The 122,302-nt window shown below is 28.7% G+C and overlaps 7 protein-coding genes, 1 long non-coding RNA gene and 1 pseudogene across 11 annotated transcripts; 6 read left to right on the plus strand and 3 right to left on the minus strand.

Annotated features, from left to right (window-relative positions):
- The first annotated feature begins 13,436 nt into the window (after positions 1–13,436).
- On the plus strand, positions 13,437–14,797 carry LOC132940596 (uncharacterized). The gene is made up of 2 exons (XM_061008322.1): positions 13,437–13,680; positions 13,904–14,797. The coding sequence occupies exons 1-2, from the start codon at positions 13,471–13,473 to the stop codon at positions 14,795–14,797; spliced, it is 1,104 nt and encodes a 367-aa protein (XP_060864305.1). The 5' UTR covers positions 13,437–13,470.
- A 51,640-nt stretch (positions 14,798–66,437) lies between these two features.
- Positions 66,438–69,205, plus strand: LOC132941656 (prisilkin-39-like). Its single transcript, XM_061009800.1, has 3 exons — positions 66,438–66,594; positions 66,833–66,953; positions 68,491–69,205. Exons 1-3 carry the CDS (start codon positions 66,577–66,579, stop codon positions 68,961–68,963), a joined length of 612 nt encoding a protein of 203 aa, XP_060865783.1. The 5' UTR covers positions 66,438–66,576; the 3' UTR covers positions 68,964–69,205.
- Positions 69,206–75,055: 5,850 nt separating this feature from the next.
- LOC132940597 (uncharacterized) lies at positions 75,056–78,026 on the plus strand. The gene is made up of 6 exons (XM_061008323.1): positions 75,056–75,133; positions 76,871–77,045; positions 77,203–77,246; positions 77,582–77,633; positions 77,706–77,833; positions 77,910–78,026. The coding sequence occupies exons 1-6, from the start codon at positions 75,068–75,070 to the stop codon at positions 78,024–78,026; spliced, it is 582 nt and encodes a 193-aa protein (XP_060864306.1). The 5' UTR covers positions 75,056–75,067.
- Positions 78,027–78,735: 709 nt separating this feature from the next.
- LOC132941367 (solute carrier family 12 member 9) lies at positions 78,736–87,739 on the minus strand. 2 transcript variants are annotated; one of them, XM_061009394.1, is made up of 15 exons: positions 87,434–87,739; positions 86,954–87,309; positions 86,713–86,847; positions 86,467–86,601; positions 85,280–85,485; positions 85,008–85,221; positions 84,668–84,937; positions 82,165–82,372; positions 81,400–81,598; positions 80,348–80,587; positions 80,118–80,266; positions 79,860–80,057; positions 79,550–79,790; positions 79,423–79,487; positions 78,736–79,336 (listed from the first exon to the last, which is right to left on the minus strand). In XM_061009394.1, exons 2-15 carry the CDS (start codon positions 87,225–87,227, stop codon positions 79,144–79,146), a joined length of 2,727 nt encoding a protein of 908 aa, XP_060865377.1. In that variant the 5' UTR covers positions 87,228–87,309; positions 87,434–87,739; the 3' UTR covers positions 78,736–79,143. The 2 variants fall into 2 exon arrangements, with proteins under 2 accessions (XP_060865377.1, XP_060865378.1); XM_061009395.1 differs by having other exon boundaries at positions 87,420–87,739.
- Positions 87,740–87,995: 256 nt separating this feature from the next.
- Positions 87,996–92,765, plus strand: LOC132941492 (uncharacterized; annotated as a pseudogene).
- A 2,364-nt stretch (positions 92,766–95,129) lies between these two features.
- LOC132942189 (uncharacterized) lies at positions 95,130–100,348 on the plus strand. 3 transcript variants are annotated; one of them, XM_061010507.1, is made up of 7 exons: positions 95,130–95,488; positions 95,576–95,734; positions 95,793–95,906; positions 95,964–96,179; positions 96,242–96,358; positions 96,415–96,751; positions 97,582–100,348. In XM_061010507.1, the coding sequence occupies exons 1-7, from the start codon at positions 95,337–95,339 to the stop codon at positions 97,645–97,647; spliced, it is 1,161 nt and encodes a 386-aa protein (XP_060866490.1). In that variant the 5' UTR covers positions 95,130–95,336; the 3' UTR covers positions 97,648–100,348. The 3 variants fall into 3 exon arrangements, with proteins under 3 accessions (XP_060866490.1, XP_060866491.1, XP_060866492.1); XM_061010508.1 differs by having other exon boundaries at positions 95,796–95,906; XM_061010509.1 differs by lacking the exon at positions 95,793–95,906.
- A 122-nt stretch (positions 100,349–100,470) lies between these two features.
- Positions 100,471–104,285, minus strand: LOC132942187 (nuclear pore glycoprotein p62-like). Its single transcript, XM_061010505.1, has 6 exons — positions 103,760–104,285; positions 101,559–102,333; positions 101,335–101,497; positions 101,092–101,267; positions 100,909–101,020; positions 100,471–100,815 (listed from the first exon to the last, which is right to left on the minus strand). Exons 1-6 carry the CDS (start codon positions 103,848–103,850, stop codon positions 100,654–100,656), a joined length of 1,479 nt encoding a protein of 492 aa, XP_060866488.1. The 5' UTR covers positions 103,851–104,285; the 3' UTR covers positions 100,471–100,653.
- A 105-nt stretch (positions 104,286–104,390) lies between these two features.
- On the plus strand, positions 104,391–107,644 carry LOC132942191 (uncharacterized). Its single transcript, XR_009664233.1, has 2 exons — positions 104,391–105,114; positions 105,682–107,644. It is a non-coding gene; the product is annotated as an uncharacterized LOC132942191 (long non-coding RNA).
- On the minus strand, positions 107,348–121,650 carry LOC132942188 (uncharacterized). Its single transcript, XM_061010506.1, has 11 exons — positions 121,312–121,650; positions 121,036–121,173; positions 120,320–120,464; positions 111,205–111,404; positions 110,923–111,032; positions 110,717–110,825; positions 108,908–109,195; positions 108,724–108,814; positions 107,972–108,046; positions 107,660–107,704; positions 107,348–107,573 (listed from the first exon to the last, which is right to left on the minus strand). The coding sequence occupies exons 1-11, from the start codon at positions 121,462–121,464 to the stop codon at positions 107,452–107,454; spliced, it is 1,476 nt and encodes a 491-aa protein (XP_060866489.1). The 5' UTR covers positions 121,465–121,650; the 3' UTR covers positions 107,348–107,451.
- Positions 121,651–122,302: the final 652 nt, after the last annotated feature.

The raw sequence follows: 122,302 nt of genomic DNA on the forward strand, positions 1-122,302 counted from the left end.
GGGATTAATAAGTTAGGATATAGGATACAATGGTGTGCTCAGCTTTTTGGCATGTATATGTGATATGTCTTATGGGCAGTTATGGCTGATGGTTATTCTATGAATTTGTGCGGCATGGAAAGCGTTACCGTGGTCCGTGACGTCATCATGTTGAGGCTGAGTACCTAAAATATTATTGTATTTTTCTGACCGATTACACTTTACAGTTTCCATGACAACCAAACAATAAAAAAAGATGAAATTAATGTTGTAAAGTTCCTAGGTTGCCCCTCCCTAGCAACCGATGATTAATATATAATAAGGTTACCATAGCAACCCCCTCCATCCGTAAGCACGCCCCTGATAGGACAGTATAGTTTAAAGGTATTTATAGGTTTCATTGTTTCAAAGTGTTTATAAAAAGTATTGCTCCAGTTCTTGCAGTACAAACATTATATTAATTATTAATACTACAACCTAATACAATTTTAATATTCAACAATTCGTATATTAAGAAAGTGATGTAGACGTATTAGATTGGTACCTAACGACACAAAGTTTAAACAACATAGATTAATTTATTATTAATATATTTTATCTATAGTTCTCTAATTCATTATAATTGTATGCCTCTCACGACGTATATTATATTATGCAATGGGTGGGCCCTGTGCATGCGTATCAACGTATATAAGAAGGGTTATTATTATTATTATATTTTTTATAAATGCATTAGAGTATTCCAATGAATGCTATATTATGACGACTGGGTACTTGCCATATTTCCTTGACGTAGGTCGAAATCATTTTTAGTTCTTCGATAAACTGACAGGTGACTTTTAAGTGTTGGCATTGAATTTCGTCATAACATTTTCGTTAGATTCCGTCATCGTAACGGTATTATACATACGATATGCAATTGTATTGTATCCAGCAACCAGCCGGACTCAATATTATTATACGTTACCTACCTATATATTGTGTTTTATAACTGAGTAACTGACCACTGAGAATATTACGAGTGCAAATATCATTTTTGACGAAGGTGTATTTTTGTTACATTATTTCTACTTAGTACCTATATCACGATAAAAATTAATATAAATCATTCATAGTTTATAGAATTTATCTCAGATTTTTGAATAATTATACTAACTAAATATTATTAAAAATAATAATTATATAGGAAACTGGTAATAGGTATTGCATTTTTTAAGTATACCTATCTACTTAATAAAATCATTCAATTTTTTATACCATTTAAGAAGTGTCCTGTGATAATATAAACTTATTTTTTTCGAATGAATCTTTTTACTGCGTCTAAAATGTAAACTGTTGAGCATATGCTTTTTTGAAAATATCAATGTAACTAAATCAAAATTCAAATGAACAATTGCTTGGTTATTCATCGCAAACATATTATAGAATAATAGTCCTGAAAAATTACTTACAAAAATATAAAATACCTAGATGTGATATTGGATTTAGTATTAATTATACTCGGAGTCATATTTATTTGAGAAAGACGGCATTGCAGATAATATTTCTAAATTATAACATGTTGTATATAAATTAATAGAAGATGCCTAATAAAATTACTAAAATCTTCAAATCATCATTGCCCCTATGGCTCTATATCATCCAAACCCGTTATCATGGTCATGTTATAGATATTCATTATCCTTAGGCATTTGTAGGCATTAAATTTGTCGTCTTCAAGCTTTTAATACATTAATTATTGATTTTCACAAGTTAAGTAATTAATTATTTATTATGTTTTAGTTTTTAGATTACTATTTACGATTTATGTTGACGCACCCATGATCTATGGAACAAATTAAAAGCAGTTTAATATTATTCATAGATATATCCATTTTTATATGGTCTGGTGAAATTTAAAAATGGCCTAAAGAAACCTGAAACTAATGACTAACGGCCAGGGCCGGATTCAGAACAAGTGGTGCCCTAGGCCCTTTTAAATATGCCACACCTATCCCGAGAAAAAAAAATACTGTAATTATTTCTAATAAATTTATTTCATTTTAAAGAAATTAGGTCAATAGTCATTATAAACAAAACAAATAATTATAAATTATAATTAGGCATTAGCAGTATACATTTTTAACCTTATACCTATGTTATCTATAACATTTTACGATGAACTTTTTAGACGCGAAATCGTCGATTATATCATCATAATATATACTTCGAAGCATCTCAGATGACAGATTCTATGTGTAGTATTGATGTCGCGTTTAATCTATCTGCAGACTCCAAAGTTGAACGAAGATGCGATTTTACTCTTTGCAATGCTGAAAACGACCGCTCTGCTGTACAATTTGTTGCAAACATGCACAAATACATACGTAAAGCTGTTGTGACGTTTAGGTAAATATCTATTAAATCATTTGTATACAACATCTTACAAAGTTCTTGTGCGTTTCTTTTTTTGCCAGATTTAAAAAAAATATAATAACGCAAATGAAGACATTTATTTGTAAATGATTCTTCAATATCATTAGGATATTGTTCTATTAGGTAGTGCTCTAGTTTTTCAGAAATAATTTCCTCGTCAATATATTCGTAAGAAAATCAAACTTGACACATACATCTTTATATGAACTGCCACGTCTTCCAAGTTCAGCATTCAATTTATCCAATATAACGAAGAATACATTTATTCTGAAATCTTCCTTGCCTGTAATATTTATATCATTTTTTTTTTATTTCTTACAAAATTTGACGGCCTAGGCGTAAATACAGCCCTGCTAACAGCGCTCCTGTCCTTAAATTGACTTCAAAATTCCAAAAATCAGAATTTGATTAAAACTTTTTATTAAATAAAAAAATAGAGATGCCACATTTGGTGTATCATTCCGTATAAAATAAATTCGATACATGGACATTTTATATTTTAATAACAATTTGTTTTTTTTATTTTTGACATTTAGTACAAATGTGAAACTAGTTCACTTTTTCATTTACCCTCCTTGATTTTTAGCCTATATAGGCTAAAACAACTAACCACTTTTTAAAATACATTTATTATTAGTATGATATTTTAGTAATATATCCAACGATATAAAATCACACATAGGCAATGCAACACGCAAAAACTAATCGGGTATAATTACTGGAAGCAACACGATTCACAAAAAATGTTTCTTGAGTAAGGATAGCAAATGTATAGTTAAATAATGAAGTTTGAAAATATAATCATCTAATTGGAAATTTCGCATACATGTACATGATGTATTTTTTAAATAATTTTGAATAATGTAAACAGAGTTAAAACTAGAAATTATTGTAGTGTATTTTCAACATTTTATTAGATGATATTTTCCTGCGGCCAGCATTACATTGCACTATCTGACACTAATAGCAACCAATATACAAAACAAAAATAAAATAATAATTTAAACTATGTATTACTGTTATAACCTGCAACCAGTGGCAACACTGGCAACCATTTGTAGACATATAAACTCATTTTATAAAATAGTTTTAAAAATATCATTGTAAAACCAACATGTTCCCGAAATAATAATATGGTATCAACAAAAAATGAGTGATATATGGACAAAAAACTCCGCCAAACTCCATGTAAAAAACGCTTAGCATAAAAAGAACGGTTCTAAAAGTTGTGATGTAATTTTATAGCTAAGTCTTTGAACTATAGATATAATTTATGTTAAAAAAGTCTGCTAAATATTTGAACTTAGCTTGGTGACTTAAGTTAAAAATTAAAAAAGGTGGGTAAGTGTATGTCGTTCTGCTGTACAGTAGGTTACAAGTGGGTCATTGTAACGTATGGTGTTAAATTTGAATTCAATGATATAATATCATTGTATAAGAAAAACGATTCTGAGCGAAAACGGTCAGTCAGCCTATGATATTACTAAGTATATTTGATGATATTATTGTGAATATTATTGTAATTTATATATAACCTATTCACGTAGAACCTTGTTTTAAATTTTCAATCCTTAGCTTGCTATAAAAGTTGAATATTTTATAAATTTTTAACTAAAAAATAATAATTAAATTTTAAATTTTATAAATTTTGTCAAAATTCGAACTTTAAATGCTTATAAAAAAAAAATCGTGCCATGTATTTTTAATATTTTTCAACTGCTATGGTAATAATATATCAGGAGCCTGGCATTAAGCATTTTTCACGCTATTTTACCCAACAAATAAAATGTTATTGATATTTATAGGAAAAAAAACAAAAAAAATTGAAAACTGACAATGTCCATAAGCAGCTCAAAAAAAGTCAAAATATTTTTATAATTTTATGGTGTATAGCAAATGAAAATATAAACATTCAATAAAATTTTCATGTATCTATAGTTATTCGTTTTTGAATAACAATAATATAATAAAACCGCTACATGAGAAATCGAGTGAATATCCAATATTGTGAAAATATGAACTTCAAACGCTCGTAAAAATTTAATTTGACTTTCTTATAGACATTTTTTTTTTTGATAAAGGTAGATAATCTTATAAGGAATCTTGTATTACATTTTAAAATCTTAGATTTAAAAAGGAAAATTTTTATGAATTCTCAACACAAAATAATTTGCTAATTTTCGTGATTTTTCCATATTTTGTCTATTTTTGAACTTTAAATGCTTATAAAAAAAAACTGTGACAAAGGATTTTTAATATTTTTCAAATGTCATTGTAACAATATAGTAGGAGCCTTGTATTAAATTTTCAAACTTTTTTACCCAACAAATAAAGTTTTATTGACATCCTTAGAAAAAAAGACTAATAAAATTGGAAACTGAAAATGTTCCTAATTAGTTCAAAACAAATCAAAATATTTTGAAATAAATTTTATTGTGTACAGAAAATGCTAATATAAATTACCAGTGAAAATTTCATGTGTATACGTTCATTTTTTTTAGAGCTACACCAAAAACCAAAATCGATTTTGTGGAAAACTGATTTTGCGTAAAAATTCCCGTTTTTCCTTAATTTTTATGTTGTTTTTCCCGGCGCTTTTGAAAACTATTGGAAATTTTAAATGCACCAACAATATTCACTTTCCCATCGAACAAGATACTGAAGTTGAAAATCGAAGCATTATTTCGACTACTTATCATGTACACAGACACAAAAAAATATTCATCTATTAAAAATACATTCATCGTTCCACTCAGAATCTAAAATACCATAGCATAATGAGTACATAAAAAATATAGTCTACTATCATAGCAGTGTATTACTAATCAAGGGTTTTCAAGTCGCCAAGCAAAGTTAAATTATTTAGCAGACTATTTTAACATAAATGATATCTATAGTTCAAACTTTCAAAGACTTAGCTGTACAATTATATCACAACTTTTAGAGTAGTTTTTTAGACTTGACGTTATTTACATGGAGTTTTTTAATGGGATTGTTTAGACTGTATAATTTTTATACTAATATTCGTTTATTGTGAATTATTATTAAACGCCTTATAAATGTACAGGATGCAACAAAAATTGTTCCACCGTTAAAACTGAACATTGTTTGTATTTTAAGGCGAAACACTTTACAGTCGCTTGATTTTAAAACATCATAATTTTATGTCATAAAATCAATGATAATATTATACTGTAATCATTCATCTAAATTGATTTTTCGTTACGTAAAATGTATTTTAAAATATATAGGCACTTTTGCATTGTACGGATTATAATAAATCTACTCTTTAGATAGTACCCTTATTTGATTTCCATGAGAACTGTAAACAAGATACTCAATTCAAACATCAAAGTTTAAAAATAGAATATTCAACACCAATGGCTGCATTTCTAATATAATTCACATTGTCTTGAATATAATTTATCATAGACAAAAATTAAATAAAATGCTCAAATACATGTGAATTCTTGCGAGGAAAAAATTATTTTCTGGTTATTGTAATACATGTAAGCTGTGTCCGTTATTAGATTTTAGATTCTGAGTGGAACGATAAATGTATTGATTCTACAATGATGTGTGTGTTTTTTATTTTTTATTTTTTTTTGTGTCTGTGTACACTATAAGTAGTCGAAATAATACTTCGATTTTCAACTTCAGTATGTTGTTCGATTAGAAAGTGAATATTGTTGGTGCATTGAGGAGGTCAAAATTTAAAATTCCCAGTAATTTTCAAAAGCGCTAAGAAAAACAAAAGAAAAATTAAGGAAAAACGGGAATTTTTACGCAAAATCGATTTTTGACAAAATTGACTTTGGTTTTTGGTGAAACTTTAAAACAAATGACCGTAAATACATGAAATTTTCACTGGTTGTTTATATTTGCATTTTCCATACACGATAAAATTTTCAAAATATTTGATTTATTTTGAACTGTTTAGGGACATTTTCATTTTCCATTTTTTTTTAGTTTTTTTTCTAAAGATATCAATAAAATTTTATTTGTTGGCTAAAAAAGCTTGAAAATTTAATACAAGGCTCCTACTATACTATTACGTTGACATTTGAAAAATATTTTAAAAATCCTTAATCACAGTTTTTTTTTATAAGCATTTAAAGTTCAAAAATTGACAAAATAATGAAAAATCACGAAAATTAGCAAACTATTTTGAGTTAAGAATTCATAAAAATGTTTTTTTTTAAGTGTAAGATTTTAAATTGTAATACAAGATTCATAATAAGATTATCTACCTTAATGAAAAAAAAATTTCTATAAGAAAGTCAAATTAAATCTTTATATAACAATATTGGATATTCACTTGATTTCTCGATGTAACGATTTTCTTATTTCGTTGTAATTCAAAAACGAATAACTGTAGATGCATGAAAATTTCACTGAATGTTTATTTTATCAATTATTATACTAAATAACATTTTCAAAATATTTTGAGCTGTTTACGGACAATTATTCATATTTCAATTTTTTAATTTTTTTTCTATGAATATCAATAAAGTTTTAGCTGTTGGGCCAAAAAGTGTAAAATTTTAATACAAGGCTCCTGATATATTGTTTCAATAGCAGTTGAAAAATATTATAAATACATAGGCACAATTTTTTTTATAAACATTTAAAGAACGAATTTTGATAAAATTTGTCAAATTTAAAATTGAATAATTATTTTGTAGTTAAAAATGTATAAAATGTTCAACTTTTATATCTTAGTATTGAACATTTAAAACAAGATTCCACGTAAATAGTTTATTCTTTTACCAAAAGTTCTAAAAAATACATAAACACAGTTTATTTTTATAGTCATTTTAGGTTCAAATTTGGACGAAATTACATATTAAAAAACCTAGAATATTTTTTTTGTTATTTTGTTGTGATTGTATAATATTATTCGTGGGTACTTGAAACTTATAAAGTATACTATTATATATCTATGATAGTATCACGACTATCACGGTTTGTTGTTGATGTATAACGCGTTATAAGTACCTAATGGATATTGTGATATGATTAATTTGGAATTTTTATAGGTAAATTTTTTTTTTTTAATACTTATATAAGGACGCATTGCCACAAGACTGATATCTATAATATTGTTTGTTTATAACCATAATTGTGACAGTTGTATACACTGTCTACTACTTTTACTATTACTATTATTATTCTTGTTTTAATGAATAATTATAGGTTGAGTATTAACTGTTGTCGTTCTAAAAAAGTATGTAATGTCACGTTTTTTCCTCTCATAGTTTCATGTCATTGTACTTGTGTACCTTTATAAATTAAATAAAATACAATTAAAACAATAATTAATTTAGCCATTGTTTAGCCATAATCTTTAAACAACTAGTACATTTAGTAATATTACAACTATCTTTAACTTGTATTTCATTAATTTAATCGATATTAGGTACCCTAACTATCGTCTATATAATATACTATAACACCCTATGACACGCAACAAAATTTTGGATGGGCATGACGTGTTAAGACGTGTAGTAATGAAACTTTTGTATACAATATATTATATAATTACATAAGAACATTTAGATAGAATCTTACGCGATCAGAAAAAACCCGTGTATCAACACGTTACATACCTATTAATATAGGTGCCTCTACCTAGTGTGTTCTTACATTAATTGTTTCCTTGTGATATTTTTTTTAAAATTATTTTATGACGGTAATTTGTGTCACAAATACACCTAATTTATATAGCCAGACATTTATTGTATTATGTGTATTTAGGAATAGGACACCTATTACAGTTCATAATATTATAACGTTAACAATTACATACATAGTACATATAGGTGCCAAATACAAATGTGTATTCAAAAAACACTGAAACAGATTACCTATACACAACATGAATATTATATAATATTATGATAAATATAGGCAAATATGTTATGTGGTGTCATCGGATAATAGGTAGGTATCTATTTTATTATTTGTAGAAGATGATGATGACGTTATCGCAAATTGTTTACAGGAAAACAACGGAAATATAAAATTGCTGAAGAAAACGAGTGAGAATAACAAACTAAGATAATAATATATATACCACACCCTAAGTAAAACAAAAATCTCGCCAATAACAAATAAACCTAACCCGGTCAGTGTTACCGCCTTACAGACAACGCGTGTGTTGCGTATAAGTATTTGATAACAGATTTTCTTTTTGTGTTCTATTATAATAATTCCTTTTCATTAGGGTTCTCTCTTCTCTATTGACTATTTACCACCAGCATATAAAAAACTCAATGTCAGCGCCGATCTATATTTTTATCTTATGAATAAACTGCCTATTATATAATGTAGAGTATAGGGCAAGGGCATTACCTACCATAAGACGCACACATTATTCTTATTAACCTTATATTATCTACCTAGTATTATTATGTAATATGCCATATACTCATATTATATAAATATTATACATAATAATATATTAATATAATAAGGTTATCTTATAGGTAGATGATTTATGTTCAAACTTCAAAAATGGCAAATTGTTTTTGAACTTATGACAAACAAAATTTGCATTGTTTTAGTTTTTTTGTCCTTTGTCCTTTTGTAAAGGAATTATTTTTAATTAAAACAGAATATTTATGATTAGGTTTTTATTCAAATTCAATATATTAATAAGGTATTTTTTAAATACTGTATAAAAGTGTATTTTACCTTAAAATACGTCCAAAAACTAACACAAAATAACAGGTTATAGTATACAGGTATCTACTGTAATCTGTAAGTAAGATTTTATGTATTAAATTTTTTTTTTTAAACGGTAATGGTAAAGCACGATACAGGTCTTCCTTAAAATTATCAAACCAGCATCAAACACAAAACGGTCCAAATCTTAATTATCGGTCTGATAATCACTGCATCTTCTTACAATTATTGACATCCTATACAATTTATAGTGTATAGTGTTTAGTGTATACCCATATATTTTTATCTTCGAAAACATAACTCCAATACGACTCACGAGTACCACCCGGGTAAGATGACAATATAATCACGTTTAACACTTAATATACTTACAGTAAATATAGTTGTACATTTATACCAGATTAACCACCACGGACCACAGTTATAAGTGTGCTTATACATAAATCCTATTTTTTTTATAAAAAACACGGGAATTGCGGGAGAAACATGACCTTTTTTCAGCACAATAACGACATCGGAATAACGAAAACTAATTTTTTTCATAAATACACAGGTATTTATAAAATGCGCACACGTCTAGTATTAAATTTGAGTCCGGTTTCAGAAGCCCACAGCCAGGGGTAGTCTGAGAGCTGCGTGGTCCAGTATTCTATTGCAACAAGCCAACAAACCAACAGAAATAAATACTAATAAGTTATAAATAATAAGTAGGTAATAACTAAATATAAGCAATATTGTCAAAATATGTCCAGCATTCCTCCCAGCTGATATAATATAACCAGTTCTGCCTGTATGCTATAGCCAACAGTGCACTAGCACACACACTCGGGTCCGTCCTCGCCTGCACACATAGTCCTTATTAGCAGGGCTTGATTTTAATTACCGGTATTGATTTTTTTCGATTTCGATTTCAGTTTCCATATCGATTTCGGATTTTAACTGGTATTTAAAATCGGTATCCTATTACTTATTATAAATATATACTTAATTATAATTATAGGAAACCAACACGTGATTAGTCAGAAGTATATGAATAAGTCGGATTCACATCTACAATAAACAGACGTTTCCAAAAGGATGTCCAAAAGTTGAGCTTGGCCAAATTCTAAAGATTTCCGATAGATCATTGTTGATTATAGTGATTGATACCATGATTACAACGGGCAATCTAAATAAGATGAATATGATAAAAGCCATACGACACCATAGACAACGTAGCTGTGAACCCGAATTTATGCGGACTGTATAATGTACGTACTCTTCCGGTTCAACAACGCAAAGACGGCCGAATGCAGTAATCGGTATTTTCGTCAGCTAATATTACTATCACAGAACGCTCATGTGAACTGTGTAAGTAAGTGCTGCAGACACCTTGTCGTACTATACTATTATTTATTATTTATTATTACAAAAGCGGGAACGAATTTAAAATTTTAACTTGTTAATAAGAACTGCGATTACTGAAATTTATGTCTTGGAAATTTAGATATTAAAATTGGCTGGTCATGATTATGTATAATGTATATGATTATATATGGTAGTACTATAATATTCAGCGTACAAATCTATAAATACTATACTTACACTAAAACAAAGGTCACTCAACGAATCGGTTGGACGTTTTCATATTCTCTGTTGAGATATGTTTATCTACCGAATATAGGTACCTGTAAATATTTTAAAACGTCTGTTATAATGTTTAAAAACTTAAAATTTCTCGTTAAAAACCTTTATAATAATATATTATGTTATAATTAGTCTAAATAATTATGGCTACGTCTTTCGTTTTTAATAGTATGTATTAATTATAAGTAGGATATAATATTCTCAATATTTTTTAACATTTTTTAAATCAAGTGTACAATAGCTCTAGATTTTATATTTATATTTCAAGTATATTTATGTTGAAAAAGGTGGGTAAGTAGATGTCGCTCTGCTATACAGTAGGTTACAAGTTGATCAATGTAATGGATGGTGTTAAATTTGAATTCAATGATATAATATCATTGTATGAGAAAAACGATTCTGAGCGAAAACCGTTAGTCAGCCTATGATATTACCAAGTATATTTGATGATATTATTGTGAATAAAGTAATTTATATATAACCTATTTACGTGGAGCCTAAGAGCCTTGTGTTCAATTTACAATCTTTAGCTATAAAAGTTGAACATTTTATAAATTTTTAACTACAAAATAATTATTAAATTATAAATTTGATAAATGTTGTCAAAATTTGATCTTTAAATGCTTATAAAAAAAAATTGTGCCTATGTATTTTTAATATTTTTCAACTGATATTGTATTAATATATCAGGAGCCTTGTATTAAATTTTTACACTTTTTGGCCCAACAGATAAAACTTTATTGATATTTATTGAAAAAAAAACTAAAAAAATTTAAAACTGAAAATGTCCATAAACAGCTCAAAAAGATTCAAAATATTTTCAAAATTGTATGGTGTATAGAAAATGCTAATATAAACATTCAGTGAAATTTTCAAGTATCTAAATTCTTTCGTTTTTGAATTACAACAAAATAAGGAAATCGCTACATGAGAAATCGAGTGAATATCCAATGTTGTAAAAATTTGAATTTCAAACGCTCATAAAAATTTAATTTGACTTTCTTATAGACATTTTTTTTTTGATAAAGGTAGACAAACTTATGAGGAATCTTGTATTACATTTTAAAACCTTAGATTTAAAAACGAATTTTTAACTCAAAATAATTTGCTAATTTTCATGATTTTTCCATATTTTGTCAATTTATGAACTTTGAATGCTTAGAAAAAAAACTGTGACTAAGGATTTTTAATATTTTTCATCTGCCTTTGAAACAATATACTAGGAGCCTTCTATTACATTTTCAAGCTTTTTTAGCCAACAAATAAAATTTTATTGATATCTTTAGAAAAAAAAACTAAAAAAAAATGGAAAATGAAAATGTCCCTAAACAGTTCAAAATAAATCAAAATATTTTGAAAATGTTATAGTGTATAGAAAATGCAAATATAAACAACCAGTGAAAATTTCAAGTATCTACGCTCATTTCTTTTAAAGTTACACCAAAAACCAAATTCAATTTTGTGTAAAAATTCCCGTTTTTCCTTAATTTTTCTTTTGTTTATCTTGTCGCTTGTGAAAACTATTGGGACATTTTTACTTTTGACCCCCCAAAGTACCAACTAGATTCACTTTCCTATCAGAAAAGGTACTGTTGAAGAAAATCGAAGCATTTTTACTGCTCTAAAAGGTGTCCTCAGACACAAAAAAAAAAAATTAAAAATTAAAAAAAAAACACACATCATTGTAAAATCAATACATTCATCGCTCCGCTCAGAATCTAAAAAACATAATTTATAAAATATTATCTACAGTAAAATATAATCCAATATAAGACATTGCGTGTCAGAAATAAAAGATTTAATATAATTTGTTGCGTCCTCTAAATGAAATCATATTTTTTTACCACCGAAACCGTTCTTTTAAATATTTTTTTATGACATATAGGTATTATTATAAGAAGTCTTATTAAACTCAATATTATTAAAATATATTGGCGCGTCGCACGTGCAGTAGAACATGTTATATTTCAAGAAAATATAACAACGTCAAATATAAATTGGTAGAAGTTATTTTATACATGTACCTAAAGTTTAGAAGGCCAATTTGTTTTCACAATTTCAGGTATATAAAAAATGTATATATTTAAAAAATATAGAATAAAGGTACTTTTTCATTAAAAAAATTGTACTGAATTATATTTTATGTTATTTTATTTAATACCTTATAAATAGTAAATAATCATTAGAATATTTAGAATACAGTTAAAAGGAGTAAAAAAATTTTACTTGAGAAATAATACCTAAATAGACACTTTTGTAAATACTAAAATACTATAGACACCGTGCAAACTGACAACTAGCGCTCTGGGGAGATAATGTACATACTAATCGATAGCAACAAATATGCGTAAATAATACATTCATGCAGTAAAACCGTTGTATTTTATTGTATGTAATTCACTACATTCAAATATTACGTCAATTCTGATTGTACCTTGTCTTAACACAATATGCACTGTTTAATTAAATCAGGACTGATCAGTCCTTGACCCATATGTGGGTCACATTAAACCTATTTTATTAGTCCATGATCCACATGTGGTTCATTCATACATTTACCTATTTATACATTATTTATATTTGTTTCGACTACATTCTATGAAATTCATAATAACCTTGTTGAACTGGTGAGATGATAAGCTTTCTAAAGCTTATCAATTTTCAATAGAGACTAATCAATTAACTAAACCACGAACCATATATGGATCACCCGATCACCAGACCCTGAACGTCTGAACTTGTTGGTATGTCGTGTTATGACTTATGGCAGACTTAAAAATTAAATGTGGTTTCCAACCAGTCACATATAGTTTTATTTTTCCAAATGACAAAGGCAAAAGATTAGTAGAAAGTGGACATTTAATTAATGTCGAAGAAATAAAACCGGCTACTAATCATATTGCACCTAGAATAAAAGGATTATGTATAAGGCAAACTTCTGTGTCTTATGATCCATGGACAGTTATTCTTGAAGTAAGTTAAATCAACAATACAGTATTATATATCGACTTACAATAATTAATATGTTTATACTTGGTAGGAAGATAATGTACACATTTTTTAGACTATTTATTTTAATTTTATGACAAATTCACTGCTGTAAAGTATTTGAATACATGTGTCTTATATTTTTTTTTATGTATAATGAAATGTTATCTTCTTTTTTAATATTTATTCTTTATATTATATTATTTAGATTGATGGAACTAGAAGAGTTAAAAATACATCTTGTGATTGTCCTGCTGGCGCAGGAGGAAAATGCAAACATATATGTGCATTAATTTACTACATTAATAATGAGCAACTAATTTCTAAAACAGACTTGCCCCAACAATGGGGAAAACCTTCAAAGGCTGGAGAATTGAAGTATAAGAAAGGTAGAACAATTCAAGACTTATTCCCATGTAAAAGGCAAAAACATTTTATAGATTATGTAACTCATAAAGATTTAATTTCAATGCATAACATTTTAAGTATACCATGTAGCTTAAGCACACTTTTAAAAGAAGAAAGCCTTACTGAAACAGAAAGACAGTGTAAACAAATTTTGAATTCCATCATTGATCAAGTAGAACTAGATTTTACATATTCTTTAAATAAAAATCATTTCTCACTTATATTACTTAACCAAAAAATATTGTTTATAAATAATACTCCTTCATCGAAATTTCCACTTAATTTTCATGAAAACAGTTTTTACTTTACTAATATTGCTTTATTGGCAGACAATCTTTTAAGTATTTATAATTTAACTATGAGCCAGTCTTCTTCAGAAATTTGGAAAACCTCTAGACATTTTCGTATTTCGGCTAGTATGAGGGCACATAAAATTAAAACATGTCGTAATTGGACGGACATAGGTCTCAATAAGCTTGCTAACTCTTTCCTAAAAAGAACTGACTTAGGTATGAAAGGTAATATTAATGTTAAATATGGTAATTTAAATGAACCTCTAGCTTTTGAAAAATACCAAGAGTTATATGATGATATTATAGTACTTAAGGCAGGACTTATTATCCATCATGGGTGTGTGCCAGCCCAGACGGTCTTGTTATCAAAAATGGAAATATTGAAAGAATTCTTGAAATAAAGTGCCCTATCTCTTGTAAAAATAAACAAATTATTAAAAATGGAGTACCTAATTTAAAATATTTAGAATTTGTAAATAATAAATTAGAACTAAAAAAATCTAATGTATACTATACCCAAGTCCAGGTATTAATGTATTGTGCAGGTTTAAAATACTGCGATTTATTTATCTATAATAATATTGAGCCTGTTTTGTTAACTATTAATAGAGACGAATACTTCCTTAATTCTTTAATGCCCAAAATTGAATATTTTTACTTTCATTTTTACTTGCCAAAATTACTTATTTAAATTTTTAATTGTATCATAATATTATGTTTTATTCAACATATTTGTTTATTTTTTTTAATAATATAAATATAATTTTTACATACATAATATTATATATCAATATTATTTTAAAGATAAAATAAGAAGTTGTCATATTATACAATCATATATATTATTATTATATTTATTAGATGTTGGAAAAAAATATATGTATTAAGACTTAGTTAACCTGTGAAATATATGTTATTTATTTTTACAAATAAAGTGAAAAGGTATTTATGTTTTTAATATGTACAATATGTAGGTATGATACTATTATTATGTGCAACAACGATAAACAACAATAGTCTAAAGTCAGAACTAACATAATTTAATAATTACTGCCTAACCTAGGTAGGTAACTAACATATTATACAATATACACATTTCATTCGTTGCTATCGATTAGTTCGTAAGTGGTCCACTACGGCGCGCGCTATTTCATGGTTTGCACGGCGTCTATAGGTATCTAGATTATCAAAGTACAAACATAGATTATACTTCACTGTGGTTATTGGCGATTTCTATACGCAAAATACTATTTGATTGTAAACAAAATTTGAAATCGTCAATGGACTCATTTCCATTACTTGTACTGCTGTAGATTTTATCTGTGACGTTTTTGTCAATTTTTCGTTTGTTTGCTTATACCTACTTGTTACTTTTTAGTTGTTTGAGCAAACTTTTTATTGTGCAATAAAAATAGCTGATGCATGAATAGGCGCCTATTTCATTATATTACAGCTGCACATGTAACTAAATACACTTGTAGCTTAGGTTTTTAAGTCAAAACAATGGCAAAATAAGGTCCATTTCAATGGCCACCCCACTTTCGAAATTTGAACTTCTGACCACGCCAAACGTTTGTGCATCGTTTGTGCAGAAATGTGCACCAGGTCCCGACGTTTGTGCACAAAAACTCCCAGCGCTATCCAAAAAACAAAGTGAGGAGTATTAACACAAGGGTCCCCCTTTTTTGAAATTTTAAATATTTGTCATATTAATAAATGTTGTTTACGTACCTAATAGGTTTAATAGAATTTCACTATTGCCATGTAAACGTATAGAAATAGTAGGGCAGTAGGTTCATAATATATTATATTTAAATATTGTATTATAATAATATGAATAATATAATAATATTATGTTTTAAATATTCCTAGGTTATTTAAAAATTAAATACCAGTGTTTCTAAAATACAAATACAAAAATCTTAATTTAAAATATCTAAAAACATAACTACCGCTTATAAATTATAACCACAGGTTAGCAATACTAACTTAAAAATAAAAAAGTTATAAATTAATATAATAATTGCTTAAGTCGTATACAACCGAACGCAACTTAACCTAATAACTATTAGTTATTACATCTTATAATACGTATTTTGGGTATAACATTTAATTTTAAACTTTTAATTTAATTCTGAATTGAAAATGTATCCCTCATACAGTTTTTTACTGTTACTAAAATAAACATTATTATTTATATGTAATATTATACCCACTCAGCACTCAATATTTTTATAATTGGCAAGAAAACATACATTTGCACCAATAAACACATTATCTTTCTTGAATTACTGTTAGAAGCAATCATAATAAAATATACAGCAAGTTTATAATTTAAGTTAATTTTTTTAAAAAATATTAAAAATATTATCGATTTCTTGTGTTAAATTAACAAAATTGTTTTAATACTATATTAATTAAACAAACAAATCTGAATTCTTTCAGTACACACTATACCAGTGGTCGGCAACCGGCGGCCCGCTTTAAATTCTACGACAACGACATTTAATCGAATATTATATCAAAAAAATCATATTGTATAAAATATATAATTGAACGTTTCTATCAGTCATATTTTATAATGGTAGATATACCTTGACAGTTACCGATAAGATACCTAGAGAAGATACGACGAGTGTATTTGGATTATAATATTAATTTTCTATTCTGTTCAGTAAAGTAAAACGTTGCGTTTTTCAACTACTCGCCAATCCATTTAATATTGATTATGAAGATGTTGATGTTGAGCTTCAAATGGAAATAATAGATTTGCAGTCACAAGATATCTTAAATGACTCATTCAAAGCATCTCCTTTACTTTTTTTCGTTGAACTTCCGGCATCATTTTCAAAAATTAAAAATATAGCTGAAAAATACTTCAGTTGTTTGGATCCACCTACGTACGTTTAATTAATGACCATGTCATCTCCACCATGTACTTCGAGCCAGCACAAGAAATTTTAATGTGGAAATTTAAAAAATAATAAACAATATCCAACAACAAAAATCAAATTAAGCCTAAAGCAGTTGTAATTTCCATACTTTTATATTATAATTATTATATTATTAAAAACTGTAATTTTTATGCTCTATTATTTTAAAGTTTTAAACAGTTATTTTTTTCTTTTTACCTTCTTCCGGTTGCCGACCACTGCACTATACTATATTAATAACTATCAGGCACATCATTAGAACTTTTTTTCAGGGTGTTCTGAGTGGTTCAGATACATTGTGTACATGAACAATGCCACAACAGACTGTTTTTTTCATAAGCTACAGTGATTACTTAGATAAATAATTTAATTTATTTTAACACAACATAGGTAGAGTAGCACTGCACGTACTATGGTTTTAAATTTATATTCTAAGTTATAAATGGATATTATATAATATGAACTTTTGATTAATTAGCAATGTTTAAATAATACTACCTATATTGCTATATAATGTTTTTTTCATATAAATAAGGAAATATTTTAACACAGACGTTTAACGACTACATTAACAATGAAGTACAATTTTGATAATTTTATTTTAAATATTACTACTGTTAATGTAAATTTTGAAAACAGTTAACAAATAAGTAATAACAATGGTTATGATTTATTAACATAATTTCAAATTAACTCTGTGAATACCTAATTTATCCAAAAGGTATTATTTGTTGACTATAATAAACAAAAAATCAAATAAATAAATATAAGTCTTGTAATTATATTATAACTTATAAGTGTAACATAAGTCGTAAATGTATCCATATATACACTATATATTATATTCTGTATTCTGGAACACAGTTGTTAAATTATTATTTAAATCTATAATCTATTAGAATGTTAGTTTAACAATTAATATAATACTTGATACAGATACCTGTTTTGAAAAGTATGTAAAATACGAGTATTCAAGTGATTAAAAAGTATTTGAATACTTTTGCTCAAGTAGGTACTTAATGAGAATTTATCATAGCTGATCTGAATTCCAAAAATCCTAACTTCATCAATATTAGTCTTATCGACTTGACGTCTTCAAGATTCAACGCAGCCAAGCCTTGAAATCAAATTTATATCTTCAAAAAAGTATGGACATTAAAATTGACAAACGAAAATTTCCCGCAAAATTAATTTTTGATTAATTTAAATTTTGAACACATTTTTGAATTTATCATGTATTAAAAAACTAAAAAACCCAACCAACTGTACCAACATTCCCTACTAATTATACGAATGGCGATACCAATATAAAAAATAATTTATGTAGGTATTCTATGAAAAATTTCTATTTCCATACTCAAATATTATTGAATAATTCAAAAAAACTTCAAAATCAATATTTAATATTCAATATTTATAAAAGCAACTATCATTAAGGAAACCAAAAAAAAAATTTTGAATACATTTAACTGTAGGAATACACATTACAAAGTACAAACTAAAATGCCCAGAAAATTAAACAGAAAAAAATATTAAAAATATTTAGTTCATTAAAGATAAGGATTATACAAGGGAACCCGATTGTCAATGTTTAAAAAATTTGGCTAGAGGTAAAATCATAAAAAAAAAAATTGAAGGAGGGTGTTGGCGCCCGCAGGCAAATGCATTTTAGGAAACCAAAAAAAAATTAACTGTAGGAATACACATTACAAACTACAAAGTACAAACTAAAATGCCGAGAATATTAAACAGAAAAAACTATTTAAAATATTTATTTCATTAAAGATAAGGATTATTCAAGGGTACCCGATTGTCAATGTTTAAAATAATTGGCTAGAGATTAAATCCTAAAAAAAAAATTGAAGGAGGGTGTTGGCGCCCGCAGGCAAATGGATTTCAGGAAAACCAAAAAAAAATTTTGAATAAATTTAACTGTAGGAATACACATTACAAAGTACAAACTAAAATGCCCAGAATATTAAACAGAAAAAAATATTAAAAATATTTAGTTCATTAAAGATAAGGATTATTCAAGGGAACCCGATTGTCCATGTTTAAAAAATTTGGCTAGAGGTAAAATCATAAAAAAAAAATTGAAGGAGGGTGTTGGCGCCCGCAGGCAAATGGATTTCAGGAAAACCAAAAAAAAATTTTGAATAAATTTAACTGTAGGAATACACATTACAAAGTACAAACTAAAATGCCCAGAATATTAAACAGAAAAAAATATTAAAAATATTTAGTTCATTAAAGATAAGGATTATTCAAGGGAACCCGATTGTCAATGTTTAAAAAATTTGGCTAGAGGTAAAATCATAAAAAAAAAATTGAAGGAGGGTGTTGGCGCCCGCAGGCAAATGCATTTTAGGAAACCAAAAAAAAATTTTAAAAAAAATTAACTGTAGGAATACACATTACAAAGTACAAACTAAAATGCCCAGAATCTTAAACAGAAAAAACTATTTAAAATATTTATTTCATTAAAGATAAGGATTATTGAAGGGTACCCGATTGTCAATGTTTAAAATAATTGGCTAGAGATTAAATCCTAAAAAAAAAATTGAAGGAGGGTGTTGGCGCCCGCAGGCAAATGGATTTCAGGAAAACCAAAAAAAAATTTTGAATACATTTAACTGTAGGAATACACATTACCTACAAATTTCAAACTAAAATGCCCATAATCTTAAATAGAAAAAACTATTCAAAATATTTAGTTCATTAAAGATATGGATTATTCAAGGGTACCAGAGTGTCAATGTTTAAAATAATTGGCTAGAGATTAAATCCTAAAAAAAAAATTGATGGAGAGTGTTGGCGCCCGCAGGCAAATGCATTTTAGGAAACCAAAAAAAAAATTTGAAAAAATTCAACTGTAGGAATACACATTACAAAGTACAAACTAAAATGCCCAGAATCTTAACAGAAAAAACTATATAAATATTTAGTTAATTTAAGAATGATTATTCATAGGGCACCAAGTTATCAATTTTCAAGTCAATACAAAATATTCAACTAGAGTTACATTACTAAAAAAAAAAATTGAAGGAGGGTGTTGGCGCCTGCAGGCAAATGCATTTTAGAAAACCAAAAAAAAATTTTGAGAAAAATTAACTGTTGGAATACACATTACAAAGTACAAACTAAAATGCCGAGAATATTAAACAGAAAAAACTTTTTAAAATATTTAGTTCATTAAAGAAGGGTTATTCAAAGGGTACCAGATTGTAGGTGCGTCGTCCTGGCACCCGTAAATCGTCAAAACCCTCCCTAACATATCTCATTTTTTTGTACCCAATTTGTACCCATTTGAACCCTCCATAAAAAAATTTGTACCCCTCTCCCTTTTACGCAAAATCAAATATCCCGTCCGGGTGCTGTAACGACGTCGGCCTGACACCCGGAACCACCAGAAGTCAACCGATCGATTTCGGACCTATCTCATTTTTTTGTACCCGATTTGTACCCATTTGAACCCTCCATAAAATAATTTGTACCCCTCTCCCTTTTACGCAAAATCAAATCCCCTGTCAGTGTGCTGTAAAACGGTCATACTGGCACAATAAAGACTATTGGATGCGCAGTGCTTGGTGTTTTTAAAAATCGTTGTTTTTAGGTTTACCTAAAAAATAGGTAGACAACGAGTTTGAAATCTCTCCATGACTTTTGTTACGGTAAAATCATTGTGTTCAAGCGGGACATGTGAAAAAAAACGTACTGTGAACATACAAATGTATACTACTCACAAGGGCCGGATCTATGGGGGGGGGGGGGGGAAGTCGGGGATTTATCCCCGGGCGTATAATTTTCGTGGGCGTATTTTTAAAGTCTTAAATTTGTAAATTGAAAATTAAAGATGGACATTAAAACAAAAGTTAAAACTAGGTACAAAATAATAAAAGTAAAAACTAATAACATTGATTTAATAATTAAAAAGGACAAAATAAATATGAAAATATAGGTACGCAGTGCCGTGGATATAGGAAATACCCGTCCGTAACTGTCAGCGGGAGTGTACGCGCCTTAGTCCATCATAGATTAATGTACTCTCTGATTAGTGACATAATAAAGTCTGGTAAAGATACTGTTGAAGAAAATCCAAGCACTTTTACTGACCTAAAAGGTGATGACATAACAGACACAAAAAAAATAATAAAAAAACAACACATCATTGTAAAATCAATAAATTCATCGTTTCACTCAGAATCTAAAAACTATCCTATTGATAAGTAGCCCAAGTCAAATTGAAAATTATGTTTTACATATCATATTAAAATAATTTAAAAAGAAATTTATATTCTATTTGGTTAGGTTTTTTTATTACAAACTGTTTTTTTTTATATAATTTATTTTTATAGTTCAAGATATCAAATAAACAACCGGGTTCTTATTATTTTGGAAATTTATAAAATGTAGAATGTAAAATGTAGATATTTTAGTATATACATTTAATCCATAAGTTAAAATCTATGATAAAGTAAATTTCTTTATCATTTTATAATCATTATATTACAATTTTCAGTACATTATCACATTTGATCCATTGTATTTTTTCCGTACCTAGTACCCCGTACATGATATTAAGTTTTGATTGTAACAAATATTAAAAATTAAAATTGTATAATATTGTTAGGTAGTTTTAGTATATTGTAAATTAAATATTGTTCTTTTACACTTGTTCTAACCTAATTTAGATTTGTAAATAAATAATTCATACATGTTATTATTATCAATATATTATTTATTCTAAACCTGAAACTTAGAAATATTGACCACAGATTTTAGTTTTAAATACATCATTAAGAAGTGCATCTAAAACTATTACTTGAATAGTTTAAAAATTAAAATGTTTTATTTTTTAAGTTAAAATCATTTAAATTATTTGTGGTAAATAAATTATTGGTCCAGTATATTGCAAAAGATTTTATAAATGTTGGTCCTTACAATACAATAATTTTTCGTAAAAAAAAATACTAATTCTGGTAATCTCCCTGAGATGGCCATATTTTTTTAATTTTCCCCGGGTGTTAAAAAGCTAAGATCCGGCCCTGCTACTCACTTACCATAAATTCAGTTTTTTTAACTCATCGTAAAAATTTTTTTGTGTCACCTTTTCAGTTATCAGTCCTTCTTATCGCCCTCCAAAACTGCTATATAAAATATATTTTTAAAATATATCAGTTAATATATATCAGTAAATATAATCAGTTATGTTTTTTACAGTGATTTAAAAAAACACTATGTTATTCACTCGTTTTGCCATGATGAAAATAATATATATTATATACATTTTTAATTAATATTCGTTAAGAATAGAGAATACTAAGTAGTGGTTTTTAAGAATAGTTATATATATCCAAATAACTTATAGGTATCACTAAAAAATTTTAATTTATTTTTTAAGCCATTAATGCTGTAGCAAAACGTGATATTGTTTTAAACTTAAGAATTAAACATTTCATTCAGTAAAATACAACAAATTACATCAAATTACAATATACATACTTATATTATACTCGTATACAATGGTAATATAATGTAATTACCTAGCTACTACCATTCATGTGTAAGGAGGAACATTTAGGTAAACATAAAAACAGCGATTTTTAAAAACACCAAGCACTGCGCATCCAATAGTCTTTATTGTGCCAGTATGACCGTTTTACAGCACACTGACAGGGGATTTGATTTTGCGTAAAAGGGAGAGGGGTACAAATTTTTTTATGGAGGGTTCAAATGGGTACAAATCGGGTACAAAAAAATGAGATAGGTCCGAAATCGATCGGTTGACTTCTGGTGGTTCCGGGTGCCAGGACGACGTCGTTACAGCACCCGGACGGGATATTTGATTTTGCGTAAAAGGGAGAGGGGTACAAATTTTTTTATGGAGGGTTCAAATGGGTACAAATCGGGTACAAAAAAATGAGATATGTTAGGGAGGGTTTTGACGATTTACGGGTGCCAGGACGATGCACCTCCAGATTGTCAATGTTTAAAAAATTTGGCTAGAGTTTAAATCATAATAAAAAAATTGAAGGAGGGTGTTGGCGCCCGCAGGCAAATGCATTTTAGAAAACAAAAACAATTTAAATAAATTATATTCTGGGAATACACATTACAAACTTCAAACAAAAAGGACCAGAATCTTAAACAGAAAAAACTTTTCAAAATATTTAGTTCATTAAAGAATGATTATTCATAGGGCACCAAGTTATCAATTTTCAAGTCAATACAAAATATTCAACCAGAGTTACATTACTAAAAAAAAAAAATTATTGAAGGAGGGTGTTGGCACCCGCAAGCAAATCGATTTTAGAAAACAAAATTAAATTTGGAAAAAAAATTAGAAAAAACTATTCAAAATATTTAGTTCATTAAAGAATTATTATTCATGGGGCACCAAGTTATCAATTTTCAAGTCAATACAAAAAATTTTACGTATGAATACACATTACATAGTACAAACTAAAATGCCCAGAATCTTAAACAGAAAAAAACTATTTAAAATATTTAGTTCATTAAAGAATTATTCAAAGGGTAACAGATTGTCAATGTTTAAAAAATTTGGCTAGAGTTAAAATCATAAAAAAAAAATTGAAGGGAGGTGTTGGCGCCCGCAGGCAAATCGATTTTAGAAAACAAAAAAAAAATTTTAAAAAAAATTTAGAAAAAACTATTCAAAATATTTAGTTCATTAAAGAATGATTATTCATGGGGCACCAAGTTATCAATTTTCAAGTCAATACAAAATATTCAACTAGAGTTACAGTACTAAAAAAAAAAAAATTGAAGGGAGGGGTTGGCGCCCGCAGGCAAATAGATTTTACTGTATGAATACTCATTATAAAGTACAAACTAAAATGCCCAGAATCTTAAACAGAAAAACTATTCAAAATATTTAGTTCATTAAAGTATTACTCAAAGGGTACCAGATTTTCAATGTTTAAAAAATTTGGCTAGAGTTAAAATCATAAAAAAAAAATTGATGGAGAGTGTTGGCGCCCGCAGGCAAATGCATTTTAGAAAACCAAAAAAAAATTTTGAGAAAAATTAACTGTTGGAATACACATTACAAAGTACAAACTAAAATGCCGAGAATATTAAACAGAAAAAACTTTTTAAAATATTTAGTTCATTAAAGAAGGGTTATTCAAAGGGTACCAGATTGTCAATGTTTAAAAAATTTGGCTAGAGTTTAAATCATAATAAAAAAATTGAAGGAGGGTGTTGGCGCCCGCAGGCAAATGCATTTTAGAAAACAAAAACAATTTAAATAAATTATTTTCTGGGAATACACATTACAAACTTCAAACAAAAAGGACCAGAATCTTAAACAGAAAAAACTTTTCAAAATATTTAGTTCATTAAAGAATGATTATTCATAGGGCACCAAGTTATCAATTTTCAAGTCAATACAAAATATTCAACCAGAGTTACATTACTAAAAAAAAAAAATTATTGAAGGAGGGTGTTGGCGCCCGCAGGCAAATGGATTTCAGGAAAACCAAAAAAAAATTTTGAATACATTTAACTGTAGGAATACACATTACAAAGTACAAACTAAAATGCCGAGAATATTAAACAGAAAAAACTATTTAAAATATTTATTTCATTAAAGATAAGGATTATTCAAGGGTACCCGATTGTCAATGTTTAAAATAATTGGCTAGAGATTAAATCCTAAAAAAAAAATTGAAGGAGGGTGTTGGCGCCCGCAGGCAAATGGATTTCAGGAAAACCAAAAAAAAATTTTGAATAAATTTAACTGTAGGAATACACATTACAAAGTACAAACTAAAATGCCCAGAATATTAAACAGAAAAAAATATTAAAAATATTTAGTTCATTAAAGATAAGGATTATTCAAGGGAACCCGATTGTCCATGTTTAAAAAATTTGGCTAGAGGTAAAATCATAAAAAAAAAATTGAAGGAGGGTGTTGGCGCCCGCAGGCAAATGGATTTCAGGAAAACCAAAAAAAAATTTTGAATAAATTTAACTGTAGGAATACACATTACAAAGTACAAACTAAAATGCCCAGAATATTAAACAGAAAAAAATATTAAAAATATTTAGTTCATTAAAGATAAGGATTATTCAAGGGAACCCGATTGTCAATGTTTAAAAAATTTGGCTAGAGGTAAAATCGTAAAAAAAAAATTGAAGGAGGGTGTTGGCGCCCGCAGGCAAATGCATTTTAGAAAACCAAAAAAAAATTTTAAAAAAAATTAACTGTAGGAATACACATTACAAAGTACAAACTAAAATGCCCAGAATCTTAAACAGAAAAAACTATTTAAAATATTTATTTCATTAAAGATAAGGATTATTGAAGGGTACCCGATTGTCAATGTTTAAAATAATTGGCTAGAGATTAAATCCTAAAAAAAAAATTGAAGGAGGGTGTTGGCGCCCGCAGGCAAATGCATTTTAGAAAACAAAAAAAAAAATTTGGAAAAAATTTACCGTAGGAATACACATTACCTACAAATTTCAAACTAAAATGCCCATAATCTTAAATAGAAAAAACTATTCAAAATATTTAGTTCATTAAAGATATGGATTATTCAAGGGTACCAGAGTGTCAATGTTTATAATAATTGGCTAGAGATTAAATCCTAAAAAAAAAAATTGATGGAGAGTGTTGGCGCCCGCAGGCAAATGCATTTTAGGAAACCAAAAAAAAAATTTGAAAAAATTCAACTGTAGGAATACACATTACAAAGTACAAACTAAAATGCCGAGAATATTAAACAGAAAAAACTATTTAAAATATTTATTTCATTAAAGATAAGGATTATTGAAGGGTACCCGATTGTCAATGTTTAAAATAATTGGCTAGAGATTAAATCCTAAAAAAAAAATTGAAGGAGGGTGTTGGCGCCCGCAGGCAAATGGATTTCAGGAAAACCAAAAAAAATTTTGAATACATTTAACTGTAGGAATACACATTACAAAGTACAAACTAAAATGCCGAGAATATTAAACAGAAAAAACTATTTAAAATATTTATTTCATTAAAGATAAGGATTATTGAAGGGTACCCGATTGTCAATGTTTAATATAATTGGCTAGAGATTAAATCCTAAAAAAAAAATTGAAGGAGGGTGCTGGCGCCCGCAGGCAAATGCATTTTAGAAAACAAAAAAAAAAATTTGGAAAAAATTTACCGTAGGAATACACATTACCTACAAATTTCAAACTAAAATGCCCATAATCTTAAATAGAAAAAACTATTCAAAATATTTAGTTCATTAAAGATATGGATTATTCAAGGGTACCAGAGTGTCAATGTTTATAATAATTGGCTAGAGATTAAATCCTAAAAAAAAAATTGATGGAGAGTGTTGGCGCCCGCAGGCAAATGCATTTTAGGAAACCAAAAAAAAAAATTTGAAAAAATTCAACTGTAGGAATACACATTACAAAGTACAAACTAAAATGCCCAGAATCTTAACAGAAAAAACTATATAAATATTTAGTTAATTTAAGAATGATTATTCATAGGGCACCAAGTTATCAATTTTCAAGTCCATACAAAATATTCAACTAGAGTTACATTACTAAAAAAAAAAATTGAAGGAGGGTGTTGGCGCCTGCAGGCAAATGCATTTTAGAAAACCAAAAAAAAATTTTGAGAAAAATTAACTGTTGGAATACATATTACAAAGTACAAACTAAAATGCCGAGAATATTAAACAGAAAAAACTTTTTAAAATATTTAGTTCATTAAAGAAGGGTTATTCAAAGGGTACCAGATTGTCAATGTTTAAAAAATTTGGCTAGAGTTTAAATCATAATAAAAAAATTGAAGGAGGGTGTTGGCGCCCGCAGGCAAATGCATTTTAGAAAACAAAAACAATTTAAATAAATTATATTCTGGGAATACACATTACAAACTTCAAACAAAAAGGACCAGAATCTTAAACAGAAAAAACTATTCAAAATATTTAGTTCATTAAAGTATTACTCAAAGGGTACCAGATTTTCAATGTTTAAAAAATTTGGCTAGAGTTAAAATCATAAAAAAAAAATTGAAGGGAGGTGTTGGCGCCCGCAGGAAAATCGATTTTAGAAAACAAAAAAAAAATTTGGAAAAAAATTTAGAAAAAACTATTCAAAATATTTAGTTCATTAAAGAATGATTATTCATAGGGCACCAAGTTATCAATTTTCAAGTCAATACAAAATATTCAACCACAGTTACATTACTAAAAAAAAAAAATTATTGAAGGAGGGCGTTGGCGCCCGCAAGCAAATCGATTTTAGAAAACAAAATTAAATTTGGAAAAAAAATTAGAAAAAACTATTCAAAATATTTAGTTCATTAAAGAATTATTATTCATGGGGCACCAAGTTATCAATTTTCAAGTCAATACAAAAAATTTTACGTATGAATACACATTACATAGTACAAACTAAAATGCCCAGAATCTTAAACAGAAAAAAACTATTTAAAATATTTAGTTCATTAAAGAATTATTCAAAGGGTAACAGATTGTCAATGTTTAAAAAGTTTGGCTAGAGTTAAAATCATAAAAAAAAAATTGAAGGGAGGTGTTGGCGCCCGCAGGCAAATCGATTTTAGAAAACAAAAAAAAAATTTTAAAAAAAATTTAGAAAAAACTATTCAAAATATTTAGTTCATTAAAGAATGATTATTCATGGGGCACCAAGTTATCAATTTTCAAGTCAATACAAAATATTCAACTAGAGTTACAGTACTAAAAAAAAAAAATTGAAGGGAGGGGTTGGCGCCCGCAGGAAAATCGATTTTAGAAAACAAAAAAAAAATTTGGAAAAAAATTTAGAAAAAACTATATAAATATTTAGTTAATTTAAGAATGATTATTCATAGGGCACCAAGTTATCAATTTTCAAGTCAATACAAAATATTCAACTAGAGTTACATTACTAAAAAAAAAAATTGAAGGAGGGTGTTGGCGCCTGCAGGCAAATGCATTTTAGAAAACCAAAAAAAAATTTTGAGAAAAATTAGAAAAAACTATTCAAAATATTTAGTTCATTAAAGAATTATTATTCATGGGGCACCAAGTTATCAATTTTCAAGTCAATACAAAATATTCAACTAGAGTTACAGTACTAAAAAAAAAATTGAAGGGAGGTGTTGGCGCCTGCAGGCAAATTGATTTTAAAAAACAAAAAAAAATTTGGAAAAAATTTGACTGTAGGAACACGCTTTATGAGTATACGGGTACTCAGCGTACTCCCAGGTATAGCCGGTTAATCTTGAAAAATATTTATACAAAAAAATCCACTAGAGTTCAATGAATTGAAAAAAAAATTGTTTGAGAAATCTGTGTGAAATAACACTAAACAAAAGAATACGCTGGAAGCTAAATACTGCAATACATATTAACTGCAATCCAAAAACTAGGTATTGTTTACATTATAATAATACGAACAGTTATTATGATCAGAGGTGTATCACCGTAATATATGTATTAGAAAATGTATAAAAACGAATGTAATTTATAAAGGATGCAAAAAAATTAAATCAGAAAAAGGTACTGCACGGACTCTATTATGCGATTGTAATTTATGAAGGACACAAAATAATGTTTAATTTAAAATAATATTGTGTTTCGCTGGGTCTACAGTCAATATTAAATAACAAACTATAAAGTCTAAATGCAAATAAAAACATAGTCAGATATCTGTTTTAGTCTTTGTAAATATGTGCGGAAAAAAATTAGATATAGTACAATGTAAAAAATGTGGAAAGAAAACCCTGAGAATTCTTTGACAGTAGGATAATAAAACACAAAACTATATATTAAATTAAAACTATTGATTTTATACATTTTCTATTTACAAAAGCTCATAAGTATTGAAAACCTTAGAAAATCCTAAAAAAATTATATTTTGTTATATTTTAAAATACATTTTATAATTTGTTGTGTTAAAAAAATCATTATTTAATGTTGGCTGTATTTAAGTTTTTAATAACTATACTGGTACAACTCTAGCTGACAGTCTTTAAGACCGTGTTAAAAACTATAATAATTAGTTAACGTCTAATTTACTGTCCTATCCTAACCTAACCTAACATAACCAAATTAATAATATTTAAATATTTTCTTTCATTGTTATGTTTACAATATCGAATACCTTTATAGTTAGTAGGAAAACATCATCGCAAAGCTCTCGACTAGTGATTGTAGTCGTCTATCATCATCATAGCTTCAACTAATCTTAGGTTTACCAAACTAGCTTCTTATGACTAATTACATTAGGACACTTTGAATAAAAAGTTCCTGAGTTGCAGGTTGCCGAACTTATAAGTGATTGATTATCAAGTTGATCCTTAGATTGTTGACACCTTAGTTCCCCTCGAAGACCGCTGGTAAGACTATTATGTCCTATCCATTATGTTATATCTATATTATCTATGATGGAGCCATACCCAGCTCACTCGTGTAAACAATTTGAAGCACATAAAAGCGATTAACGAGTCTCTATTAATGATAATATGAAATCCCAGACCTGTCCCCCATACTCTGATATTAAGAGCCCAGCCCACCTTCATATTCTCTATGCAAAAAGTAAATTTAAGACAAATTTGTAAATCAATGCACAGTCTCTCTATTGTACTAATATTTGTGATTTCATTAATTTTCAGTATTTTGTATAATTAGGTTGGGAAAACATAAGACAATATCATTTACAAGACTGTGACTAACACAATCATACTTTGATAAAAGTATATGATATAAGTCCCTTCTATATTTGAATTCTTCGTTTTTTCCCCGGTACTTTATTGGTGGATGGCACTTTAACAACGGTCCCTCGATCTACTAAGGCAACCTTGAGGCATTTCCTTTTAGGAAATTAATTAAATTCTCAAACATAACTCTTAATTCAAGAGTTTGTAACTAATATAATATATGTTATCATATTTATGGACGACACTTGCACCATGGCCCCTCGATATAGTAATGTGGCGACCCGGCACGTCTCTTTTAGATAAATGATTAAATACTTAATCAAGTCATCTAATTTACTAAACATTTATGTTTTGTAGATAATTTGAAGAAAAATTTAAAATTGAAGAGAGACTGTGTGAATTAACAAAATTTGTGGTATGAAATGTTTATTTGAACACCTGTTATAATGTAGTATAATGAACTTAAGTTAATTTTTTATAATGTACTATAGTAAACATTTGAACATTTATTACAATATACGTATATTATACATAGATTTCAAGTATGATTTTTTTTAGTTTTTTTTTTGATAGTTACCTACCTACTACAATACAAGACACTTTATTTTTATATTTTGAAGCAACATTATATGTTTTGGATTATTTAGATCTATATAAACTAAATTTCAGACCCATAGTTTAGTATTTAAAGTTTGTATTTATTGTATTTATTACAGTTGGCTTTTATGATTTTTTAGAACTATTAGTACGTATTTTTTTGGGGAGATCCCTATTATTACAACACCGTTACCAATATGCGTTTTTTTCTGGTTAGTTAATATAATTGCATGTTTTCATGATTTCTTCGTATTTATGCTTATTTTCTTAAAATGTTTTTATATTTTCGGTTCATCCGTTACCTACCTACCAAGTGTGTAAATAAAGAATTTTTTTGTAAACCAATTTGAATTATTATTTATTAATTTAAAAAAATTTAAATAAAAACGTTTTCATTCAGTATTTTTTTGAATATTTTATTATTAGTAATATTTTTGAATATTTCAGTGCATATATTTGCCTGTTTTTAGTGCATACATGCAGGCAAATATTTAACACTTAAGAGGATGTCAGATTTTTAGCGCACCATTTATTTCTCTCTCTGACCCACGCACAATCATTTTAGTGTTTTCTTAATCGTACATTTGGTATGCTACGCGTGGGTCAAAGATGGAAAACAAATAGTGCGCTGACATCCCAACAAGTTTACACGAGTGAGCTGGGTATGGCCACAGATTATATGAATATAGTTTATCATATAATCTGTGGTATGGCTCCATCATAGATAATAAAGATATGGATAGGACATAATGGTCTTATCAGCGGTCTTCGTCCTTCGAGGGGAACAATTGAGGCCAAATAAAGTATACTCATATCGAGTATCGACTATCAATATAAAGGAGCCTCAATTGCCTTCCCCTCCGGGAACGTGGCCTCAAATGTATTTAACATAGGCGTGGACTATCCATGGTGTCAACAATCAGAGGATCAACTTGATAATCAAACACTTAAGTTCGGCAACCTAGCTGCAGCAACTCAGGATCTTTTTATTCAAAGTGTCCTAATGAGTCATAAGAAGGTTAGTTAGGTAAACCTATGGTTAGTTGAAGCTAGTGGCCTTTGCAATTCAAGATCTTTTCCTACGTATTCGGCATTGTTAACATAACTATTCTACCTTTACACTTTTTCTTCCCCCGTCTCTCACAGCTATATACAGGTTCAGCCACTCTCATTCCACACCTCCATATGATCGGTATTCTGTCTATCCATCTCTTCTTCAGTATTCTCGCCCCTCATTTCCCACCTAAATTAACTAACTTCTATAGCCACTCTCACTATCTCTTATCATACAGTGACCGAACCACCTAAACCTATTCTCTCTTGTTTTCACTACAATATGTACACTACCCTTAATTAATTAATTTCTTATTCTGTCCTCTTTTAACACCTTACTTATTATTCTCATATCTGCTACTCTCACTCCACTTACCTACCCTAACCTTACATTTCTTTTTCATCTTTCCCTTTCATTCACCAAACATTCTGAAATCCTGTTGACCTATTTCCTTATCTTCGCCATATCACACACTTCCTAATTCCTATTCACTTAGTCTCTAGTTACCTACAAGTCATCGTACTTGATTATCGGTGAAAATATTTAAATATCATTGAGCGAATTCCCTACTCGAAAGAATTGCTTAAAAAAATATCATACCTCACCAATTTTCTAATTTTGAACACGACTTTATTGATAGCCCGAATAGTGTTATACCAGTATAGTTACAATAAAAATATTGAAAATTTTCGGGCAATACATCCCCTGATCAATTAACTATAATAAAAAAAAAACCTACTGAGATATAATAAAATACATACCCCGTGACGGAATCAAAATCTGCTACGAAACTTAGTCTTCGAAACACTGAAACGTTCACACATTTCAATCTGCTTATGATATATTATTTCCAGTTTGAAAATGTTCACTGACGAATACCATTTCTGAAATAACACGCATCTTATGCAGTAAAATGTTCTACAATATTCTAATGACCTATGCGTTACAGTCTACAGATATTATATAAACCTACCAATAAATACCTAATATTAATTTTTATTACACAGAGTTTGTATTTTTAAATGTTGTATTCAAGGATTTATTAGTTTTATTTTTATACCTAACAAAAATTACATTTATTCACAAGTCAGTTATTAACTAGAACTCGACTACGAGTAAGACAGCGTTTTGGATTGTTCGGACTGGCGTATAATTTATTATTATTATACATTGCGCCTCCGGTAGGCAGTAGTAAACGTATATGCTTCTACGTTACTTAGTTAACAGATTTTCCGCGACAATAAATATTTAATTCAAGTCTAAAAAGTAAATGTAAGACCAAAATAATATAAAAATAAACTTACGCATAAACATCGACTCTTCCAGTGAAACCTAGCTGTACTGCAGCACACGATGTCGTCGAAGAAACAGCTATCTTCATCCGTCTACATCTCGCTCCATCTGCATCTCTCTCTACATCTCGCTAATTGAAACTTATCTAGTATACAATACTAGTATCTTTATGATCTGTAATATATTCTGGTGTTCGATGAAAAAGATTGAAATAAGATAAAAATACATATTTTTTTGGTTTTGAATATGAAAGCTGTGAGATGATCGATATGGATTTTGTGAGAAATCTAGAGGTACTAGAAAACTGAGACGAGTGTGTTGAATGAAATAAATTAAAAAATTGATTAACACAACAATCGCTTAAAAATTAATTTAATTCAAATAATGAGATGAACCTTATTAGATCATTTAAATTTTCCAGAACAAGCCCCCAGTTGTTGGTCGCATGCCAATTTTAACCATATATTAGAGCACAAGTTTATAGACATTCTATAGGTAATGCATTCTGCTGCCGGTGGCCCTAGACACTGTTGGGAAAATTATATTTCTTTAGTAATTAAATTACGATACGAATTATAAGTCACGTAGGTATACTTGTCCAATACTCGACTACCAGAATTTAAATTAAAGAATGTGATATACCTAGGTAACATATCGATCGATTCTAAAACAGAAACTTAACCTAGGTACAAATAATATCACAATATCAAATAGTGAAATGTGAAAATTTGAAGAAAATTTCCTATAGGTATATCCCGTAAAACTCCCAAAATAAAACGTACGTTTGAGGTGTTCTCTTAAAACCCAAATATTTAATGCCCGTATCCCGTATGCATAGAAAATGTATGTTTCACATTTAACGAAAACTAAAACTATCGTGACGGTACTGAATTACCAAGAACGTATAAAACAAAAATAATCGTCACCAAGTGATAGGTATAATCTGCTATGTACTTACAAATCATATTAAATAACATTAATCATTATGTATTTTCTTATTTTGTTAGGTAGGCATAAAAACCTGCCTTCCTACTTATAAAAGCATTGCCTAATCATTGATTTCAAATTTCAAATTTTAAAAATTATTCTACTATAACAATAAATTAATAGTTGTAGCCAAAGTATTATAATTTAAGGTATTTTTCATAATATCCTAATTTTTGTACACCTATAACAACTAGATTTTAAAAACTACTCTACGTCTAGCGGGTATATAAGTTTGTCTGACAATAAATATTTACATTAGGTCTACCGCGTCAACAGAGTAGTAGGACAAAACTTACGTAATTATTTATTCTTCCGGCGAAACGCATTCCCTTCGAGTGTATAATATTGTCTAGTGTCACAGCTGTGCGTCTCCGCCAAGGAAAATGCAGCGCGCGTCTTCATATCTCCGATCCAAAAGTTCAGTCTGGAAGTATTGAGATTAATGACATTTATAAAAATAGGCACCTAGTTTAATAACCAGAATGGAACGAAATATGTGAGTACGTATTGGAATCGCTGTTCGTCTCAGACGATTGTCATTTGCCATAGATTATTTATAATTATAACCTCACCGTCCTAATCATAGAAAATATATATATGGTCCTAACCGATGGATGATGGATATTTTTACATTATCTTCAAAAAAACATTTATTTGTTTCTACTAGACGCAAATGCGGTAAATTGAATTCAAATTTATAATATAGATAACGGTTTTTTTACTTGGTAACCATTTATTTATTACTTGGTTTATAAACAAATTCTAATTGATATAAAATAGTAATTATATAAAAATAGTTTTATTGATCCCAATATTTAAAAATAATGTTTCAAATAAAATAATAAAAAAATTTAAGAAATACCTATTAATTAATATGTATTACCTAAATAACAAAATAACTAAATAAATTCGTGATTTTTTAAACATTTTCACGTCCCCCCCCCTTACGAAATTGTGTCACTCCTCCTTAGAGTGGTGCGCGCCCCTTAGGTTAAGAGCCCTTGAAATAGTGCATGTTAAAAAATCATCCATATCATCCCCCCCCCCCCACCCCTTGACAAAATCATTTGACTCATTTAGCTACTTTATGAATTTAGCTACTTTAAGAACGATACATTGAACGTACAAAACTGTACCTACCTACATAATAGTTATCAACCTATTAACCCATCAATAATATTATATTTTTTATTGTGTACACTAATCGATTGGTATATACAAAATAACATTAAGTTATAAATAGGACGTGGATTTAAAAGCATTAAAAATAAGAAAAATGCCTTAAAAATACGATTTAATGCACTTATATAACAAAGCTTAATAAAATGGCCAGAAAAATTAAAAGTCCAATTTAAACGAATATAAAATAGAATTTAGATAAGTGTATAGGTAGTGTATTCGTTATATTTTGAGTTTCATTATAGCACACCAGTCGATCAGATGCTATTTAATATTTTAAAATAAAAAAATTCGACAGTAATTCCATATTGGCAAGTGTTGTTTTCTATAACTGAAGACTGAAGTTATAGTATCGAACATAATGGGTACGTAAAAAAATAGAAATATAAGAAAAAAAATTACCTTTATTTAATTGTATTTAATTTTTTTCTAATAAGTTTTTTCTAAATTGACTTTATCCCATATAAATGTTCTAATTTCATTTTTCAATTCGTTGATAATATATGAAACGAATTCTTTAATTGGAAAGCAATGTTTTAGAAAATTCAGAAAATGCAGTTTATATTTATATGTTATAAATAATAATTTCTGATGCATTGATGCGGAAGAGTGAGGGGATGGACAATCAGCCGAACCGAAATCTAACATCTTAAACACTTAATTTAAACAATTTTTCACACACGCGTCATGGTATGAAAATAAAAAAAACGATATCTTTGCTCAGAATCATTTTTCGTTTGTTCGTTTTGTATTTTAATAATTTATACGTGGATATATTATTATTACTAATAATTATAGTAGTTGTGTTTGTTTTATTTCATTAATTTATTTAGTACTATACCAATAAATTATATATTAATTAATAATTTTTAAAACATTGTGTTCAAAAAAATAGAAAAAAAAATGTGATTTTAATTAAAGTCTTGTAATGTACCTACCTATATTTAAAAAATAAATAAATATAATAATAACTGTTGAACTTTTAGGGACATAATAGGTAACACATTCGTGTATGTAGTATTACACTATTTATATAGGTATATTTATATACCTATACGAGTATATGAGTAGGTATATTATTCATAAGTGCGCACACGTGAATATACTTTTATGTGTACATGGTTATACATCCCTAATCCCTATGATATAGAATATAGATATTAGGTGAACAATAGAAGTTAAGTATGTGACACTAAATTAATAGTTACCTATAACTTATAACGTTGTATTTGGAAAAAAAATTACCAGTTATTAATTAAAATTGTATCTTATGACTATTATCAGTTATAAGTCATAACATATATTTCTATAAATTAAACCAAAATATTTATATATTTATATTAAGTACGCTGTATAGGTATGCACCTATTAATTAAAATTATTCTACAAACAGGGACTGGAAAAACGACGACGACGTTTATATCTCGCGTATTTTATACATTTCTAGTCCGGAACTAAAATATGCGCCTACAACACTTGGATAGCACATTTTTCGTGACATTAAATATTTGTTTTAAGTCTTAAAAGTAAATTTAAGCCCCAAAAGAATATAAAAACAAACTTACTTTAATTATCGACTCCTTCGGCGGAATCCGTGACGTGTGTGAACTGCGACGCCCATGAGGAAACGCTCCAGAATACAGCCAGAACTTAGAATATTGTGATTTATGAAAAATAAAATTATACGAAACGCAGTAAGTTTTTTGCTCATATCTTCTTTGCTTATTGAAATTTTAGAATTTTTAATCGACTGTGTCTTCTGCAACGACTTTGAGATTTGCCATAGATTAAATAAATAAATGATAGATATTATACTAGGTACGTCAATATGACGAATCCACGGATATAATATAATGCAAATTTTTATATCAAAGAGTTCTGTGTTAAGGTACAATTTGTTCATTGAAATTTGATATGACAATAAACCAAAATAGTTTATAATTTTGAATTTGAACTATAATAATATGATATAGGTATTATTTAAATTATTATTTTCGTTTATCAATTTAATTATTGATTAAGGTGGTGAATAGATATCAGAAGCACAAGAATATTTTTATAAGAGCATATTGTATTTTATGAATTATTAAATAAAAATGTGATTACTGGATTTTAGAGTTAACATAAAGCCATAAACGTATACAGTAAATTCATCAAATACTATAATACCAACTATATTTTTACAATGATGTGTGTTTTTTTTTTTAATATTTTTAATTATTTTTTCTTGTGGTCTGTGTAAACGATAAGTATTCGTAATAAAGATTCAATTTTCATATATAATATTATATTATAGGCACTCAGTATGTTATCATATGTTTATTTTTAGTTTAATTTAATTGTAGGTATTTAGTAAATAATAATAGGTATACGAAATTGTGTTTTCGAATAGCAATTTATTGTTTGTATTAATACCTACACCATAATAGAGAACTAACATTTTGTAAATGATGTACAAATGTATTTTTGGTGTTTTAAGGCTGCTGTAAGATCATTTTATGAGAATCCTTGCATTCAATTGTTAGGATTATTTGATATGAATAATTATTTTATTACATATAGGTAAGTCGATCAGAAACTATATTTACACTGAATGTTAATAGTAAAAAGCTATTAAAATATCTATTATTTGTATTTATTTTTTAATAATAATTAAGACTTAAATATTAGCAGTAATCTTGTTCCTTTAACAAAATGTTTTTTAATTATTTTTAATTTAATTTACATTCATCCCAAAGTGATCTCTGAATAAATGATGAATTTAATAGTTACATTATCGGTTACATTAATTGGATTATAAATTGAAATAAACTACAGTTTCCAGCTTCTACTACAACATTATTTTATATTTTATTTTATTTTATGTTTTTAATTTTTTAAACGCAGTCTGCACCTTGTGTTGGTGATTTTACACGTAATATAATAAAATTGATACTAGTGATGAGTAGGGACCTTATTGTTTAATCAAATTATTTACACGATTATTAACTAAAAAAATATCTATGAAGTATAAACATCCGCATTTTCATTAACTATAAATTCATAATTGTATGAGCTATACATGTTACATATATTTTTCGAAAAAACTATTTAATAAAACAAGAATAATTCCTATTTGATGTCACACGGGTTGATCTAGCAACTGACTGCTACGACAACTGTGCAATTTTTTTTAAGCATAATACGTTTTGAAAACGTCCAGAAAAGAGTTTGTTTTAAGACTGTCTGTCTTGATAACAACTAATTTAATTTAGAGTGTATTGTTATATTATATTATAATGAAATTAATAATTATAGTAAAATATATAATTGCAAGACATTTAATACCTATATCTATAGCCATCTAGGGTATGAACTACACTAAAAAAGGTGTAAGTATGCTAATAAAATATATAAGGTGTATAATGTATTTATGTATATAAAAATATAAAATATAAAGATTAATAACATTATATTGTTTTAAATACTTCGGGCAAACCTAAGGTGATACCCGGCGTATAGTATAACATGCAAAAAGGTGCGTATTAAACTTGGCGTGGTGAAACGAAGACGGTCTCGCGTATTTTATACATTGCGCTATTGGGATTAAACTTATAAATGCTTCTAAGTCACCTAGTTAACAGATTGTCCGTGACAATAAATATTTAATTTAAGTCTAAAAAGTAAATGTAAAATAGTAGGTAATAATATGAAAACAAACTTACTCGTAAACATCTACTCTTCCTGTGAAACGTAGCTAGAGTGCCGCCATCGCCGAAGAAACAGCTATCTTCATCCATCTTTATCTAATCATCTCACTCCGATGAGCTGAATCTTGAAAGTATCGAAATATTTTATGAAAATAACCTGATCAAACAAAATTTGCGAGTTTGTATTACAACTTATCCGGTTTAACGAACTGTCCGTTTATATTTGTGGCCTATTATTTTTTTGTTCACTGAAATCATAATATACAATATATTATATTTATAATACAATAGTATTGCTGAAATTATTAGAATTGTTAACCGTCGCCGACGAATTTCGACAGTTGACGATTGCCATAGATATCATAAAATATATTATTTACTATGATAAATCCAAAGAACTTATATATTATTATATAAGTACTCAGTAAACATATACGGTATATTTATAAATCGTATGTTCTTTTACAGAAATCTTTGTGATCTGCAATGCACCTATTCTGGTTTTCTATTTCAATTATAGTTCGCATGCCAAATTTAACTATACAAACTGGTCCGCAAGTTTATAGACATTCTAATACATTCTCCCGCCAGTGCCAATAGACAAAGTGTTTGAGAAGTTATATTTTTTTGGTACCTAATTAATTTACAATATGAATTATTATAAGTTACCTATGTAGGTACTTGTCCAAAACTCGACTACCTGCAAATCATTGGTTTTTATGGTATAGCCTTACGAAGTTCACGATTTTCGGTGTTTTACGCACCCGTACAACGCTTAAAGTTTACCGAGCTTAAGTATTACAAATTATTTTTTTTTTTAATCCAGGTAAATCAACGTTTTAAAATTGATGATGCAAAAATAATTCTGACACCCACCCATGGTGGTTTTACATAACAAGTCGAGGGATGTTTTTGATTTTAATTATTCGAGCAAGCGTAGTGTGGTATACCGGGTACATATGAAAAAACCAAAAATTTTAATTAGTTATAATACATATAACTTAAAAATAAGACTGACCGCCAAGTTCTGACTTCCCTGTCGTTTTCAGTTCAAATTTTGAAAATATTTTGACTCTTTTTGAGCTGTTTACGGACATTGTCAGTTTTCAATTATTTTAGTTTTTTTTTCTATAAATATCAATAAAATTTTATTTGTTGGGTAAAAAAGCATGAAAATTTAATATAAGGCTGCTGATATATCATTCTAATAGCAGTTAAAAAATATTAAAAATACATAGGCTCAATTTTTATTTATAAGCATTTAAAGTTCAAATTTTGACAACATTTATCAAATTTATAATTTAGTAATTATTTTGTAGTTAAAAATTTATAAAATGTTCAACTTTTGTAGCTAAGGATTAAAAATTTAAAACAAGGTTCCACGTTAATAGGTTATATATAAATTACTTTATTCACTATAATATCATCAAATATACTTGGTAATATCATAGGCTGACGGACCGTTTTCGCTCAGAACCGTTTTTCTTATACAATGATATTATATCATTGAATTCAAATTTAACACCATCCATTACAGTGACCCACTTGTAACCTACTGTACAGCAGAGCGACATCCACTTATCCACCTTTTTTTTTTCGAATCCCAATTCACCGACAACTCAGTTCGCCGACAAATATACCAGTTTTTAAATATTTTAAAAATATTCCCATTTCGCTGACAGTCTAATTTGCCGACAAATTATACCGGTTTTATAATGTAGATATAATTGTCCCGATTCGCCGATAGGTGACAATAATTTCATCAAAAACGGATATGACAGCAATAATATTATAGTATGTTGTCGATAAGTTCACTGATTAAATGTTTTTCCACACATCGGATCCATGGGAGTATATAGATTATAGATTGGTGAATTTAGTTCATTCCAGCCCTTTTAACTGTGAAGTTCGGAATTTAATAGACAATTAAAACGTGCTTTCTAAAAAATAATTAAAATGGATCCAATATGGTTTTTTTTATGTTATATTGATTAGGCAATTTTAATTTGACAATTTATTTACAATAATTTTTTATAAGTTATATTGACTTTTATTATATACCTAATATTATATAATGTACTTATATTTTTTTAGATTATTTATACATGAACAATTGAACAATTAATACTGACTTATATATTTTTTTAAATATCATATCATATATATATTTATGCAATATTTTTTTTTAATATTCGACGAACTGGGGTGTCGGCGAATTGGGATTCGGCAAATTGGGTTTCAGCGACGTGGGAAGACACGGCCAGATAACAGGACCCAACCACCGCCACTGAGGCTACTGAGCATCCGTGCAATTACATTACTTATGGTGTGGGAGCCACTGAAACGCGATAGTTGTAATCGTGACATATAATCCTTTGATTTAGAGAGATAAGGTGATTAATAAGTTGCTAATTCTTTTTTTAAATTGCAATTTAATTCTATATTTTAAATTATTAACATACTATTAGCTATAAATCCAATTTAATTTTAATTACAAAATATAAATATAACTAATTATAATATTACAGTGCATGATAAGCATTATAATTAATTCAAGAAAATATATACACACACTGTATCTTTAACCAACCTCTAGGTTTATTGAATATTAAAAAAAAAAAAAAATGTATTGAAAGAAATTATGAAGCAAGTTTTTATTTGAAATCAATATTATTGTGATCAGTGATGAGTGATGACCGATGACCTATACAGACGACGCATATATAATCTTGCATTGAATTCTTATTTTGTAAAATGTCCTATATGTTTATATAATGCAATCACGGACAATTAAATTTTTTTTCTTTGTTAAATAATTAATTTTAGTTTGTCTATACATTTCTGACTTTTGGAGAAGGTAGGTATGTTCAATTATATTATACGTAGGCACGCATTTGAGTTCGATAAACTTACATGCCACAGCCAAATAGATGTGGCTTATAGATGACATTATGATAATCACATGAAAATAGATGGAAACAATGTAAGTTATTATAGAAAACGGTATATTCTCCAGTGATATAAGGAAAACGTGAGGTAATTTCAACTTAATCATAAGAGATACAATTACGATTGCAACGAAAATTAATTAGTGTTAATGAGACACAGTTAATCGACACATAACATCAGTCTCAAATTAGTTGTCAGCCCTTTTTGGACACGAGATGGCAAAGAACGACAAGAAAGAGATTAATGGTTTCTTCCTTCAGTCGTTGAACATTGTTCTGTCCTTGAGACGCATTGAGTAATATACCTACACCTAATAATATTATCACTTCTACAAAACATTATTATGTCGATGACAATAAATTCATTGCTTCCTCCGGTAAACGACGGGTGTGTAGCGTGTTGTAAACTTGTAATGTACCTAATGCCGCCCCTCTGCAACGGTGTAAAAATCTTCAGGATAATTTATTATTATTTTTCATTTCAATTCAATTAAGTAAATATTAAATTTTAAAATGAAAACACATTAATAATATATTAGTATATTATTATATATATAATGACGTATTACACATTTACACATGTGTATAGCATTCGTATTATATTATCTTCAAAACAACTATATAATATTATTGAATTATTCTGTTTTATAAGATACTTACGTACATTTATCTATACACGTATAAAATACGTAAGTATAATATTTATATCTATTAAAGTAAAAACATTTTTCGTTCGTTTTCAATTATACCTCCAATGTACCTACTAATAACTGTGGTTGTAAATTAGACTTAGGTACACGGTTATTGAACATTTAAGCTTAATGATGATTTTATCATTGTATTGTATTAACAAGTACCTATTCGTATTAGTTAAAAATAAATAATGAATATATTTGTAGAGCTTTAATTACATAAGTGAAACTATTCTATTCTTGTATATTTACCTTTATGGAATACATTTTGAAATGTATAAACTTTAGAAAAAAAAATGTTCTAAAATTTCAAATCCCATAAAAATAATAATAAATAAAAATTACTATGTTAGGAAGATTTTTTCTTTAAATGTAAATAAAATTGTTTTCGCTCTATCAAAAAGTTTGAAAATTTAATATAAGGTTCCTTATATTATGTTGTTCATAATATAATACCTATTATTTAAAAAATAACTAAAATACATCGTTAAATGTTACAATATTTTTCTATCAAGAAAAAAAAATGCCAACCAGAAATTCACTTTAATTTTTAATAGCAATAATATCATAAAATATACTTAGTAATATAGTCTGACAGACTTTTTACCCTTAGATTCATTATTTGTATACAATGGTTTTTATTATTGAATACAAATTTAACACTTCCATTACAGTGGCCCACTCAACACGTACCTACTGTTCGGCAGAGCCCACTTGTCTACTTTTTTAACCATATAATTTATAGAGAGCAAATTTAAACAATCACTGAAGTAAACTGATATTCACTCAAAATCAATTTTTGTGGGTAATAAACTAAATTATAGTTTTAAAAAGTAAAAAAGTAACACGACAGAGCGGTTTTGTGCCAAAGAGAGCGAAGTGAAACGAGTGTTTAATATCCATTCACTTTTCCGAAATAATCAGTTATAAATTATTGTATTTAATGCTAATATATATATTTAATATTCATTCATGAAAATATAGTAGACAGGTAGGTAATAAATAATATTAATGTTAGAATGATAAAAATTGTATCTACATTCATTGTTAGTTGTTTAATGTATGAAGTTTATACGTTCAGGATTTAATACTAAGCTATAATGATAAGACAGTAAAAATCAACTAATCTTACCATATTATAAAATAATTAAATTTAACTGATTAATGTTAGTCATATTTATAATCTGTAAAATATGTTCAACTGGTTTAGAAAAATCGTTTTTACTGTACCGTTTTAGGGTTTGTCATATCTTGATTCTTGACCTCAAATATTCATTAAAAAAGGAGAATATACTAAGCTAACGTATTTTGACTATTGAACGTTTAGTTCCTTATTAAACATATAAGTACTTTACGATATGTCTATAAAACTATATTACCTATGGTGAAATTCATCGAAGTCAGCAGTATCGTATTATTAATTGTTAATATTAAAGTATTATAGATTTTTGAAAGCAACGATGAGTCATTCAATTATTCAAAAGCAATTCGTGGTGAAGCTTAGCTCATACAGTAGGTACCGTGCATTTATTATAATATCATGGTAGTATATTAGTATATTATGAAAGTATAGGTACTGGACGTTAATCAAATTTTAAACGCTTACATAAAAATGTCATGAATCATGATTTTATGGTAATAGATTATTAAAGTGGAATTAATCTCGTAATAATTCAAATTTTAAATTTTAAATGTAGATACTAATCATTTTATTTATATTACTTTAAAAATAGATATTTATTTATAAGTTACAATATTTAACACAGAGTTTTCCTCGTATTTGGATCTAATGTGAGTTAACGTAGGTATAAGAATGTTAATTAATACAACAAATATTTATCAAATTAATAGTTTTGAAATTATTGAAGTTTATTTTAATTGAAAATTCAATATAAATCATAAATAAAAAAAGATGGTGCTTTTATTTAAAATAGTGAACATTTGTTAAAAATTACTTAAAATTAAAAAATGATTATAAGCAAGATATGAAAAATTGCAAAATAAAAATAATTTATTTATATTAAATTTGTATGATATAAACACATTTTCAACTAGAAAATCATCGTCGAAGACGTTCCAAAAAGTACTCATATACCTACTGTATATTTCGAGCTTTACTCTCTATAATAAAAATACACTGAAAGTGAAATTATGAAATTCAGTGACATAATATTTTAAAATAAAATGTTTACAAATTATAAAAAAAACGTAAGAAATAAATAACACTTTTCTAATTTGCTAATTGTCTTGACTCCTCTATATTAATCTATAAAGAATAAGTCGTAATAACCTATTGTATTATAATATAGTTATATCGCACGAAGAATAACAGTATAATTAATATTTAGAAAAATTAAAATAATGACGAAGAACTATCAAATTTTTAGATTAAAAATAATTGTATTGTTATAAAACAAGTTTATAATTAATTATATAGACTGCAAAGACTAATTCCACATAAAACAATATAAAACAAATCATTTATAGTATTGAAGTAAATACCTACAGTGAAAGTTCTAAAAATAAATGTAGGTACAAATTATTTGCAATTTTTTTAGGCCTAAATGATTTTTTTATAGTAGGTAGTGGATAGACCTACTAACTTCGAAAATCAATTTGTTTTTGATAACTTTTTTAGGCACCTTTTGGTTAAAACTCTGCATAATATTTAAAATTGGTAAATTGGTAATCAACAATTAATAATAACACAAGAATCTATTGTAGAAATTCAAGAAATTATAGGTAAGTGAACTTTAAAAACTGATGATCTATTATTTATTGGTTGTTGTTGTCTTATTTAAGTTTAAAGTTGTTAAAGACAGGTCGAACATGAATAACTGCAATAAATTATAATTTACAGGTATATTATTTATTTATTTTCACGTATTAACTATAATAATATGCATATTTATAATCTAATATTAATTTCAACATATTTTATTAAGTAATACATAATAATACAATTTGTCAAAATATGTGTCGATGAATAAATATATGTCATTAATCATTAATATTCATCCACATTTGTATGCACGTATCAGATATTGGTTAACCACACGGGGTAAACCATAAAAAGTAAAACCATTTATGTTAACCTTATGGACATTATCTTTTCATTGTTCCCATTGCATAATAGGTAGTGAGCGCATATAAAATATTTCGCTGACTACTTTTTTATGAGCATAGAAACTATTTTCAATAATTAACTTTAGGTAAATGTATATCGTATTTCGATTTTCGAATTGCTAAAAGAATGTTTGTTCAAACTATTTATGAATAATAAATTTAAAAACAATTTCAGTAAAACAATATGGAGGAAGAGTTTTTTCTATTTAACTATATAGCCAATCTCTAGATTAGATGATAGATCCGTGGATAAATATTATAGAATAGGTATTTTATGATTAGTTTAACATGATAATAATTGATGATTAATAAATAATAATAATATAACAATATAGTAATACTTATACGGCTATACCTATACGTAAGGTTGGTCAGTTACGTACAGCCACGTACAATCCACGTGGGGCATTTGTTACTATTCTGAAGAATTTGTTTTAGGCAATTTGAAATTTTTTTTATCTATGTAGCTCAAAAGTTACCAGTACCACAGATAGGACAAGTACCAGTTACGGTACCTACATTTATTTAAACACAACGTTAAAATGTATTTAATATAATTTAGTGTGTATTTAAGTACACATGGCGATATAGCTTATACAATTTGGACGCGCATTGTGTTAATAATTATAACATTAACAAGTAGGTAATAAATATGTTAGTGTTTCAAATACTGCTAAATATTATTATAATTCCATCTTCTTATGATATTTTACTGTACTTACTTTTGATTTCCTGTAGATATTTATATTTAAAGCAACAGGCCAACAGGTATTATGTACCGTTCTGTTAACAAATTGAAGTAAATATGATTATGTCACAAATTTTAGGTAGGTACCTATGTCATGAAATATTATATTATGTACAAGTAATGGCTAAATATGTTTTTCAGATAATACATATTACATTTTGGATAGTATGAATTATTTTTACTTTTGGTACTTAATTACTTAATTACTTAACTACCTATATAAATATATCATCCTTAATATTCTGAAATTGTGTAGACATACCTATTAATCAAATATTAAATATTGTCATTATTCTGTAACGTCTAATTTATTAAAAGGTTAAAATAGCCAATAGATATACAAGTCTTTAGTAAACATGAATAGGAATATTGTGTAAGGCCGTGGTATACAATATTTATAGCGTGACCATGTATAATGTCATCGTATAGTATATTTCATTGACAATAATAATAGTTTTTGAAAACTCACAAAATGTTATTATAATTAAAACAATAAATAATAACGATACAAATTATACAAATTATAAAATAATGAAACCTAGTAGGTATAAAAATATACATGTTACCCTTTAAAAGTAATTATTCACAGTTAAAGCCGCGTGTTTTAATAATTTAATGATCTTGGAAAAATACTTAAATAACTCATTTCAGTTTATTAGAAATACATTTTACCTTTTAGCAAATCAATACAACCTTTTAATCTTTATAATCATATTATAATGTTTTTTGTTTTATCCACAAATGTATTAATTATTTGAATACACATACATAAATACATAATCCTATGTGTATATAAACCTAATTTGTGTTTGTTTAGGTATCTACTTTTAACACAAAAAAAACATTTTTATATTTTATTTGTAATCGTTGTACTAATAACTTTTAATTTTTATCGTGAGATATTGAACATTGAAATGACTATCTTCAAGAATATCAAGATAAAGATTAATGATTTTAGCACCTTAAAGGCTTATTTTATATCGGTACCTATCTATGTGACTAGTAATTAGTAATAGCGCAGACAGAATAATTACACCCACGCTGCAACTGTAGAAAATACAACTGCAAGATCTAAATAACTAACTTTTTAATGCAGGTACATTTCCAACATCGTGGGCAAAAGGCAGTTCTATTTAAAAGGCAATTTTTTTTTAAATCAAGAGAACATACCAAGACATTTTTGAATAAAATAATACAATACATATTATACTATATATAATTTATTATACTGACATACAATCACCGATATTGTAACAAAGTTTTGAATATTATTCTAAAAAAAATTGTGACATAAGTAGTATACCTGTGTTCGGCTTCATCGTATTTTTTTCCTTAGAGACCATTAAACCATTTTCTTCAATAAATACGATATGTCGCTACTATTGTATACATTTGCGCAATAATGTATAATGTATATAATTAATTTAATAATTATTATACTAGCATTAATTGATATTCATATAATAATTATTATAATATGAGAATTTACAGCTAAGATGATTCAGGTAGAAAATAACTCAATAAAAAGTCCTTCGCTTAGCCATGAATAATAAAGGATGTAATGGTTGGTGAGATCTCATGGTCTTGGTCAGTGTCCCTCTGTATACATAGGCATCTGTATATTTTACCCAAAATATAATAATTAGATAATATAACCGCATTTTTATTTTGTTTGTTCGTCATGCTTTGACACACCGTGGCCGCCATATCATAATAGAAACGCGAAGCGATGATAGTTATAATTTTAATTGTTATTAAAATTATTTTTTAACTAGTGAGTTCGATGAATGCTATTGTAATGACTTATTTTTTTGTATTCTTGGACATTATATAAACAAAATATTAAGTAGTATAAAATGTAGGTAATATTATATTATAATATTAAACATGGCTCCATATTTTACGCATTTGGCGATTATAGAATAATGAATAATTAATCCTTTCGAAAAACTACTTAAGTCGTCAGATGACGAATGAGTGGTGTACATGGGTGATGGGTCTGACTTGGGTACACCAGCTTACTATAATACCAAGGTGATGCAGTTTCAGTGGGTATACTATATTATGAGAGTTATATGAAATGTATTCGCGAGCACATGAATTACCGGGCTTAGAGTATATTATAATTGGAATCGAGAACCTCGCGGTGAAATATCGCTATTATTGCCGCCGTTGTTGTATTTACTGTAATATGCACACACACACACACACACGAAAAATAGAAGAGAAAAAAAATAGTGGACGTAAAACGAACCACTCCTAACGATATTATTAACCTCATACAAGGAGGCCGTGACCCATGGATTCTTCCGGACGGTAGGTAAACCTCTATAATGCACGCCTATAATATTATTATGCAGTATGTATACTGACTGAATTGTAGTAGATACCTACAACCTACTCCGACCAAACTTTGAAAACGTCAAGTGTTGTTCTCATGATATGGTTGGTACATATTATATATCATATAATATTATACAGTCGAGGTCATATTAAATTATATTTTACAATAAATATTTTTTTTCTATAAAAACTATTTAGATGTATATTCAGAGTGTTCTGAATATTATAAGACAGACGTAGTAGAGCGTGGTCAATTAGTATAAAGCATTTTGAATTGGTTTTTTTCATTATTATTATATTCTATACTTCTATATAATATTTATGATAACGTATTGCAGGAGGAGAACACAATACATATGTATTTCATATTATTCGTAATACTCACCCATTAATACCGACTGTTACTGCGAGGAATAGTAAGTTCTTCCACGAGAGTATCAGGTAAAAACCGACATGCGTCCATTCCTATAAATTGTATGTGTAAGTTCCTGAACGAATATAAAAATGAGATTACATTTATAAAAATTACTTATGTTAGTTTTTACACTAATCATACACTGAGTTTTTATCTCCAACATCCACATATTTTTCCAATAATCCCAGATAAACGATTAGTGTAGGAACTAACATAAGTTATTCTTCATTACCGTATAGAAACTTACATACCAAATCAATATAATTTTTTCCACAGTGTAGAAATTAAGCTAGTTATTTTTTTACTGGTTATGTCTCGTGTAGGAATTTACATTAGCCCATTACGCTATACAATACTACAGGTGGGTAATATAATCCAAACTTGAGTAAAAAATAATGCAAACTTGTAATTGATATATTATATTACACTATGTACAATGAAAAACAATAATTAAAAGTTAAAACTATAAATTATTAGTTTGGTTCAAGAATATAATCAACTCGAGATTCAAAGCGATTGTAAACAATTTGAATTTATCGTGTATGGCTTATTTGAGTTCACAAAAACCAAAAGCGTTATTTTGATGATCTGAAAAGGATTTTTTCCCGAGATATTGATGATTTTGAGTCATCGAGGTTCAGATGTAATAATTGTTCGAAGCAGTTACAAAAAGATATTATTTTTATTAATGAAAGTTTTTAATCCAATATTATAATATATATCCAATTCACAAATTATTTTTATCAAGGAAATTAAATAGGTTGTATTAAGATTTAAAGTTTTTAACAAGAACTTTATTTAATACATTAATTCACATTTTTTATTTATAAATTATATAAGTATTTATTTTAAACCATTAAACAGGTTTAATATTTGACACTGTTCTAAACATCAAAGTGATTGAATTCAAATCTATAATAATAAATAAAAATGATTGACTTTATATCTTACAAGTTAAAATACACGCATTACAATATCATACCTTGGGAATACATATATTTCCCCAAGATTCCATAATGCAATTAAAATATAAAAATAAAATAAGCACACGTGCATCTATTTTTATCAAAATGTATATAAAAAAAATTGTTTTATTAAGTAAGCATTATTTAAAATACTTTATGAATTTATGATTTATGAGTCTGTGTAACTTGTTTTCTGGATTTCAAAACTATACGTGAATAGAAAATTGAATAAATTTTTTTTTATGTTATATAATAATAATTGTATATCACAGTATTGTATTCTTATAATTGAGAAGGATTTGAATGCCGATATATGAAAACTAATATAAAGTTAAACTATCTTCAATAATTATTTCTGTCTTATGTTGCACCACTAAATTAAATAACATTAGTACAAATATGAAATAATGATTAAAAAACCTTAGTGTATATTGAACACGTGAAGTGCGGGGCGTGACTATTTTCCTCCAAAAATGAGACACCGTCACTGTTCATCTACCTTAAAAAAAAAACAATAGGTTCTTACCATTTTCCACCACAATTTTTTCCGTACTAAGATCATGTGTTATTTTCCTCCAAATATTAAAATTATGTACCAAATACTATAATAATATACATATGTTTTTAAGTTAAAACATTATACTCGATATTTTGCCTATATTTTAAACCACTTTTGTGTACTGTATTGTGTATGGCACTATAAAATACAATATTCTCGTAACTTTGATTACCTAAGCCTATAATTAAGATGGGCAACACGGGAATATTAAATAAAAGTATTCACTACCAACAATTTTCTAAAATGTTAGTTTTCAAAATAGCTATTAATTAGTTATTTAAAACAAAAAACACTTAAACATACTGAACAGAACAAAAATTATTTCATATGTCAGAGTTTCATGTTACATATATTATAATTATGTACATATTAACTTTAAAGATTAATTTATTTTTAAACAGTTATTCATTTGTCGGTAAAATATCAAAAAAGTATATTGTTGGTATACATTTATTTTTAGGGAAATTGCAGTTAATGTATAACATTTTGTACTATTAACTATTTAGTTTGTATTATTTTATACATTTTATTTGTTCTGTATATGAAATTACTAGCTGCCGACGCGGCGTTGTCCAAGACGAAGATTTGTTTTTTTTTTATAAATATATTTGTGAAAAATTGTTTATAACATATTTGAGATAATCCTATTGTAATACCTATACCTAGCTGAATCCTGCGCACTTCGTTGCCCGTTAAAAATGCCAAATTTATATAATTTAAACTTTGTTTAATTCGTTATTTAATGTTCGGTGTAATGGTGTTCAAAACTTAAAAATGTTCATCGATCAACTTGAATCTCAAAATACTTGTGCAAGCAGCAAGCACCACTTTAAAATGCGAAATTTTGGAAAACGTAAGCCTCAAGCTATTATTGTTTAGGATCTATATGTTCATCACTCAGTGAGTCAGTCAGGACATGTTCGATTATATTATTATAATATTATAGCCATCCCGCCTGTGAGACACACTTGTGATTATGTTAAGTGCGTACGTAATTACGAATGTTTTATTAACACGTTGAGTGTCACAGTGTTTATGATGTGCATGTGTATAGGTTCCTAGGATAACGGTCGAAAAATTAGCTTTAGGAATACCATTTTTACTAAGTTATATGGTTTTGACCAAATATAGGTCTTATATTCAATCATTGTTGTATTTTCAATATCAAGATTTCCTACTTTCCGATGGATTTTTCTAAAATTTTCTTAGGATAGACAACTTAAGATCATTTTGGTAGGTTAAAATATGATTGTATTTGTGTGCTCAATTATAATATGTAAATTATAAATAGAATCAATACAAACATATTTATATAATATTATGTTGTTACTCATCACTAAATGAATAGGTACTACATAAAAAAAATAAAAATATTGACGGGTGTTACGGATTCCGGTTTATTCAGATGCAAAGCATTGAAATAAAGAACAGCTACCAATTTAGTACTTGAGGTCATCCTGCATGTTACGATATTAATTAATTAAAAATAAATCTACATCTGACTTAATTATAAAACACAAACATTTTTTTTTTCAGATATACGCTAATATGATAGTAAATTGTTTATTTATATACCTATACGTTACAGGTAACTTTAATGACTAATGAGTAATGATCAAATGTACTTATCGGTTTATATTTTTTTTTTACCCAAGTAGGTACATAAAAAAATAAAAATAGACATAATATCATTAATAGTTTAGTAAATAATATATTACAGTGACGTATATAGAAATAATAAATTCGTGTATCATGATGATAATTATTTTGCATAGATTAATTTTACTTGCGTGAATTAATGATCCAAAGAAAATTAGTGAATTTTTCATGATTCGATAGCTTCAAATTTTTGAATTTATGAACCTTTAAGTTCAAGTGAAATTGTATCCTTTTAAAGACAATTACGAATCCCGGGTTTGTTCATTTTCACGATAGTAGATATTATCATATTGGTATACCTATCTATGTTTAAATTTTAAACTAGAAATTAGTTAATTGTATGTTATTATGTACTTGTTGCATTAATCATTATTTTTTTTTTAATGTAGCTGAGTATAAAACAGATATAATTTGCTTCATTTATCGTTTAAAATTTAATATATATAACCCCACACAAAAATGAAAAAAAAAGTTAATTAGTTCAATTAATATTTTATACTATTACATGCAAGTGACTTTAATTATATACTAAAAATATCGTGCAGAAAAACCAATAGATAACCAATAGATTACCTAGTAAATATGACGTGTGATTAATTATAGGAAAATAGAAAAATAATACTACAGAAAATAAACATTTATTATATGCACAATATAATTATATAATTAGGTACTACTCATAACACATTATCTCGCTATGATTGGGTGTAAAATTACAATAAATATTGCAGAAAAATTAAGAAAATAGTTAAATATTGATATTTTTACTAAACGTTTAATTACTTTTGCTCGAAGGCCACTACGCTATACCCACATTCCGATCGATTATTCTCAATGGGTAATATATATATTTTTGCAATAATTATTTAAAATATATGATTAAATAATAAAAGATTTACCATTTACAGACACGGATAACAAATATATAATTTTCCGGTTGTTTATGATAGTTCAGACTTTAGAAATACTATTTAGTTTATATGTAAGTGTGCGACTGTACATTTTACTTTTTAGGATATTGAGTCAATGTATAATGTGTATGTTGTTTAATAATAATTACCAACTAATATATTATTTACTTTTTGGATTTTACAAACTGTGAGTTGTTTCAAGTTATAATCCCTTTTATAGTTTTATGTATTATATATCGTGATTTATGTTACTCTTAAAAATGTCGGTTCATGTTAATCGCTAATATTTTAATATGAAATATTTTTGTATAATATAAAAGCTAAAAGATTGATCCTTAACGCTCGATCAAGATCACTAAAAACGTTATCAAAAAATAAATTTACTAGCTTTAAAACCAAACTACTAATATACTAAACTCGCTCCTAAAGGCTAAAGCCTATATAATGGACATATGGGCTACAGCTCAGCGGATCAGCTAAAAAATCGAACTTAAACAAAATTTAAGTATTTCAGAATATTACTCTTAGAAAATTCAGTAACGCTCCCTTCTTTGTCTCTAATATAACCTTCCATCAAGATCTAGATATCCAACCGGATAAAGCTGAAACCTTCACACTTCCTGGAAACCCACAACGCAGAATCAAAAGGAAACGGTGTCTTGACCATTTAAATTAAAAATATCTCTCCTCAATTACCCAAATAAAACACCAAGCCAAGTGCCACTTATGGGTAGCTTCTTATTCATGTATTTATGTTATGTTTAGCCATTGTCGCAAATAGGGGGGGGGGAGCTTGGGGGACTTAGTCCCCCCCCAAATGTCTGTCAAGTCCCCCCAGTTCAAAATCTAGTAATTAGTACTAATTTTTATATTCTGTGGTACTAAGCAATATGGCCTATGGGGAGGGGGCTTGAGTCCCCCCAAAAATTTTTGTAATTTGCGCCTATGTGCATAGCCCTTATCTTATATACTTATTGTATAGATTTTGTGTGTTCTATTGTGAAATTATAGATAAATAAATAAATAAATATTTTGGTGGGTGGAATAAAGCTTAGTTTTCCATCAAGCGATTGGAAAAAATTAGTCGTTCGTTCTGAATTAGATACAAATTCTGTCCACGTTTTTGGTGGAGAATCATAAAATATTAATTATATTATCTATTTGTATTTTGTACGTATTGGAAAAAAATTCATAAAGCTGTATGATGATTAATAATTTTTATCAAGAATACTAATTCTTCGGACACTTTATTTTTACCTGAATAGCAATAATATGAATTTTCTCTATTCTGTATTATTTTCAGTTTTTTAATAATCATACTACCTATAGGTGCTCTATATAGTTACTACGTAGTACGGACAACCACCGAATAAGTTTTCTACCTTGTCATTTTTTGAAAATCATCCAAAATACCACTATCCCGCGTTAAGCCAACCAAAGCCAGCAGTAGTATACCCACAACCCTGCTAGGTATCTGTAAACTGGTCTGCGGTATCCTGTTTGTGTTTTACTATTATAATAACGAATACGTCTATGTTTGGTGAAATACGTAACATTTTCCGTGGCACTGATTATAATTATCCACCTTACAATAATATTGTATTTATCATCGTTTCCTGATTGTATTTCATGTTGTATAGACGTCGGCCTGATGGATCTGATCAGACTGACTCTGCGATGACCCGAGAATAACACACGCAGAACAATAAACTAAAAAAATATCACATTAACATTCAATAATAACCTTAACAATAGTCACGACCGGTCCGACCTATACTGCAGTAGGTTCCACGCTAAAGTATATAAATATAGTCGCACATAAATAATTATTTATTATAATACGTTATTATTATGGTGTTTTTTTTTATCATAATACGTTTTATGGTAGGTATATACACTATGTTATATGATATATGTTATTATACTATTATAGCCTGTGAACAACTTGTGGGTGTTTGTGAAAATAATATACACCAACTCCCGTGCGGTTACTTTTTGCCTTACATCAGACCGATCTAGACTGCGTGAAAATTAAAATACGCGTGTGGATCTGTACAAGTTGGTCAAGGATCAACCCACTGTCCGCGAACGCTCATTGTCTTTTGACGTGTTCCATTATAACACGAATTATTGGGTCTCATTACCTACTATTAAACGGACAAACATCTCCGCGTGATGAATAATCTAAATAATTACTGGCAGGTACATTGGTTATATTATATTTTAAGTAAGTATATAGGTAGGTACGTGTTTTACTCAATTACGGTTCGTTTCGGTACCGCGCGCTTATACTCTATATACGTATATTATAATATACATTCGAATTGCAGTTGTTACTTTTACAAACACGTTTATTTCAATACTTATGTGTTTAAGTGTATATTATTTTTGTTTTAAGTATGATGACTATTGCCATAAGTGTTTCTGCCACCTGTAGTATCCATCGACTGTGTTTTTCCACATTTTTTCAACGTGACCATGGGTATACAGTCATGTATTTTGGTGTTGTCTTTGTCCGTGGCTCTCACATCTTTTTCCATCTTTAAAAAAAACCTGTAGACCTTGTTGTCGAATGTCCTGAACTCGTTCTAAATTAGGTATACTCCTATATAATATAATCTAATCGGTTTTGGGAATTTTTATAGGCCTATATTACAACACACATAATATATGTACATCCGCGATGCAGCCATTGATTTTTTGATATTATCACCGCCTGTACATTTCCGACGCATCGGTTATGATTTCATAGAATCGCGTAGGAATGCTAAACGTTTTTAAATCCTATTTTATTTGTTTGTCTGTTGTTTTTTTACAACCCGACGACCGACGTTATCAATTTATTTTACTCTAGCTTTGCCAACCTATTAGACGTCCGTGTTTAGATGTATAACAAAGTGTCATAAAGGGAACCGGGCACGGGAAAATTCAAGAAGTATACCTATATTTATCTATGCTAGCTCTTACGTGGTAAATATGACTGTAGGTACACAACTAAGGTGTGAAACTCTGAAATAGTGAAATGACTTAGCGACGGCGGTGTAGGTAACAACATAATTAACATGTATATAATATTATTGACCATAATAATTCGGCATCATAAAATACTGTATATTTGAGGCACTGATTTAGGCAGTTTTTTTATACGATATTATAGTTCACAAGTCGTAACATTAAATATAATACTACAGATTATTAACACTAAATATAACTATCGTCTAAATCCAACCAATTAAAATTTCACCGATGCAGTATAATACATATGTAATGACTGAAATGTATAATGTGCGTTCTTTACTTATAGGTACTACAAATTATATTATAAACTCGTATAGTAATTAATTTTTTTAACCAAGGCCTAGAGGGACATTATTGGCCTTTATTAGTCTATACATTATATTGCTATATGGCCCCATACACAGCCAATGCAAATATTTCATTATATTATAAAACAACATAATATTACTGACTACAACTGTAGTTACCTACCACTTAATAAAACAAATCTGGCATAGACGCTTTTGTCCGTATTATCTTACTACACGGACAAAAAGTGCGTTAGGAAAGACCAGGGGCGCTGTTTGGGGTATCGCAGGGTATACATTGGTGGCCCTATTTTTCACCGTACTTGGCCTGCCCAAAATTTATGCTGGCGCCGGTGTATCAGTTCAATTGAATTAATTAATTAATGTTATATAACAATTATTTATAAATAATGCGATATTATACTTTTATCACTTTAAAATATTAAAGTTAATATTTTTAAGTTCACGTGCTATTATCAAATGTTTGAATTAGGCCATTAGGGTTATAAATGACGGTGTAATCTAGATTACATAACGGCGTATTGAATAAAAAAAAAGTAGCTTGCTGATTACTATACTATAATTTTAAAAAAGTACGAGGTTCCAGCGGGAGCATAGGGTTCTATTTTAATTATTATAGGCTTTTTGCAGATTTATTTTTCATCCCTAGTATATAAGGTTAGAAATAACTCCAACATTTAAATTTGCATTGTTATAACTGTGGCCTGATAAAAAATTTGGCAGCCCTATTTCAAAACTGAAACGGCGTCCCTGTGAAAGACTGTTTAATTTGGACTTAAGAATTATGTCCATGATATAATGCGGACGATGCGGCGGTCCAGATTAACTATTGAAGTAAGTAATGAGTACTGTTGTAATTAAATCATTTAGGGGAGTTAACTTATTTTCTACATCAGAAATAGCCAATAGCTACTTACCTAAACATGTTTTATTATAGTTCCTTTACATCCACGCGTATCATTCATGAGTTTTTGGATTTACATTATTTAAGTTTATACGCCACGTCGGCATGATGGCATTACGGCCATTCATATAATAACGATAAAATCTAAATTATATGTGATAAAGCTTAACCATTGGTGCTTGCATATTTTTAATTATTAAAAAAGGTACTATTAAGTTATTAAATCTAATTAATTAATTCAAACAGTGGACTTATTCAGTTTTCATAGAAAAACTATTTATTCTTATGGTAGGAACCATAAGTACAAAGACACCAAGACCGAGTTCTGAGAAGTCTTCTCCCTATTTATTCACCTTGGTGCAACATTTTTAGAACAATTATGCTGTTTTGTGATATTCAATTTTAAAACAACAATTAAGTAGTCATTCTTCACGAAAAATATACTAAATTATAATCAAAATACCAGTGTAAAATCAGAAAAAAAATATTCTATCAATTTATTGACGTGAATTCATTACAAATTATTATTACTTGGTTTCTTAAAAATATATTTAGTCGATTTTATGGTAGTTATTGTAGTTTGACGTGTACCTAATGTTATAAATTATAATAATTTTATAATTATTGTGAGCAAGCGATTCGCGTAAAACTATAAACGATAATGGAATTGATTGATTTAGTGATCAGTAAATTAACGTGTACACGTCAAACGTTTATATGTCATATAAGTACTCATATTATATTATGTATAATAGCTACGTTAGTTCTATATCAAATATGTTATTTATAGCTTGGTATGAACCGAATTTTCGGAAGTAGACATAAAGTTTATTGTTGAAATAAGAGATTGTAATGATTTTTAATAGCGCTTCAATGTTGTGAGTAGGCGACTCTGTTGCAATATTGGACCTTGCCAAAACATACACATTGACCATACTGACCGTCGACCACATATAATAATAATAGTATATATATGTGCATATAATGCGTTTGTGGTTTATAACTTAAGACATGTATATAATTAACAAAATTTGTCACCGACAGTGTGTATAATAATACTATTCGTTATTAGCCGTACAACAAAATATTTATAGTTACGATTTGATATGCCGCTACAAGCTATTGGCTTACAAGTTATAGCTTAGGTACTATTATAATGTTGGGCGTGTATTGTATTGATCACTGTGTCACACGGTATGTTTGCTATATTATGATATATAAATATAAATATTGACACATAGTAAAAATTGTGAACGGTTGGTATCGAATTATTTGCTGAAGTGTGTACCTATGTATAGTTTTATATTGTGTACGCAGTGATATTTCGTCTTACACTTTCTTGGATTTTATACAAATAATGATTGTAAGTGTATACATACTTTATACTTGAATACCGATTTTCGCAGCGTCCCTGATCGTCACGATGATGGATTGTAATTTGATTGATATAATAAATTATTATTATAATTATTTATAAATATCTACCTTCAGAGATTTTCCTTCGTCTAGAACAATTATGTTGACATCAAATATTACAAAATGTTATTAGGTGCAACTTATATATTATAATATACTTTATGTAACAAGACACACGCACGCTGATCATTGCATAACATCGGCGTTAATAATCTTTTTTGAATCGACAAGCAACATTTTAAATATATAAAACAGTGCCCCGTGAAACGTATAAGTACAACAAACCTACGTCCCACGAACTAAAAACTGATATTAATCGTCCTTATTATTTCTCTGATAAACAACTCATTACGTTTAATCGTTCAAACGAGGTTACTTTTAGGTTTAGCGCCCTCCACTCGAATAGAAAAAGGTAATGCAACTACGTCATCACAAGTTCAATAAATTGCGTGCATTTCTGTTTCTAAAAACGTGATACCTAATATAAAGTCAAAATCATTTGAGAAATATTTATTTTTATATAATATTCTCAATGTAACTTAATATTATGTAATAAGTAGGTATTCATATTTCATATAGGTAGGTAGATTATATTTAAAATGTATGATAATATCTCACCTCTGTGGCTTTGTCGGAATTCGTCATAATCCTCATGAATCATAACTATAATTTAATTATTTAATGAAAGTTTAGATAATACATTTTTTTAATCAAATATAAAATGTATTCTAATTAAAAAACATTGAAATATTTATTACTAAAAATTAAAAAGAAATTACATTATTAATGGAAAAAAAAATAATCTTAAAATTGTTTTCCAAAATAATTTTGGACTACAACTATTGTAAAAATTAATATATTTAAGATATCGTCCGCTATTATTCTAATGTATTACGTCTATTGATCGTAAATAACATCGGGATAATAAAATTAATAAAATATATTAATTTGTTATCAAATTCTAAGTAGATGCCTACCAACATCGACTGCTTGTGACCTTATGGTCAGCGATATTAAAAACGAGTAACGACTGATATAGTATTAGGTGCATTAGGTACCTACGCGCAATATACACGATTAAAAATCGTAATTGTTCTTTTTTTTTTTACCTACATCGAATACGACAAAATGTATTAATTCATCCCGTCCAACTTTTCCAATGTTACACGCACAATAAAACACCTATAATAATATATAGGTACCTACAATATAATATTGTGTTCGTATGAAACAGTGTCCATGCACACACAGACTTACTCGAGTCAAACATACCTGTTATTAAACGTACGATATTATATTGTGTTCCATAAGGCCTATCATACATGGCCTCTAGATCGCCATCACCGCAGGGGCAAACCGTTGTTTCTATTCTTCGCGACAAACACTTTTGTACGAATAATATAATACTCACGGCGCAGGTACTGTATGTATGTAGTGTCCTGCAATCTTTTAATCCGTTCCGTTGTCTGCCATATACAGTTGGGTGACAATAGAGTCTAAAAAACATATACACATATTACGATCATAATATTATCTAGGTATTAAATAGGTGACTATGTGAGATACCCTTTTCTAATGCAGTACCCTTAAAAATAACCATAAAACTATATATCAGGGGTGGTTAAGTTATTTGACAAACATATACCTAGGTACCGAGAATATAATAATATTCTGGAGATCGACTTACTGCAGTATGTCGGTGTAACTATAACCTATTAAGTGCACCTATTATGTCCTAATTGCCTACTAATTAGTACGAATAATGATTAATAAACATGCCAAAATTATATAGATAATAAAATGAATATGTATTATTGTAAGTAACTTATGATCAACTTAAGATTGTAAGCATAAATGTTTAGTAATAAATATCTAGATATCTAATTAATATTAAAATTAATTAATTACATAGGTACAACTATTAACATGGTGTGAAGATGAAGTGTGGCATACCATATTATTATCATTGGCAAGAAGATTAAAATTGGAAGAATAGTTGCTCACTGGCCTCCCTAACCTAAACACTTATACATTTTCATCTAGAAGTGTAGCTCCGCAATTCAATTTAATAATAATTAATATTCTGATTTTACATATAAATGTACAAACAAATCAACAGCGATCGGTCGTTGGACGTTGTACATGATGTCCCTCAGCGTTTGTCTCTGTCAATTCGTACATTTCTCAAATTAATAGTCCGCGATTTTTGAAAACTATCACTGTTTCAGAGTGCCACGCAGTAATAAATTATTATAATTATTATAATACGTCGGTAATGGTACGATATACGCGATCTACCTACGCATCATATCGATTCATCGATCAAATTGAATGACCTATACAACTATAAAACGTATTAGCATATAAAGGGACCTTCATTATATTATACACCATTGGGGATTCTTATTTTAGATATATTACTGTATTAATTTTTTTTTCACTTAACATAATTTAATCATTGTTGTTATACAATTGATTGAGCACTGTCGTGAGCGTATATTGTAATTTTGTATTTACCTATTTATCGAATCTTATGTTTACTATGCGTATAGTAGTAAGTGTTTTGCGTTTGGAAATTGGAAATACAACTACCATTATTCAAAGATGAAATTATGTGTGTACAATACTTAAAACGTTGTTATTTAATATCGGATAATAATATAATAACTATAGGCTATAGCGTGCAGCGTGAAATAAACAGCAGTGTAATTACCTGCTGTTTCACATATAAGAAACCAAAAACAAAGAAATTCTGATGGTAGCTTAAAATACTTGAATGTTGTTGGTCCCACATTTTGCCATGAAGAATTGTAAATCATGTTTTAAGCCCACAAACTATATAATGTGTAGGTCGTGTATTAGACTAAAAACCTGTAGTGTAAGTCTATAAAACTATAACTGTAACTATCTTTTTCGGGTTACCTAACCTAAACTCAAAGTTCGTGTTCAAATATCTGAGGTAGCCGTACTATAAATATATTTCAAAAGTCAAACTGTCATAGTTTTCATCACCCAAGTATGTATTTATCTAGTTGTGTACTTGTGTGAGTTGTTAAAGTAAGTAAGTAGGTGGCGGGTATAGAGGAACATAAATATTATATATCATATTAGTAGACGGGTGGGCATATATATGAGGACAAACATGATGGGACACACTGTATATACTATATCAGACGTCGGTATTTAAATACTTAAAATTATATACAGTAATAAAGTATTATTATTATCACCCACTTATAAACATATACCTATACACTGCAGTCTTCCGATTCGATTCACGCTTTGTAACAATGATAATATTATAAAATCACAATATTGCAGTGGGCGCGGGCTAAGGTAGGTGACTCGTTAGTCGTTTGCGACGAATTTGAGGAAATGCTGCATAATATAAATCTTTGATTTATCAGCGGTTTCATAGTTTAAAAACTATTCACTAATTATCACTCGCCAATAATGTTGCATTTTGTAAAGGTCACTACAGTGGCTATATAATATCTATGCAAAATAAAAAACCATACATATTGTATTACATTTAATTTAATTTTTGAATCATCGGGTGTTTCTTCGCTTGTGCAATATATACTCAAAGAATAAACCACAGATAACGTGCATTTTTAATTTTTATATAATATAATACGTACGAGTGAAGTATAATATGCAACACGCGCTATACCGTACCGTACTAAACGAGTATAATAAAATAAAGTCTACACCTCATTTACAGTCCATCACCGTACTACAATATCATAATATACATTATACAATAATACAATATTAATTAAATATTTTATACCGATAATGCATAATTGATGGTTGCGCGTTATTAGCAAGGAATAAAATGAGAAAAGTTGCACAACTAAATTATAATCGTGCCTATGATAATCGACCAAATTCATGATTAAAATAGATGTTTTACATAATTCCTGAAGGCATATCACACACTCGTGTAGTCGTGTGCACACATATTACTAGGTATACATTATGATAGGATCGGACTGCCATGTATTAAGGAATCAAAAACATATCATTCTAGTTTGAAGGATTTAGTTTTTTGAAAATATATTATACACTAATTTCTGCTTTACTTATCTATTTACTATTTTTTCACTCTGACGGGATGCCGTTTAGTTCCCGCGGTTATGCGTCATTATTATTGCATTATATTTAATACTAGGTCATAGAACTAATTTTTTTTTTCAGACTCATATTATGCTAACTATACTTCAAACAAACCATTAGTCAAAATTATGCTTACCTTCTGTTAATAGGCAATTTAAACACCAATATATTTTTCTATCTTTTTTGTAATAACATTCATTCAATATTCATTTAAGTGAAATATTACGTGATACTTGGTCAAATATATAAACATAATATTCTTCTCATAATATTCTCTCTTATTATTGTTTTTACCTATTTGTCTATTTTTTCAGGATTGTTTATTAATTCTTCGAATACGTATACATAAACATATTGTAAAATAAACTTATTGTCCATAATGTCCATCACGCCATTATTACTTTCACTGACATGGTTGTAGGTGCTAGGTACTAGGTATCAATAGTATTGATTTTTAAAAAATTAGTACCAAAGACAACTTATAACGACTGATTAGTACATGTCAAAATACGGAGATTTAATTTGTTTAACGCATAAAGAGACATTTTTTGTCAGTTTTTATTTTTTTGATGATTTATTTTTTATTTTTAAGCTATTGATGGTATTTTTCAGAATTTGGTTTCTTTCATCTAAGTTATTAGATCCTTAGTCCCAATTAATTATTTTTAATTATCTTTAACATAATATATATTTCAGGATTCAAGCTACTAGCTAGTATAAATATTATATTGAATATATTCTCAAATCCATGACATTTAAAATATTTATTTATTTTAATTTTAAAATTGTATTCTCCGAGTAAAAAGTTCGGAAAAATAGGTTCAAAATAGTTCCAAATACGTATCAAAACTAATTCAGACATAATTCAAATTTTGTAATAAGAAATCCATGTTTTACAATAAGCTAAAAAATAAATTTGTATTCATAGTAATTAACATAAATTACTAAACATTATTAAACAAAAAAAATCTTAATTGCTTACAATACATTTTTTACTTTTAGGATATATTTTAATTATAGGCTATAGTATGTGCCTTTAAGCTATTGCACTTCATCTATTATTATGGTCATTGTTCTCGAGTCTCAGGCCTCCAGAACATTTTCCTCTTAAGCCAACATTTTATTTTATGCCATAGAGAATTGTGTTACCTATTCATTTTATTTATACTTAATTTACATACATTCATACTTTTAAATGTTGAAACTTAATTTAGGTATAAATATATTAAATGTTTTTTTTAAGTATCAAGTTCCAAATTTAGAAAACTAGGTTCCAAATACTAAAAATTAAGTTCTAAAATATTGGTGAAGACTAGAAGTCAATATTTCTAATAAAAATAAAATTATTAGTTTAATTCTAATAAATAAATAAATAAATATGACAACATTTTGAGGACTGAATTCACGAACGGAGCAGAGATACTAGGAAACAGAACTTAATTTATAATTGTCCTAATTGTCATGATAATATAATTAATTCAATTAATTTACAACTATTATTAAATAATAATAATATTGTATTATTTATACTGGTTGAATCACACGAATACACGATATCACTGGGTCATATTATATTTATACGAATCATTCCGTCCTGAAATAGTGACATCCCTCAGCAACACTAACCAATACCTCATGCCCCATTCTCCGCAAAGACTTAAATATACTAACCATCTCTCAAAAAACATTTAACATGATAAACACTTCAATAAAAAAGACTACATGAAGATGTTTTCATTTAAATCTTCTGATTTTCAATTCGTCTTCTCTTGATTTAATGAATACAACCCGTTGTTTAAAAATAAAGTGGTACAGAGACATTTTCACTTAATTATTATAATAAAACAAATATCACAAAATAATGATTGAAAATTATTATATAGTATACAATATGCAGTATGCACACATAAAAAAAATTGAACTCAGATCTATCTATTTCTTTTTAATTTCATTAATTCATTATTAATATGTTTTTTTTTTTTGTCAAGCAATAGTAGTTTAATAGATATATTTATTTATTTATTTATTTGTTGGGCAATTGTAAGCTCAACCCCGATTTTTTTCAGGTAAAAATAATTGATATTTAAACTCGGCTAGAATAAAAAAGTCATCTTCTCATTATCCCCCAAAAATGATTTATTGATATTTTATCAATAATGTTTTATTTTCATTTTCATATTATTGAAAATAAATCTGTCAAGAAGTTCCATTACGGGATGGATTCTTCTTTCAAGCCTTCATCAACTCCCACAACGCCTGTACTTATTGCAAAAAAATTAATTTATGGATTGTATAAATAAATTAATAATGTAACAAAAAAAAAATATTAATGAAAATTATGAAAAATCGTTATAATATAATGTACTTTTGAAGATTGATTTCTAACAATTCAATTTTTTTTACCTAGTTTTGAAATTTGAAATATAAATCATTAATTTAGACTGTTTATTTTAATATAGGTTTTAGTTTGTGTTTATTTTAATTTATTTAAGACGGAATATATATTTAGGTAAGCTGTTTTGAAACAATCAAAATGCGTTATTTATTAATTTATTATTTTCAGATTATGATGTTATTACCTAAACTTATTTAAGGATATATTTAATTTTACCAAAAAATTATATATGAAAAATTAAATATTGTGACTCCTTAAAATCCGTATTAATGCCGTATAGGCAGCCATGTTTTTCACCTTATTAGTTTGATCTGTAAGAAAATAACATTACATCATTAGTCGCATTAATCAACGCATGATCGACGAACTAATTTGTTTATTATAATATAGTCTGCGTGATATCATTTAATAGGTGATTCTGTATATTCTGAAACACTTCTATAAAGAATAAAATATACGATATTATACCACATACGTTCATCGTATAATATTATATTGAGGACCACCACACTCCAACCATACGACGGTAACTTTAACGCTGCGATGGAACATAGATGAATTTATAACTTAATGTAATATATATAATAAATATTATTTTAATCAAACCAACAAAATATAATTTATTATTGCATTGCATATTAATTATCCAAATGAAAAAATCCGACTGAAAACGTTTCAACGACATCCCAATAACGATTCGTCAGCTAATGTACGAATCCACTGCGAGATTCGGCGTCGATCGAATTGAATATATAATATGACATAATAATAACATAATAATCTATTAAAATATTAAAATATTACATAATCTTATTATACACCCGTATTTTTTCTTTAAATTTTTTTTACAGGGAAAAAATTCTCTCACGACCTTCGGCATAAACAATATTTTATATACAATATATATATATGAATAATATAACGTATATTATTTAAATAAATCACGTTCGTTTTTTTTTTGTTTGTTTTTTTCTTCCTTTCTTCCTCTAGCGCACACAAACAAGCGCAAACACGCACACGGACACACAATACTTATCTCGTGTCTGCGGCGGGCACCCGAAACATGGTGCGCGGAACCGCAATCCATAAAGTCCAGGGTTATCCATACGGGTGGGGTCGCCGGCCGGCTCGGGTATATAAGCTGGATCCGTAGAACTCTTCAGCACAACGAATCCGTCTCCTCATCACTGCAGATAATCGAATTCTACAGCTGACACACAACAAATCGCAAACCACCATGAATACCTTCGTCAAAGTGAGTGCTTATACTATATTTCTGCAACATGTTAGGTATACAGTCGTTATTATAGACACTCGGGCTCTTATAGACGCGTATTTCAACGTCTATAAATATATCGATCTCTGCATATTGTATAAGTTTTCAATGATTGTTACGATTACAATAGCTGCGCTAAGTTAACACTGCAGTATACAATGTTATATGTTATATACTTCGGCATTCTCAACATCATTTCTGTTCTACTATATTATAGGTGTTTGTCGTGCTGGCTGTGGCCGTAGCTCTAGCTAAGAGTGAAGAAGCCAAAAAAGAAACCAAAGTCGTCGAGAAACGATCAGATAAATCCGATCTGACTCCAGCGGCCACCGGACGATGTAAGTAGACATGAAATCTTTAAACTATAAAGATTAAACATATTTTTTCCTAAACCTAACCTATTATTTATAATATATAATTATATTTTTCGGTTGATGTTTCTCGTTTTGTCTTGTTGATACCTAGTTTTATTCTAAGTATTTTATTTATGTGATATCGTTTCTTCTTATTAAAATTTAAACCATTTTCAAAGACGCAAATTTAATTGTACATATATTTTACATACAATTTGTTGGTATTAACTAAAGAGAGGTATCTAAACTTTTTCGCAAATTTTTTCCAATACAATGTTATCTTCACAAAATGTTATGGTTTTATGAATTTTATAATAATTATTTATTATGATACGATCGTACAAATTCACGGAGACCACGTGTCGACAAACACGAAAAAATCTAAATTTTTCAAAATAAAATGTATTACATTAGTTTGGTGTATATATTATTCACTTCTTTCTCGTTTGAGTTTCTATTGCATAACGTCTCTGCTGTTTCTCAACAATATTGAGTAACAATGTTGTTTTGATGGATAACCATTCTTGCAAGTCTATCTAAGTATACAGTAGGTATATACAATGATTCAAAGCCTCCAATACACTCGCCATAATATTTTGGGGGTGCTACAACGTCGAAATCCATCAAAGACTTTTTGAATGGCATCGGCTGCAATTTTTAAAAACTGTAGTGATTGGCAGCTAATTAATAATATTTCATTACGATTCGCATAGCTTTTGCCGAACCCCGGGAAATACCAGTTGTCGCGGAAAATCAAAGCCAAAGATAAAACTACACTCATCATAGTAAACGTTTCATACATTTTCGTCCTGATATTATTATTACAACCATCGTATCCGGCCCTCCGAGGTTCCAATTTACGTACTACATATAATATATAATGTACCTAAACGGACCGACGACAGTTATATTGCACTTACCTGCGACGGCCATCACGAAGTACAATCACACGTCGTGTTTAAACAAAATTAAACGCAAACACTATAATATATATAACCACACGCACTTACATTAACGCGTATCCTTCGCTGAAATATTGTCTAATACCTACGTAAGGAAAACAACAGAAAAACCCAAACCGGACACGGTTTTCCTGCATGAGGAATCTACTGTCCGCGCCGTGTCTTGCGTGCGTCTCCAGTATAGTAACTATAACACGTGTGTGAACGTCCGTGATGACTACGGGACCGTGTCTTTTAAGATTACTTTTAAGACCATCCGAGCGACCTTCGTGGGTTTTGTAATTGGCGCGCGTACGTATTTGTATTTTGTTCATATTTTTTTTTTCATTATTATCGTTTTAACAATGAGAAACCTCGACGAGTTCAACTCGTGTTACCGGTGACAACTACACATAATTTAATATAATAATATCATTATGTTGTCCACCGCTCATCCGATCGAAATCATGATATTATTATATCCCACCGTAGTATTATATACACCTACTTTCCGCAATATACTTTATATGACGATCAATTTTATTGTACTTGACGTGTTTGGTTTTTTCGCATTATTATAGCGTTCTCGGGTGGTTACAACAGTTACCCGTCTGGCTACAGCAGCGGTTACAACAGCGGTTACAACAGCTACCCGTCCACCTACAGTGGAGGCTACAGCAGTTACCCATCGTACAGCAGCTATCCATCATCCGCATACACCGGCGGCTACTCTTCCGGCTACGGAAATGGCTACGGAAGCAGCTACGGAAACGGTTACAACAGCGGCTACAGCAAGTACCCGAGCAGTGGTTACGGTAACAACCAGTACTACGGTGGATACGACCAGGGATACAACCAGGGCTACAACAAATACCCGTCGGCTTACTCGTACAGCAACAGCTACAACTACCCAGGATCGTACAGCTCCGGTTATGGACACAACAACTACGACAACGACAACTACGGCTCCCATGGTTACAGCGGTTACAGCGGCTATAACAAGGGATACAGCTCATACCCCCAATCCACTGGCTACGGTTACAACAAATGGTAATAGCCGTTTCTGATAATTCTTCATACCGACGACGATAACTTGATGGAATTTTGCTCTTTTTTTTCTTGCGAGTTTTTTTTTATCACAAAAACAAAACTCCAAGTTCATTTCTTTTAATGACATGTAAAAACATTATTCATGTATTTTTATGTAATATGTATATATATACATAATATAAATAATTTAATTTATTGTCTTCCAATTTATATATATGTAATAAACAAAATATATTTTACAAAGTATACCAGTGCGTTAAATTAAATATACCTAGTCCCTACTCGTATTGTTTAAATGATTATTCAAAGTATACCTATAATCATAACTTTATAAATTATAATATATATTATTTGTTCATCAACCAATGATCAACAATAATGATCCACAAGGTTACAACTCAAATTTTCTCATTAAAGAGGGCTTTTTAAGTCTTAACCTTAAGTTTTGAAGCATCATAAATTTTCCCTTCAATAAATAATTAGTTTTTAATTATATGATAGTATAATATTATTATTGCCTATATAACAACAAATCGAGCATATATTGTTTTTCAATGTATTGTCATCGTATATATATATTTATATTATATAAAGTACAAAGCAACCTAAATTATAGGTAGGTACGCTCCATAGAAGTAATAATTAAGTACTGGATATTACAATCTTAAAGAAAATAATAATAAATTTATCGAATTTATCACTAAGTAGTAATTACCTATGGTAAAAATCGTATATGGTTTCGAAACGATGACTTATAATAACTAATTAAAATTTAAAGTCACTTATTAGTTATTATTGTGTACCTATATATGAATGTATTATACTTATACACCTAATATATGTAGACATATATGGATAAGTACATATAATTATTATATCGTGTAAATTGTGTTTTACTGTTGAGTAATGGTCAAACCAAAATAAACACACCAACATTAGTGACATAGAACTTTGGGTGAAAAACGATTGCGGACGCTTTACCTTTTTTGCGACACTGTTATGACTGACACTGTGTGACAAAAGGTATTATTTTGAACCCAAAAAATGATACGATTCCAGTAGAAATTTAGTAAAACGTTGCCAAGTTGTACGACACAGTATACCGATCCCAACGATTATCAAGTTCATGATCAGTTTATGGCTTTTTGGTGTGTACACACTGTTACCTAATACCTAAAATATGTATATTAATATTAATATCTATTCTTAATTATCTCATTAAATATAAGCACCAAAAAATGATTAAATTGTCTATATAATACCAACTTTTCATGTTAACCCAATTGGTTCTGTGTATTTATTGTATGTAGTAACGCAATTCACCGTTAAAATTAGATGATAAAAAAACAACTAAAAAATATACTTATTAGTATTTAGAAGGTAACTTATTTGTTGGTTCTTGGACGTGCAATTTTTTTGCTTTTAAGAACATACACTATAATATATAGTTTAATGACTATCTTAATTATAGTATATTATGCATCTGACAAAGCATTATAATCTTAAAAAGTTGTAAATAACGAATTATTTAGTAAATATAGTACATACGTTTCCACGAAAACCGTCAAAAAATAGATTTATATTCATAGTTTTTTACAAAATTATAGGTAGCTAAAACCATACTATTGTGGTTATTTTCACAATAAATCTAAATAAATCGTAAAATTATTCGAGTAAGGTTTTTAAAAATATTATGCCATTATGATGCCATTGCTTTGCGGGTTGTTCACGTATCACGTGGTCGTAACTATAAGTGCAGAATTAGTTTAAGATATATCTTTTCTACACCACTCAGCTCCAAATTTGCAATTAAACTATAATAATTAATAACTATTAAGTATTATTACCTATCGGAATAATAATTATTATATTTTATTATTAACTTTTATAACTGACAATAGACAAGTGATCATCTTAGGGTGTATAAAATAAAAAAATATATTGAATATACATGAACAGTGTTGAAAAATATTTGAAAATATACGATTTGCGGCAAGTTAAAAAAAAAATACAAATCAAACGTTATAAATTTAGATAGGTAGAATATACATGGATTTTCATTAACGAATAATATAGTTATTTATTGTGTTATGAACCTATATATACCTATATAGTAAACGCAACGACTGTAAGAATTTGTTTTAAATCCAAGTCAATATGTGGGTATGTTCAGTAAACACAATGCGACGGTGTAAGTCCGTTCGATGGCCTATAAAATATCATAATATAACGTCACTTAACCTAAATCATATTAATTATTAAACTAAAAATCCAATTTTGTATTACAAATACGTACCTATGTATATACAATCACAATCAAAACGACTACAAACAGACAACAGTTATTATAGTAATATATACATACATATAGATACTGATTGCAACCGTTTGTTATTGTAATATTAACAATGGCGAATGGCTTTAAATTGGGCAATGGCCCCCATTTAATTAACTAATTAATTTACTTTATTGATTAACGCAGGGTGGCCTAGTTAAAATATTATATTGTATAGCACAGCAATAATAATAGTAAGTAATGATACATAATTTTTCTGAGGTCAAGTAAATCGTTTCTAAACCATAGTTTTAAAAACAATGTGTGTGTAGTAGGTAGTAGGTATACCTACATAATCTACGTCGAAGCATATTAAATATTATTATGTGATATACCATACACGCGTGGTATACTGCATGGACCACATGAGGTATAGTTGTTGGTATTAAACATCGTGTGTGACGGCTCAGCTTAGGATTGGTAGGGGAGGTGTAGATCGTTTCGATTTTGATTTTACTCGCGATCAATCGTCGGGTGAGTGCGTGCTTTTTTCAAAATCTCACCGATCGTGTTACGTATGTCGTATACATACTATACCTATATGTATATTATATATACATTATATCATAATACAATACAATATAATATACATTATACAGGAACCAGCTTCGGTAATCAGTGCCAAAAGAAAAAAAATACGTCTAAAACGAAACACTCATATCGGCGGTCTTCGTCGTTGTTATAATACTATTATCATTGTCGAAAACAACACGTGAAGCGCAGAGGTCACGTCCGCGATAATAACAATACCTACACGTTGACATATTACATTAAGAGGACACTATGCTGCTCATATAATATTAAAATATTATAAACGTTTTGAACGTCAAGGGGTCTAGCGATGATCGATAAATCATAAAAAGGTACCGTCACGGCCGTATCGGTAGGGTTCATCATTACAACCGCGGAACTATATAGAGATCTACAGGAAAACAGTTTTGCGACCGATAGATACGCCATTTTGGCTCGACTTCATTGCGTGCACGAACACAATATTATCCATTGTCGATAATGTAGATATATAATTAATAAAGTACTTACTACTTATCGATGTTCAGTATTTATGTTCAGAGAGTAGAGTACTAGTAAGAAATATTATACTGATGTATGTGGCAGTGGAGCGCGTACTCCCTTATAAAGTTATAACCGGGACGTAAGAAAAACGTACGGAGATCACGTCACGACGACCGATACGCCGATGGATGACCTAACCACCTAACCGATGTTTTTTGGTGTCTCCACGTCTAGTACGCGTATTATCTCGATGTTAAATTGGTACTATACTACCTACTATATTAATATCTGTGGATACTGGATCAATTAATGTGATAATCACAGACACATAAAACAATCTGTGGTGATAATAATATAGTAGGTAATATAATATATAATATTATGCATTATGACTATACAATATACATAATATATTACATCTATGTCTACCATATTAACTTGTATATAATATTATATTAACATTACGACCGTTATCATTCATTAGCTTTTCCGTTTCATAAATTTATAATACATTCCCGTAGTTACTCAGTACTTACATTAAAACCATAAGATTCTTAAGAAAGGTATGTATCAATATTTATGTAATTTAATTTTAATATTGTATAATTAAACACTGTATAGTACCTATATCTCAGTCTGTGGTTGGTACCTATAGGCTATAGCCGATATAATATAGGGTACCTACCTGTATAGCTATTAAAATTATTTTTCAATAATAAACAAGTTAAGTCCCATATAATATAAGATGAAAATAACAGTGAATTAGTGCAAATTGTAGTCTTAAAATGAATAGCTTAAAAAATCTATTAGACATGTTCTAGGAATACGTCCCACTTGCCCACTGCAGCTCACGAAAGTATCAAGTTGAGATCCTTCTAGGTATGGCCATTATTGTTGTGTAGATAGTAGGTACATTATACTAAACTAATAATTGTCAATTTAAAATGTACGTGCCTATTTGTTGATTTTTTTTAAGTCTGTGTGTCTTTTAAATTTTAATAATTTTATCTTATTTTTTTCTTATAATCAAAAAAGTAAAAAAAAAAAAACCGGGAAAGTCACACTGCTATGTATAAGACTTGAGTAGGTGCCTACCTCTTTATAGAGTAGTTCACTGACCACTATTATATAATATAATAGATCATGGATGTGTTAGATTTGAATACAATGATATAATCATAGGTGTATTATTAACGAAAAACGATTATGCGAAGGGAGACGGTGGACGGTGGGTACACACCGTACCTAAGCCTCTATTAATTCGTACGATATTTTATAGTTTATTTATATTACAAATAGCAATTTATTTTCCTTTACGTGCCTAATGCGGTAAGTTGAATTAGTTTTTGTCAAAAACATCGCAAATGGTATACCTTTAGGTATTTAATAAATAATAATAATATTATATTATTTCATATTATTATTATAATATACTATCTTAATTAGTTATGTACCACATAACGCGGTGTAAACAATAAAAAGATTCGTGATATAAATAGCCTAAAATTAATCAAAATATTTAAAAATAATTAATTTCACCTATAGATACAGGAAAATTATAATATATCTACGCAGGGATGCCAAACGTTTCTAGTCCCTATACGAATAATGTTTTAAACTTTAATAAAATACTTAGATTAAAAAATCATTATTTTTCGTTAAATATCCAATTTCGTCAAAATTTGAATTTAAAATGTCTATAAAAAAATTGCGCAAAGATGGATATAATGATACATTGATACAACAAATTATGATAACACCACAGCTACAAAAAACATGGACGTGATCTTTCCACCCTCCACTCCTCTGATACTCAACTGCATTTTCATATATTGTTTAATAAGTTTAATTATTATAATCAATGGTCTCATAATGTTATTACATAGTACCTATCTAAAATAATAATTATTGGTATCTACAAATATAAACCAAATGTCCAAATCAGTTTTTCTAAAACTGAATATCATACATTTTATAGATTTTGATTTGTATATATATATATTTTCCTAATACTTTAACCACGACAGTATATAGTAGGTACCTATATACCAGGGATTGCCAAACGGGTATACCTCAATTGCGCCAAAATCGCAGGTAAAAAATAATTATGAAATTCAAAAAGGTTAAAGATCCATCAATTGTGCATTTACGCAGGATGATATTGAAGTTGGTACAAAAAATGTTGTATAATACAATTTGTGAAGTCAGGAAATTATGCCATTAGAAAATATATTTGTATTGATTTCACAATTTAGTTAACTAATTTTTAACATTAATACATGCTTTATATTTAATTAAAATAAAATATTTAAAATATTATAGTGAATTATATTGAATATTTTCCTGGCGCAATTGATGTATAACGTATACCTATTTAATTTGTGATAAATCCACTGGTGCAAAAGATGTATATAATATATTTCAGGTAGGTACGTACCTGGTCTAGATAAATTGGTGCAATTGAGGAACCTGAGGGCCAAAAGCTCAAAACACGGATCGGGTCATATACTCATTATGCTGCTCGCATTTTAACATTTTTTCTAACATAATAATAGCCAATAGGTATAGGTATTATACTATTATTCCTTTTCCTGCTTTTCATGTTACTTTGTATTATATTGTGCGGCTTGCGGCTCTCTTGTCGATGGCCACCCCTGGTATATACTGTGACTATAACGAACCAAAAACAATGTTATGCAGTTATACTATTAATTATAAATGTATTCTTTGTTCCTTGTAAAAGTTAACAAGTTTGTACGATGGAAGGTGATACATTATTCAATGAAGCTCGAGAACTTGAAAAAAGATTTCTTCAATACAAACAAGTACTTACCTACATTTAATAAAGTCTAAGTGTAATTGTAGGTAATTCGACACTAGTACAAAGTACATAATAGCCAATAGTATATAGGTACCTATTAGTACTTATATTGTGACCGGGGGCGGATCCAGACCAAGATAACGGAGGGGTGAGACGATTTTTAAAGGCCATAAATGTTATAGATAAACTTAAAAATATTAATTTTGATATAGGTTTGTCCTTTTTAAAATATTTATATATGTAGGTATATACATAATATGTTACTTTTCACAGTCTCGTACAGAACAATTAAATGACCTAATTAAGCGAATCCCTATTTACCCCTGAAGTAATCATGTCATTTTCATTTTCATTTAGTGAGATAAATCTCCGAAACCGGAGAGCGGATTTCGTTGTTTGGGGTCTTGTTATATTCACATAATCACATTGATTAGGAGAAGTGCAGTGAAGATTTTCAGAACTTTATCTTTAATGATTAATTCACAACAGAACATTAAAAACAATTAAAACAAATTTTATTAAGTGTTTTTTGATGTTTTTCAGCTTTACAGCTTTGAAGTAAATTAACGATTGGAGATAAAGTTCTGAAAATCTTCACTGCGCTTCTCTAAACCAATGTGAATCTAACAAGACCCCAAACAACAAAATCGGTTCTCCAGTTTCGGAAATCTACCTCGCTAAATGAAAATCTAGCGAAAATTTTTTTTCTTATCTGTGAAGAATTAAATAATTTTTTTTTAAGAATTTTAATCCAACATTTAGTATCTACTTGATAATCCCTTTTTAATGAGTTATCAACCAAATTTCTAGCTATCATAGTTTAGGAGAAAAGTTAAAAAATAGAAATTTTGGGACTGTTCACGCCGACGTTTTTATGGATTCAAGTGGTTATACCGATTGGGTGTGATATCAAATCTCTCTCATTAATATTTTATATTAAAGCTAGCTAAATTTCCCACCTACTCATAATTACTGAGTTACATTTTTATTATTTTCCTATTTAACACAAATTCTTGAAGTTTTCAAAATTCAGACTTTTTTAATTTCAATTACCATACTTACTTGATTAAAAATCAAGAAAGTAAAAAGAAACAAATTGTGATAGTCAGTTGGTACCTATGTGTGTTTATGGTACATAGGTGGAACCTAATAGCTGATGGAAGTTATTTATCAATATAATCAATAATTATATTATATGAAAACTCATAACAATTAATGATGGTGGGCGAAAAAAAATGGTTTGCGTCGCAAAATCTGATATGCCGAGGTGGGTGTGTTAGAAAAATTGATGGTGGTAATCACTAATGAATTATGAATAAATAATAATTATTATAAAGAGAAAATTGACTTCGGCGCCAATGTTCCATAGGGCATAGGGAGTAAGTAACCGTTACTCACCAACTAGCTAAAATTTTTTGTATATCTATTAGAAAAGTAAAAAATTTACAATTGCATTTATTTATAATATACCTATATTAATCTGATTTGGACATTAGCTTTTCCGTCCATTGCGCAAAAAAAAATATTTATTGTCTATTGGATAGAAAAGGGTAATTTTCCAACACTTCAACCGGCATCAACAAATACAATTTCGGTACAGGCGTGACACAAAATTAGATTCAGTATTCTATATTTAACATAAATATTTTGATGGTGACGGCTTTTATATAAAATAACTAAAAATCGGTACCTACATAAATAATATTATATAATTTTTACTAAAAAATTTTTTTTTTTATAGTTTTGGGATAATTTAATGCAGCAATCAAATTTACTGGATAAAGAAAAGTTGTTGCTGTGTAATCAATTATCAAAATTGAATTTCAAAATAAACAATTTACAAATAAACAAATCCCATCTTGACGAACTAAAGTGTAAATTAGAAATGGATGTGGAAGAATTATCTGAAAAAAGTAGTTAGTACAGCATTTTAATTGATATTATTATTGACCTACTAAGCCAAAACATGCATCATCTACATGTTTTGTGATTTATGAACATTGATGAATATATAATTTTAATTTTTAGTAATCATATATTATATTTAATTGTGTATTGCGTATATTATTTCAGAACAATATGAATTTTTAAAAACCCATCTTGAAGTTCTAAATCAAGTAAATATAAATACATTTTTGTTATAAATTATTCTTAGCAATAAATACCAATATTCAGCAAAATTAATAATTAATAATTCAAAAATTAAAAGCTAAATAATTATGGAATAAAAATAAAAATTGTTTTTATTTTTATAGTTTTAGTCTAATATATAAAATACAATTTTATTGTAATTTGTGTTTAAATTTATCCAACTGAATGAGTAATAAATGCATTAAATTTAGTTTTGTTAGAAATAATTGCTAACATATACCTAATTTTAACTGCACGGTAGGTTTTATCACTTAACATTATTTATTTGCCAAATTGATAATTCTAAAAAAAAAATATTTAGCGCAAAGATCAATTGGAAAAATACTCATTAACAAAAGGATTGGAATTTGAAGGTAATATTAATATTTTTTGTAATATTGTCAATTAAAAATGTATAAATAATATTAAAATGTTTGATGTTTAAGAAAATATGTTAGAAGATAAAATAGATAATGTATGGAAGTATTTCAACGATAAGGATTCTAAATTGGATGATGAAATTAAAGAACTAGAATTGAAATTGGCTAATCGCCAGGAGATGGTATCTAAAATGGTGAGAAAACAGAATAACAATATCATAAAATATTAAGTAATAATAAGAAAAAATGTATTTTATTCCTATATTATAGTTTGAGAAAGAGTGTAACCAGTACAAGAAATCTATAGAGAAACTTAACGATGAAAACACTGTATTAAATAAAAAGTTAAGCTTGATTAGTAAGATCAGAGAAGACTCAAAAGTATAACCCATAAAATAACTTAAATATTTTGTTTTAATAAGTATTAAGCAATAATAATTCTTATATATATTCTTTATAAATATTATGCAATTGTAAAATAATAAGGATTTTTGATACAACTAAACGTTGTAATTAATTATATTTATTTTTTACTAATCATGCTGTTATAAATTAAAAACTAAAATCAAATCTATCAAAATTGTTCAATTGATTGTAGTTTATTTTTAATTTTATTTAGTATAAAATTTAATATATTAACTGTTTCAAGTAAAACTGTACTGTTGATTCATGATAATATTAAATGCTTATTATTTCACTAGATAAATATTTCTATTATGCACTGTTTCGATTAAACAATATGTGAAAATTATAAGATTTACGTGAAAAATATTTATTGTTTATTTTTTCCATATTCTACATCACAAAATTAGCTTGAAAACATTTTGTTTGTTTATTAATTTAAAAATTGCGCATTTCATATTTATTAGAATGATTTACTACCATTATATTTGAATTTAATTTGCATATGTTGTCTGCACTAACTACCATAAATAGATCACCGAGTTAGTTACATCTACGAATGGCACTGTCGCTCTCTATTTTTAATACTGTAATATAAAACTTCTTACAAGTTCTGCAAATATTTTATAACAATAATTTATTTACTAGGACAAACTTGAAGACTGAGGTAAACTAATCATAAAGTTATATAATATTCATTATTAAATAATTTTATTATATAAAATATTCATATTACAAATTTAACAGTATCACAAAAAATATGCCGGGTTGCATAAGCAATTACTAAATATTTAATGAATTAATAGTGAATGAGCTAAAATATAATTTTCAAATGATTGTCATGATTGGTTCATTACGTTGGTTAATCAAACTAAATATTTTTAATGCAATCCGGCCTTACATTTATAAAAATATAATATATAGAGTACATAAAATTATAAAAAATCTTTAAATATAAGTTTTAGATAATATTTTTCTCAATGATTGAATTATTAATATTAATTCATATTTTAGATACTTCAAAAATCAAAATACAAAAATAATTATGTGATAAATAAAGAGAATAATATTTTAGTAATATTCACTAATAATAATAAATTTATTATAAGGTTGTGGATGTAACAGCACTCACTCCGTGTACAAGAACTGTAGGTGGTAGGTTATTGGTCAAATCAGTAAGTGAGTTCAAATAACTTACATTTTGTAAATCTGATCCCCGTAATTCTTTGGGCATTGGCAAATAAACAAAACATATAGCAGTTTCAGCACACTGATTTCTAATCAGTTTATTCACCCTTCAATACATAAAAACATCATAATATTTAGGTATGTCAATCATTTATAACATTGTAGACAAATAAAAAATGAAAGTAATTATTACCTTGAAATATATGCATTTTTATCACTTTCTAAAGTGGTCAGATCAATCTGTGACCATTCTTGTACCTGAAAAATCATACATTTATAATTGAAACTGTAATATTTTGTCCTTAACAGTATGCACTTACTTCATGAATTGTAGCTTTAATGCGTAGTGTAGACAATAGCTGTTTTAGCTGCACTCTTTGACTTTGAATATCAATAGTGTTGAGTAAGTGAACTCTCAATGTGTGTTTTTTATACACAGCAATCATTTTAATAATGCATGATAACTGTAGCATAAACAAGCTGCTAGTGTCATACGCATCATTCATTGATGGACCAAAGAAGTTAACAGGCCAAACATCAATATACTTGTACTTAATGTTTCTGTATAAATAAACTTATTATATATAAAAAAAAAAATTATAAAATGAATCATATAACTAATAATCATACTTGATAATATCAGTCTTGTTATATAAATCAAAATGTCGACAAATACATATATTTTTGTGCATTTGAAATATATCACAGATCATTGATACAAATTCTGATGTAGATAAATGTTTTTCTTCGTTGGGTAATCTCAAAGGGAATTTTTCGTCATTAGTTGTTATTCCTTGGAATAAAGAAGTTTTATAAACGGAATCTAATCTGTAACATACATACAGTTTACACAATTTTATCCAGTCTTAAAGTTTTTAATTAACTGACCTTGTAAAATAGTCAAGTGGTACTTTATTGTCGTAAAATCCCATTACAACAGTATTTGGCTTCATTGCTCCTATACCAGATAACCTTATAAGATGATGTAGTCCTTCTCGTACACTATTGGCCACAGTCAGTTCAACAAACGCTTTTACCTAGATTAATTTCATTGAACCATAATATTAATATGACAGAGTCAAAAACAGTATAAAATAGCTATTTTTAATGTACTTTACTTTTACATGGTCAACAAGAGTCAGCCAGGAAGAGATGGTCTTATCTGTAAAATCTAAATTTGTTTCTGCCTTGTCAACTTTGACGTGTCCCAACACAAATAAACCACTTTTTTTCAGATCATTAATAAATGTTATAGTTGGACAAGATGAACGAGGATTAGCAACCATTAGCAGCATTTGAGGTCTCCAGAATTTGATATGATTTTTTCTCGGATCTAACAAAAGCAGATACTTGCGGACCTATGATGACAAATTATAATACAGTTTAATAAATTTTTTTGTTTAAGAGGACGCCACACCCGCATGTGTTTACTCCATCTTACAAACTTACATCATAGCAAATTTTACAATAATCCATTTTATTCTGTTATTTTTAAAATTAGAGTGAATTGACCCAAAATAACATTTAAAGGTAAGATTATTTGTTTAGGGTATCTTTGATTGATATTATTATTTTTTAAGTAAGCTATGGTAATTTTAAAATGCACAAAAAATGTGCAGTTTCAAAAAGGTCAAAACTTCCTTCTTAATAAGTCTCAGAGATATCCTAGATAATAATCTTACCTTTAACACGTTGACTTCCATGTGATAGCTAGCAGTCATAAATTTATCGGAACGCCAAGAATATTTATCAGTCATTCCAAATGTGTATATAGGTACTAATATAATTGAAAAAAAAAACATTTTAAAATTCAAATAAAAATAAAAATAATGTTTATTCATTTATTGCAATTTTCTATGCCACCGCGCTTTTTTTTAGAACATAATAATTTACGGTCGCAGATGGTCATGCGATGTTGTAGAAATGACTAACTAAGGACGCTGTCGGTCACAATTAATTGTATACAAATTGAGGATTACAGATGACCACTGGCAATCACATGGAAGTCAATGTGTTACATTTTATAACAGGTAAAATCTCTAAATTTAGAATTTACAAAGTAAAATGTATTAGTGTGAACATAACACTTTTCATGTTCTGCGTTTGTAAGATGGAGACAATACATACGGGTGTGGTGACTTCCTAACAGCTAAGAAAAATATAATCATACCTGGTGGAATATTAGAGCTTGAGATATTGATCCCCATTCAGAAGCTTCACATGGAGAGAAGAAGTGCAATAAGAGTATAAGTAATAAACACAATCCAAAACTGGTGGAGGCATAAAATGGATTTATTACAAACATCATTATCACACTCCCCATTAGCCCAAAGGAACAGGTCCATGCAGAAAAATACTTGAAAGATGGCCTAATTATCAAATTGAGATTAATTGGAAAGTATACAATTTATTTATCATTATGCATATTAATTTAAGTATACATGTTGTAACAGGAAGGCTTGAAATATGAAATGACTTTTGTTGTAATCAATAAATTTAGTATTATTATTTTTTTTAAATATAAATTATGGACACATTTAATATAAAAAATATTATTTTTATTTTTTAATAACTACTAAAAAAAAATTTGATTAAAATTTTTTTGGAAAAATTCAAAATATCTAGTAAATTTGTAAATCTGATTATAAGAAGAATTTAAATGATAAAATTACTTATCTAAGTAGTTGTTTATTTTTTAGAATTTTTTTAAATATCAATATTCTTTTGAGTAAATTAATTTAAAATGTAATAATTTTTTCAAAATATTTTTTTTTGGAAATTTCTTGACGATTATATTTCTTAAATTATTATTTTATTAACCATTTAATTTTTACAATTTTTGTCATACGTTTAAGTAGCATCATTTTTTTTTCTAGGTCTCCTTGTTACACTGTATAATGGAAATTGAATAACAAAAATAAATAATAATAAATACCTAAAATTAGGGGCTGATGTGAGATCCAAACCAAGGCAAGTCAAATTTAGTGCTACATAAGCAAGTAAAAATAGTATGGAATTCAGCTGAGCAATTAAGTTAAGAGATCCAATAAATAAAATCATTTGTACTAATAACCACGAAAATAAAACTGCGGCTATAGGATTTGAACGCCACACTCCATAATTAACAAATTGCAATAATCTACCTGAAAATGGTTTGTTTTGAACACTTAAGTACAACATTTAATACTCCCATTCATCACTTGCATATATTCAATACCAATATTATATAAAATTATACAATTTTGAACTCTACTTATAAGAATAAGAAATAGCACTGACACTATTGTTATTTAGTTAATTTAATTTGTAATTATTATTTGCATTTGTTCTATAATAAAAGTCATAAATAATATTTAACTGTCGTTGTATTGTGTATAAGTTAACAAATTACATCTTTAAGTCAGGTTACAAAATATTAATGTGAACTTAAATATAATTTACAAGTCAATATTATAATTTTTAAAACTAAATATGAGAGTAATGCAATTAGTTATATAATTTAGGTATTTTAAAGAAAGTAACATGTAAAAATGAATAAGACAATGAAAAACAAGATAAAAACTTATTGAATATTTTAAAATGAAAAGTTTAAAACCCTAATTATGATAAAGTAATGATTTTTTTTTGAAATCATAGCTTATTAAAAACTTGATAAATAATTAATTATTATATTAGATTCTGAGCGAAGCGATAAATGTATTGATTTTACAATGATGTGTTTTTTTTATTATTTTTTTTTTTATTTTTGTGTCTGAGGACACCTTTTAGAGCAGTAAAAATGCTTCGATTTTCTTCAACAGTACCTTTTCTGATAGGAAAGTGAATCTAGTTGATACTTAGGGGGAGGTCAAAAGTAATAATTTCTCAGTAGTTTTCAAACGCAACATGAAAAACAAAAGAAAATTAAGAAAAAACACGAATTTATACGCAAAATCTGTTTTCGATAAAATCGATTTTGATTTTTGGTGCGACTCCTAAAACAAATGACCGTAGGGACATGACGTTTTAACTGAATGTTTATATTAACATTTACCAAATATTTTGACTTATTTTGAGCTGTTTACGAACATTTTCAGTTTCTATTTTTTTTAGTTTTTTTTTCTATAAATATCAATAAAATTTTATCTGTTGGGTAAAAAAGCTTGAAAATAGAAGGCTCCTAGGTTATTGTTTCAAAGACAGGTGAAAAAAAAATAAAAATCCTTAGTCACAATTTTTATTTATAAGCATTTAAAGTTCAAATATTGACAAAATAAGGAAAAATCATGAAAGTTAGCAAATTATTTTGAGTTGAGAATTCATAAAAATTTTTCTTTTTAAATCTAAGATTTGAAAATGTAATACAAGATTATCCATAAGTTTGTCAACCTTTATCAAAAAAAAAATGTCTACAAGAAAGTCAAATTAAATTTTTATGAGCGTTTGAAATTCATATTTTTACAACATTTGATATTCACTCGATATCTCATGTAACGATTTTCTTATTTTGTTGTAATAAAAAACATATCACTGTAGATACTTGAAAATTTCACTGAATGTTTGTATTAGCATTTTCTATACACGATAGAATTTTGAAAATAATTTAACTCTTTTTGAGCTGTTTACGGACATTGTCAGTTTTCAATTTTTTCTATAAATATCAATAAAATTTTATTTGCTGGGTAAAAAAGCGTGAAAATTTAATACAAGACTCTCGACATCATTCTAATAGCACTTGAAAAATATTAAAAATACATAGGCACAATTCTTTTTTATAATCATTTAAAGTTCAAATGTTGACAAAATTTATCAAATTTATAATTTAATAATTATTTTTTAGTTAAAAATGTTCAACTTTTATAGCTAAGTATTGAAAATTGAAAACAAGGCTCCACGTAAACAGGTTATATATAAATTACTTTTTTCACAAAAATATCATCAAATAAACTTGGTAATATCGTGGGCTGCCTCACAGTTTTCGCTCAGAATCGTTTTGCTTATTCAATGATATTATATCATTGAATTCAAATTTAACACCATCCATTACAGTGACCCACTTGTAACCCCTACTGTACAGCAGAGGGACATCCACTTACCCCACCTTTTTTTCCTTACTTTATTATTATTATTTATTTAAATTATGTAATAATATAGTATTTTCAATAATAGTTTAAAACGTTTAGCTTTGTTAGAAAAAAATTATTCTTCGTGTATTTCTATCTATGATCTTATTTCTTACTTTATTTCTATACTTTAGGCAGTACCTAAACTAATATTTATGTTATAACAGTTGTCTTATGTTTTTTATAATAAACCCTTTCATGTCTTGAGAGAACATGATAAAAAATATTTATTCATTATATGCCTATTTAAATTACTTAATAAACATATTATGTATAAAGTATTTAAATAAGCTTTAATAATATGTTTATAACTTATAAAAATATAACAACTCTTACCATAAATACAATCTTTTGCTAATGCTTCAAGCACTCGGCTAGATCCAATCAAACAGCTAAGACTCGCTGAAAATGTGGCAGTCAATATACCAATAGAAGTAAATGGAGGCCAAATATTAATAGGCATTAGGAATACATAGTTTTCTTGAAGCAACTCTCGTGAACATGTAGCAGCAACAAGAATAGACAAACTAATGTATGATATGAATGTAAACAGTACACCACCTAATGTTCCTCGAGGTATACTATAAGATGGGTTTTTCAAATTTCCTAAAATATAAACATATTTAAGAAATGTTGTACATACTTTTATTTAACAATAAAAATATTTTCTTTTTACCAGACATATTGGCTCCGGCTAAAATTCCAGTCACACCGCAGAAAAGTACACCAAACACTGTTGAAAAGGTTACAGCAATATTGTTTGATGTATAATCATTACCAAACCTTGGGCCTAAGTTTTCAGAAAAAGTGGTCAAACTAAAACCAGTGTAGTTTAATAAGACTGTGGTGTTAGTTTGATTTACAAAAGTATTTGCTGCAGGCACCTCAATCTAAAAACAACGATCAATCAATTTTTATTTTGTATGTATTTCGCTGGCATTTTTTTACTTGTAGTGGAGATTTCAAAAAAAAACTTATGACTGATGATAATAAGCATATTACAACTATTGCAAATATGATCACAGTAGTTTTTGCAAATAATGTTGCACCGATTAAACAGATAAGTAAATTCAGGAAATTTAACGATGATGTATAAGTAAACCTCCACCAATGGCCATCATTTAATATATAACTATCTTTTGGCATTAAATAACCTAAAAACAAGTACATATTATAGTATATTTATATTATAAACAAAGTAATAAATTGTAATAAAAGTTTTCTACTGTGATATACTGCCGTCCTAAGAAAAAACGCAGTAATTTCCCTCCATGCCATTTTGAGAAAAATGACATTTTATGATTAGTAGTTTTTGGTAGTTTTATTTTCATAAATATAATATTTTTCAAAGTAAAATACATAATTTCTTATAGAAATATACCTGATGAATGCAATGGAACTATTCAATTTAATTTTCAATTTTTCTTTCACCGAGATATCATTGTTTTGATATTTATACTAAGTAAGCTATTAATTATTCAGAATTTTTTACTTGGCAAAAATGCCGTAATTCTGATTACGGTTTTTTATTACGGCAAAAATTAAAACTGTGCGTAAAATATTCGAGTCGAGGTACATCGATAACTGAACAAAAATAATATGTGTCCGATGTAAAATGACATCAAAATTTCCAAACATTATCAGTAATTTAAAATTATATATATAAGATACAGGCGATACGGCTTAATGACAACCGGTTTCCTCAACAACAACGCCAAATATAGATTATGCAGAAAAGCTAAGTAAAAACGCTGTATTTTAAACAAAACTTACGGCATTCTTTCTAAGCAAACTGTGGTTACAGCGTTTTTGCTAAGCTATAATCAGTGCACTGATTATATGATGAACATAAAATTCTGGATAAATAATCATAGTAACGGCATTTTTGTTTAGGAAATACATGTAAAACTATAATATTAAACGTAATACAGTAATATCTCATTTTTTTTTTCAATTTACGGCGTTTTTTTTTAGGACGGCAGTTTTTAGGTTATATACTTATACTTATACAACCCATATATAATATATAAAAATCAGATAATATAATCAAATATTTATTATATTGTATTTGTTATTCAGCCTATACAATTTGCAAAATTAAAGAAGTTTAAATATTTATTTAAAAATTAACATACCAGATTCTCCAAAATTATCAATCAGTCCTTCTACACATCCTGTAAGGCAGAGAGCACTGCTAACAATATTTGCTAAAAAAAACAATGTTCCTATTGATCCTCCAAGTTCTGGCCCTAATGTTCTACTTATCATAACTGTTTATGCTATTCTAAGGAAATAATATTCATAATTATGAGAAAGTAAATTATCAAGTAAAACGTAAAATAAATAATGAATAAACCATGAAAATAAAGACCAAAGGATACAATAAGCACCACCTCCTTCAACAGCACCATTGGTTGATATAGCACAGACCGACATGACAGTAAAAACAATAATAGTGTAAGCAATGGCAAATTGAAATAGTGTCTCAATGAGGCCAGCATTTCCAACAACAAATCCTAAACAACATACACAAGCAAACAAATTACAACAGCTGTCAATATTCCAGTGTTTTATTAAAATATGTATAAATAAATTCATAGGTGTGAATGTTTAATAGCATACCCACTCTCAGAAATAACATGGCACTAAACATGGACAGACAGACGGGTGCGAACACTCCAGCAAACGGTCCCAGCGTACGGCCACTGGTTGCCTCCCCAATATTGCCAAACTCAACATAGCCATCCTTGGATGTTTCCTCCGAGCCAGCATTCGAGTTTCCAAACATACGAGTGAAATAGTCGAACATTTGACGGCGGCGATTCATTAACGGTATTTTTTCACCGACATTACCGGCAAATGATACGCCAATCGACTGAGGACTTTCAGAATTCATTGGATGATGATCTTGGTTCTTCTTTTCTTGACTCACAATCAACCTACCAAATCATCGTTATAATTCTGATGGCGTTCAGCGCCTATGAAATCAGGCAAAAAACAATAAACGGTTGATTTTAGAAAAGGTAGTAATTAAAAAGAAAAGTATTTCATAATAAATAAATGGGTTACGATTTTATCAAAATATTACCAAATAATATTTACCAAGCCAAATGATAATTGCGTAAGCGTGGAAGTACGTCGGTTAAACGATTGATTAGAAGCAGCAACAAACGCAGTATATTGTGACGACTGCAAAGAATGTTTTGATAGGGGCATAGGGCCCTTTAAAGACCTCTACAGTGCTGAAAGGCTATAATTTGATAAAATGTTAGTTTTATTCTTATTTGAAAAGTTCAAAAATGAAGAGTAAAGTATTTAAGTCGACTGAACTTTGATTTACGAATGATTAATAAAAAATCTATTCAGTCATGGATTTACAACTACACACTGTTTTGTGATAAAACGATAACCATAGATAAAAGATTACGATAACGATAACAGTGATAAGGATTGAAGATTACGCACGGCTATAGATACCACGGTTTAAGACACAGTCTTTAGAAGATCTACAACTAAGACCGTGGTTAAGATAATATACAAGTTAGATAATGCCCTACTCAATAATTATTGTACGAGGCGTACGCGGTCCGAAAGTGTTACGGTTCATTAGTACATATTTTCACCACGTCTATAAAGCGCTAGTAGTAGATAGGGCTAATGATATTATGTAAATGCTAATAGTATGGATAGCAAAAAATTGTGAAACTTGTTACAAAAAATTGTGAATGACATATTTATTAAGTACATCATTTTAGATTCTGAGTGAAACGATGAATGAATTGATTTTACAATGGTGTGTTTTTTTTTAAAATTTTTTTCTATGTCTGTCATCACGGTTTTGGGCAGTAAAAGCGACGGGAAATGCAACATAAAAATTAAGGAAAAACGGGAATTTTTACGCAAAATCGATTTTGGATTTTGGTGTAACTCTTAAACAAATGAAGGTATATATACATGACATTTTCACTGATTGCTTATATTTGCATCTTAAATATTTTGACTGTTTAGAAACATTTTCAGTTTCCAATTTTATTAGTCTTTTTTTCAGTGAATCTCAATAAAATATTATTTGTAGGAGCTACTATATTGTTAAAATGACATTTAAAAATATTAAAAACCCTTTGTCACTTTTTTTTATAATTATTTAAAGTTCAAATATTGACAAAATACCGAAAAATCACGAAAATTAGCAAATTATTTTGAGTTGAGAATTCATAAAAATTTTTCTTTTTATATTTAAAATTTGAAAATGTAATACAAGATTATTCATAAGTTTGTCGACCTTTAAAAAAAAAAAAATGTCTTCAAGGAAATCAAATAAAATTTTTATGAGCGTTTGAAGTTCATATTTTTACAAGATTGGATATTCACTCGATTTCTCTTGTAGCGGTTTTGTTATTTTATTGTTATTCAAAAACGAATAACTGTAAATACATGACAATTTTACTGAATGTTTATATTTTATTACACCATACAATTTTGAAAATATTTTGACTCTTTTTGAGCTGTTGACGGTACCTTTATAATTACTAGAAGCAGTGCCGTAAAATTCCCAGTTGTTTTCAAAAGCGACGTGAAAAGCAAAAGAAAAATTAAGGAAAAACGGGAATTTTTACGCAAAATCTGATTTCGAGAAAATCGATTTTGGTTTTTGGTGTAACTTTAAAACAAATTACCGTAGGGACATGCAATTTTGACTGAATGTTTATATTAGAATTTTCTATACACCATAAAATTTTGAAAATATTTTGACTCTTTTTGAGCTGTTTACGGACATTGTCAGTTTTCAATATTTTTAGTTTTTTTTTCTATAAATATCAATAAAATTATATCTGTTGAGTAAAAAAGCTTGAAAATTTAATAGAAGGCTCCTAAGTTATTGTTTCAAAGGCAGATGAAAAAAATTAAAAATCCTTAGTCACAGTTTTTATTTATAAGCATTTAAAGTTCAAATTTTGACAAAATACGGAAAAATCACGAAAATTACCAAATTATTTTGAGTTGATAATTCATAAAAATTTTTCTTTTAAAATCTAAGATTTTAAAATGTAATATAAGATTACTCATAAGTTTGTCTACCTTTAACAAAAAAAAAATGTCTAGAAGAAACTTAAATTACATTTTTATGAGCGTCTGAAATTTATATTTTTACAACATTTGATATTCACTCGATTTCTCATGTAACAATTTTCTTATTTTATTGTAATTAAAAAACGAATGACTGTAGATATTTGAAAATTTCACTGAATGTTTATATTAGCATTTTCTATACACCATAGAATTTTGAAAATATTTTGACACTTTTTGAGCTGTTTACGGACATTGTCAGTTTTCAATTTGTTTAGTTTTTTTTTCTATAAATATCAATAAAATTTTATTTGTTGGGTAAAAAAGCGTGAAAATTTAATATAAGGCTCCAGATATATCATTCTAATAGCAGTTGAAAAATATTAAAAATACATAGACACAATTTTTTTTTATAAGCATTTAAAGTTCAAATTTTGACAACATTTATCAAATTTATAATTTATTAATTATTTTGTAGTTAAAAATGTATAAAATGTTTAACTTTTATGGCTAAGGATTTAAAATTTAAAACAAGGCTACGCGTAAATAGGTTATATATAAATTACTTTATTCACAATAATATCATCAAATATACTTGGTAATATTATCATAGGCTGACTGACCGTTTTCGCTCAGAATCGTTTTTCTTATACAATGATATTATATCATTGAATTCAAATTTAACACCATCCATTACAGTGACCCACTTGTAACCTACAAATTACTATACAGCAGAGCGACATCCACTTATCCACCTTTTTATATCATTGAATTCAAATTTAACACCATCCATTACAGTGACCCATTTGTAACCTACTGTACAGCAGAGCGACATCCACTTATCCACCTTTTATCAAATTTAACTATATAATTTTAATTTTATTAATAGCATTTATTATTTAGTGTTTAACGAAAATGTATTGAAAATATACTTATTTCTTACCATGTCACGTAAACGTTTGTGTCGATTTGCTTAATAATTTCACTAAGTATAAAAATCGGACATATTTTAGGGCTTTCAGTCCTGAATAGTAAATAGATAGTAAAAATCGAATCTGCAGTTATCATGTTAAGGAAAAAAATATTCAAAAACCAAAACCGAAAAATTTGAAAAACCGATCTTAGAAAGTTAGAACCTAAACCAAAACCAAAAAATGTAGAAAACCGTTCTCAAAAACCGAAACCTTAACCGATAAACTTTGACTTAATTCGTTAAGTTAACTATTTAAAAAGCGGGTGCTGGCGTAACGTTACGCTGGAACCCGCGTTTTTATAATGGATTTTGTGGTGTTTGGGAAGGTTGTACAAATTAAAATGTTGTGGTTATCAATCGTTTACAATCGTTAACAATCGTTGACGCAAATTTCGATTCAAATTTCTAATATGCGGGTACCAGCGAAACGGAGTTATATCATGCGAGTTCAGAGAATAATTCATTTAGGAGGTAGACAATACGTAACTATTGAGAGTACATGGCCACTCCACTATTCCAGCCTCCTTAGTTGAACTTGTGTCCATAATCTATATCTGTTGTTCATTATCATATTAATTCTAAAACGTATAACTCATTAGGTAGGTATAACATTAATATTGTATGCATACACAACTATATAATAGGCATCTGGCTATAATTGAATAAACAACTTTTCCGTTTTAAATGCTAAAAACGAAATAATATATTAAATATAATGGCATAAAGTTATAAATAATATCTTGGACCATAGAGACGAGATTTGTTTATTTAAATTTAAGTTTTTAAAATTAATGATGCACACTAACCACAGGCGTCATCCGATCAAACCCATACCGAACTTAGAGAGAAACGCTGGTTGAGTTAGATTCAATCATCGGGGAATGTCCAGGAACTGAAGGGGCGCCAGACTGGAATGGCGCCTATACAATTACGAGACATACTGCACCGAGGACAAAGAGAGAACTAGCGGCGGACTGTCGAACCTGGACGCCACGAGGCCGATCTCGAGGGAACGCGGTCGGCCTCCTCTGCGGTGACCGGGCCACGTTCTTGTTGGGCAGCGACGACGGCTTAGGATTGGTGTACTACAACGTAATATGCGGCTGAACGGCCGGCGGCGGAGGAGGAGGATGCGAGCTCGACGGCGGAGATGGATAAAAAAAAACTATGGCGTGCAGCGACGGCACTTGCAGCAGCCGAAGAAGAGGATTGGGATCAGCAAGGACGAGTTTGGAGATCAGCCGCCGCCGGAGGACCACCGCCGAAGGCACAATGTCATGGAAATGCTGCCCGCGTCCAGGAAACCGGCCCGCCCGTGAGCGAGGACGGTGTTCGTTCTGCTGTGGTCGGGGTGGGCAAGCGGCCGGGCGAACGGGACTAGAAAGCCTGCTGCAAATGTCGAGGTGCGCGTGCCAGAGTTGCAGGTGTCGGGAACGGGAGATGGTGACAACAGAGTCGAAGTTGAGGAGGAACAAACGGAGTGACGGTGAAACTGAACGGGGTAAGAAGAGACGTTGCAGTTCCAAGAGAATTGACCACATAACATTTATACATCACAGCAAAAGCCAGCCCTTATAGATCAGCCAAACCCATGTCCAAAATCCAAATCAAATATTACCTATACACTACCAATTACCAAACAGACAACATAATATTATAACGTAAGTTATAAGCATATACAGTATTTATGATCTAAGAGTGTTACGACTTATTATATAATATACTATATAACAATGTGTCGAAAAATCGTCAAAATTGTTAATAATTTTCGTAAAATTACAATTTCAGCATACCTACGATTGACCGGCGACCTTCCAAATGATATGCTCGCCGGAATTTTTGAAGTTAATATCGCACTGCTCGGAACTGCCATCGTCATCAAATCATCTTACCTTTTTATCAGTTTCCCCGTTACCTCCGAAAGTTCCTCCTCCTCCTCTAGTCACCATCACCGGGTCCGGCACGCACGGGCTGCACCTCGATCTGCAGCCGGAAGCTTTCTAGTCCAAACCGCCCGGCCGGCCGGCCGCCTGCCGGACCCCAGAACGAACACTCGGGCCGGTTTCGCGGACGCGGGTAGCATTTCCGTGGTGGTGGTCCTCCGGCAAAGGCTGATTTCCAGACTCGTCCTCTGCTTGGTCCCGTGCAGGCTGCTGCCGTCGCTGCATGCCATAGAAATCGCCGTCGAGCACCAGAGCATCCTCCGCTCGCTCCGTCCAGAGAACTGCCGGCTTGGTTCGGTTGTTGTAGTGCACCTCGCGCCGTCGTCACGGCCTGACGAGAACCCCCGCCGGGGTGACTCGGTGGTCGCCGGCGTCCTGGTCCGACAGTCCGCCGAAAAATTTCCTCTCATCGTCCTTAGTGCAGTATGTCAATGAGCCGGACATTCCCTGATATCCAAAACCAGCATTTCTACTCGACGATAATCGTCCGGTTAAAAAAAAATTTAGATTATAGTTATTATGATAATATGATGTTATTTATATTTTAAATTAATAAAGAAAAATGTATAGTTTAATATTGATGATATTTTTATTTTATTTTTTTTTTGTTCATCACTTATAATAATATATACTTATAAGTTATAACTAAAATAACTAATATGGCTATGTACACCGACACACCGTTAATAATATTATTGTTTGTACAGACCCAACAATCGTGAAACGAGTAGGTATGAGAAAATTGTTTTCATGAAATATCGATAGGTGAGACCCGCTCATGCATTGTACAATATAAACAATAACAAGAGTGTAAATCAGGGATTGGCGAAATACTTTCAAAATTTGTCTTAAAATACAGAATACTATATTATATAGATACACTCGACAAAAAAACCTACATACCTAATTGAACAAAAATAAATTGATGGTTGTTTTACAAAAGCCTAATTGTTTTGACGATTTTTAAACATAGAACTATATAGAAATTAGAAGTTGTCAATAAAGTATAGGTAGGTACACAAAAATAGAAGTCACCGGAAAGAATAGATGTAAAGATGTACGATTTTATTTTTGTAACATTAATGTATAGATATGGTGATAACGATTAAGGAGTTACGATGACCCGACGACCCGACGACCGTTTATAGGATTTATTAATTATTTTATTAACAACTAGCTGAATAACCCGGCGTTGCCCGGGAAAATAATTCGATAATTGTTATTAGTGATTAATTAACTCCTTTTGGGTGTAAGTTACGCCGTGTATAGGTATGGAAGCAAAATCATATTATGCGAACAGTGTAATATTATCATGTAGGTGGTAGATTGCGGACACAGCGAGGTGGGTGATAAAATATAGCCTATATTTGTAGTTGAAAAAAAATTTGTATACAGTGTACCTAAAATAACATGGCTTAAATATACATTGTATATTATTATTTTATGTGAAATAGTATTGAAGTCATAGTTGATCATCCCGGATTTTTTTAGGAGTATTTAATAATAATATATTAATATATTTTGGGGGGTTATTTTATTTTATTTTTACAACCGGCGTAATTGTACCTACCTAGCTTTGTGAAATAATTTGCATATATAACCTGCAACCAAAGGCAACCATTAATAAACCAAAAAAAGTTTCGATTTCCACCATGAATCTTAAGATCCCTGTTGTACCACCTCTTTAAAAAGCGAATATCAGAAAATCCTTTCTTATTGCTTATCTAGAAGACATCTTCTTAGACCGTGATCATGAGATTACGAGAATCACTATCTTTTGTCCCACAACCACGATTTAAGATATACTTATATATAGGTATATATATCAAAAAACGAATTTTTCAAGTATGGTATTTTTATATATCTATGGTTAATGCATACTACGTAAGAGGTCGCGGTCTTTAATGAAGAACATGGTAGAACCATGAACTAAGATACTATGGACTTGTGGCGACATGATGGGCGGGTGGTAGTGGTGCGGTCATGTTTTAAAACGAAGTTTCCGTAGAGAGGGAAATCTTGCAACCGAATCGATCGTAGTGTTATTTTCATGAACTACCAAGTATCAACTTTTCAACTGTGTTCCGTAAGTTCCGTTCGTTCGCTGGTCGGCGGGCGCGCGCCGCGCAATGGACGTGCAGTGGGTTGTATTCTTCTTTGTTATCTATTATTTTTACTTATATTCCCTCGTGAATTCGTAAATAATAATATAAATATTAAATTGTGTTTATTATTTATTATTAGTATTAGTTCATGCTAAATACTAATACCTTAATAATACAATATACTTATACAGTTTTACACAATATATATAAATGATTGTTACCTTATTAATCAAAAAAATAAAAATTTTATTTTAACCGTTATACGCCCAGACAGTTTTTCAGTCAGGCTGTTTTGGCCGGTGCACACTGGGCGTCTGAGCGTCTTGCGCTTGAAAGTGGCCGTGGGTACTTGATTCTTGTGCAAGCATGTAAAATTTTAACTTATTGTAAGATGTAACACTTTAAGAGAATGGTTAGTGAGTCGTGAATGTTTTGATTGTGTATATAACTATTTAATTAAAAAATATTTTTTATTTTTATACGCTGATCAGCAAAGTTTTAATAAGAAATCAAGAATCTGTGGCTTACAATTTCAAACCATTTTAATATGTTGTATTTATTTATATAATTTGAAAGAGTGTTAATACTTTCAAATAGATAGCGTTTCAGTCGCTAAATTTCTCCTACTACAGAAATACCATTGAATAACTTCACCGCAAATATTAACACCGTCGCCACTCGCCAGTCCATAGTCCATACTATCTTATAGTTCATCAGTTCATGGTAGAACTCACTCCAGCAAGAGGACGTTTGTTAGGTTATGTTCAAATAAAAAAATTGAAATAATGATAATAACACAAATTATAATATCAATTTTATTTTGAATTTTTATATCACCAATGAGAATTTAAGAATAGAAGAATGAAACTGAAAATTACTTTTGAAATTTGCTGTAACTACTAACTTGTATATGTGATATGTCTATGGTAACCAGTGTAACTTTCAATTTTAAGTTAGACGTTGGTGAAGGTTTGTTATTAATATTGCCTACTGAAAAACCAACAATGGTCCAAATTTGTTGTGTGTGCTACAATACCAGAAATAATAATAATAATGTTTCATTTCATTCGTTAGTATGCCTATATTATATAATATACTATACCTAACTACATATTTATATTGCACTTAATAAGTAATGAAAATATATTATTTTTAGATTTCCAAAAGATATATCTAAAAGAACCATGTGGCTAAATGCACTTAATTTAACATCGATATCAAATTGGAAGAAAGTTTGTAGCGCACATTTTAGCGCTAATGATTTTATATTTAGCAACAATCGTAATATTCTCCGATCAACTGCAGTACCAACCCGGTTAGGACCCTTAAAAAATTAAAATATTAAAAATTGACTAATATATTTTACTTTTTAGTAGTTTTAAATTATTGGAGGAACATAGTTATGCCGATAATGTATCAATTTATAGTCCATGTTTAATGATTTCTGATGTATATGATAGGTCACCATCTACTTCTAAGACAAAAAGGTTTTGTTTTTAACAGCCATATAATTACCAATATCTAATATAAAATTTTAATTCCAGTTATGAAAATGTAAACGCTGAAACTTCCCGGCCATCTCTGTTTAATCTCTGGACAGATTTAGAAGTGATAACTCTACCAAAAAAAACTAGAAGGATTTGGAGTTCCAATCAAATAGGGAATTTAAGTGATGAAGTTAGTAGCGCACATTTTAGCGTTAATGATTTTATATTTAGCGACAATCGTAATATTCTCCAATCAACTGCAGTACCAACCAGGTTAGGATTCTTAAAAAATTATAATAATAAAAATTTACTAATAATATATTTTTCCTTTTTAGTAATTATAAATTATTGGAGGAACATAGTTATGCTCGAGGTTATGCTAATGATGCATCAATAAGTAGTCCGTGTTTAATGATTCCTGATGTGTCACCATCTAATTCTAGGACAAAAAGGTTTATTTTTAACAGCTATTTAATTATCAAAATCTAATATAAAATTTAAATTCCAGTTATGAAAAGGTAAATGTTGTTGAAACTTCCCGGCCATCTCTTTTTAATCTCTGCACAGATGTAGATCTAGAAGTGATAACTCCACCAAAAAAAACTAGAAGGATTTGGAGTTCCAGTCGAATAGGAGATTTACGTGATGAAGATTTTTCATCTCCCGAAAGAAGAAAAAATAATCTTTGTTTAATAAGAAATACTGTTAAAAATATTCGTCGAAAAAATAAAATATTGAGTCAAAGAAACCAACGTCTCAAAAAAAAAGTTTCTTCGCTGTTGGATATAATAAATGAATTAAAAAATAAATTGCTAATTTCTGAGCATGCTGCTTTAAATTTGGAGGTATATTATAATATATAACAAATATAATTCTTTAGTGTATGGTATAAATGTCTAAAGAGGATGCTACCCATGAATTTGTTGTTTCTGTATTACACATGTATGGCGTAGCAAATTTCCAGTCACTAGTTTCAATAGTGTGCTGTTAGTTTTGATATTAAAGTAATTTAACCCATCATACATTTTTTAGATTATAACATTATCAGTGCTTAAGCATTGGCTTTTATTCAGTGCTCGGGACACTACTAGTTTTTTGTAGCCCGCTAATGCTACTGCTACTACCCCAAAAAAAGTAGCTCACTACTTTTTCGCTATATTTAAAAAAATGTTCTTATTGAAAACTAGTGTTTGTAGTTTGTACTGATTTGACATTTGGTCACCGGACAGGACTCAGGACAAAAACTCCACTAATACACTGATCATTATCATAATATAAATGTAGCGACACTACGTTAATCGCTCCTAATAAAGTAGCGTTCTACTCCCAACCACTGCTTTTATTCGATATTTTAATTTTCAAGCGAGCTATGAGCATTTTTAATTTTTGATATTTCTCATACCCATATCTTGCTTGAAAATTAAAATTTTGAAAAATCAGCAACGCTTAAACATAGGTAATGTTCTTACCTAAAAGTTTTATAATAGCCAATAGGTCAATTCACTATAGTATCAAAACTAACAGCACACTATTGAATCTAGTGAACGACAATTTACTATGTCGTGCTTGTGTAAGACAGAGACAACAAATGTATGAGTAGCGTCCTCTTAAGTCAAAAATTGATATTTTTTGCTAATAGTACAGAATCAAACATTTTTAAATTTTTTTGGTACAGATCACGGAAGTCAAAACTGAAACTCAGAAGAGAAGGTTTGAAAGAAGCCACAAAATTGACATATAGACATATTTTTTTCACAATGAAAAAAATAAATGTCAGATTAGCCCAGAGTTATTCAGTGATAGTGTCGGAGATGCACTGCTTTATATGCAGACAGTTGATGATAAATTTGAAGGGTGTAAGCAACTGCAGAATTCAGCAAAATAATCAATAACGCATTTCATATTTTGAATAGTAGAAAGTTACATTCAAAAAAGCCATACAATAATGCAATTAATAATGATCATTTTGAAAAATACCAACTTTTTACTAAGGAATTTCAAAAATATATAAATGATCTGAAATTTGAAGATAGAACAAATATTATTGATTCTAGCCATAAAACAGGTTTCAAATATGCTCTTGACTTATTCAAATTGTTAATTTCAAAAAATCATATGACAATTTTCTTAACATACGAGATTAGTCAGGATCATTTAGAAACTTTATAGTGCATCACGTAGTAAAGGAGGATATAACGACAATCCAACATGTCACCAATTTCAGGCAGCGTTCAAGCGATTATTGGTGCACAATAGTATAGTGGGTTCAATGAATGGCAACTGTTTGATCCTAGATAATACAAACATAGAATCTGTGAGTAATAACAAATATATTGAAAATGAAAAAGAATTAAATTAAAATTTTACATGACAAACTGAAAGGCTTTACTCCCTCCATCATGATTATTTTGAAAATGTACACCACTTGAATCCTTACATTGAAGATATGACGTGTGTGTATATTGTTGTATTTGTTACTAAGAAAGCAAGTAAAAAAATATAATGTATATCTTGTAAATCCCATTTAATGGCAATAACTCAAAGCAGCAGATTAGCAAACGTTAAAGATACAGGTGCTTCAATAAAACCGAGTATTGATGTACAGACAATTTTCATAGAAACTGAGAATAAAGTTATGCTATAATCAATATAACAAAGACTAAATCTTTCATTTAAATAAAGTAAAGATTAACCTGTGTGTAGTAAATTTTCAATATTTAACAATATGACTTGTGTGAATTATGATATTCACTCTTTATTTGATAAAACTCATCAATTTAAAAGCCACTGAGACCAATCAATCTATCTCCTTTCCGATACCTATTACAAAATATAGATTTTTCATGAAGTAAGAAAATACAATGGAAAATTATCTTTAAGAACCAAGCTGGCAAAAATGATTCATTTTAGATACGAGTAATGAAGTCTAAAAAAAATTTTTTAGCTTATTAAAATTAAAAATAATATGTTTTAATATTAATATTTCCTATTAAGATTTAAGAATTAAGATAATAAAGATAATAATATTATAATTTATTAAGCTGGTTGTACCTTGTTCTATGCTTGCACATTGTTTTGTTTCATTTTTACAAATTAATGTGTAGTTTGTGTAGTATTTTTGTTCATAATTCCTAATTTATTTCATTTATTTTTTTATTTCTTTAACACATGTAGTATAAATTAAGTCATTATCTTATTATATTACCATGATTATAATTCAACAATATAATATCATTGTACATGAAAAACGATTCTGAGCGAAGATGGTCAGTCAGCCTATGATACACTACTAAGTACTAACTATATTTGATGATATTGTAATGATATAAATGTTATGATATACCATTATTTTATTAGATTATATTTAGATTTAAGAAAATTAACTAAATAGTACTATTACCATCAGCTGTATATTCAATTATGAATACATTATCCTAAAATTATAATGACATACGACACACACACATGAAAGAGTAATGCCGCAATCTACAATTCGATCACGGTCAAAGGCGGCTTCCCACACCATCATCTATAAAAACGCATAAAACACACAAACGGAGCTCAGTCACTCGTTCCATCACTTTCAACTAAATTTTACATTTTTATATCATATTTGTATTCTTTCAAAAGTAAAAAATAAACTAATTATAATACCTTTTTGATTATTAAAATATTATTTCAATATGCTTCTCCTTTCTAATATTTAGCATTTATCAAGTAAAATCGTGCAAGATAATCCTGAATTGCAAGTTCTACGAAAAGTTTCAAACAAATTTATACAACACTTCGCGTATTGCTCAACCTAAATTTAAACTAATTGAAAAACTCTTGTACTCACCCCCTCCATAAAGTATCACATTTAGTGATAATATTTAGGTAATGAGTAAAAGATATATAACATAAAAATAATATTTAACTACATTCTCATGTAGATGCATTAATAATTCTAAAATATAACCTCATCATCTCATATTCTTTAACTAACCACTATTCATCACATATTCATTTTAAATCATATTTTTAACTTATTACAGACTTCCGTCCAACTTCCAAGACTTTCCTTCAAATTCCATGTATTTTGGCTAAAATTAAAGACATCCAACAGTTTTGTTTAAATTGCAAGACTTCCCGCTAAATTGAGACTTCCATCCAACTTCTAATAATTTCATTCTAAATTCCAAGATTTCCCTTCAAATTCAGACTTCCAAAATGTTCTTCTAAAATTCAAGACTTCCCTCTAAATTACAAGACTTCCCACTAATTTTCAAGACTGGTTACCATGTCGTTACCAGTCTATAATGGTGGTTATGAATACGTGTTTTACTTTGTTATTACTAATGAAAATAAAGATTTTGTTTTAGAATTTTATCTATAGCCGGTTATTAATTTATAACAATTAACTATAATAATAATTGTATCATGTACCTAAATACTTCTTTAAATGTACTTAACGTTTCTTGAAAAAAAAAAAAATCTTTCATTGTGTCAAATCTAAGTTATTACATTAGCATTCATATTTTGTCAACTAATTTATTAATTTGTATTACAAATGATTTAGTACTCATTGAAAAATTATTATCTTTTTATTAATTATTACAAGCATAAATTTCATAAATATTTATAATACATGTTTTAAATCTTTTCATATTTTACATAATATTATAATGTTAAATGATAACACACAATAAAGAATGAAGATAATTTACTGAAATATTAATATTAATTAATATCAATTTTATAATATTATTTATTTCCTAAAAGATATAAAAGAGTTATCATTAGCAGCAGTTAAGAAACGGGAATGTTCTTCATTCACTTCAGATACCATTGAACTTAAATTTTCTGCATTGTGCTCTATGTACTGTAATGCAGTCATATGACAGTTCAATATTCGACAAATAGTATCCAACTGAAACCAAAGTTAAATCAGTCATTATACAAATATATATTTTAATGTAATTGTTTTATTTATATTAATATCAATTTTATTATAGGTACTAACATCATCATCAGAATCTTTTTTCGAGTTGGCTTTATTTAAATTGTTTACTATTTCTTTTATATCCCCTGACATTTGTTTTACTTGGTTATCGATTTCTTGAGCCGCTTTATATCTATGTAAAATATGATTTGGTCAAAAATAACTAAAAAATAATAATAATACCAATAATTTTTAATAACGTACATTGGTTCTCTTTCATTGTTCAAGCTACTTAATACTTCAGCAGATTGTAATTCTTGTTCTAGTGGAACTAAACAATCTTCAAGTTCTTTTTGTTGGGATAACAAGAAGTCAAGTTCATTTTCAATATCTACTTGTTCTTTTTCTTTTTGCTCCAGAATATCATACAGTTTTACCAACTAAAAATTCAATGTTACGATTAATTAATATTTTCAATTATTTATTATTTATTAATATATAAATTACTTTAGTAGATTGATTTGTCAACATATTATCCCAAACAGTTATTTCATTTGCTTGATTAAGAAATTGTTTTTCTTGATTTTCTAAACTGACGGTCCAGTTGTTAATTAAATCAATAAGCTGTTGGAAATTAGTCGGTTGAACTGCACTGGATTGACTATCTGATCTGTTATAGAAATGTTTTATGTTATTATTATTGTAATTGAAATACTTAATTTTATATATACTGAGATGTAAGAGGTGGAGCCTGTGTAGTAATTGCTGCAGTAGTTTGGATTGTAGTAGCTTGGGCTGTGGTTGTTCCAGAAGAGCTCAATGAAAATCCAGTAGCGCTTGTTGTGCCTAACGAGAAACCAGTAGGAACTGCTGGAGATGTACCTAAAGCGAAACCTGTTGATGCTTTAGTTGTGGCCAGTGAGAACCCAGTAGATGCTTGAGTTGTGGTCAATGAGAAACCAGTAGATGCTTGTGTTGTGCCCATTGAGAAACCAGTAGATGCTTGAGTGGTACCAGCTAATGAGAAACTGGTAGAAACTGCTGGAGTTGTACCCAAAGAGAAAGCAGTAGATGCTTGAGCTGTGCCCAATGAGAAAGCATTTGATACTTGAGTTGTAGCCAGTGGTAAGGCAGCAGATGCTTGAGTTGTAACTAGGGAGAAACCAGTAGGTGCTTGGGTGGTACTAGCTAATGAGAAACCAGTAGAAACAGTTGGAGTTGCACCCAAAGAGAAAGCCGTTGACGTTTGATTTGTACCCAATGAAAATACATTAGATGCTTGAGTTGTACCTAACGAGAATCCAGTAGATGCTGGAGTTGTTCCCAATGAGAAGCCAGTAGTTGATTGGTTTGTAACACCCAACGAGAAACCAGTTGATGCTTGTGTGGTACTACCTAATGAAAAACTAGGTGCTGCTTGTGTGGTACCACCCAATGAAAAACCAGTAGAAGCTGGTTGGGTATTGCTCCCTAAGAAGAAACCAGCTGGAGCTTGAGTTGATCCCACTAAAAAAGTAAATGGTTAAATTATGCTCAATGAAAAATCTATAGAAACTTGAAAAGTAGGTGTTACTGACAAAGATATGATGCTGAAGTTTTAATTTTGTCTACCAATATACCAAAATATTTATAATTATTTATTTCATATAGCTTGGCTAATAAATCAACTTCAATAACAATATTATAGTGTACACTACACATAAAATAAAGGAGAAATTTTAGTACCAACAAATTATACTCAATTAGCAATGCCTGTTTCACAACCATAAACCATAAGTTAATAAGCTCCCGTTGTAAACAGAATATTAGCCATTGGTGGCTTAGAGGCTCTGTATTAATGAATTTATTAAAATTCTGATTTTTAAGTATACTTACTTAAGAACCATATATTAATTAAATATTTAGATTTTTTTTATAGCATTTAACCCAAAGAATATCCCGTAGTGATACAAACTTAAATTTTTTATATGAAAACCAACCTTTTTACTGTAAATCATAAATAAAAAATTTTTATTCATAAATTAATTAATTTTATTATTTACTTTTTTTAAGCAGTAGACTTTTTTGAAACTTGATTCAAAATTCCAAAAATCAGAACTTAAATGTACTTATGGTGTACTTGTAATCTAACAACCAGTTCTAACTTGGTATTTGTAAATTGTAATATTTGTGGTATAGCATGCATAGTTTTGATATAAATGCCCTAAAAAAAATTAGGTTTTTTACAATTTAAGGTTTAGAAATAAGGTTCTGTAACTAAGGCTCTATCTATTCTCTATGTATAAACATTCGAATTGGACTGACGTCAACTCACAACATGAGATATGCCTGAGCTGAGCACTTGCCAGAAAAGGCTGCCCCAGCAATTCTTTCCAAACAGTTGCTGGCTTAGCAAATTACTATCATTAAATTATACTAAACTAACCAACATAAATAGGAGTTCATTACAATTTACATTAAAAATATATGGAATAATCAATTATAATAAGTACTCAACAGTGTCCATAGTGAACTAATTTGATAAAAGTATAGCTTTATTATATGCACGTTATAATATGCATGCTGGGTTCACAAACAATTCATTAAATTGGATGGTTCACTAAAATTGAATGTACCAATCGTGGGCCACTAAATATTGTTTTAGGGGCAATTAGCTCACTATTGATTCATTAAAATATGTTTAGTGCAACCCGGTTAATAATTATCAGCCATTACTAAAACTAACTAGTTCAAAAGTTAAACTGTCAGGTGGCGATTGACTTAGATTTCCGAAAATTATGCACAATTATCTGGAGAGGAGTGAACACAAATATAATTTTAATAACTACATACCTTGCAAAGTTGTTACAACTTACGAAGTTCGAGTTACAAACTTCACTAATCGCCACAGAGTCTAATCTAATTAATAAATAATAATCAACTATCAACTTACACGAAGTATTGGCCGCTGGTGTAGTCATTGTAAACACTGAAGGCTGATTTGTGGTTTTGGGTGTCCCGAAATTGAAACTCATGTTGGACATGGATACTTTTTACTTTGTTTATTGTTGACTGTTGTTATTAATTAATACAATTTATACTATGTTATATTAAGTGTATACCTAGGTAGTTATAGTTAATTATTTTGAGTTTATACAACTCCCAGAAATTCACAAATCACCAATGACAGCAAAAACCGCGGCAATCCAGGGAATCTTAAAATCGCCTGTATTATATTTAATATACGATGCAGTGAACGCTGGATTCGAATAGCGACGTCTGCCGCCTGGTGATGGGCATAATCATTAATCAAGAGAAATGCTCGTAATACACGATTGTTTAATTTAATCGATTATTTCGATTGTTGGGAAAATTCTCAAGCACAAACTACTACGTCATCTTCTCATGTTTCTTTTGGTGATAGCCGAAACTCGATGTCTCGATAGGTATCTTTCGGTATCAAAAATCGAAATCAGTTGAAATAATCGAATGAAAAATACGTTGGTAAAATAATGGCACGGCTTGTATCAAGGTCCGTGGGATTGGGAAAACAGATTAACAAAACGCGCTCTGGTGGAAACAGTTTGTACCTTCCGAATCGGCGGGGTGTATAGATATAGTTTTATATTGGTTATTTTACTTTTTATAATAAATTAATTTTGGTATCGAAACTTTATACGCTTTTATAGCTAACTGTATACGTTGGTAAGTACAATTTCTATTAATATTATCAAATACACTTTCATTTAAAGGAAAATATATGCGAAATGTCGGGAAAATACATACAATCTTCCGACTCCACGTAGGGGGGAACCCGCCTAACCATCAGTACGATAGGCGTCGACAGCGCTCCCAGTGTTAATCTGTCTTCCCAATACTATATGTAAATGGTAAGTATAGTATTATAGAAATGTATTACTTTTCTATGGGTACCAATGACGACGATAGTACTGATTAAGATATGGATGTGTAAATAAAATATAAATAAATAATAATATGTTGACTGAACCATGACAAATTAAATAGGTATGTCAGCTATATTACCGGTTTAGAAACAAATCGCGCACCCACCCTCCGCCTAGCCATTACTGTGACGTAGGCATTTCTCCAGTTCTCATTGGTCCACCGCCGCCCCTGCCGCAAATAGCCGCCGCCGCCGTTGAAGACTCCACCACTACTCTACCCCTCAGACAGTTGGAGAAATGCTTACGTCACAGACATGCGTATCACGAGTTGCTGACATACCTATTTAGATGCGGATGCCTTATAATCTCAATGTATCTAATAAAAATGGAAAAATGTTTGTTGGTAAGAACATCAATCGAGATTGGATAGACCGATTTGGCCTATTTTCTTTAAAAATAATCATAATTTTCAGAATGAATTTTTTATGGAAAAAAAATTTTGGAATAACTGAAAGGTCTTTTTGATGGGATTTTTCTATAAATTATTTTTTTTGTTATTAGATGGTTTCCAATATTGTAATGTAATAATAGAAATTAGTATTTGACGATTCAAGGAACGTTTAGATGATAGATAAAATCAGTTATTTTAGGTTTGAATAATGAAAGAATAACAGCTATTTAAATCATCACTGCATAATTCTTTATTTAAGCTAGCAGCAATTGGTTATCCGTAAAAAAAAATACTTATTACCATTTACAAATTTAAAATTAGATTTTTAAAGTTTTGAACACCATTAAGTATGCACAGAATAATGAATATTAAATATTAAATAACGATTTTAACAAAGTTTGAACCATTTAAAAGTTTACATTTTTTCACGCAAACTAAGTGCATCGGATCAGCTAGTACATTATATATATTGTCATACGTAAATACTTAATTTTAATGTTCAATTAATTGTCTTTTCAGGATTACTTTAAGAACTTGAAAAGGACTCCTGTCGGTGTCCTATTACCATTGGCGAGGGAGTCCTTAGAGGGATATCAATAGGACTCTATTGGACTCCTGGTTATATGTTATTTGTTAGATTTTCTGTAGTCTAGACAGGGACATTCATGGGACTAAAGAGGACTCCTTGCAGTATTCTTTTTAATACCTGTTTTGGAGTCCTGAACGGGACACCAATTAATTTACTCTCCGGCCGGAATCCTGGTGCTACTAGGGAAACTATAGAAAATGTAGTTTATTTTATTAGGTACCTATACTTAACCTCCCCTTCCCATTTCATAATTCTGGCAAAAAAGTCTGAATATTTTACATACATTTACTGTTGTAAACAGTGGTTTATCCTAATTATGGTACCAACACAATACAGTGTAGTGTAGTGAACCTTTTAGTTCTGCAGTGCATTTGTAGTGTGTATACCTCTGCGGTAAAGCCAAGACAATTGACAATAAAATTTAACGCCAGTGTGTGGGGACCTTAATATTATATTAGAGAGCCTAGATAAAGGCTCTCTAGACTATATTATTAGCCTGCGGTTCCCAACCTTATTTTTCTTCCATACCCCTAAGCTAAATATTTTGCTAGATTGTCCCCTCATTATAACTTTTAAACTTTTTTCACATCACTATTCTTCACAGTACACATACTAAGAATAAAGATATAATATACTATAAAAAATAACAGTAATGTATATATTTTGAATTAAAAAAATGAATTATTTTAGTAATTTAATGAACAAAAATGTAGTTATTTAGTGAAATCCTTGTTTTTGTTTTAAGCTAGTTTTTTTTTTTTTTAAATCGGGATCCAATGATGCAATGTATAGTTTTAAATAGGTATAGAGTTGCATTCAGCTATTTCTGTATTTATTTTTGATAAAGATACACAAAGAAAAAGCTCTCTCGACCAGCAGACGTGTACTAGTAAACCAGGTACATAAAAAGGGTAGCCGCTCAGGACCGCCCCCCTCCCAAATACATATTCAAATTATTTTTACTAAGTATCAAAACCATGCTATGCTTACCTATAGTTTAAGCTCATAAATAAAAAATAAATCTATTGTGATACCTAACTATTCGATAATATAATTTATTATATCACTTATAATATAGATATATTAATATTATATTAAATTAAATTCCCGGTCGAGGGATGATGGCCTCTCTCTCCAGATAGGTGACTGCCCGGAAAGAAAGTCAAGTTTTATTTGTGTGATAGTCAATAGATATTTCTAATTTTGAATAACAAAGTGCATATTTCAAAAACAAACTATTTTAAATAGACCAAATTCAACATTTTCCCACCATTATCTATTTTTTTTTTCGAGTATTTCTTGAGATCATTTTGTGTATCCTGGGTTGGGAACCACTGTTATAAGCAATACATTATAATAGCCGGTAGGCAGAAGCCATACAATTATGCTAAAAAAAATTGGAGAAACCTACAATAAACGGCTAGAAAGAAACTAATAAATAAAAATATTTTTGATGCAACCAAAGTAGTAAATACCTTTAGTTAGATTATTTTAAAAAATATTTTAATTATTTTTTAAGAATTATATACTAATCTGAAACTTGAAATGTAATTGTAATTCACTTTTCATATTAGACATAAAGAAAAAAGCAATGAATAAAAATACAATATCTTGGTAATTTATTAACATGGTAAATTAATTAAAACATTCGAGTGATGTAATCAATATTTTGTAAACATTTGTTGAATAGGTATTAACTCTTAATATTTGGGCTTAATATCAAAAGCTTCAAATGCTCCTTCAGAAGGGTCAATTAAACATGGAAAAATATTCACTGGCGGAGGTGGGCTCAACCTGAAGATTGGATCATAACGTGGACAAACTAAAATACATTTAAATAATGCGTATAAATAAATTATAATAACTGTAAATAAAAATAGAGTATTAAATTATTATTTGATACCATACCTCTAGCATAAGATTTAGTTCCATTATCATCTAATGTATCACAATCTACAAAATAAAAAATAAGTATTTTAGGTGTTTAAATTATCATATAAAAAATACCTTATCTTTTTTTTGATTAAAAAATATTTCATCTATATTCCAGTTTATGCACAATAAATAAAATATTTCTCACACTGACATTCTTTACATTCAGCTTAAAATTAAAAACTTATATATTTAAGAGTAATTGTTATATATTATAAAATAAATGCTGTATGGTTATTCATTCAATGGCTTCTGATCATAATTATAATATTATATGGGATTACTTACTTAAATTTTTTTCCACCTGTTTACCTTCTTTATTCAGTACAATAATTTCTTCCATATCATCAGATTCTTCATTATCTAAAAATAATATATATTTTTTTAAATGTATTATATTTAAACATCATATTTTAATAGTATGTATCATCCTTTGTATACTTGTGGTAAGCTAGTATTCAATTATATAAAAGAAATAGCCTATTTTAAACATTATCAAGCAGAACTAAATCTAATTTTTTTTAATGTTAAGTCACGTAATTCATTACTGATTATGATATTGTACATTATTCAACAACTGATAAGATAAAGCAAAATATTTTAATACTTAATAGAAGATTATGTTTTTTCTAATTCAAAAAAAGTTCCTTAATAATTATAGTGAAAAAAGTGATTTTGCTAAAGTTTGAATCAAAAGCAGTTCGGAAATACAATTTTTGGTGCAGTGCACAAGCAATATATTAGGGGGTGGGTGGGGTGGTTTGTTGAACATTTGCTGATCACAAATCACGATGTGTAACTTAAATATTGAATAAAGCAATGAATGATAATGGTTTTAAATCATGAATTTATATATTATTTATATAGCAGTTAATTTTATTACAAATAGTGCTGTAGGGTGGGTATGTGTCCTACACAATTTAATATAATACTTTTAAACTGCATCATCTGGTTTGGAGGTAGAAATAACAAATTCTCTGATGACATTTTCTTAAGGATAGTTAAAAAATTATAAACATTTTTCAAATAATAGTACTTACTGTGTATAATACTACTTTTTACATCATCAGAATAATTAGTGCGAGGTATTTTTCTTAAATTACTAATTGTTTCCGAAACACATCTTTTATTCTAAACATAAAATTATTAATATACATATTAAATTTGAGCAAGTTTAATTTTTTTGAAAATCGTATATGGAACTAAAAACTATAGTAAAAATACCTCAAGTTGACCAAATGCTTTGAATGAAATAAGATTCATGTTGACTGGTACTGTTTTAGAATTAAAATGTATTCTAAAGGGCATACTGTTATCATAGGGTTTAATACTATAGTTGCGATTAAATTTGGTTCTTGGTATGGAAATACTAGCTCCTCTAAGTGCTTCCATAGGTTGTACAGTAAAAACTGATCGTTTTTCTTGTTTATTGGAGATTTCACTACTCAATAAATACATGTAACGAGCAAAAGATTTTTCTTCCTTGAGCACTTTAAAATCACGACTAAGAATCTGAAACAAAAATCAATATGCATATTACTTATATATTTATAAATAGCTTATAATATTCAAATGGGCATAGTAATATATTAATACATAGTTGTTGTTAAGTTATTTATATTATGTAGTTATATAATGATAATAAAATAAGTACCTAATTAAACATGTATTAAATAAAACAAGAGGAAGCAATGTAGACTGTAAAAACATAAGTATATAACAGCACTTCATTTATTTTTTTAGAACTAATAAATCCTTGAATTTTAAATTTAGTTATTTGCATGGCTTTGATAAATTTGTTTAGTCATCATTATGCCCTAGATAATTAATAACTATTTAACTTTAATTATTGACAAATATAATTCTATAATTACTGTCAAGCCCACGAAAACATATATTTCAGGTTGGGCCAGATCTATTGTAAATGTATTTGTTGTAAACTTAAGTTATCTAAATAAATGTATATAATTGTATCTTTCCCTAGTCCAATCATTTAAAAATTATAATGAAATTAATATTAGTTAATTCAAAAATATTAAAAATAATAAGGTCATAAATTATTCTATAATCTAGTTATTAAGCTGTCAACTTGTATTAATATAAAATATGACCGCAGATCGATTGCATAGTAATATTTTAATAATCATCAAATGGAACATTGTTAAATTCTTCATGCTAAATAGCTTTAATTTTTAAGCTAGTACAATCTAAATATAGATCTGCCACCTAGAATCCTAAATAGGTCTATATACTGTTCAACATAAAAAGTAATTTCAGCGGCAAGAGCATGGCCGGCAAGAGCTTTACTACACAGCAAGCATATAGATGATTGACTTTATGAGAGGAACAGATGGGTGTTGCCTGAATTGCCACCTGACAAAAACTGGTAGGTGCCAAGCTTATTTTTTATGTTGAACAAAGTATAGTTGATACAGTTTAAAAGGGTCAAAGAAAATTTGACAGCACAATTTTTTATAAAATAGATCTTATCTGGCCACCCATTACATTGAGGTGGAACAATTTGAAAGTTGTTAGTTGCTACATCTATACTCTGTCCAGCGAGAGAACACACAGATTCTGTGCATCCTCCCGAGTCACCTTGCTATCGAAACCGGTTCCCCTATGACAGGGTGTTGCGTAGGGGAACCAGTTTTAGTCGGTTCTTTCGCTGGACAGACTATAATATGGAGGTAAATGATTTTAAATAATATCCAAATTTAAAATAAAAAAATAACTTAATAATAAGTTAACAGAAATATTTAAAATTTTTTATTGAACCTGAAATTAAAGATATTGTTTTAAATAACCCTAAATTTGTCTATACTTATGTAAAAAAATAAGATAACATTTATGAATTCTATTATATTTGATTTATAATGATAGTAATATACGTAGTTATTACTATAAAATTGTGTCAATGTGCACTTTTATTTTAAAAGGGTTGATTAAAATATAAAAGCATACCTATGTCCAATGAATTACCTAATTTAAGTTTATCAATTTTTATAATAATACATAATATAAACAATTCACCTCTAATTGCTTATCCAGAATATCTTCTTGCCACTTTAAAGTTTGTATTTCTTCTTGAAGTTTTGTTCTCGTTGCAGCAGTCTTATCATCTTCACTTGTTTCAACTCCCCTAATAAATAAATAATAATTTTAAAATGTAAAAATTAAAGTCAATTTTTATTCAAAAAGCCCATATATGGACATTTACTATCTGAATATTTATTCACCTCCATCTAACTTGATTTTTGGTCTTTTTTTCTATTAAACCAATACCTTCTAGCACATTTGTAATATCATAAATTCTTCTTTTTTGTTTAACAGCTAGCATGGCAGTAGCCTAAAAGGAGCACATTAATTAAACACTTCAAATTGGTAGTTTATTATTTAATTAGTATATGTATTTAAAGAAAAACTAAATTTTAAAATGTAGGTATTTCATAATTTAATAACTTTATATTTTTTTTTACATTTCCGAGTCTAGATCAACAACAAAATAACACGTAAATTACTTTGTTTAAATGCATTACTCCATCCGGAGAATTTCGAAGAAGATCAGCAAACTTGGTTGCCAGGTTGCCCAACGATTTTTCTTGTCTGCCTTTTCCTAAAAGCATATCTTCAACAGACAATATTTTTGATAATGATGGACTTTCCTCATCACTACTCTCCACAAGATCCATAATGTTTTGATCGTCCATATTTACTTGAACTTGAAAAGTAAAAATACTTGGAATAACATTTATAAACTATAATTACTGTGCAGTAACCATATGTGAATTATTATTAAGCTAGGGTACAACTTTAATAATAGCGAATGTAACAACAGTATAGGTAAGTATAGATATTATAAATCATATTAATTTTATCGACTATAATTGTTATTTATTTTTTATACTTAAAATTATTGTCGAATTGTTATAATGTTATGTTGATATGTTCTGTAACAAAGCAATGCTAAATAGTAAAAAATACAATCTACTGTCTACAGATAATAAATAATCGCTTTTATCATGGTTGTTACCACGATGTAGATAATACCACAGATCCTGTGATAATACCTTAGATCATATTAACCTATTGTACCATGGTACCTATGGATAATTATGCGAGGAGTTGCATTGCGCTTGCGCACATTGATCACCTAAATCGGTGATTCGTCGCTATATCGGCAAGATAATCATACGCTGTAGCTCCATCCATAGTATATGATCTAAACATAGACGATAGACATTATAATATAATCTATACTAATATTATAAAGAGGAAAGGTTTGATTGTTTGTATTGAATAGGCTCCGAAACTACAGAACCGATTTAAATGAAATTTGGTACATAGATAGTTTAGACACTGAGAAAAAACATAGGCTACTTTTTATTACTAAAAAAGGGCTGTAAGGGGCTGAAATGGGCTTAAAGGAGCTGTAAGGGGCTATACTGGTTCGAATTGAAAAATTATTTTTTTGTTGGATAGTCCATTAATTGAGGAAAGTCATTGGCTATATAACATCACGCTACATTCAATTAATAGAAATGCTCAAACCGGGATTTTGAGATTTATGATGGAAATATTTGTTTATAAATGATTGCTATTGGTTATAGGAGAAATAATTAATAGAAATAGTATTTATTTATTATTGGTTGCTATTGGTTAATCGGACAGATCAGGTACAAGCATGTATCAAATCGAATTTTCACACATTGCCTACCAGGGTGGCTGAGTTGCACTACTGCAGTGAGTTACACCAAAAAGGAGTTGAACAATCACAATTTGTTTAAGAGTTGTCATTTTTTACGGGCCACAAAGTGTGCAGGATCAGCTATAGCCTATATTAAAATATATACGTTTGTGTGCAGATCTCTGTGAAGAAGATAGGCTAATTTAAAAAAAGTTAAATTTGGTTTTTATTCGTCGGAATTTAGTATGTTTAGGTTAGAACTATGTATTAATTGATTACATTAATCCGCCGTATTATATCAAAATAAACTTGGTATAACTTTGATACTTTAGAGTTAAATCATACACTTATAAGTATACGTACAAACCGCACTGGATCCGCGATCTACCGCAGGTAGATTGCCTACCTGATAATATACTGCTGCGAATCAGAATTTTTATTCCAGGCATCAGAAAAGTTAAGATAAATTTTGAACACCGTACACCGAATATTAAATAACGAATTGAACAAAGTTTGAGTCATATAGAGTTGGTACATTTAACGGGCAACGAAGTGCACAGGATCAGCTAGTGTAATATAATTGTATTATTTGTATTCTATTAAAATAATATGACTATGGATATACCTTTATCGGGCTTTATGTATAATCTAGCCTCTCTAGGTATACATATCTTGAATAATATATAATCTATATGGACAGCCGCACGATGTTGTATAATAAAATAAATAAAACTTAAAAAACGGTCTAGTCATTATACTCATTAGTCATTACCATTGAACCTTTGATTATATTATAGGTACCATGACAAAATAAATGTTGTCAAGACGTCATATTATACGACTTGTAAAGTCGTAATATTGAGTCGAGAACAGTGGCGGATCCAGGGGGGGGGGGGGCATTGGGCAAAAGGGGGATTTACGAGCTTATACCATCATATATAATATATATTATCATATATTATTATACCTCAAATAAGCGTACAGCGCTAATCTAATTTATTTTAGAAAGAGTAATTATATGATGGTATACGAGGATAAGGTGTCGTAGGTTTAAACGCGTATCACTACCTATACAGCGGTGGATCCAGGGCTTAATTTTTTTTTTGGGTGGGGACAAGGAGGGAAACATTGGCTACAAAATTGGCTAAACCCAGTGTAAAATAACCACCTCGGCGATTGGGGGGGAGGGGAATGCCCCTTTTGCCCCACCCCCTGGATCCGCCGCTGTATACAGATGATAAACACTTTATGTTGCTTTCAAATTAACATCGAAAATAATAAAATATTGAATATTTTTGTTTAGACTTAAGGTAACACGACCCTCGTTTACACAAAATTCGGTTAAATTCTTTTACACCGGCTTCCAACACCCAGTTATTGATGTCACTCGTCATTAATTCGACTCATTATTAAAAATTTCGTAAAATGTGTGTATACATTTTAAGTTAATGTATATAAAATGGCGACCGCCGACAATCATAGATCGGATCGATGGATTTACCAATGTCACAACAGTGGCGTATTTAAGAATTTGTCATGGGCTCCAGATAATTTTCAAAAAACAGAGCCGCGGGGGGCAAATTACTCTTTATTAAATAAATATACCATAAAACGATTTAAAATTGTTGAGTTTTTATTATGCAATATGTACAAAACAAAATTAAAAAAGCGGGAACTGGGAAGTGGATGTCGCTCCGCTGTACAGTAGGTTACAAGTGGGTCAATGTATAATAAGAAAAGCGATTCTGAGCGGAGACGTTTTGCCAGTCTGGATATTTTATATTGTTATTATTTATTATATATAGCCTATATAGGCTATAGCCTGTAAGTTGAAATAATATTGAAATATATATTTTTTTTATTCGTTCTATGGTGATAAACTGATAAACAAAACGTTAGAAATTAAAATCCCATTTTTAGCGGTTTTTTGTAATTTATTGGTGGTTTTTCCCGCGGCATTCAATAACTATTGAGAAAATCAAAAAATTACCTCCCTAAAGTACCATCTTGATCCAATTTGCTAAAAGATAAAATACTACATATTGAAAACGAAGCACTCCTTCTGGTAGAAATTTTGTATACAGTATAAAAAAAAAATAATCAACACCATTGGCTCCACCTAGCTCTATCTAACTCCATCTACCACTAGCTCCATCGCTCCGTTCAGAATCTAATATAGTTATGTTATAACTTATAACTTTTATAAAAATATATCCTAAAATACTTTAGGTAAGTACTTCATTTATTGTTGATCATAGATAACTTTTCAATCTTTTTAAGGTTGAAAAGGATCTCTCTGGAGTGGCTGTAGATACTGGCAATGTACAAAACTACAAAATATTTGTATTACAAAATGAACTCGGTATTTTTCAACCATTTTGGGTACCAAACTGATAACAAAAAAAATCACGATATTAATTGAAAATGTTGATAACTGAAGCACAGAATATATGAAATAATAATTTCATATATTCTGTGACTGAAGCTTCGAAAATTTGTTTTTTTAATCATGTAAAAACTTAAAACACAACATTTAACATGTACGAGACACGAGTAAATGGGGAGGGGGGGGGGGGTCCGGTGACAATAATATATTTTATTATAATAAATCTCTGTGGTTCTCTCATTGTCTGTCGTCGTGATGATGCGAATATGTGATCGAATGATCTCAAAAATTGTTTAATTGTTAACACAGACTATGATGGAATGTCGCATTCGTGATTCCTTCATAATTTTGTAACATAATAAGTCATAATTTATAGCTTATAGTATATTATGTTAAAACATTATTCTTGTGATCTTCACATGGAAAATGTAAAATATTGTAGTAAAGAAATAGTCAACTCCTATTAAAAACTTCAAGATTATCATAATATTTAGAGAATGAATTTTCCACAGAAGAAAACTAAAGTGAATATAAAATTATTTGAATAAGTTATCGCACCTCTTGATTTCAAATTAATTAAAGCAGCTTCTGCTCTATTGACTATTACAATTATTTGTTATTTATAGGTATAAATTAATTTTAGTTTATTTACTCAATTATGGTACTCCTGGGTTAATCTCGACTACCGAAATATTTTCAAGACTACCTATTGGTTATTATGATTATCCGGGTTATTTAAACTACCGCAATTTATTAAATAAAAAAGTTTATAATCGTATTATATAATATTTTTCGAACTTAAGCCCGTCGACCATGGCCATAAGCTGGGACGTATTATATTTTTGACGTTTAATTAACATTCAGTTAGGTATTACATTTAAGATTGTAAACCTAAGGTGTTGCCTTGCGTATAGTTTAGGAAAAATACTAAATAGGTACTATTATTAACGTCATCATGGTGAAACGAAGACGATACGGGCGCGTTTTGATAGGGCACTATATAGAAGTAGGTATAATCGTCCGCTATTTTGCGACAAATGATTACCAGTTATAGTTCAGAATACAGATTACAGTCTACAGATGTCAGATACGTTTTCGTTTTAAGTTAAACTAAAAAATCTATATGGTTTCAACTATATACCTATAAACTAAGTAGTTAACACTTAAACGGCTTAAACTATTAAACTCTGAAATATAATATAGTTTTTATTTCTCAAGTGAATATAAGTTATAACTATAAAATACTACCAAAGATGGGCGGTTGTACTGCTCTAAATTGCTCCAATACACGTAGAAAAGGTTTTCGTCTTTTTCGATTTCCTAGAGACCCTAAAGGACGAAAAACTTGGTTACAAAATTGTCGCCGTGACAAATGGTAGCCAACAAATTATTCTGAGTTGTGTGAAGTAAGTATTAGATCATAATTTATTAATACAATTTAGTCATGTTAATATTTTTTGTTGTTTCTTTCAGAATATAGGCATCAGATATAAATATCGTAATATAATAAAATATAATTTTATATCCTATGCATATTCCAATAGATCCATTTTGAAGAAGGACAATTTGAACAACATCATCAGGATGGTGTAAAAAAACTCAAGCTAAATGCTATACCAACACTGTTTGTATATATCAAATCCACCTCGCTTGTTGGAAACCAAAAGAAAATCTTTGTATGAGGTATATATATCATTATTAAACCAAATTTATTATAGTAAAAACTTGCTTTTGTTACCTAAATTATATATAAAAATATACTATTATTGTTATTACTATTAATAGTAACTTTAAACTATTTTATCTATTTAATTTATTTACAAGGCACATTCTTATAATAATCTTATTTATTATAAGTAAAGTTATGCAGTTATTCAAATTTAAAAATAATATAATTGCATTAGATCTTATTTTTCCAAACGTTTCTGTAACTATAAATTTTAATAATCGTTAATAATTCTAAATAATATACTAACAACAAACAAATAATAGGTAACTGAGTCCAAAGATTCTGATTTGGCCCATTAACAATCAATATTGTTAAAAGAGAAGCAAGAATTGTTTTTTGTTCAACAAGAAAATAAGACTTCAGGTATGAACACAACTAAATGTACATACTACTTGTAGATTGGTATCATTTAATTTAATTTCAATTTTATGTTTTGCAGGTAGATAATAATCAATGTTATAATCTTAGATCATATATAATGGATGGAGCTACTTTAATCATTTGCTTAACCCCCCACTTATTAGTTATTTTATAATGATTGTTGGCGAAACGCATGCGTAATAACTCGTTGTTCCTTAAAATTAAATGAGTGGTGGATTTGGAATGTAAAGCGGCATAGGCGCGACGCATGTACAATAACTCGTTGTACCTTGAAATTAAATGGGTGGTTATGTGTGACACAGCTCGGTATACAAGAAATACACACATATCTCCATCCATTGTATATGATCTAAGATTATAATATAACAGGCAATCATTTTTCAAAACTATTGAAGGAAAAAAATAAATTGTCATCATTACAAGAAAGAAAAGAAATTATTGGAAACAAAATTACAAATGGTCCATGAAGCTTTGGATGAGATTATGTACAATTGAAAAACAATGACAGTTTTGTAAAGTATTTGAGTAAACAAATAGATATAGTTAAATATAAATTATGTATTTAAGTATCAAATTTTTATTGGATGTATTTTATCAGTGTGTAAAGTATTTAATTTAATTTTAAACTAGTTTAGAAATAGGTATATTTATTATTGATTTATCACATACATTTTGTAATAATAAGTACAATAACATAATAGTTTTATTAAATTAAGTTATGCAGCTTAAATTAACTTGTACAATATTAAAAGATAAATAACATTTTTAGCTTAATAACAAATATCACAGGTTTATCTTTTTTTAGCAGTTGCTGTGCCGTATATTTTCTTTCTTTTTTTTGAGTTTACTGAAAAGCTTACTGTAGTATAGGATCTTACCGTAAAATAGTGTTTTACAATTCTTTCTTTAATATTACAGGATTTAAAACATGTAGGAAATTCAATACATAAATCATTTACAATTTTATTAATTAAGTTATGAGAAGAGTTATGTATTATATATGTCTTATACTTAATATAGAGAATTTCACAATTACAAATAATTAGAAATAGTTCCATGCATGGGTGTTTCAATCCACCTTTATTCAATAAAGTGGTGTATGTCTTAATACTTTCAAACATTTCATCATTAGGTGCATTTTGCTGTAACTTAATCGCACATTCTTTACAACAATGTTTCAACAACATATTGGTTATACTTCCAGCAATGTGCAGTGGTGCCGAAGTACACAATTAAATGTATGGCAAGGATCTCCAACAACCACCCACCCCACCCCACAAAACCCACTAAGAAAATTTGAAACCCCCTCACAGTCTCACAAACAATTTGCCATCCACGTTTGTTTTATTTTTGATCAGATTTCTCTTCTTTTTATCAATCAATACGTATGTAATAATATTAAAATAATAATTAATTACCTGCAACGGCTGCAACGATAGTATAAAAAACAAAAATATAAACAAAATGCAACCTTTTATAATATAAAATTTATATTATATTATTATGTATACAATATTAATATTGTTATTACTCTCAATGGGCAATATTACTTAATAATTTGTGATCTTATTCCTATTAATTTTATTCTTCTATGAACCCACCCCCCAGCTAAATGTTTATATGTATGGCAGCCGCCATACATAAACATGGACTTCGGCGCCACTGGCAATGTGGTATAAACTGTTTAGATAAATTTTACTAATGCATGTTAATATATGGTTGATAGTTTCTGTTTCAAATGCATCACTAGGAAGGTTACTAGCGTTATGTGTAAATATGTCACTAAAATTATTAATATTACTGTGAATACTCTCATAATCGGGATTCTGGAAAAAATCTATAAGACTTATCACTGTCCGTTACATAACTACTTCTTTTAATATCGGAAATAAATTGAGAAACTGAGATTATTTTTAACGCACTGAGACACTGGGTGGTTGTAGAAGTTGCTCCAGATTTTCATCAAATTTGAGAAAAAACATTTTCAATTGCATCTTGGGTGAATCAAGAAATCAAAGCCACAATTGAATAGAGTTTTTGCAATATCAATCAAAGATAATGATGACATTATAAAACCGACATTCAAAGGTTTCCAACTATTTCCGATAGCTAAGTTTTCAAATAAAGTAATAACTTTCTCAAAAAATCATATTTAGATTCCTTGTTATTTTTAGTTATTGATGTTTTTCTTAGTTTTGAGGCTGTCAAAATGAACTATTCATCAATTATTCTAATAAAATGTGCTGTTACTAATGCATCTTTAGGTAAAGTTCCTAACTTTACAGATAAATCAAGAGCAACTGCAGTTTTTAATGAAAAAAATCTAATAGCTGATCCAAAGTTCATTTTCTGAAAATTATCTGGAGTGCGTTCGAAAACTCAACTCTAGTTAACTCTATAAAAAAATAGTTACCCAACTTCGTTCGGGAACGCAGAGTTAACTCCATACTACCGTTCGGTAACGCCGAGTTTTTATAGTCCGAGTTAACTCTTTGACCCCGAAAAAATAGGTAGGTTGTTTCAACTCCACTGATAATAATGCTTCACTACGAAGATAACAAAATCAATTCTACTCTAACCTACTCCAACTAAACATACTCTACTCTAACTATTTATACACCCCTGGAAAGATATCTTCACGTTTCAAGTGATGTAAAGATCTGAGTTCTTTACCTCCATTAATTTTTTCTGTCCACAATTTAGTAACATAAGACCCTTTGACTATTTGAGAAGGAAGATTATTTATGTCGCAGTAAGTTGTGGGTAAAATTATATCCCCTTTTAGTGTGGCACTTTTTAAATTTTTTATTTAAAGAACTTATTTTCTCTAATGCTTTCTTTTTTTACTTGTATAACCAATACTGTCTAAAGTGCTCGATTGCTATTGCCCATATCCGATGACAATGACAATACTTGAATACCACAACTTTCGACAAAATTAATACATTCAAAAATGAAATTTTTGAAATATTCATTATTAACAGCACTATATCTGTCATATGAGCACCTATGATCTGTTTCCATGTATGTTTTACACCTCTTATTAAGTCACAAGTAGTTTGTTCCCTACTTAAGTTGAATTTCCTATTGTGATACCTCCAAACATTTCACGGCGATTTTTATCAAAACTTATATGTGGGCTGATTTCCATTTTGTCTACTGACATACAACAGAATCTATCACTTTTTTAAATACAGGAAACTTTATGTTTGAGTGGGTCAAGTTAATCATTAAAAACTCCAAAATTTAATTTAAACTGACGCAGTCTTCTTGTCAATGTACTGTAAGCAGGTAAAGGATATTTTGTTTCTCTAAGATAATCATAACCGTGTACACCTAAGGTAAATCTCATCTTTAAACCCTTAACAATGGTCTTGTTTGTCAACTTTCTAGGTGGCTTATTTAAAGCCAGAATCTGGTCATCACAAAGGAAAGTATTAAATAATTCATTACTTTTATGAACTTCGGTCTTCGGGTCTTCCAGTTGAGCTAACTTCTTTTCTTCTTCAATTTTTTCAATTTGTTGAATTTTTTTTTTCATAAAGTCATTCTCTTCTTTTAGACGTTTTATTTCAGCTCTAGTTTGTTCAAGTTCTTCCTGTGAAGCAAAAGAAAACATTGAAAAACTACATCCGTATAAATATAATATATAATTCAAAGTTTGTTTTGTCTGTTTGTATAAGAGAACGCCGTACCTGCATGTGTAGCCTCAATAGTTGCAAAAAGGTCATAACTTACTCAAAAATAATGATATCAATAAAAACCTATATGGGGCCTTAGATCTTACCTTTTCATTTTACAATAGATTAATTCATTCTAATATCAACACTAACAACACACTATTGTAACTAGTGAACGGAAATTTGCTATGTCGTACTTGTGTAAGACTGAGACAAAACATGCAAGTACAACAGCCTGTTAATTAAGTATGTAAGCCCATAATTTAAATTAACACTTCTTATTATTCTATTAACCTATGGTCTGTAAAATAAATAAAAACAATATAGCACACAATTATAGCATTTAAATAAATAAATTACATGAAATAGATTAAAATTACTACTATTATTAATAATAATAATATATTTTATAAATAAAATTACGTTACAAAGCATATTTTTACTTATAATAAATTTGTTTTATTAATGAATAATGATAATATTATATACCTTATATAAAGATTTTCTTTTGGTTTCCAACAAGTGAGGTGGATTTGGTATATCAAACAGTGTTGGTATAGCATTTGGCTTGAGTTTTTTTACACCATCCTGACGATGTTGTTCAAATTGTCCTTCTTCAAAATGGATCTATTGGAATATGCATAAGATATAAAATTATATTTTATTATATTGCGATATTTATATCTAATGCCTATATTCTGAAGGAAACGACAAAAAATATTAACATGACTAAATTGTATTAATAAATTATGATCTAATACTTACTTCACACAACTCAGAATAATTTGTAGGATGCCATTTATCACGGCGACAATTTTGTAACCAAGTTTTTCGTCTTTTATAGTCTCTTGGAAACCGAAAAAGACGAAAACCTTTGCTACGAGTATTTGAACACTTTACAGCTGTACAACCGCCCATTTTTAGTAGAATTTTATAGATAAATTCACATGATATTTAAAAAACATATACTTTAGAATTTAAACAATATATCCTTAATATCCATTATTCACTATTCAGTTTTAATTCAAAATTTAAAACTAAAACGTATTCACAAAAACAAGCGATTTCCGTTTATGACGTTCAACTGAATTTGTTGTTCTGTTATCTGTATGTATGAATTGTCGCAAAATGGCGGACGATTATACCCACCATGATAAAGAAAAGAGGTATGTCAGCAACTTTCCGAATTTGAATCATGTTGGCGCATACCCACTATTTCCTATGTGTTTCCCATGGCGTTGGCAGCCATATTGCTTTTCTCCATCAATTTTATCATCAGTGTCTATGTTATAAACATTGTTGAGAAAAGCAATATGGCGGATATGCGTATCACAAAAGTTGCTACCTCTTTTCTTTATCATGATACCCACATTTAGAGTGTCTTAGTCGGTGGTTTGGAGTGTTTGGACTCGAGTATTTTATACATTGCACTTTTGGGAATAATAATATATTTTGCATCTATGTCGCCCAGTTAGCATATTGTGATAAATATTATTTATTTTATAAATTAAATTATGCCATATTTTATATTTTATAATTTTAAAATGCATTTTCCTGCGGGCGCCAACACCCTCCTTCAATTTTTTTTTTATGATTTAACGTCTAGCCAAATCTTTTAAACATTGACAATATGGTACTTTTGAATAATCCTTCTTAATGAACTAAATATTTTTAATAGTTTTTTCTGTTTAAGATTCTGGGCATTTTAGTTTGTACTTTGTAATGTGTAATCATACAGTTAAATTTATTCAAAATT

The sequence above is a fragment of the Metopolophium dirhodum genome, chromosome 3 (assembly GCF_019925205.1).
Source record: "Metopolophium dirhodum isolate CAU chromosome 3, ASM1992520v1, whole genome shotgun sequence".
Taxonomy (NCBI): Eukaryota; Metazoa; Arthropoda; class Insecta; order Hemiptera; family Aphididae; genus Metopolophium; species Metopolophium dirhodum.

What these genes read in the sequence shown, in the direction of transcription:
- LOC132940596 (XM_061008322.1), top strand. Translation starts at nt 13,471, where the DNA reads ATGGCAGACTTAAAAATTAAATGTGGTTTCCAACCAGTCACATATAGT. An exon ending in CATGGACAGTTATTCTTGAA is followed by an intron (nt 13,681 to 13,903) that starts GTAAGTTAAATC and finishes TATATTATTTAG; the next exon opens with ATTGATGGAACTAGAAGAGT.
- LOC132941656 (XM_061009800.1), top strand. An exon ending in TCCAGCGGCCACCGGACGAT is followed by an intron (nt 66,954 to 68,490) that starts GTAAGTAGACAT and finishes GCATTATTATAG; the next exon opens with CGTTCTCGGGTGGTTACAAC.
- LOC132940597 (XM_061008323.1), top strand. Translation starts at nt 75,068, where the DNA reads ATGGAAGGTGATACATTATTCAATGAAGCTCGAGAACTTGAAAAAAGA. An exon ending in AAAAGGATTGGAATTTGAAG is followed by an intron (nt 77,634 to 77,705) that starts GTAATATTAATA and finishes TTGATGTTTAAG; the next exon opens with AAAATATGTTAGAAGATAAA. An exon ending in AGGAGATGGTATCTAAAATG is followed by an intron (nt 77,834 to 77,909) that starts GTGAGAAAACAG and finishes CCTATATTATAG; the next exon opens with TTTGAGAAAGAGTGTAACCA.
- LOC132941367 (XM_061009394.1), bottom strand. Translation starts at nt 87,227, where the DNA reads ATGAATTCTGAAAGTCCTCAGTCGATTGGCGTATCATTTGCCGGTAAT. An exon ending in AAGCTCTAATATTCCACCAG is followed by an intron (nt 80,588 to 81,399) that starts GTATGATTATAT and finishes TTGTCATCATAG; the next exon opens with GTCCGCAAGTATCTGCTTTT. An exon ending in AACAAGACTGATATTATCAA is followed by an intron (nt 79,791 to 79,859) that starts GTATGATTATTA and finishes TTATTTATACAG; the next exon opens with AAACATTAAGTACAAGTATA.
- LOC132942189 (XM_061010507.1), top strand. Translation starts at nt 95,337, where the DNA reads ATGTCTATGGTAACCAGTGTAACTTTCAATTTTAAGTTAGACGTTGGT. An exon ending in TCAACTGCAGTACCAACCCG is followed by an intron (nt 95,735 to 95,792) that starts GTTAGGACCCTT and finishes TTTACTTTTTAG; the next exon opens with TAGTTTTAAATTATTGGAGG. An exon ending in TCAACTGCAGTACCAACCAG is followed by an intron (nt 96,180 to 96,241) that starts GTTAGGATTCTT and finishes TTTCCTTTTTAG; the next exon opens with TAATTATAAATTATTGGAGG.
- LOC132942187 (XM_061010505.1), bottom strand. Translation starts at nt 103,850, where the DNA reads ATGTCCAACATGAGTTTCAATTTCGGGACACCCAAAACCACAAATCAG. An exon ending in AACAATGAAAGAGAACCAAT is followed by an intron (nt 101,021 to 101,091) that starts GTACGTTATTAA and finishes TATTTTACATAG; the next exon opens with ATATAAAGCGGCTCAAGAAA. An exon ending in AAAAAGATTCTGATGATGAT is followed by an intron (nt 100,816 to 100,908) that starts GTTAGTACCTAT and finishes CTTTGGTTTCAG; the next exon opens with TTGGATACTATTTGTCGAAT.
- LOC132942188 (XM_061010506.1), bottom strand. Translation starts at nt 121,464, where the DNA reads ATGGGCGGTTGTACAGCTGTAAAGTGTTCAAATACTCGTAGCAAAGGT. An exon ending in AAAGAAAATCTTTATATAAG is followed by an intron (nt 120,465 to 121,035) that starts GTATATAATATT and finishes TTTGCTTCACAG; the next exon opens with GAAGAACTTGAACAAACTAG. An exon ending in AAAAATCAAGTTAGATGGAG is followed by an intron (nt 110,826 to 110,922) that starts GTGAATAAATAT and finishes TTTATTTATTAG; the next exon opens with GGGAGTTGAAACAAGTGAAG.